The 139,649-nt window shown below is 40.3% G+C and overlaps 4 protein-coding genes across 4 annotated transcripts; 3 read left to right on the top strand and 1 right to left on the bottom strand.

Moving 5' to 3' along the window:
- Nucleotides 1-35,900: 35,900 nt before the first annotated feature.
- cyp27a3 (cytochrome P450 family 27 subfamily A member 3) lies at nt 35,901-54,844 on the top strand (the record flags this gene model as incomplete). The annotated part of the gene is made up of 14 exons (XM_080038506.1): nt 35,901-36,053; nt 36,836-36,930; nt 37,089-37,225; nt 37,522-37,727; nt 38,224-38,325; nt 42,220-42,320; nt 43,136-43,326; nt 45,837-46,036; nt 47,694-47,891; nt 49,667-49,830; nt 50,295-50,461; nt 53,022-53,103; nt 53,464-53,670; nt 54,713-54,844. Exons 1-14 carry the CDS (start codon nt 35,951-35,953, stop codon nt 54,842-54,844), a joined length of 2,085 nt encoding a protein of 694 aa, XP_079894632.1. The 5' UTR covers nt 35,901-35,950.
- A 6,753-nt stretch (nt 54,845-61,597) lies between these two features.
- slc15a2 (solute carrier family 15 member 2) lies at nt 61,598-78,530 on the top strand (the record flags this gene model as incomplete). The annotated part of the gene is made up of 22 exons (XM_080038505.1): nt 61,598-61,606; nt 63,190-63,277; nt 66,617-66,758; nt 67,269-67,361; nt 67,617-67,716; nt 68,042-68,132; nt 68,229-68,306; nt 69,661-69,743; nt 70,250-70,333; nt 70,455-70,544; nt 71,355-71,399; nt 71,709-71,744; nt 72,682-72,770; nt 73,320-73,401; nt 74,157-74,282; nt 75,099-75,263; nt 75,440-75,486; nt 75,628-75,732; nt 75,996-76,095; nt 76,189-76,332; nt 77,110-77,214; nt 77,620-78,530. 22 exons carry the CDS (start codon nt 61,598-61,600, stop codon nt 77,833-77,835), a joined length of 2,118 nt encoding a protein of 705 aa, XP_079894631.1. The 3' UTR covers nt 77,836-78,530.
- Nucleotides 78,531-78,801: 271 nt separating this feature from the next.
- On the bottom strand, nt 78,802-92,326 carry hspbap1 (hspb associated protein 1; the record flags this gene model as incomplete). The annotated part of the gene is made up of 7 exons (XM_080037826.1): nt 78,802-80,395; nt 80,812-80,922; nt 81,527-81,610; nt 86,927-87,098; nt 89,275-89,411; nt 91,410-91,594; nt 92,131-92,326. The coding sequence occupies 7 exons, from the start codon at nt 92,324-92,326 to the stop codon at nt 79,811-79,813; spliced, it is 1,470 nt and encodes a 489-aa protein (XP_079893952.1). The 3' UTR covers nt 78,802-79,810.
- A 965-nt stretch (nt 92,327-93,291) lies between these two features.
- Nucleotides 93,292-139,378, top strand: slc49a4 (solute carrier family 49 member 4). Its single transcript, XM_080037678.1, has 9 exons — nt 93,292-93,656; nt 97,447-97,540; nt 105,309-105,583; nt 106,408-106,537; nt 111,185-111,293; nt 117,489-117,556; nt 123,133-123,260; nt 127,531-127,713; nt 137,294-139,378. Exons 1-9 carry the CDS (start codon nt 93,359-93,361, stop codon nt 137,407-137,409), a joined length of 1,401 nt encoding a protein of 466 aa, XP_079893804.1. The 5' UTR covers nt 93,292-93,358; the 3' UTR covers nt 137,410-139,378.
- The last annotated feature ends 271 nt before the right edge of the window (nt 139,379-139,649 follow it).

Genomic DNA, 139,649 nt, shown 5'->3' with positions numbered 1-139,649 from the left:
TGTGTGTGTGTGTGTGTGTGTGTGTGTGTGTCTGTGAGTCAGTGAGTGAAAGACAGGTTAACATTAGAACAGCTGGAAGGCCCAGCGTGAGTGTGACAGACATGGCAAAGCTCACTGTGAAGCCAAGACTAGAGGGGACACACAGTCAGACTAAAGGCTGCAGCCAAATGCATTTAAATATGGCTCGCCTACTTTTGTTTTTACCCTCCATACACTGAAAAATGTCACTTTTCATAAGAAAAAATGTGTCGTGAGTCATGGCTGTGCTCTGTGTGGCAATTATGTCTATTATGTACCGTACATGTTTTCTGTACACTGCATTCTGCATTTTAAATCAGGTGTGCCACTGATAATGCCATGAGAGTGAAATCGATATGGGAAAATACATTATTACAAACTAAGAAAACACCTTTTGATCGGGTGTAGCTCAAATTCTATTTTATTGCATTGTGGGTCAAGTCAAAAGGAAAAGCCTTTTAGTAGTACTACTTCTAATGTGTGGGTGTTTGCACATGCTTGAATGCACAGGCACGCTGTGTAGTGTGCCACCCAGCGTGAAAAAGAAAATGTCAGGCTACTCAAACATGTCTGGAACACCGATGGCTGCTGTGATAATTCACTTTGTGCGACAGCGACATCATCGGCCACCAGCGACAAACGCTGAAATACGACTGAATGGTTTTTTCTCTCTTTATTGAGCCCCTAAAGCCTCAATAACAACAGTGACTTACAATGTGACCCACGGAGCAGAGGGTGTAAATCTACAGTCAGGTGAGGTGAGACATCTCTACAGGTGACGCAGACAGCTCAGACGACATGAGGTCATAGCCAACATGAGGTGCACACTATCGCTGCCTGTATTTAAATCTCTCACCGTTCCCATTTTTGCATGACATTTAGATAATATTAAAGCGGCTACGAGTAACATTTAAATATCTTTTAAACAGCCTCATGTTTCCTCTGATGATCATAAATTACCTTTAACAGCAAACGAGACCATCAGTGCAAAGAAAGACGTTTTTAAATAGTTTTTATTACTGCTTTTGGTCTGGTCGCACACCCAGTCCGATTTTCGGTTCGCTCGTGCAAGCTCTATGGTCACATATCCGTATTGGTCGCAGATTTCAGTGTGGCGCAGCAACGTGAATTGAGAAGCCTATCCCTCCAGGTGAGGGAAGGGGAGCGGGAGCCTTGTTTGAGACAGTTGTTTGTCGTCATAATGACTGATAACGGGGCTGAACCATCAAAGAAAAAAAAGAAAATGCAATGAAGAAAAGCTAAAAGGGAGAGTGATATAGGCTACGGGGGGGACGAGGGCGTTGCCAAGCAACGTGTATACAATTTCACGAGAGCGAAACTAGACTGCAGTGTTTACTCCTAAATGAATGAGCGGTTGGTACTAACACAAAGTTTGCTTTGCTTCACCATCATCAGATAACCATTATCTGAAATAGTCATTATTTACAACAACATAAACACATTACCTCATCGTGATCCATACTAACTGCCGTCTATCGTTCATTCGCTTTCTGTGAGGAGTCGGACACGTAATCTTTCAGCTCCGTGAGAGAGAGTAGTTAGGTGACACTGCTGCATCAACTCATTGCAATCAGGTGTGTGTGGCAGTGACTGGCATTAGTTCATGCAGTGTCAAAACCACTCTCACGGAGCCGAAAAGAGTCCTCACACTTTCAACACACGGACATGCACTATATTGCTCCCTTCTCAGTTCACACTCACGCGCCTGGCACAAGCTAGAAAACAGCTTTGCGACAGCGGGCGTCGTAAAAATACTACCACTTTTGTCCAAAGGGGACGCCAACGTGCCATGTTACTTGTAGTGGCTTTAAGCGACAGGTTCCAACCTTATCAATGTACTCATCCATACTTTCATATATCACTCCTGGCTGAAGAAGGGATACTCCATCCAACATTTTTCACCGAAAAGCAGATTAGATGTTTTTTTTTTAGAATTCAGTAGGCAAAATTGCATCACTAAAACTTTGCCAACCACTTGACTTCTGCAGCATAATCCACATTTCCGGTGCCAATTTATAGGTTCAGTATTTTGCTACTCAAGAGTTGTTTTGGCAAAATATGGCTTAACGACTTGATGCCAGCAAAGTGTCAGAGCTTGGAGACAGCGAAAGCAGGAGCAGTGTATTAAGACTTATTTGAACAAATTAATGATTGTTAAGAACATCCTGAGGGAGCTTATACGGACACTGAGGAAGTGGATCGTGTTGCACAAAAAGTTGACTAAAGTAAGTGAGTGAGTGGGTGTGTTTCTAAGGTACTTTTCAAATCAGTTACAAAGACCTTAAGAAGAGGGAGAAAGAAAAGAGAGGAGACATAGTGTATAAAACGAAAAGTGTACAACCACGTAATAAAAACTGATACCATCAAAACCAAACTGAAGCAACAAAGGTTGCTTTACGACGCTGGGATTCCGTGACTGGGATTTTTTCAGAAACCTTACAGTCTTCAAAGTGAAGGAACAATGTTTGAATTGTATCAAATGATTTTTTTATGTTTTCTCTCATGCTCCTGAATCACTGACATTTAAAATGTAACAGACCTACATTCAAGAACAAAGATTCAAACATTTTACTTTCATGTGTACTGGCAGTACAATCCACATTTCATTTCACTGACGCTTTCACCCAAAGCCACTTCCAATAAGTGCATTCAACCATGAAGGTACAAAGCAACAATCACGTTAGAACATTAGCTTCAACTAAGCCAAACCACAAAGTAACACATGGTAAGTGCTACATGTGCATTTCCTTTGGATTATCACTTTAATGACGGGTGTCATGCTGAGTGAAATATCCTTAAATGGACTCTTCTCTCTCATGGCACAATTGCATATTCAAAAGCATTAAAATATTTTAGGGCAAAACAAAAAGGGATAGCACAACCTATCACAAATAAAGTCACTTACTATGCAAATTAAGACAAACCCAGCACACCTCGTACATATCTCAACTATGTGTCATTATGTCTCCTGCTGTTTTACATAAGTAACCTGTCTGTTTGATGGCTAACCTGTTGGCCTGCCTCTCAGGGTTAATCCAGCAGTTTCCGTCTTTATCCGGGTGAAAGTCGATCCGCATAAAGCCCCAATGCTGCCAGCGTGAACAGGGCTCAGCCAGCGTTGGTCTATTGATTGTGATGCTTATCCGCAGTGTCTTACATAAGAGGACCTCAACGCCATTATCATTATAGATTACTGCATACGAGCGGGATTTGTGATGGGGAGGAATTTTTCACACATTATAGTGCATTGCAGCGGACATTTCCTGCAGAGATTGGATCGAAATACTGTATTTTAGACCTACTATAGATACATGCATTCAAGAGCTTATACGTAATGCAATTAAATGTTGTTTTCTACTAAAACTGTGGTAGTTAGTGTTGTTAAAATAAATAATTAATACAATACTTTGGTTCAGGGAAACTTAATTGACTAACAATTTTTTTAGAACTTTATGGTAAATGGTAAATGGACTTGTATAGCGCTATATCTCCGTTTATCACAGACTCAAAGCGCTTTACATTGTTTTTGTACACATTCACCCAGTCAGTTTATCTGGTCTATTTATTTACTAACCCGAACCCTTTCCTTAAGGTATGTTCCTTTGTCATCCTGTTGTCCAGATAGGCAACTAGTAAGCTCATGAAGTAAAGTGGCTCTCCATCTCCTGTCAGGAGTAGGATGGAGAGGTTAGAGCTCTCTGCAGGCTGTGCTTCACCTGCTACTAGAAGGATTAGTTTCCTAGATAGGGGCTGAGATAAGATGCACATTAATCAGATGAGGAGGGATGCACAGGCAGGGAAAAAGGGATGAGGACTTGACTGAAAGAAAACAGAAATAAAGGCATACTAATGAACCTGGATAAGCTGTGCAAATTAACGTTTGAACATCATGTGGTAAAGTTCAACAGCTGTCTATCTTCCAAGTCATTATCACAGAGAGCAGCATACAAAAACAATGAAAACTTTCAGAAGTAAAATTGTCACAATAAAAACTGACATGTAAAGGGAAACACTTACTGGACCTCTGTAGCTCTTCATTTGTGCTGTGTGAAATTTGATTTTTTTTTTTTCTTTTTTTTTACATTAAGCTGACTCGTTTATCTAAAGCAACTTCCAATAAGTAACAATATATTAATCTATTCTGTGGACTGGTTTAGTCAATCGATACGCCAATACAATATGTTTAGTTGCATACATCTTTATAATTGCGTGGTTGTAGTACTATGATGCCAAACACATTCCTGCATCATATGTTTTTTTTTCCCACTTGAAGAGCTGGAATGCACAAGCTCGGGAAATTCTGCATTTCCCCAATTTTTGAACTCCAACTTCCAACCATAAATGAATACGGCATTAGCAGAGATTCTGACTGTAATACATGGGTAAGTGGGTGTTTCAAAGGAAATGTTGTAAAACGAAAAAAAAAAAAAAATACTAATACAACTTCAAGCTTCTTCCATACAGATGCTGAAGAGCTTCTTCAAAGGCGACTTTCAACGGATTTTTTCCCCTGCTTACACACATTCCCACACGCACGCACACACACACACACACACTCACACACAAACGAAAAGTGGGTTAACGAGGCATCACCCGGGGCCACTGTCAGCAACACCTACACTACCAGCCTCATCAGAGGGAGGGGGAGGCGGGCGAGTGGGCGGGGGACTGGATGCGAGACACGGAGCGCGGGCAACTTCAAAGGTGGCAGCGTGGAAGAGTGCGCTTAATTAGGCAGAATGACTGTGGTTTGTGTACCAACTACAAGTCTCTCTGGGGAGATGAATAGAGTTGTACAGTATTAGAGGCGGAACACTCTAGCAGCTCAGTTTTCGGCTCTGCAGGAATTTGAAAGCTTTTTTTCTTTTAGATGCAGATTTGAAATGAACATGAAGTAGGTCTTACTATGGATAAAAGCTTGTTGTGTTTGTAGTAGGAGAAGGAAGCAGTGTTATAAAAAAAATTAAAATAACAATGTAGTCTAGACAAAAACATTTGTGGTCATTCGGGCCACAACATTGGCACAGTTTAAGGTAACTTTCTAGAGTTGTAAAATCCTGTTCTCTAAGTATGATAAACCACAGTGCAGTGTTTTGGCATCTCCTGAACCTTTCTACCTTGTCTTATTGCTATTGTGTATCAGCAAGCCCACAAGCTAAAAGATGGGTGTATAGGGGAGAACGGGGTAATTTGTCACATGGGTTGGATGTCACATTCGTTATATCTCGCCACCAGAGCGCGCTAGCTCTGAAATGTTGATATAAAAAAGGTCCAGAATTGGGATCAGAGGTCACATACATAGACTTCCTTGGAGTTAGACTGCTGCATTTCAGGTGAGAGGATGTTTTGTGTTTTTCATGTCAAATTCAAAATATTTTGCTTCTCAGTATTTTTCCTCTAGGCTTTTACACAATGGGTTTATAACAAAACACTTGTTACCCTCAGAAAGTGTGAAGGGTAAACTATAGTTTAGATTGTGGTTAGCAAGCTAATTAGTTGTCAGATGGTTGTTGGCCTTGATGCTAGCAAGAAATTCAAGTTGGGGTTGGTCGTCAAATTTTTTGGGGGGTTGGTTGTCACATGTTATCTCAAGGCTGCAGCCAGAAAAGGAACCCAATAACGAAAGAAATTGTCAAGCTGTATCCTCACTGACACCCCAGAGAAGGAAAGAATAGAGCAGGAAAAGGCAGCTAGCAAGCAAAAGAAAAAAGGGCAACAAAATCAAAACAACCCAGTGCATCCCAAACTAGACCAGCTGCCAAGGCTACAGAACGTTATGTAGGCCTATTTGTCAACTTGACAATGCAATTAAACATTCAAATTTGGTTCTGCCTCCTTGCCTTCTTTTTAAGATTTTTCCCATTAAGATAACATTGTGACAAACAACCCCATAGTGTGTGACAACCGACCCCTTGATGGGGTTGGTTGTCACAATGTGTCAGAGTGTCTTTGATGGTAAATTACTTCTTCATTACAATAAGTTGGAAAAAAAGAGAGACACACATTTCTAGCCAACACCTTAAGCTTCAATTTAATGTAGGAATGGCTATTGACAGATGTTTTGGTGATGAGCAATTCTCACTAGAGTAAAAAGTGTGCCTACTTACCCCGTTCTCCCCTACATGGTTAGCAAGGGGTTAACGTTTATGATTTACACTTAACATAGAGAAGTTACACCAAGGTATCTTCTGTTTCTGCTTATCACATTACTGAATAGATGGCACTTGCATTTAATCTTCCGGTTAACGTTCTATGATATACTTTGGCAGAGAGCAACGAGCGCGGTCAAGCATGAGGTTTGCGGTCGAGATGGCTTAGTCACAGTTTCCCGACCTCGAGTATTTAACACAATTTGTGATCCTGATCTATTGCTTTGAGAAGCTATATAGTTCAGTTATTACTATCATTGGCTCAGCAGGAAAATACATAGGCTCAGAGGCTACATTTGTTCAAAAGAAAAACTCCATGACTGTAGAATGGCCCACTGCACTCCATTATGAAGTTAAATGCACCAACAAAGGTTAAAGTAATCCCTTTATAGAGCATCAGTACAAAACAACCTGACACCATTTCTAATGCAGGTTCCAGGTCATCTCGGTCTCATTCATATTACATGTGTTGGGAGGTGGAAATATTACAGTTGATTTACACAGGCAAATGACCTGCGGTAAGCGCCTTGCATCTTTAAAAAAAATAAATAAAAAATCCACAAACAACAGCACAGACAAACTGCACATATTCAAAGAGGATAAAACGAGGGAGTCCTTTTCCACTAGGGAGCGATGGTTCAAAAAGAAGCCAATTCATGCAAATGATGACCGGAGCTATCATGTGCTATGAGGCCTTGTAATGAAGATAAAGCGCTCCGGAAAAGACTGGCGCTTTGAAGTTATACAGGGAGGGTCCGATATTCCTCTGAGAAATATCTGCGGGTTATCTGGCCTAAACTGGTTGTTATTGGAGTGTTCTTCATGCATGTTGATTGTGTTAGTCTTTTATCTCATTGCCTGTCCTGTTAGTTATTCAAGTAGTATAAGTTCCAAAAAACCCTGTTTGTTTATTTCATCCTTGACTATTAAACGGTGATCTTGCGATATTGCATCAATGCAATCTTTCTGTTTCTCTGTTTGCACTCAGCTAAAGAAGATACCAAACAAATGCCTTTTTAGTTGAGCTATAACATTTTGGGCATTGTTCCATAAAAAAAAGACAAACATAAATTTGTTCCAGATTCTCAAATGTGAGGATTTGCCTTTCTTTGAATATACGTATATATCTGGGTTTAGACAAAATAGACAAGAGGCTTTAGACAGTCAATGAACCAATTGATTAATCGATTGATCATCAGCAGTTTAATCAGTAGTTCAAATAATCATTAGTTGCGTCCCTACTTTAGTATCAGATTCAAAATTAGGGTTTTGTGTTGACGCAGGTAACAAAATACTTCAAATGATACCTGGGTCTATTAATATGAGAGACAGAGAGAGAGAAACACACTCACACACACACACACACACACACACACACACACACACACACACACACACACGCACACACACACGCTATCTATGGTCAATATTAGACTCAATCGAAGTCTGCATGGTTCATGTTTAATTGATGAGGCAGCAAGCCATGTAATTACGCTGTGATCACAGAGGAAAACAAGGCTCGATAAAAATAGGCATAATCTCAATAACAATGTGGGTGTTTGTGTGTGTGTGTATGGGCGTGCGTGTTAGTGTGTGTGTGTGTGTGTGTGTGTGTGTGTGTGTGTGTGTGTGTGTGTGTGTCTCGGTGTGTGTGCGTGTGTGTGTGTGTGTGTGTGTGTGTGTGTGTGTGTGTGTGTGTGTGTGTGTGTGTATGGGCATGCATGAGTGCTTGTGTGCATTTGTGACCGTCCCCCAATCAGCAGAGTGGCTTTCTGTCACGCAACAATTCTATCTACTGATGGTGGATTATGGATCTCACTTCACTTGGTCGCTGCATCCATAACAACAAGAACTACACAGGAATAACCTTTAAAACGACATATAAAGGTTCCACGCACATTAACACACAAACACACACACACACTACAAACACACACACACACACACTACAAACACCATGATCAAACTATAATACATCTCTTTTAACTGGCAACATCCACGCTGCACTGTGGTGATAACAATCCCATGTGACAGTGTAAAGCTATGGTCTCTTAAACAAGATGTGTGTTTGATGTACAGGTTCATCAAGCTATAGTTGTGTGATGTACATTTTCCTTTGAGGAGTAGAAATGGAGCGCTCCCAATCATCACTGCCTATTGGTGCTGCAAGATGAATGAACCAATGAGGGGCTCTCATCTCAGTAGAAGTAAATAGGGGCTAGCAGCAGAATGTGATGTAATGAGTAATGTCTGCGTTTAGCTCTGTGTAATGCTGGGAGGAATGCTTAAACCCACTGCTGGCATTTAAGTGACGCAGATATATAACGGGTTAAGGGTTTTTTTCCAAGGATGAGGCCGCTCGCCCAGAGGCTGAGAGCTCCTATGTAACGAATCATATCAAAAGAAAATCCACCATATATAGGCTATAGTTGTATCTTCACGCTTTTGAAATACTCTCGGTTCAACAACAGGCTTCATTAAAACAGATGAACACTTTTGACATCTCTCTTGCAGTTTTAATTCATGCACCTTTCCCTTTGAATCCTATATCAGGTTTTTTTTCCTGAACATAGGTCTCCTGGATTATCTAACAGCACTATAATTTCATGTCCATCCAACCTGTAAAAATGCTCAAATTGAATGAATAATAATGTCAACAAGACAAAACTACTACTTGTACTTATTTTAAATGACATAGGTGGATATCAAATTGTATGAATGATATGAATGATACAGTAGCACAGAATGAACAAACGTAATGGCCATATGCATTTTTAAAGTGGGTGTCCACCGGAAAAGCACCTGTTGAAAAACGTAGAAGTGCTTTAGAATAAATAACTAAATACATCTTTAGGCTACTCCATCACTAGATATTGTGGAAAAACTTGAGGCAGTGGTGGATGATGCCATCTTTAACTAGCTTCTTGTCCTTGAAGGCCATTTTAGCTTCTGTTATTCTTCGAAAGCGGTGGGGTTACCAAGGGTGCGATACACTTTTAACCTCTGCTGGGCCCCTAGAGCCATATTGTTGCCAAAATTCAACCCAGAATAAAAATAAATGTTCTACTTAAAATAACAATGAGACTACGAACTGTGAAATATTTTGGCTGGAGGTAAACAAAACAACCCAAAACAGTTGAAACTATGTCTGCTATATCTGGCTCTAATTACTTCACAAGGGCCAATGTTTGTGCTCCTGTCCCCGGGGTGTTTTTTCCTGCGTCTGCTGTCATTTCTACGGGGGATCGAATAGTAATGACAACCCTAACACCTACATCAACAAAACATCAACAGTCTGCTCACATTCATAACCATATGCTCACACACACACACACACAAGTGTATACACACCTCAGACACTCACACAGAGACAGACACAGGCGCACACACACACACACACAAACACACACACACACACACACGCACACACACGCACACACACAGAGAGAGAGAGAGAGACACGCACACTCAGACACACAAGCATGCACACAGACACACACACACACAACAACAAGCACACACGTACACACTCAGACACTCACAGAGACACACACACATACACACAAGCACACAGACACACACATGTTAAGACACACACAAATGCGCGCGCGCACACACACACACACACACACACACACACACACACACACACAATGTCTGACCTCATTTCCTACAATCTGTCTCCTGGGAGAAAAAGAAAAGGTTGATGCGTGGAGGAAAAAAGTGATATTAGGCAGAATGAAAGGTAGCAACGCGTGAATATATGAATCCGGGCTAGGAGGTGAAACGGAGTGGAGGATGAATAGGTGGTGAAAGCCTGACCGGACAGAGGAGGAGGAGGAGGGGCAGACAGAGTTCCAGGTGATTGGAGAGAGGGATGAGCAGAGAACAAGATAGATAGATAGATAGAGGGAATAGAGGTATCAATGTCCTCCCAGGAGTCGCGTTAATAAACAAAGGGAGGGTAATAAGGCAGCCGAGGATTTGCCGGGGAAGCAGATGGCTCTACGTGAGTCACTGACATCACTGGAAATGAAGGGAGACACAGAGATAAGAGAGGGAGAGAGTGGACGGAGGAGAGAGAGAGAGAGAGAGAGATGGAGGCTAAGAGGAAAAGAGAATAATCCTTTGTGCAGATACCATCAAAACACTCCTGCTTCTCCTAAACCTAAAGCCTATATCTCAAGATATACAAAAAAAAAACAGATTTCATTTACCGGTTGGGTCACTGGCCACATGGGATGATGAAGCCATGAATAAAATCAAATGCAAGAGGAAAAATGTTTCATTGATGCAATGAGAAATAGAGAGAGCCTCTTTTCAAAACAAGATACCCCAGCTGACTTGAATGTTGGCACTTTCAAATGAGACTGTCCTCACCAGAAACATATACACAGTTGGTGTTTTTTTTATTTAAGTAAGAAGAAAAATATTTTTCTCTTGACTTTTATCCAATGGTGAAAATCAGCTGAAACAATTAAAGGTTAATATCACTCTGTATGAATGAATGAAGGATTGTATGTGAACGTGTCATTACATCCACAGCTTGAACTGCTCACAACTCTTGTCCACACTAGGTCCTAAATGAGGTTACAAGTAGACCCTGCATCACACGAGGGAAGGGTTGAAACCATTGGTGTATATGAGAATAAAGGAAATAAATGCTGCTAGCAATTAAAGAGCCTCTTTTCAAAATAAAAGACCCTACTACTGGCTTTAAATATGGCATATGACACATAAAAGCATTACTTATAAAATAATCTATGACTAATATAACATAAAAATCCCCATAATACAAAAGCAGTTGTTTCGGCCCCTGTGTTCTCATCTCTCTTTCCTCTGGATCAATGGCTGCCCCTTGACCTTGCTGAAGGGGTGTTAATGTTTTCAAAAAGCCTTTCTTGTCAGCTCATTGTCGGCTTTAACAGGGATCCATCACAGATGCATCATGGCCAGGTTATCGACGGACTGACTGACTGGCCGGCCGGCTGGCTCCCCACAGACGCCCATAAGATCTGTATCTGCTCAAGGCAATCTGGATGTCATCGCATCATGACTCACACCTTCTTTGATGAGAGAGAGAGATAAAGAGAGAGAGAGAGAGAGAGAGAGAGAGAGAGAGAGAAAGAGAGAGAGAGAGAGATAGAGAGTGAGGAAAAGAGAGAGTGAGAGAGTAGGAGGGAGTGATAGAGGGGAAAGGAATAGAAGGAATAGCCCCTCTCTTCTTTCTCCTCCAGAAGCCAAGGACACGCTTGTAAATTGGCTTAAACTGTATGAGGGAAAGGAGGGATGAAGAGAAGAAGGGATGAGAGTGATGAAAGGGTGGAGCTGCATAGATGTGCTGATTGGAGGTGAAGATAGAGAGGGTGGGTGGGTGGGTGTTGGGATTGGGAATGAGGAGGGATGGACAGACATTGATCTACTGCTGCAACCACAGTATACAGAGACTCGACTAACAAGCATCAACACCCCCAGGCTGAATGAGCTCTTTAATGTATGTGTGTATGTGTCTGTAGTGTGTACTTACACTATATGGTATATACAATGGCACTATCTGTAATGACTCTTAAAAGGTGGAGTCAGCGATTCTGGTTGTCAAAATCACTTTTTGGTCAATCATCTGTGTGATTTTCTGCTAGCTGCGATGGGCCCCCTTTGTTTACATACCGGTTTACAGAGGCTAGGATGTGTATAATACTAGCAATTTTTTTCTGTTCTCTAGAATCGCTATCTCCACCTTTAAAACTGTTACCATGATCTTTTATAGGAAGAAATAATTATAGAAATGTTAAGGTTGTGCATAAACTTTGTGATACTCAGTGGTAGATCACCTTTTTTTTAAGGTACATTGTGTAATACGGGAGTATTTTGGCATCATGGTAAAAGTTATAGATTGCAACACTCCTTGTCTACCACTCCTGAATTTACAGAAGCTAAGATGATCTTCAGGTCAAGAAGCTATTACACCATCACATTTATGCACACTGCAGCATTTATGCAATATACACATCTCCAAGTGAGAAGGTTAAACCCTCAAACCTAAAATCTTAAAGAGTGGAAAGAGGAGGAAACAATATGATGGCAAAGAAAAAACAAAGATGTTTAATAAAATATGCTTTCCCTCATACCAGGGAGCTGTCACATCACTCAAACACTGTCTGTCTGTCTGCCTGCCTGCCTGCCTGCCTGCCTGCCTGCCTGCCTGCCTGCCTGCCTGTCTGTCTGCCTATCTGCCTGCTCTGAGCCATCACAACACTCCAAGATCTGAACATCAAACCTGACAACCCGCACTGGGTGCCACTTTATATTCCGCCCAACACCATACATACAGAGGCTATATACTCCCTCAAGATGCTCCAAAAACAGCTGACATGTTTCTGCAGTCATGACTCAAAAACTATCAAGAATAATCTGGTTTTCTTGTGACTCATTCTGATGGAACTATTCCAAACATGACAAACTGAAGTGGCATTTAATTAGACACAGAGTTCTACTGAAGAGCTGGCCACACTGCTGGACTTGCATCTTTGTATCAATGGCAGATGGAAATGCCTAATTACTAACCCCGGGAAGCCTTTTGGTGGTCCTAACGGGTGGGTACAGAGATGATTAGCCTCGCGTGATCCCTTCTAAGCCACCGAGTCGAAACCTCTCTCCTCCCACACTCCCCCCCCCCCCCCTCTAGCGTCAATATCGCTATGCAAACCCCGCCTGTATCAACTCAATTTATTTTCCAATTTCCCGCAGGGTGAAAGAGTATCTCTCACTCCCTCTCCCTGTTTGTCACTCTTACACAGTCTACTCTGTCCCGCCATGTGTCAACTCCTCTCCTCTCTAATTTGTCTGATTTGCCCTCAGTTTTAAATTTCACCTAGCGGGGATGTGTTGTTGTTGTCTGTCTGTGTCTCCATGTGCCAGACAGGTAATCCAGATGGAGCAGACAGGAGCAAGTGTTGTTGTTGTTGTTATTCAGACTTACTCATGGGGGCTACAGAAGTTACGTACTATAGCTTTAAAAAAAAGATCAAGCATTTATCCTAAATGTTCAGTATTTTAGCAAATGACTAATGGGAAAGGGTCGCATGAGTGGTGACCCACACAGAGATTATAAACAACTCTAGAGCTCTACTGAGCTTTTTAGCCGCTCATAGCTACTGGTTTATGGTTTTATGGCATCATGGTTTTATTTACTGTTAAGTACAGTGTCAGCTCTCATCAGCCTCATTTCCAGCAGCAGCAGCAGCAGTAGGCAGCTGTTTGGAGCAAACACACTGGGATGAAGCCACTGTAGGCTAGGCTAGACTGGCTGCCCAGTGCCCACGCCAAACAGCAGAGACCAATTTAGCAACTAGTTGGTGAAGAAAGTGGAGCATTCGACAGCTAAGAGTCAAGATATCTCCACATTTGTTGGTGAAGGCCAAACCAGACTTAAAAGGAAAGTGAATATTGCACCTACATTTATCATGTGAACAGACACAAACGTGACTCCAAGTGTATTATGATTCTGCTCCATGTGTACTAGACAATAGACAACGGTTTGCCAACACGTTAGCCATACTATATAAGGAAATAATATGTTGTGTGTGTTGGAGTTTTTCCCTTAAGGGGCTTCATGTTTATTAATATCATTGTAAAATTAATTATTTTGAGGCGGACGAAAATATGTACCCTGAAGACATGACCTTGGATTTTTCATTATTTTCCTTCATTTACTTTCTAAACAATTGATCAATTAGTAAAAAAAATTAATTAATTCATACGATGTTGTAGTAATACACAATATTTAAGATACAAAAACTCTTCTTAGGAGAAATTATAATTGTTTTAAATAATACTTTTTAAAATGTTCTTATTTCTACTAACAATTATAATAGTGTGTTTATAAACCATGTATTAAATATCAACACACTGCTTCTAAGTGTAAAGTGTTGCCTAAAATTCAGGCTAATATCATTGATTCAAAGCATAGCCTCTAGTTTACATATAAGGCCACAGACCTCCATGCTGCTTCTATGAACACCCAGCAACAAACACACCCAGGCACAGACACACACAAGGGGGCCGGCCGGCTGCACAGCAATACACCATCCACCAAGCAGGAATTTATCAGCCACAACAATTAATCTTGTGGGAGGCGGGGAGCAGCGACGCTCTGTGAGTGTGTGCATCCCAAGCGTGCCTCTCCAAAAGGGAAATGGGGCGAGACCAGACAGGATCAGATTGAAGATATATTTTATGCTTTCTATCCGCCCATCATGCACACTCGCACAAGGGGCAGATGGACCACACACACACACACACACACACACACACACACACACACACACACACACACACACACACACACACACACACACACACACACACACACACACACACACACACACACACACACACACACACACACACACACACACACACACACACACACACACACACACACACACACACACACACACACACACACACACACACACACACACACACACACACACACACACACACACACACACACACACACACACACACACACACACACACAAGGTCTTTTAGAGGGTCAGCCAGGCATGATGAGGAGAAGCCCTTCACATTCCCTGATATCTGCAGATCATGTAACATATAACATTTTCAGACATGGCTGAGCATTTACACCACACCAGACTAGATCTCTTTATCCTCCCCTTTTTTCACCTATTCAGTGATAGCTGTAGGTGGAGTGAGCTGGGCATACAAAGAACAGGCTTTTTAAACGCTCGATATGCAACCATGAGGATCTGAATAGGCAAACAGAAGGTTGTAAAACTGAGCTGAGCCGCTCAAGGAAAAAGAGCCTAAAAGAGATATCTGTGTCCATGCAAAGCATCACATTACACCTGCTGTCAACCCCGGACTTTCTTCCATACAAGGCTACATGAATTATTGAGCGATCCCTGCTTTGTCAACTATACTACACCACCTCCGATTGAGTGGAATAAATAGTCCACCCCGCTTCCACCATTCAATCAATGACAAGATCCACCTATGAAAAAAGGGTTTTCATAAGCTGGAACAGAGCTGAATTTCAGTGAAATGATTCTGTTATACCAAAATAAAATGAAATTCATGCAGTTCTGTCACTCCCAAAGCAAGAGCACATGCTTGCTCTTTCTCTGTACCGGCAACAACTGTCTCCACATAGCAGCTCCTTCACATCACAGAGGCTAAATCTACTGATGCTACAAACTCCTCACCACCATGAAAATATAAAACCAGCACTCTCATACTAATATATTTCTAGGTTTGTGTACTCACCCCTGTCTTTGAAGGAGTGTGTGTTTTTGTCTGTCTGCGTGTGAGTGTGTGTATGTGTTATGAGCTCCGCAGCTCAGCAGGCAGCCTCTCCTCTCCGTGTCGCTCCCACTGTGAGCTAGAGCTAGAGTGTGTGTGTGTGAGAGAGAGAGAGAGAGAGAGAGAGAGACAGAGTGCGTGTGTGTGTCAGACCTTCTCACTCGCTATTGTTACAGGCAGGGGAGCCAAACTGAGCATGCTCCAACGTGAACAGCCCTTGTGGTTGGTATGGGAACCCGGGAAGCGGCTGTGTGTTAGTGTTGGAGTTGTGAGGTGCTTTCTGCTCCAGACAAACACAGACATAAACAGACATAAACACACTCACACACACACACACACACACACACACACACACACACACACACACACACACACACACACACACACACACACACACACACACACACACACACACACACACACACACACACACACACACACACACACACACACACACACACACACACACACACACACACACACACACACACACACACACACACAGAACAAAGTGCAGGCAGGTGCTGCTGTGTCATCATCCTGGCGACGTTTCGACACTTGATTAATCCCCTATACTTGTCTTAATCGTTTCATTCTCTTCTGAGCAGAATGAAGGGACAGCTGCTCCTTCAGCCTATGACCTGGATCACACACACAGACTTCTGGGTAAAAGTAATCCACCATTGTCCTCAGACAACACCTGACTTTGAACTTCCAAATGAATAAATAATAATGTGACAAATAACAACAGAGACAATTGAGCTGTCTGGTCATAATCATGGAACGCATAGACTCTCCATAAACATATTAGGACAAACTTTGCATAAGGAGATATCACATCTAGTGATCACTAGTTAAATGATAATAGCTTTTCCTGATCAATATTTCCTGATAATAGCTTTTCCTGATCAATATTCTTTTCCATTTTCAAAGTATCTTTAGGGGCATTTTATGCCTTCATTACTGAGTTGACATTAGCCAGATGACAGGAAATGAGGAGGAGGGACAGACATGCAGCACAGGTCCCTGTTTGGACTGTTTGGTTCATGGCAGCCGCCCTAATCTCCAAGGCCACCGGGAGGAGAATTCTTTCATCTTTGAATATTTACTCATAAGCTGGGCCACTGACTCTTACAAAGCTTTTATCCTAACTTCGAAACCTTCAAAAAGGTCAATACTGAAATACTGAGAAGGACACTTGTTGGAAGTGGATAACTGTACGTTGACATAATTGACAGTGAATAACACAATATTTACATATATAAACAGTATTATAATAACCTCTATGGGAGCTTTAATTCAGTGTGTTTTTCTATAATTGTAATTTCCAAGGATTGGTTTTGCATTCTGTCCAACCCAGCTGAGAAAACCAGTAGAAGCTTGTGTATTGTGTCACTATTTGTGCCAAGCAGACCGTTAAACAAATGAGAACATTTATATTAGGGAAAATGATAGGATTGCACTCAAATCAAGCAATTCTGAACTACTGTAGATGAATATGAATTTCAACAAATGCCCAAAAACAACATTTGCTTACAACCAAGTCAAAAGTCATGTTATCATTAGCTTAACAAAGTGTTTATTTTACCCCAAACCCTGATCTAACCCTAGCCCTCTAACCCTAACCCCCCTCACCAAGTCAGGTTTGTGCCTAAACCAAATGAAACCTTAACCTTAGCGATTTTATTGTTGAAATGGTTTTGAACGGCCCAGACAGACAGATGTCTTTCTGTCGATAGAGACATCAGAAAACACTGATATATATGTGTGCTGTTCAGGAGGGCATTGGACAAATGATGCATTATGTTGTTTGATGTGTAGGACTTGTTGTAAATATCATGACATATCAATGCTGAGAAAAGGCTACTGCCGCAAAAATAAATAAACCTATTACAGCACTGACCTTCCCCAACATCACATATATGAATTGTATTGACTGTGAAGGGCGGCCACATGCATCATGACCTGTCACGTAGTGTAGAGTTTCATTACAAGGAGAGGAAAATGATTGACACTAATCAATAGGATTTTTTAGCATGAATTATGAAAATGGATGGATCGGTAGATATTTCCGCAGCTACCATACAGCCGGCATCCTCACATAACACCAGGGAGGCTTTAATATGAATATAAAATCCCATATTTCCTCATTATTAATATGCACATCTTATCTACACAGTGGGAGGGACACTCAAAATCCTAATCAGATCTTCTGCTCTGTCGGAGGAAGATACGTAGTAAGTATGAACTATTTTAAAAATGCAATGCGTCAAACACCATGCATGAGTATTATGTAACTGTCTCACTGAACCAAGCCACTGAGGCTCTGCTAGTGGAGTGTTTGTCCCCTGCTGCAGTGTGTTGTCGTAACAGTGTGTGTGTGTGTGTGTGTTTGTGTTTGTTTGTTTGGTTTTTACTGAATAGAGACTCCAGGGGCGTCCTACACCTCCGACTCCCTGTGGGAATAGCAGTCACTGAAGGCACCAGGCAGGTACTAGCCGTACGGCCTTAGCTGTGTTTGCAACTATAAAATCGTGCACAAACAAAAACTACAAATAGAGACAAACCATTGCACTATTTCCATAACAGAAAATATGGGTCACTCACTTCCATCTAAGTCGTATTAGCAAAATGACACCACAGCCCACCCCTTCATCTGTTACCCACAACTATACACACGAGATAACTAAAAAAAAACAGAATACTTCATTTACTATGCTAATGTAGATTCATACAAAAGCAAAAGAAAGTGACGTAGCGAGAGAAGAAAGACATATCAGCCGTTGTCAGGTGAAGCCATTATCAGGGGTAAATGCAGTCTGCTGAGCACCTGCTGTTTGGCATTTCAAGGATACCTGCTATCGCATGAAATCCGTGAAGAAGAAAAAAATTCTACAAGGCCGTTAAAGCATTTCTCCAATATTTAGCAGCTCCATCAAACACCTAGAAATCAATGTGGAAACCGCAGGAGGGCATTAATCAGAGGACGGAGCTGTGTGTGTGTGTTATGATGACTGTACAGCAAGAAATCACTGCCACACTGAGCATGTTGAATTCCATTTTTACACTAATTGCAATTTGATATTCTGCGATGGAACATGGGAGGAAAGCGACAGCATGCGTTGCCGTGGTTATGAACAGAGAGAGAGTTGACATCATCTACAACTGGACATACCAATGAGAAAGTCATTGTTTTGTTTGATACAAGATCTGTATGTTTTTTATGCTTGTATATTGAATATGTTTTGGTATTTGCACTGTTGGTAACAAAAAAATAAGTCAGCGATTCTGAAGAATGCTTGTCGACAAAAACCGTCAAAATCCAGTGAATATCTCCTCCTGATCTGCTACCTGTCTGTACTGTGTGCGTGCTGGAAAAAAACAGTGTTAATACACCACCTAGGCTCTGTAAACGGGCATGTTGCTAGCTACAGTGGGCCCCCTTTGTTTACAACCGTTTCAGCTCACACACACAGTATGAGAAGGTAGCTGATCATGAGGAGATATTCATTCACTTGATAAATCAACAGCAACAATGTTCATACTTTCTCATTGAAAGCTTTGCCATCACCTTGATTCTCTTCTAGATTTTGGGCCCCAGGTTCAACTTTAAACTCTGATCATCAAAGCACTGACCACACACAGCATGTAACGGTAATCTGGCAGACAGGAGGAAAGATATTATGAATGGCGAGTGGTGAATTTAACTTAACTGTCAACTAGAGTTAACCAACGCATTGATCATACTGGCGTGAAGATGTGGATAACAGGATATAAAATGAGGTCTTCTAACGAATTAGTTAAAGCTTAGACAGCAACCGTTGAATTATTAATGTGTTATAATGATGTTGACGCTGCATTAAAGGCTCCTTTGCAGCAGCAGACATACTACACAAGAACCTACAAAAAAAACACAATCTAACATATAATCGCTCTATAAATTTGACATGGCAAATGTGCTAGTAAAGAGTGTCCTATCAACACATCCATCAGACACAACACACCACTATATCCTTCTGGAGTATATTATAGATGTTTGAAAAGTTTAAGTCCATTATTCTATTTGTAAGTGATCAGAAGCTTGTTAGACAGTGTGACTTGCTTTTAGCTTTATTTCGCTAAAGAGAGCCTGAACTGCAGAAGGTAAACTCATTTAAACAACATCAAATGTAACTGCAGCTTGACACTGGCAGCTTCATCGTCGTTAGGAGACAGTTAATAATTGAAAATGCTGTTACGTTGCATGAATAACAATAGCAGTATTGTTTGTCAAGGAGCTGATCGATATTTCTTGGTATTGACAAGTCAGGAACCGATAGCGATTTAGTATCGGTTCCCGCTATGCATTCCTTCCGGTCATATTATTCATGTCAACAGTAAGTGATGTCAGGACTCGGCTTGTGCTCTTCCTTGAGCAGGCAATGCGCTTTTATCATTTCTGGGTTGTAATCCCAGCTCTATGTTCCAGTAGAAGATATACTCTAATAAGGAGAAGCCTTTATTGCAGGGTATATAACTGTCAGTGTGTGTGTGTGTGTGTGTGTGTGTGTGTGTGTGTGTGTGTGTGTGTGTGTGTGTGTGTGTGTGTGTGTGTGTGTGTGTGTGTGTGTGTGTGTGTGTGTGTGTGTGTGTGTGTGTGTGTGTGTGTGTGTGTGTGTGTGTGTGTGTGTGTGTGCGTGCGTGCGTGCGTGTGTGTGTGTGTGTCTGTGTTTGTGTTAGTGCCTGGCCCTGTTATCAGACCCCTACAGCGGTCTTAGTGCCACCGAGGGTCGAGATGAAATGTACTATCCACTGCGCTGCCCTGAACCGTCCGGCGACACACACACACACACACGTTTAGATAATTTATGAGGGCTCCGCCATCGGTTCAATAATTCATAGGGCCCTCGCTCTGCCGTGGGTGAGTCACGGACAAGCCTTTTACGGAGAGAATAAGTTGAGAAGACACACAACAAGAGAGAGAGAGAGAGAGAGAGAGTATGAGAGAGATAGAGGGGGACATTTGTGGGCCTCAGCAAACTCAATAAGAACTTGCCACACCATTACTTTTTGAAACCCATGCTAAGTTTAGCACGGCTTGCATGACTCAGGGGAGGAGCCGCAGTAGGGTGAGCCAGCTTTTAGTGTAGAGTAAGTAAGTACTGTAACCCCGGGAGCGAGAAAGCACGAAGCATCCTGCACCAACAAATGTTGCAGGAAGTAATGACAAGAGGGGCTTTATTCATGTCATTTGTCCATATTATTACACATACACAGTGAAAGCCTAATAGGGTGTTCACGTAGTGCAGAAGACCTAACTGCTGCACAATGGCTGTTACTGTCAGCTCTCCTGGGGAGGAACAATGCATTGTTTTTGACCCCCATAGAGATTGAATTGGTTTTCATATCGAAGGGGGGAGCAGAGCATTAATACAGGAGGTAGTAAAGTATGTCCTTTGCCAGCGTGCGTGTCTTCCCTTGATTGCTTGGAAACCACAGGGGCATTGTGGGGCATATTATGGCGGGTCTTGATGCCTGACAATCAATAGAGTGATGGGTGGACTTGGTGGAGGTTGATGAGGGGACAATGCACAAAGGAACACAGTGACACACATAGAGGAAAGTAGCCAATGGCCTGACACAATTCACTTTATTTAAACCAATAGCCACTGACATATAGAGGTGAATCTGGGGTCTATCTGTACTGTTCACTTGTTTATTTTGTACATCACCTGTGGTGTTATAAGTAGGCAAACTCGTTGTGTTGTTGTTGAACTGGTGTTTGAAAATGTACAAATGCTTATTTATTCAATTACAGGTATTTAAATGTTGCCTTCTTGACAATTACAAATTTAAAAAGCTAATTTGGTTTGCCAAGTCATATGTTGTGTTTGTGTGAACACTGGAGTGCATTTCAGGGATTATTTTCAAATTAATTTGATCAATTTGTGTATCTACTCCATTGTAAGCCACACTATAGTGGTCTGGCAAAATGCCAACTGGGAGTAAGGGGGTGTCTATGTCGGCCAGTGGGTCAACCACTTTTGTCAAGACTGAAAACTATTGGATGCTTTGTCATTTAATCGTGTACAGACATTCATGAATTCTAATGACTTTGGTGTTTCCCATAGCTTTTCTCTAGCGCTACCATGAGGTTGAAAGTGTTTTCCCTTCCTCCAAATCGAGGGTCTTAGGATATAGGCCTATGTGTAAAGCTTCTGTACAGACTGTTAAGGCAGATTTGTGAAAAGTGATATTGGGCAATATAAATAAAATATACCTGACTTGTTTTGAGTGAAATGTCTCAATGACTGTTGGACGCATTGCCATGGAAATTGATAAAGACATTCATGTTCACTTTAAGGACTAACTGTAAAAACGTTGCTTGTCATTTGACTACGATCACGCACGTGCAACACTAAGGCCATTCCTATTTCCTACCAGTCTTCAATGTACTGTGTGTACTGTGGCTCAAAGGTAAATGCTCTACCTAATGGCACCTCTGTGACTACACACACAGCCTCACGGAGAAGCTATAGCGTGGCCTGTCAGCTCTTGTTTGATGATGGGCTCTTCTACTATTCTGCTATGCACTCAGTTCTTATAGTAGCACATTTGTGTGAACACTTTATATTCTTTGACCCAAAGTGCTGAGGAGATGGGAGGCAGCCGGGGAAGTGGCCTACATTCCTCAGCAAAAACTGCTGTTTCATTCACTCATGACGTGTTAGGATGTGAGTGGGTGTGTGTGTGTGCAGCTCGCATGCCTGGGTATACTGTGTGCTACATATACTAACATATAGTGTTGCAACTTATGGATATTTGTGTCATTAATTACTCTACCAATTTTTTGTAAGTTGACATTTTTATTCATATATTGTTAGATATAGTCAAATCAAATTGGCCTTTTACATTTTCCAAGATGGCAAGGTATCCTTTTTAAATTGCTCGTTTTGGCGTATTGGCGTGCCGTATTCAGACTTTTATGTTGAGATAATTTGCTGCTCTGCTCAGCAACAGCAAACTATGCTTGTTGTGTTTGTATGGTTTTATTTATTGGGTCAGGCACTGACTGCACTCGAAAAAAAGATATCCCGCTTGGAAATAAAAGGACACAAATGGAGAACAGGGGCCACACGAAACCCATCATAACCCATTAACCTCATTCATTATTTCATTTTTCCATCTGCTCCGTAAAGGAAAGAAGAGAGGGGAATGCAGAGGTCCATTAAAATGGCATTTACATATCGGGATGTTACATAAACAAAGCTCTCCGACCTACATTTTGAGATGCGCTGGCTTGTTGTGGATGAGAATGTGAGCCAGCGCACAGTATATATGTGTGTGTACACTAACATGCTCCCCTCCAGGGCCCTGTATTGGCTGATTTAAAGCCCCGTGCGGAGAGAGGGGAGCTGGCTATCATAATCAGCGTGCCTGCAGCCGCACAGTACACTGGATGAACCCGGCCCTCCTGATGGGAAGCCTTGAAATCCAATTTTCCTGTCAATCTATTCATCTCGTTCTCCACAGTCTACCATACAGTCAGTCCCCTCTCCAAGCTGGATCTCTAGTAATACACCACCTGCATGCCTCTCTCATCAGCCCGGCCTTGATTGCTCCATCCTCCAGATGATACCACAGATCTGGTTAGTGCGACTGATGTACAGCCGGATTAAGCTAATAAAACTTCCATCATCATTTCCACCCACTAATATACACTTAAGTGGCTCCCCACGGCTGATATGTCCCCACAGGAGGAAATAAAAATTGCACTTTCTTTAACGTGTTAAAGCTACAGTGCGTAACTTTTCCATGTATATGAATGTCGGTTACATTCAAGCCATCGCCCAAACGAGATGACACAGAGTTGATTAGGCCTATCAGCTCCACAAAACTCTCTTTGTGATTCTCAATGTGGCAGCGTTTACAAATTGGTGACACTGGCGCACTAGCTCAGAACAACCCCAAGAAGCGCCCAAGAAATGTTTCAGTTGTTGATTCTACTGCTAAGAAAATACGTTGACATACAGCAGAAGGTTTAAAATCAATGCACATTCACCTAAGGCTTTACTTAGTGAAGATGCGCCGACAGTGTTGCTGTTGTAATTACTCATGGGGGCGAGAGAAGTTACGCACTACAGCTTTAAACTGCTCTACGTCATCTGATGCCATAGTGCCCATGTAAGGTGGGTAGCCTACCAGCGTGGTGCTGAATAATTATTAGCCAGACAGGATATTGGCCAAGTAAATCTACTGCTCTGGAGAGACATGAGTGGGCTTCATTCAACTGCGAAATGGACCCCCCCACCCCTCCTGTTAATATCTCCTCCCAAATGATTCGCCTCGGTAAGTACAGTAAACACGGGGTTATTGACACATGGATGCCTCTGAGCGACATAAAGTATCTGCAGATGGTACACAGGACTGAATGTACAGTCTACAGAACTGAAAGGAACAAGACACAACATTGGCCGGATCACATTCATTTCAAGGAGAGATTAGCCCTCCGAAAGATGGAGAGAACGTTTTTTCCCAAAAAATAATTCAAAGAGGGCCACACAGCTCATGAAGACCATCCGATGCGTGGGAGTCGGAAATAAAAAAAAAAACACATCAAAATTCAACCGCGGCGGCAATCTTCATAGTAATAGGAGGAACCCTGGGCCTATACTTCAGAGAAATCAGCATTAACACATCAATAGAGAGGAGGCTGGCTGAGGCGCATTATCATGGAGAATATTCAGACTAGTGGGGCAAGGCTCTTTGAATCTCAATGGCAGGCAGTGCACTTGGGCAGAATGAAGGCAACAGGCGAGGAGTGTTGTAGTGTAAAACCGTTGGAGGCAATTTACCATGCACGGATGGATGATGTCCGTGTCATTATGCAATGACGGTGACGTAACAAGAGGGTTCGAGGAAGGAGTTGGAAAAAGCCAACAAGGTCGCAGCAGCGCTTTGAATAACGGGGCATTGAAAGGCCATTAGAGGAGACCTTGGGCTATCTCTGTACGAAAGAGGAACAGCAATGAGTTATGCTGCTGCTATACAAAAAAGAGATTATAATGCTAAACAAGGACAGAAAGAAATAAGTGAAAGTGGAAAACGTTTGTGTAGTTAAAAGAAAAGAAAGTGCCTCAACTGAAAAGAACCAGGGGCAGTTTGAACCTACTGTTGAACCTACTGTGCCGGCCATTTTCCAGGAAGCAAGTGTGTACTGTTTTTATATTGGGAGAACACAGGACCATGTGCACACTGGCAATGCATGAAAACAACCAAATCCCACTTATCAATTTAAATTAAATCACTGCATAATTACACATTTGTCTCAGATAGCTTTAGAGTATGCGTATGAGACTTTCGTTCCCATCTTTCAACCCTTCATTTGAACACATAAAAAATATATTTTGCAACTAAAACGGAGAAAAGAGGAAAAATGTGGAACAAAGACATTCACCCGACCATCTCCTGGCAATGCAGCAGCAATGGGCTATTTCTATATTCTATTTCAAGGGGAGAGAATGAAAGGGAGGAGGGAGGGATGTGCTGACCTGTAGTTTAATCATAGATAGTTTAATCCATATTTGACCGTCTAAACCGCTAAAGGCTGATACTCATAGAGTCTGCGCAGGGTTCTCTCAAACCAGACAGTTTCCTCTGGGACACTGACTGCTGAACAACTAACCCAACCCTTTTACTGAGCAAAAAGCATGCCGATTCAGCTGCTTTCAGGATAATCCTTCCTACTGGTATATATGTGCCTTGCCCTAATAGTCCATATAGGAAGGGTTGTGGAAATAAACATATGTACTAGACACACACAGATGCACAAGCAGAAGCTGTTGTAATGCTGGCAGGTAGAGCAGCACACTTTCAGTCTCATTAACATTCTGCGTCTGGCTTCACATCACCTAAACAGAAACACACACACACACACACACACACACACACACACACACACACACAGGGAGCAATCTCCTCCGAGAGAAAATGCATTCTGCCGCTAAAATGCCACTGCATTCACTGTGTGTGGACTGAAAATGACAGAGAAGAATGCCTAACCGTGTGGTGTGTTCATATGTTCATATTTTGTTCTTGAGGAAAAAAATGCTCTTGGGCAAAAATCCACTCAGTCAGAAAGCTATTTATTTTTTATTTATTTTTCTGTAGAACACTGATGGTTAATTACTTCAGGCTGAACCATTGAGAGGGGTTTGGTGAGTGAGTACTGTTGTTAAAAGAGATTAAGAGATTTCTACAGTCGTCCTCCTAAATATGGCAACATGGTTTTGCTTGAAAAAAGACATATAAAAAATTGTTGGTCATTTTATCTCACATTTTATCCCATACACCATTAAGAAGTCCTGCTTATGCATGGCAACATTATTTAAAGCAAATAGTAACTATGTATTCTGTATACATTCTACAGCAGCATCTCTACAAATTGACATTTTTCTATTGTATTTCTGTATCCTTTGTCATATCACCAAACCCTTAGTTTGAAGTGGTTCACTCAAAGCTATTCCCTCCAGTCCCCCCCGCCCCTCTATGTGCAGTAAGTAGTAACTACTATAGCAGCATGGGCATGAACCCTCTCTGGCTTTGTTGTAGAAATGTACAACCAAGGCAGAGAAATTACCCTTTGAATCCTTTTGTCTACACTAGTTGCTGGTAAAATGCACTAGAAGAGAATATGCAACGTTTTAGACAAATGTTAATGGGGAGTCTTCTCATTTTGCCTATACAATTATTGTATTCTTTAATAAGTGAAACATTAAAGAAGCAATGAATGGAAGTGTGAACAATGGAAGCATGTCTGAAGGTATCAGACTGGAAGATTAGAGCATGAAGTGTAAAGAAAGGATAGGGACTAAGGAGCAGGTTTAAAGATGGCTGTTAGTGAAGCAGGTGAAAAATGGTTTGGATGTGGAGGGAGAGTGAGCACAGCTGGAAGCCCCTGTCTGCAGCTTTACTCATGGTTACACCAGATGATGAGTGAAGGGGTCACACACTGAGGGAGCTTTTATCCCCACTCCCCGCGAGGTAAGGGTGTGCTTTTGCGAAAATGACTGTTACTGCACTGACAAGACACTGCTGCTGCTGCTAGCTTGCCGAGGTACGCTTCAAAGTAACCGCCTACACCCTTTTGTCTGACTTACTAGAACCCTGCCTTACAGACACTTAACAGGCAGAACTACAATGCCAGGTTTCCTTGTGCAGCAAGCGATAAAAACAGGTCAAATTAGGATCATTTTCACTGACATTTTTGGACTGATAAAGGCAACATACAGTATAGGAAATAGTAAAGATCTGAGTTATACAATGACAGATTCTATAAAGGCCATAGACCTACAAATCTATACAGCCATATTTGTTTGTTCTGTTGTTCTGGCATGCTAAAATGATTAAACACTGGAGGTTATACACTGTATGCTAATAGTACCATGCTAATAAACCTGAGTGGATTATGCAGGCTAATCCAGGTAATATTATTATGAGATGAAAGGCGCCATTAGAGAAGGTTACACCTCTTAGGAAATAAGCAAGCATTAGGAATGAATGCTGTAAGCAGGTACAATACAAAAATGGTTTGGACAAGTTTTTTCATGTAAAGTGTTAACATGATTGGGGTTTGGACAATAAAATGTCTCTCAGCATTTTATGGGTGGTTTTAGGCATTTATGTTTGTTAACTCTGTAGATATATATTGTTTTGTTTTGTTGGTATACCGTACCAAAGAGGCATGTAGAATCACTTGCCTAAAAATTGCACCCAAGTAAATGTACTTCCATAGCTCATCATAGCCCAACTTAAGAAAAAACTGAATCAAAAGGTAACCAAATAGTCCTGACCGCAATTTCATAATATAATTGATGAAATGTACAAACTGTGGAGTTGCTAAGAGTATTTTGTTTATTGACATGATCCTGACGCGATACAGTGCATTATATCAACCAAATACCAAACTGCTGCTGAAGCTTATAAATGTCTGCCTGCAAAGCGAGCGACCCTGCTACGCTTATCAACCCAAGGTTGAGTAACTCATGGTTGGAATCTGTATGTTTGTGTAAAGGGATTTTGATTCACTACTCCTGTCCTTCACAGCAGGATGTGTGTGTGTGTGTGTGTGTGTGTGTGTGTGTGTGTGTGTGTGTGTGTGTGTGTGTGTGTGTGTGTGTGTGTGTGTGTGTGTGTGTGTGTGTGTGTGTGTGTGTGTGTGTGTGTGTGTGTGTGTGTGTGTGTGTGTGTGTGTGTGTGCGTGTGTGTGCGTGTGTGTGCGTGCGTGTGTGTCTGTGTCTGTGTGTAAGTGTAAGTGTGTGTTCATTTGAAGAGATCTCTCATCCAGGCAGCCTTGTCAGACTGGCAGAGCTATGGATGCTAAACGCTGGCATTAGCATTTTATCAGGTGACCTTCCATGCTCTCCAGTCCGCCTCAGAGAAAACTGTTTTCTCTTTTCACGCCAGCCTTCACTTTCCCTCCCAGTAAGGACATAATAAGTGGCTCCCAAACTGTTACCCCATCACTCAAATCTGCTCTGACATTGGGACATTAGATCACCCTCACTCGTAACAATATTAACAGCGTCCAAGAATACTCTGCCATATGTTTAGGGTGTATATAAACAACTAGCATAAAAGGGCACAATTAACTCTTTCAGCTCCACCAATGGCATTTCTCCATGGTCCACCAGAGGCAGTTTATTTGTTGCCTCAGCTGCCTGATTCTTAATTACTCCACTGGTAATTAGGGGTTGTCCATAATTGGGATAGGGACTCCTGACTGTCATTCACCCATAATGCCCTTTGTTGATGGTGTTACACACACACACACATGCACACACACACACACACACACAGGCCGTCGGTCATGCTGCCTTCATGGGGCTGTGTGCATGCAGCTGTGACTGATGTTCAAACAGTACACAAAGGGGGGGGTGTTATAGTTTATTCTGCACACAGGATTCAAGAACAAAGGAGGAAATCATTTGGGACAACTGGGTTCAATGCACGAGGTTCAAACGCTGATTTGGTTCCTCGAACACACTCCCATCATCGTCATTATTTAGCTCGCTTTACTGCATTTGACTTTGAATTGAATTTAATGAATTGCCATCAATTGCCCTAAACATCAGAGAGGAATTTTCAAGTGCATATTTTGTATGCAGGTTTAATCACTGTGTTCTTGAATCAAGGCAGCATTGCTTCTCATCAAGGCTGAGAAGGCTGAGAGCTTTCTGACTGACGGCAACAGCAAAGTAGAGGATTTATTACATGCACTTGTCTCTAGACTGTAGACTCTATTCTGTCAACTCTAAGAATGTTTGAAGTCGCTGTATATGTTGAAAAAAGCTGCAGCTTGAGATTAAAAAAAAAATTATTTAAGCGATAAATAATTTAAGAATATTAATAAATAATAGGGGATGGGGTTGTATCCATCAATCGATATATCTATACCTGTTTAAGTCGGGGGAAGGCCATGGGAGCTGAAGCCTTTTCCTACCTAACCTTGGCTGACAGGCAGGACACACCCTGGACAGGTTCCCAGACTATCACAGACTAACCACTGCACCATCCTCATGCCTGGGAATCTTTAATTCTACACTAGTCGAGTCATAAAAAGTGATTTGTAAACTGTGTGAAAACAGTTCATAATACGTATAACCTACTAACCCTTTAATGATCACAGTAATGACTTTTACTTACAATCTCCGTAATTGAAAGTCAGTGGAATGAGAAAAAAACTAAAAAACACCTTAACTCAGCCAATAAGTTAATGGAAGGTAATTACTCCAGCCAAGCTGATCCTGCTCCAAAACAAAAGCACTACATTACAGTTCCTGACGAAAAGAGTTCACATTAGCATTAGAGGGCTGCAGGGCCTTTGGTGTACCTGCCATGCATTTCTGCAGGCTAAGCTTGACGGGTCGGCCTGTCTCATTAAATCAAGTGCTATTGACTCCCATTTAGCTGTGTGTGTGTGTGTGTGTGTGTGTGTGTGTGTGTGTGTGTGTGTGTGTGTGTGTGTGTGTGTGTGTGTGTGTGTGTGTGTGTGTGTGTGTGTGTGTATACAGCTCTGCAGGAAGCTGTTGGAGCCTGCAGGTCCACTGCTTGACCTTTTATCACATCACTTCACTGATGGCGTCGGTGTGTAGCGCTCAGATAAGGAGCAGCAGAGAAACACAGTGTGGAGGAAAATCTTTGAGATTCTACACCGTGTGGTCTCCTGCAGAGTGAAATATCAGTCTGTCTGTCACGTTCAGTTATAAAAATGAAAGTTAACATGATGAGAGCAAGTGGAATTATTTCGGAGGTTTGTAGAAATATGTCTATTTTACATATTTTTGTCCTATAGGCATGTTCAGGGCTGAAGCCAGGTTTTTAGATGGCCAACAGTGCAAATTTACGAAAAACACAATGTCACTCCTCTCATAATCGACAATAAACCACCACAATAAAACTACACATTTTCTTTGCAACCATTTTCTTGTAATTTGCCTTCTTTTCCAACACAGCTTCCGAAACTGAATAGCTTGAAACTAGCTGGTAGTCACTAACTTCACACACGAACGCATAAATGGATTCATGACCGGCTGATGCAACCCAATCCAGATTGTTAGAGCCCCCCAAATTCCCAGAAACCCTACCAAAGAGGACATTAACTCAGTGGTATAGCTACAAGCCAAACATTTTGAATTAAAATAACAGATACGCAAAGGAAACCCATTCGCAAAATTCCTCCACACAAGATCGATAAGAAAATGGAAAACGCAATTAGTGTTGACTAGTGATACCAATGCATAAATCAAGGGTTTGAATCTCAATGAGCCAATCAATTCTGCTTTAAACCACACACACACAACAACAATTTATGAAAGCTATAAGCAGCAACACGTTTCAAGGTAAAATGCACTAATACATGTCATGTGACTGTGAGTGCACCCATGACAAAATGAAACGGTTTTCCAGTCATGTGATGTGACCCTGATCTTGGAAAAAGGACTCCCAACTAAGTCAGTTTTCATCAATTATTCATATCTACTAGCCTGGCAGTATTTTCCATTCCTGGGGGGAAAAAATGAATATAGAATCATGCTGCTAGGAGAAAATAACACAATTTTACTGGAATCATTAACATTATCTGATTGCCATTTGGAAACCGGCCAGAACTCCCATCAGCCCTAGAGGCAAATTCCAGTCATCATGGCATGGATGCACCTGCCTGCTGTATCCCAGTCAAACCCCAAAACAATGTACTAAAGGAATCCGTGGGGAGATGTGAGAGACTCCAGGGACACCGACATCACAAGTGAAACGAGGAATAACTACATTGCCTCATGCTCTTTTATTAGCTAAATAGCATCACATAGAGAGGACATAAAATAAAGAGGAAAATAATCTTCTTTAACATTATTCTGTCCTAATAAAGCCCCAGTTATAGCCCTATGACGCTCAGGCTTTCCAGACAATTATTAAAGGTGGAGAGACTTCAACCTGGCAGCTGTTTCCCTCCTTTGATTCAAGGTTTACTCACACTAAATAACATTGAGTTATTTAGTGTGAGTAAATTTCCATTTTTCTGAGCACTTCTCATTCACGAAAGCTTTAATATTGAGATTTAAAGGTTTATTCTTCAGCTTAAAAAACATGAAGAACATTTGTTCATTAGACAAAATGGGGAATCTGAAGATTTCCCTTTGGGTTAGCCTACCATAAGATCAGATTACATTTTTTGTCATGAAACAGAATAAATGACAATAAGGAAATTATATACACATTTCTCTATTATTTTTTTTTATTTTTTTTTCCAGCTTTAAATATGACCTCCCAAACTCCCAGCTTAAGAAACAGTATACTTTGATATGGCAGGTGCAGCGTGTTAATAACATAGCCTAAGAATGCATGGCCAAACTGTCTGAAAAATAACAAAGAAACGTGCTAAAGATGAGGTAAACTGGGCTGCTATACATCATGAGTATTCAGTGTTTTGGTGAATTGGGGTATAGAGGCTACACAGGGCAGGCGATGGTCAGTGTAAAATCACAGCGAGAGAACCACAAACACCTTCAGGTAAAGCAAAAACACACTGCCAGCACCAATCAGACATCAGACTACCTGTCTTTTAGATTTAAAAACATAATTTGTTTCATGCATTCTTGTCTATTTTACTCACTCAGAGTTGCTGTCCGGTTGCATTAGCCTCCATCCCGTCAGAGAAGTCCCGTCTCGGTCTTACGCAGGTTGATCCTCCAGATTCTAGGATCTGATGCGAGTAACCGATCTGGGATCCGTAGCCTACAGACTGGACAGTCACGGCACTGACATAAAATCACACTCTTGTTCTCATTTGTCGCATTTATTTATTCCCTGTCTTTTCCTCGTGCCGGGTTTAGAAGGATTTCACCGGAGGATCCCGGATACACGACCTCTTTCCTTTTGCGGGGTTCTCCTTGGGAACTGTGCTGCCTTCACGTGCTGCTCGTAAAAACCATCATTCAAAAGTGTTCATGTTAGAATAGAGGAGAGATTGGGTAGTTGATTTTATAAAAGCAGAAATGCATTCATAGTATAAAATATTATTTTCAGAGAATGTGAACCAAATCATACAACTGATAAACCTTTTTTACCTGCAAGTATCCCACCTTTTACTTGAACTTAAGACTTCTGCTGTGTTTATCACCATTATGTACTATCCAAGGACAACAAGCCAAGGTGTTCATGTAAATAGCCTACATATGTGACATAGTTTGATTAGTTTATGAATATGAATTCAGAATAAGTGCTCATAATATATGAGAAATATGGAAAGGGTGTCTATTTTCTTAAACGTTTGTAATGAGTCTAATTGACGAACAGTTATAGCCCTGCACTGTTGTAAAGGCCTATACTTGAAGAAGACATTTATATACTGTATAGAAAGTGGACACTGCTGATGTCTTGAGGTGACACGTAAAGCATTTTTGCTAGGGATCCATAACATGTTTGGCCAAACCACGCCTTTGTGTAGGCCCTATGTATTGTCCATGGGTTGTCCATATTGTGTGTTTATTCGATTTCCGACTGCCAGTGAAGGCAGCACTACCCACAGGACAAACGCTCTCACACTGCTCCTGATTGGCTGAGATGAAGAAAGCTGGCTGTGGTCACACTCAGCCCATATGGTCCCCTCATCGGCCCCTCCTCAGGTCCCCCTCAACACTCAAAAGACAGAGACCAGATCATGGTGTTGTTCTCTCTCCATCGTTTGGTGGGTCTCAAAGCTGTGAGCCTGATGATGTGTCTACTGGCTCCTCTGCTTCTCTGTATAATAAGGAGTCAAAACAGAAACATTTATAGTGATGATAAAATTGTGTGTATGTGTCATATGATAAAGCTCTATATCTTTATCTTCATTAATTACAAGGAGAATTTATAGTTTTATAAAGCAAAGTCAAACAAGACACGAATAAATAACTCCATAAAGTGGAGAAGGTAGAACTGTTATTGTTACAAAACAAACATTACAATGACATTTAGGCACATGTCATTTTGCCCAAATGTCAAAATGGCATTTGACCTTTTGACATGAAGGGCCCCTTAGCTTAATAAGATAACTTGTGATTGTTTGTTTTTATAATTAGTGTCAAAACTTTGAACTAATTAAAACACATTTTTTCAATCTTAATACAGTTTACATAAGTTCCAGCAGGCAGGAGAAAGTTTGCATGACACAATTACCAATACTGAACAAAATCATTCTGCAACATGATTTGCATGTTTATAAAATTGCACACCTAACCAGTAAACATGTAATTGCATTTAGTGTGGCAAGCTGCTGTTTTGTCTACTTCCTCTCTGCAGATTGGGGACCGCCATCTCTCTCTGCTACCAGTTGGCAGCCTGGGAACCCTCTATTTTGTCTCGAACACAGTATTGTGAATTTGTGGATAGTTGCTTGGAAACGGTGAACCTTACACACACAGTACAAGGGGCCACCATCACCACCACCACAGTAAGTGATATCACCAGAGGACGGCCAGTGTTTACCTCCGTCCATGGAAACAGACCCCAGCTGGTTTCTTTTCACTGGGGAAACGGATACAGACAGTGAAACAGGATTCCTGTCCTATTTCTTTAACGAGGCATCCTTTTAAAAAAAAAAGCAATTAAAATCATGACGAGTACATAAAGATGATATAACTAACTTATGTTTTATTAATGTTTTCTGTCCCCTTCTTTGACAATTCCTATATTTATACATTGTATGCTGATTTGCATCTGATGGACTGTCCTCGTATTCCTATTATATAGCCTAAATTAAAATGTGTTAAGTTAAGTTGCCTTACTTGACAATTAACACAAGGCTTGAAATTTGTCTTTTCGCATATCCCCTCTCAAGACACCACACTCCGGAGGGGGGTCCTCCTCGCGCAGGGTCAGCCACAGCAAGGCCACATAAGCTTCAGGTCAAAGGTTACATAGCTGAGAATGTCTGGTAATGACCACTTTTTCCTCTCTGTTATTCATTCCTTTATTCAGATGAATACTATATCCTATCTCCCAAACTTCTCTGCCAGACCTAACTCCCCTGCCCAACTGCCCACGTGGTGCACACACACACACACACACACACACACACACACACACACACACACACACACACACACACACAAACCATCTCCTCGTGGTAGTGTAAGTGGACAGGAAGACCATGTTGTGACAAATCTGTGATAAGGGTCTTTCCGTAATCTGGACATTCCACTTGTCTTAGATGTTGATCCCTTAACATTTAAAGGCAGCAGAGCATATGGCCCCTGCGAGGTGGAGACATGTAGGGCAGGAATTTAAGGCTTAGGAATCATTAACAGTTTAAAGAAAAGGAAAAAGAGATTATTTTTCACTGGCCACAAGGGTTTGTGTGGAGCTCTCAGCCCCTGTGCAGAATGCAGAGCTAGAAGCTGCAGTCAGTTAGTGTTTCTGCTACTGCTCATTAGTCTCACACTGCCAGGATATCCGGACTTACTGTGGTTGAGCTACTCTGGCTAATTCAGCAATTAGGTTAACGGCTCAGCCTAGTGATGCTGCTAACTTCACCTATATAGGGTAGTTTGTTAATGCTATGGCCTGTGGGTTTGGATGGATACTACGAACACTGAGATTTATTTGGAATGCATATAGTTTATATGTAAATGATTTGAGAAAAAAATATATAAAATTGATGAATGTGCAGTGCACCGTTCTTAAAATAGTGCTGTACAATGTGTAAACAACAAACATCAAAAACAACAATCTAAATCTCTGTTTTTCAGGGTTAAATGGTAAAGAATTGCCGGGATGATTAAGTTGAATCCCTATTTAAAAAAAACTTTAAGTATGTGGTTGAAACCAAGCCTTTTGATGAACTTGAGGGGATTGATTCAATAGGTTTGTATTAGGATACGCTAGGATAATTTGATAATAATTATCTTTATCTCAGTTCTGGAGATATATCACAACAACGCTATTCTGTAAATATGATTTTGGGTGATGTCCATTTGGGGAAATCGTGCAGGAATGAGGCATCAAAATAATATGAAATGTTATGTTATAGAACTGTCAGGGGGGTTGGGTGTATCATTTGAAATCAAATATGTGGAAATTCTCGTACAATGTAGAAGGACACAATATCCAAAATGTCTGTATGAAGAATCACAGCTCTGTTGTTGTAGGTTAACATTTTGCATTGGAGAAAGTGGACAGTGTCTTTGCTCAGATGTGTAGACCAGACAGCAGTAATGATAGGGCTGTAAAAGGAACTGGAAAGCACCTACACCTACTTTTCAGGATTGGGCAACAGGAATGGGATGGGTTGCTACGTGTAAAGGGATATTGATTGCAAAAGTAAGGTAACAACTGGTTAAAGTGAATTTTTTTTTTATTATTATTTAAAAGGAATATGTGCCATGGCTATATTACAATGTATAGAATATGAAATAAAAAAATATTCAACGATAGTAATATAAGAATCAAAAGTATATAAGTATAAACAATATAGTAGCAATATGTACACAATATACACTAGAAATAACAGTAACAATATATGCAATATCTAAAAATAATAATATTTAATATGTAAAAATATGTGTGTAAATAAATATATAATATAGCATCAATATGGTAACAGCAATGTATGCTAATACTGCAATAATAATTAAGTGATTGTTATCAGTATATATAAATTCTAGGGCTCTGTTGATATCAATTTAAACTGGCTGTGTGGCAGACAGGTCACGTGACATTTGCCCCGAAGCCGTACTGTCGGTACTGTCATTACAAACAGACGTTGACCCAATCAGACAAAGGGAATAGTCCATTTGACCAATCATGATAGAGAGGAGGCGGGACTTAGCGGTACCAATGAGGTGGTTGACGCTCTGCCGTACATGGTTATCAGATAAAACAGGACAGCATAAAGTTTACAGCTCATTTAAACTCTCAGGATGAATGGGACAGCGTATTCCAACTTTGACAACCAAGAACATGTCCTAAAATTAGGAGAGACGTTCGAGAAACGACCTAAAAGTGCCTACCACACAGTGCGATGTAAGTGGGATTTTTGAATCACCAGGATATGTCTGGCTTTCTTTTACAGTAGCTAACAGTAGCATGCTAGTTAGCTTGTTAGCTAAAAAAAAAAATCTGATAGCAGCTGTTTGACATGTCGCCAGGTTTTGCAGCCTCGCCTTTACATTTTTACCCTCCTGGTGTTGGTGTGTTCTAGCCCATGGTTCTAGCACGTAGGTAGTTCTCCATGTGCTTCGTCGTCGTTATCATTTTTGTTCACTCAACTATTACAAAGCATTGATGCCCCAGCTGTCAAAATGTTAGCTTCCTTTAGCATTGCGTCAATCTGTACACTAGCACCACCTGGTGGTACCGGTAGAGAATTTCAGCACTGAGGTGTCAACAATATTTATAAAAACAATTGTGCTATTGAGCATAGGATATATATTTAACCCTTTTATCATTGTGGTCACTACAGTGGAGATTCTTCCTTGTAGGTGCCTGGCTTTTTATTTTCTATATTATACTTTTATAATAGTACATTTTAGGTTATTATGTTTTGTGTATGTTGCATTATTGGTTGGAGACAAAGATTTAGGAATTCCAATGGCAACGTTTGCACCTGTATTCGTGTGGCCGAAAAAGAGACTTAAAAACTTACACTTGATAAAACAAAGAAAGTAAAAATGTGTCATGCAAAATGAGGAAACATTTCTCACTGAGTGTGTTGTTATTCATACTCGAAGGAGTTAAATGTGTCAAATAATACTAATATTTCCTCCTTTTTCCCCTTTTTTAAATTATTATTTTTTCAACCACAGATGACTTCAAACCAGCCTCCATCGATACGACATGTGAAGGGGACCTTGAAGTGGGCAAAGGAGAGCAAGTCACTATTACTTTACCCAATTTAGAGGTCAGTGGTTGATGCTCCAAAGCTTACAGACAGTGTCCCAGCAGATCCTTAAAAAAAGTCTAAAAGGCATTGAATTCACTTATCTTGATACAATTCAAGGCTGAAATATTTCTTAAATGAACTCGGCTGCCGGTGTTTGCCTCTGTTTCTTTTTTTAGGGTTCAAGTGCTCCAGTAACGGTCTTCAAGGGATCGAAGAGGCCGTACATGAAAGAATGCATCCTCATTGTGAACCATGACACAGGAGAGTACAGACTGGAGAAACTCAACAGCAACATAGCTGTGAAGAAGACCAGGTGGGTTGAACAAATAAAAAATGAGTTAAAATACAAGAAGTAAAAGGAAAAAAAGGAGATTTTTTTTTTGCTGAGGTGGAAAGATCAACATATTGGAAAAGATGCAGCAATACAATGCCCTGATAAATGGGCTACTGGAGCTGGATTAGTTAATGTAACCTTTTGCGTACCCTCAAATACTGATGGGAGATGAGAGAAACTGGGTTCACATTTTTAATTCACCAAAATAATAACTTGTGCAACATGTAAATAGAAATGTTCCTCATATCTTTTGTGTTGTACATGGGCATTCCCAGGGCCGAGGGCAGCAGTAAGGTCCAATCTCGTATGGAGCAACAGAGCAGAGGCCTGAGCCAACAGATGAAGACTCCCACCAGCACCACAAGCAGCAGCAGCATCGGCGGCGGCAGTAGTAACAAGACGCCGAGCAGCTCTAAGAGCCCTCCTCCCAAAGAGAAGGCTTCCCCGACCCCGGCATCCCCCATGGACGACATAGAGAGAGGTATGATTGCACGCGCAATGTTTAAATTTTTACAACCGGATCTTTTTAATATGCAATTTTAACTGTTTATAATAGTGCTCACTTTTTATTGACTTATTTCGGGGGGCGGGACCTGATAAGCCTTTGGCTTCTTCCGTCTCCCTTCGGACAATACAAAGTATAATGTATGAATATTTGCAAGAGAAAATTGTGTATTGTGTGGAATTGTCCGAAAGAATAATAATAAATAAATAAAAATTTCACTAACTTGGGTTTGTATATTCTATCTATCTATCTATCTATCTATCTATCTATCTATCTATCTATCTATCTATCTATCTATCTATCTATCTATCTATCTATCTATCTATCTATCTATCTATCTATCTATCTATCTATCTATCTATCTATCTATCTAAGTTTTATTTGTGTGCACTCTTTTCCATAAATGTGGATACATCTCACACATGTATTTAGTGTCCTCATCTCTGCCTGTGTGTTTGCCTGCTGTGCACAGAGCTGATGGCGGAGGCGCGTGTCATGGACCAGCTGAGCAGCGGCGACAGCTCCTCAGACTCCAACAGCTCCTCGTCCTCCAGCAGTGACAGCTCCAGCAGCAGTGACTCAGAGGACGAGCGGGCGTCTGCCCAGGCCCCGCCCCCGGCACCGGCTCCAACCAATCACAGCATGCCAATCCTCACCACCAACATCAACACCAACATCAACACCACCAACAACAGCCGCCACCAGGAGAGCGGAGGAGGACTCATTAACACACTGAGTCAGTAGCCCTCTAAGTTACATATCTTGTCTTCTGTTTCACAAGCCAGTATTTTCATAGCTTAATATTGAAGTGAATACCAACTACAGTATATGCTCTTAGGTCACGATTATGTTGCTTGAGTGAGGCATTAGTTCAGAAGGACATAATGTTGGTAGAAGAGGACCAGCAACCAAGCATTAAATGCATAAATCACATGACTTCAGGCATGACATTGTATGGTACAGTCAAACGCCCTAAAGATGTTTTAAGTAGTTACGAGGAATTTTACTACTAATTGTGTAGTTTTACTCACTATTTTCAGGCCTGAAATTTTCCTTTGTACAGCACTAGTTTGGTCAGCTCTGGTCTGAATCAAAAATATTGAAAGAGTTCAGAGGACTCAAATATTTAGCTCTTTGAGATTGCTCCAAAAGTGCTTTACAAATAAAATAAATTATTATTAATAAATATATTTTTTAATAATACATCAATACAACCAGTCTTTGAAGCTCACTACATATGTTTCCATGTTCTTGTGTTGCAGAGAGTGACCTCCAGCTGAGTGAATCGGGCAGTGAAAGTGACTGAACACCGAGAGCACAGACAGTGTGTCAGCGTCTTGCATCCTTTAATGTTGGACTGTCTTCTCTACATATCCACAATTCAGCTAGCAAATACAATTTGTTGCTTCTCTGCCGCGCATTTTTTTTTTCTTCTTCATTATGCTTCTTTTTGATGCGTGAAGACTGTATGTTAAAGAGATGCCTTTAGTTCAGAGTGACGTGATGTGGTCAGTGTGTGAGTGGCCTGTACATTGTGACAAACTATCTGTAGTGTTTATATGGATGGATGGATGGATGGATGCGAGTGTGTAAACTGACCAAGCATATCGGAGCCACAGTGGCATTCATGTAAAGTGTAGGTGGATGTTTCTGCCCTCACACTAATTGTCTTAAACCACCACTGGAGTTTATGCATTCAGTCTTAGAAATATGAGTGAAAACGTTTTGTTGTATCTTTGGTCAGATGTCCCTTAATAGCTTCAGTTTAGCTTCTGCATTAGTTTCTAATTGGAGACATTTTAGTTTATCATAGCAGAAAAATATTCTTTTTTAGGATGAGCCTCATTGATATGACCATTAACTCCACTGCTTTTTCCTCTTTTAGCTGTAGAGCCTTTTGCTTTGGATATCTGAATCTAGTTTTTCTTTAATTATTTGGCAGCTGTAGAACAAGCAGAAAACATAACATTGATGTAAACTCTCCTTTTAGAAATGTGTCAAAGCAAAAGCCAGACGTCACAGATGAACATCATCATTCATTTGTCGTCTTTTGCAACCTGAAGAAAATCTTTTATTTCTGAATTAGTTTTTACCAGCCCATGAGAAAATGTCTTGCTCTTGAGCTGCTACATATGTCCAAGAGCTAGTTATAAACTGTGTGTCTGCTGATCACAATGGGCCGATAATGTACCTGAAACAGGGCTGATGAGAGCGACGTTTGTTGGCCAAAAAAACAAAACAAAAAAAACAGTGAGCTAAAAGAGGCTATTCTAAAATCACAAGATGTCATATTTCAGTATATAAGTGCGTCTGATATCTGGCAAAGTGGTGCACTTGTACTGAGTTGGCTCAGTCATGGTCACACTTTGTAGCTTTAAAACCTGCAATACTTGAATCAAATGAATTATTTATATTTCAAAAAATAATATACTCGACCAACGGTGAATCGCTTAATATATTTTATTTTCTATATATATTTCTAATAGCCAAGCCATTAGAAATGCAAGTTAGTAGGAACTGTATTGCATAACAAGCCAGATACGCTTTGATACTTTACCTCAGTGTGAGTCTTACATAACTTTCATGTGCCTTTTGGTTATTTGCCTCGGGCCGGTCAAACCATCGGCCCCCATATCACTGCTGAGCTGTCTGAGCGTACAAGAAGCTGCTGTTTCTTTTCCAGCCTTTCTTTAGTATCCCGGCTGACTGATACATACACAGAGAGAGACTGAGATGAAGCTGTCTGAAAAGTCAATGATATGTTCTTTAGCCTTAAGAAGACAGTGTTCTCAGAGCATCATTTGTAAACTATTGAAGAGTCATTTCTTTGTAGAAAAAATAAAGATTTTAATAGTATTTGTGTGTGCTTTTTTAAAATCATTTATATGTATTATTTTTTAAATGCCATTATAGTAGAATTAACAATCCTCTTGAACCAAGTGAAGATTGCCCTGTGCTTCTGCCATATAGCGCTACAGTCAGACATTTTTTAAATTCCACACATATTGCCTTTAACAGAAAATCCAGTCCTGTCTGGTGTCTGGTCAAATTACAGCAGGACATTCTGGACATCAACTTCATTCCTTTGAATCAGATTAGTTTCCTTTGAGTTGACTTGACAGTATTATATCCACACGGAAAAAACAAGAGTGGAATGTTGGAATTGGTACAAATCTGAAAGCATTATGAAGATTGTGTGACAATGTTCCCGTTGAAGAGAAGCAACAACCTGTATTTTCTTGTTCTTACTGCACAGAGCTGTGTACAACGTTTACTGTTGTAATCCAGTCTATACATCAGTTGCATTACTTCTGTAATATAGCTGATTTTAATATACTTTACCATTTCCCATGTACTAAATGCAGAGTTAGAGCAAACATATTAAATGTAGTCCTACTAATCAAACCATACTGCATTGTGGAGATCAGTGCAGACTAACCTAAAGCCTTATCTTGGAGCACCAGGAAAGAGGAAGCGCTGCTTGCTTCCTGAACATGAACAGCTGAGTGGTTTTGGTCTGTTTTGGAGTTTGTCTTTGTGCAAGACAACTTTTGTAAAACTACAAATGTTTAAGTGATTGGACTGAATTGTGAAGGCAAATTGTTCACATTATATGTCCCCTATATTTAGAAAAGGTGGTGATCGGTGCATGAGTTTTTCCAGCTTGGAAACAAGGATGGAAATGAAGTAGGCTATCAAAGCAGGTAGGCCTACACAATATTTTTGAACTGCATAATAAATATAATCTAGTATGTTGATGATACATAATTCAAAGTGTAATATTAGTGATAGGCTTTGTAGTGGAAAAAACAGAGGAAATCATCCTTAAACTGTGTGTGACCTATGTGTTCCAACAACATTCATTGACCCATATTTCAAATATCACATAACAAAACATGATAACGTAAAATCACAAGACAGGACATACACAGACAACCATGACCTATCACGGGAAATGTTTTTATTGACAAAAAGTATTGATTAGGCTAGTTTAGTTATATTTTGACGATTCACTGTGTTGCTATTCTTAGAAACTGCAAAAATAACAGTTCCCTGATTTTCAAACCAAAGTCCACAGTGTGTGTGTGTGTGTGTGTGTCAGAGGCTGGGAGGGAGGGAGGGAGGGAGGGAGGCGGTATATCTGCCGCATCATAACCATTCATTACAGTCACTGACAGGCACCGGGGCTGGCGCACTTGTTTGGAGTCCAGACGCTGAACTGAGCGGACTGATCACACACACACACACACACACACACACGCGCGCACACACACACACACACACACACTCACTCCACCGGTTAACATGTTCAGTAAATCTCTGAGGAACATCGGACTGCGAGTGAACCATCAGCGATATGGAGGGATTCAGAAGGTGACAGCGGGACTCAATGCGGTGGATTATGGAGGGGTCTATACCAACCACCGCGATGCATCCACCACCACCGCTAACTATATGGGTGACAACGTCAAACTCAAAACCATGGACGAGATGGGCGGACCAAGTTTCCTGACCAGTTTACGCTGGCTCTTTATAAAGGGATATTTCAAAGAGACGCAACAATTGCAAGTGAGTGAGTGAGCATATGGAAGGCATAGGAGGCTTAAGCGAGTGTGTGTTTTTCTCAGGACTGAAATCAGTGAGCGGTCAGGATCAGTGTTATTTACTCTGTTTGTTTTTCACTTGACCTACAGTGCACCGGTGAACCCTTAGCCTATCTATGATTGGGACCAAACAGGGCGGTTATTTTTACCTAGGCTATGTATGTCTGCATTGTTGTTATGACATGGCATGCATATACAGTAGCTACAATACACATGCAAGAGAAATATTCCTGCAGTTTGTGCAATTATTATATTATTATAGGCTAATTCATTATATAAATGATTTATGCAAGCAGGCACGTGCAAACTCCCAGGCAAGGCATGGGCAAAGCAAGGCAAGTTTATTTATAACACAACACAATTCAGACACAAGGCCATTCAAAGTGCTTAACAGGGGGTACAGAAATAATTCAAAAAAATAAAGACTTAAGAGAATACTCAAATTGCATTTAAGAGATAATTAAAACAAAAAGGCAAAAAAAGGCAGACAATTTGTAAAAGTTAAAATAAGTACGATAGATGACCTCTATTACAGTTATAAAAGAAGTGAGACAGTTTTCCCTAGGATTCTGCTGAACTTACCCTTAAGGCTTATCATGTGGATTTGATATTCGATAGGCTACATATCAGTTTCACAGCTTAGAAACTGGATTGTTGATCATTTCCTCATTGCACATGGCACATCCTTGTGTCTATTCACCTCTTTGGCACATTCAATGTCTTATTATAACCTCATAATAAACAACTCTGTTAACGTTGCTCTATTTTTGCTCTATTAAGATCGAGCACAAGAAGATCTATGGTCCCATGTGGAAGTCAAAGTACGGCCCGTTGGTGCTGGTGAACGTGGCCAGCGCAGAGCTGATAGAGCAGGTGCTGAGACAGGAGGGCAGGCTACCGGTCCGGACAGACATGCCCCACTGGAGGAGCTACCGAGAGCTCAGGAACCAAGCCCACGGACCCCTGACAGAGTGAGTTATACCCCCCCCCCCCACCCCCTCACCACACACACAAGATACCATAGCTTTACCCTATCTACTCTATGTGCAATGTGTTCACAGTGGAAGGGTGACAAAGTATTATAGTCTAGCAAAAACATTTTTGTTGCTTTTTTTTATTAGACAGTTAGGAGTAACAGGGCAGAGAGGGGGATGACATGCAGATAACGACCACGGGCCGGATTCGAACCAGTGGTCTGCTGCTTCTGAGGACTGAGCCTTTAGGGGGGGGGGGGGGGGGGGGCTCTAACCACTAGACCTCAAGCACCCCCAAGGTAGAATAGTCTAACAAGTATGCATGCATCGTAACACTTGATTTTGGTGTGCCTTGTATATGGATCTTGTTCTTGCACAAAAGCCTGTGTACTTAAAAAAAAAAAGAATGATGGTGATGTAACAGCCCTGGAACACCTCAGAGAAACTAAAAATAGCTTCCACATTTGGCTGTCTCTCTAAGTCGTATTCATAGAGGCATATTAGGTGCACTGTGTAACTTTTCTAAGATATATTCTCATAACTGTATAGACAAACTTTCCTCACAGGAAAATGTGATCCCTGGAACACTGTTTGAAGAAAGCTTCCTGAAAAAGTTACTGTTTCACTGTTGTTGTTGTTGTTCACAGCAGCAGGGCCCACAGTTTGGTTTATAAACATATACTAGTCTTACATTTGGTTCCAGGTTCCTCCAAATCATATTGTTTTTATTTATTTTTTTATTTATGATACAATTATTCAATACTAAGAATTACATGTAGAGAACATATGTTTTGTAAACTAACTGCAGGCTCTGCAAATGTAAACAAATCCCCCTCCTCTGAAACTGCACAGTACACCTTTAGGGTTGCAGCAGTAGTAAACATATAGTGCAGACAGCATGTAGTATAGAAGTGGGACAGAGTACACCCCTCAGGCTAAAGGAGGAATCCACTCACATACCATATCTGCTCTTAAAGATGTGCTACTGACTTAAACATGTCAGGTCATAGCTTGGACGGATTCTCCATGCAGTGTCCACATTCCCATGCATCAGTAAAAGCTGTCTTGAGGACAGGCCTTAAATGTATGTTTCACCCCCCACGGTATGGTGCATAGTCCTGAATGCATTTGTGTTTAATTCAATTACCACAGCCTTGCCATATAAAGTGTCTATAGAGGTTGTTGTAGGCTGTGAAGGTTGTAATTGCACAGCACAAAACATCCCTTGAGGCAAATTTGGGACATGTGATACCGGGCTACATGTTCTAAACACATGTATAGTATAAGTTTAAAATACATTTGAAATGAATATGATGCAGCCTATGTGCATTTACGACCACAGTGTCCTAAATGATGAGGATGCATCTTAAAGCTGTTTTTTAATTGAAAGAGGTATTTGTCGCCGTAATGGTCCTGTCCATACTGCCTGTGAACAGATCTCATTCTTAACAGGATGCTTATGTAAGAAACACATTCTTCGTTCCGTGCAAAACAATATGTATCACAATGCAACAGCTGTAACGTTGGAAGGTAGCCATGCTATTTGTCAAACATGGACTACTGCAGGTTTGTAAAAGCTTTCAGGCCTTCAAAGCAATCGTCATCACCATAACACACTGGTTCTAGAGAATGTACTGTATTAAGTGGCTGTGTGCCGTGCATGTGTACTTGAAGGCGACATGGTTAGTAAACAATGCGTGGAGTGGGAGGGACAGTGATTTAGTCATCCACACTCACTCACTCACTCACGTCACACTCCATTAATTAATTTGCTTGGTCTGACTAATGACGGCTCCAGTTCCTCTCTGGTATTTGGTTTTTCTTGTCGTTCTTGTTGTGGCTACACTGTCTGTCGTCAATGAACTCAGTGACATCACAGAGAGAGAGAGAGAGAGAGAGAGAGAGAGAGAGAGAGAGACAGAGAGAGAGAGAGACAGAGTACTAGTGTCTGCTGAGATCCTCACTCATCCTGACAGCTTGCACAATGCAGGTGTTCCAATCCGTTTAACTCACAAATGAAAACATAGTTTAGAGTAAACAGAGACAGAGAGGGACTGAATGTTCTCTTCTCTATTTCTTACGTCTATTTTTCTCTTATGTACCAATTACCAAAACCAACAATGACTTCCCTAAGCTGTCTATGGCCCTTATTCCCCCAAACGTTTCATGTTAATACTTCAATCTATGTAGATAAATAATATGTAGTTTGATAGCTGGGCACTGTAGTTTTTACACAAACATCACTCAAAACAAGAGACATTCAATTGTTTTTGGACACAATGGAACTCTGGCCCAAAGACATGGTATGGATACACAACCAGTACCTTTTTGGTACCATCAGAAAAATAAGTAAAGCAGTCCCACACAAGATACACTTTCAAGCTCTCTAACTTTAAGCAGAAAAATTAGAGAATGTCCTTGTTTGACTTGTGGTATTGGTTTTAAACACCTTTATCTCAGTCTGATCATTTGAATTTTTTTCCTCTTATGAATCCTCCTTTTTGTAGAATGGGGGCCAAGTGGCAGCGCATCCGCAGCATCCTGAATCCTCGCATGTTGAAGCCCAAACACGTGTCTTCCTACGCCAACACCATCAACCAGGTGGTGACAGACTTCATACACAGAGTGGACTGGCTCAGGGAGAGCAGCGGAGACGGAGTGATGGTCAACGACCTCACCGGAGAACTCTACAAGTTCGCTTTTGAAGGTCAGCATTTAAGATACAAATAGTCGCCTGTTTAAAAAAAAAATGTTTTATAGATACTTAGTATTAAGTGAAGGCAAGGCAAGTCTATTTCTATAGCACAATTCAGACACAAGGACATTCAAAGTGCTTTACATGGGAATCAAATGCATCAAGATAAAAATACATCAAGTTAAGACTAGACATTAGAAAAGTGAGAGAAAAAATAAAAATTAATAGAAATCAAAAATTTTAAAAATCAAGTCCAAAAACACAGGAAATACAAGATAAAACAAACAAAACAGCAACCCTTTATTTTGTAAAATCATTTTCAAAAACAAAATATTGCACACCACTTTGCTTCCTCATGTAAAGAAGCATACTAACTATAATCTGTGTAATACAACCATGGTGGGTGATAGAGGGAAATGCTATCAGCCTCGTCCTTGACTCTTTGACTATACTGCAGAGTCACCGCGGCAGTTGTCTGTGTTACACTTTATCTAGCTGCTGAAGCCGGCCGAAAGTCTGTCACAAATTTGCCACAACCAGACTTCTGGGGAGGTTTTGTAATGATTGCAACAAAAACAGCAACAACATTTTTCTCTGAATGTGGGTGCAGCAGTAGAACTAGGCTGCTGTTTGTAAAGCAACCTGTCGTGTGTAGTGCGTGTGTCGTGATCCAGGGTGTTGACTTTGACACAGTTGTCAACTTTTGGCCTTGAACGCTGATAAGATACTGTGAGGTAAACTGTGCGCTACTATATATCCTATGATCGGTTTTAGATATATCACATGACCTTTTAACAGGGATCCTTTAGCATTTACATTTCAGGTGGAAGTTTACTTAACATTTGAATATTTCTTATCTATTTTTACAGCACCATCCTGATTGGACTAATATAAAAGGTGTGGTCACAGAAGATTTTTGCCCTACTTCTCTTTAGTTGACGAAATAGTTAGAATTTTTTTTGGAAACATGCTTTTTGTATTGTTTTGCAGTGGGGTATATTAGCCAAAATGTTGAGCCATTCCTTTGGACACACAATTGTCCACACACAATTGATCCCGGCTTGGCCTTTAAGAAATCCTAATGCATACAGCTTACAATACAATGAAGTGAGAACTCAATAACCTTATCAACCCTAACCCTCGAGTATGAATGGTAGCAAATCCCCCAATGGCTCCAAAGTCTGAGGGAAAGCCTGAAGCCAGAAGACTGATAAAACAGCCTGTGGTTCAACAATCACTTATGGGTGTATTTTTCAGGTTTCTACACACTCAATTATGTGTGCGTGTGTGTGTGTGTGTGTGTGTGTGTGTGTGTGTGTGTGTGTGTGTGTGTGTGTGTTCAGATCATAAGACCACTGCATGTTATATTACTGTATTTTCATTTTATTTGCTTCTTTTATTAAATCCAGTTTTCATGTTTTTTTTTTTTTTTTTTTTTTTTTTTTTTGCTTCTTTTAATCGCTTTTAAATGTTTTATAATGTGTTTTATGTATTCTAATCTTGCCCCTGTAAAGCACTTTGAATGGCCTTGTGTCTGAATTGTGCTATATAAATAAACTTGCCTTGCCTTGCCTTGCCTAAAAGCAACTTCTCCTTGGATGGATTACAAAAGCGAGGCATTCTCTGATCTATGAATATAATTTTATTATTTTTATTTTTTACATTTCAGGGATCTGTTCAGTGTTGTTTGAGAGTCGTATGGGCTGCATGAACCAGGTGATACCAGAGGAGACCCAGAAGTTCATCTTCTCGGTGGGGGAAATGTTCCGTCTCTCCCCGATCATCGTCCTCTTCCCCAAATCCGTCTGGCCCTACCTGCCCTACTGGAAGCAGTTTGTGGCAGCCTGGGATTGTCTCTTCAAAATTTGTGAGCAACTTTTATTTTCAACCTGTCAAACTGTGTGTGTGTGTGTGTGTGTGTGTGTGTGTGTGTGCGCGTGTGTGTGCGTGTGCGCGTGCACGTGTGTGTGTGTGTGTGATGTTTTGCAAGTCATACTACAGACATTTTGTATGTTTAAGTGTCAAATGTTTGTTTTGTTACTCTGTTAACCAGGTCTCACTTTACCACATTGTTGAATGATTCATACTAACAAGACATGGTGCATCTTAACCACAAGTACAACCTAACACAAATACAATTCATTCCAAATGCAATGAAAACAGGAAAGGTTGTTCTGTACCAGCAACACACCTTACACAAATAATGATTTAAAATAACCCACCCTTGTGCATGCAGCCTTTTTAACCAGTAAAAGGATCACATGTGACGTAAAAATTTAGGAATCACAAATTAGTCTCAGTAGAATTTAATAATTATGGTAGGTGATTGGCTTTTACTGTCGACTGACTCCACTCACTAGTGTCACTATTGGGGTCTGTTAATTCACATATTGTAGCTTTCACACTAGAAAGAAGTGCAGGCATATAGCTCAGACTGGGTAGCTCGGCTTGGAGAATGTTGGAGAAGATATCCTGCAGTGTCTCTGCTGTCTTATTTCAGTTACCGGCTTTATATAGACGAAGGCTCCTCTTGACCCTCAGTCAGTAGTAGCCTTATTTTTGGCAAAGGGATGGTAGATGGTAGGGATAACAGGCTCTGGGGCTGCCTACATACATACATACGTATTTGAACAAAACAAAGTGCCCTCCATTGTGTGCAGGAAAAGGTGATGAAGTGCCTTCTAACAAGCCTTTCCAGTGGAAAATAACAGGTGCCATATAGGCTGCTGTTCTGTTTCTGAATATAAATCCAACTCACAGTCTTATTATTTCCTTGTCATATAATAAGTTTTTTCTCCAGTAAATGTCACCAGATGAGCTCTGTGGAAACTTAGCCCTTGTCCCCCAAAAACATGCTGTTATCTTGGCCCTTGAGGCACATGAACAGCTGCTCAATTCACTTTGCCTCCAGCCATTGTAGCGTTATGCTGTTCTAGAATAGACAGACCGATCACAGACACTCCATCATTACTGATTGCTGTCACAAAACGTTTCTCAAGCCCAGGCTTATTGGCCATTTGTCAAGTTCAGATGATCAACATCGTTTCAAGGACCCCAGACTAGGCTGTGTTCCAAATTGCATACTCCTTCTTTTTTCTGTTCTACATACTACATCTGACCATAAAAAGAATCCAGTTAGCATGCAGTAGGCATACAATTAGGACATACAGTACCTTTACTTATATTGTTTCATCATAACATTGCGCCTTGATCTTGCCTCTTTCTTTTATATCCGTCGCATCCCCGGCTGTTTTCATACAGAGGCTCCGTCGATATGACGTCACTTTCAGTGCGCACAGGATTATGGGTCAGAATCGCCAAAATTGCACCCTGATTTCAACACTAAAAATCTCGGCCAGATGTAGCACTACATCCGGGTATTTTTAAGCATATTAAATCTGACCACAAGAATTGGGACATCCTAAATCTTTTTTCTACCATACTAAATTGCAAGTATAGGGACTGGAACGCAGGAGTCAATGTTCAAAGTCCACCTCACAATTCCTGCTAGTTATTCCACATCAGGGTCTCACAATTGGTTTCTTTTGCCCTCTTGTGGGCAAAAAGTATGGAGCCTGTCTCCTCCTTGTGTTGGTTATGAGTAAATGCATATGGGTGAATGTTTTCTCTTGTGTCTGGTAGCTGACGAGTTGGTGCAGAAGAAGATGGAGGAGATCCAGGCCAGGGTGCACCAGGAGCAGGAGGTGGAGGGAGCTTACCTCACACACCTGCTGCTCAGTGACCAGATCACAGTCACTGAGATCCTGGGCAGCATCACAGAACTACTGCTGGCAGGAGTGGACACTGTGAGTAGAGCTGGTGTGTGTGTGCTCCGTGGATGGGAGGGATTTTTTTTCTGTAAAGAAGTTAACTTTTCCTACATTTAGTCATTTTATTTACCTGAGAGGAGAAACTGCTGCTGAAAAGGGACATGTGTTTAACATAGATATCATCATGAAACGTTGTCAGTTGATTACTGACATTAAACAATTATTTTTATCAAAAATGTTTGAATAAATAAGCAAATGAATTAATACCTTACTATGATTTTAGTGGAGATGGTTGTATAGGAGAAATATACAGACGCAAACGGACAAGGTTTTTTCACATGATCGCCTAAACGTACATTTTGGACCTTTTATTTATACTTCCGCAATATTCTTTTGGTCAAAAAATGTATGCACAAATCCTCATTGTAACTGTTTTGATATGTAACTTGCTATATTTCACCTTCTAGTGTGATAGCAGTGTGTGATCCTCTCTTTGTCAGACCTCCAACACTATCTCGTGGTGTATGTATCACTTGGCGAAGGAGCCAGAGATGCAGGAACAGTTATACCAGGAAGTGATCAGTGTCTGCCCCGGAGACAAGGTGCCCATCAGTGATGACATCGCTCAAATGCCTTTACTCAAGGCCATCATCAGAGAGACACTACGGTTAGTTTGATCATATCTATCCTCCCCAAAGCTCACTCATTAACATGTTATATGGTGTTTGTTGAATTCAGAACGTTGTGTTTGTTTTTACCGTACAACTATTCATAAATTTGTATGCTTGATTCGGTATTATTATTATTATTAAAATCTTTATTTAAAAGGGACAATGTACAGTTAGAACATAAATGTTGCCATTTGATGCACTATACCAGATTATAGCTTTAAGCTAATTTGCATCTGTAGTCCCTTGGCAGGTCACATAAATACAACACAGTAACAAGACAGATTATTAGTATACAGGGATAAAACCAGGGGCGTCAGCTCACCCAATACCATACAGGGGCACAATAGGGCACCAAAAAAAAATGCGAGCGCGCGAAGCGCGCGAGCTAAAAAAATTTTGGGCAATTATTTATTTAAAAAAAGCATGGGCACAGATAATTAATGCAAGCACGCGAGCAAATATTTTATAGCACTTATTTATTATCATAAAGCGTATCTTCATTAAATATCTGTCAGCAAACATGAACTTGAAAACTGAAAACTTGAAATGTGCAACTGTAAAAGGAAAAACAAAAAAACACCTCTACATACATAGGCCTACATGTCTGTGTTTATCATTTCTATTTCAGACCATCCTATGATGGTGTGATGGTGATGATCCTATGAGGTGTGTATATCATGGCCAGAAAGATAGGGGAGCTGTTCATTTTTTTAACAGTAAACGGTAGCGCCTCTGCTTCATTTTTGCGAAGCTGTCGATCAGTTGTGACTGGCTTAATTTGGAGAGTTCTCCTCGCTCAACCGACATGATGGCAAGATGATGAAGCCTATCTTGCCCCATTGTGCTCCTCAACCAAGTGTGAAGGCGTCTCAGTACGCTGAATGTCCTTTCACAACTGCAGCTGTTAGACATTCTATGCTTCCAGAGGATAAAAATGTAACGCTTACGGCCCCCACACACATCCTACCTCTACTGCGCGTCTACCTCGCGTCTGCGTCTGACTTTTTGTCACAGAAATCAACGTAGAGCGAGCACACATCCAACCTCAGACGCACTGCTGAGGCGCGTCGGAGGCACGTCTGCAGCGACGCTCCCCTTCACCTCAGGAGGCTCGCCTATTTTTTTTCTGAGAGCAGCGCGTCTCTCTCGCGTCTCTGTGCTTTAACTGATAGAGAAATACTCTGCTGACAGTCATACCAGTAGCATTCACTCTAGTTACACGTTTACCCGGTGTGTTTATTTCAAAATAAAACATCCCTCAGTCGTATACGCGAATAATCCCTTTATTTCACGATTTAATTGTGCAATCAAAATCCGAGGGATTTAAAACCTAATTTTCAATTAGTTCTGGCATTTCATTTTTGGATAAATGACACATATAGATATCCAATATAGTGAAGAAATAAAAAAGATCATGATGAGCGCAACAGTTTTCCGTTGCTCTATCTGTGTCTACGGCCTTCTTCTTCCCCGACCACACCCCCCTCTCTCTCTCTCCCGTATAAATCAGTAAAGTGATTTTTGAAATAGCCTACTCTGCTGAGAGTCATATTGACTTCATACTGGCAGCTTTCGCTGTAGTTTCACCATTTCCTGGTGTGTCCCCTTCAAAATAAAACTTCCAACAAGCGAAAATATGGCAAAAAAAATTAAAAAAATGGCAATGGGGCGAACGGATTACTGTCCAGACTCAATATAAATCATATGCATCATAGATGACATGAAATAACTTCATTTTTAATGGGAATTATCTATGAAAACTCTATGTAGAAAGATAGGGCTTTTAGAAGCAGCGCTGCTGCAGCAGCAGCAGCTGCTGAGACGATGTGTGTCCGAGAAAAGTCCGAGAGAGGCAGCAGTAAGGTAACGCGACACGCTCCAGAGGTAGACGCAGGATGTGTGTGGAGGCCGTTACTGTTTACTTCACTTCACGCCGGCCGGAGTGAATGGTCGCTGACGCTGTGCTGGACAGGTTCAAAAAGTCGATATCAAGGAGAATGATTCTCTCCTCAGTGTGTGCATTCGTCACGTAGGCCTACATTTCATTGCAGCGGCCGGCCAATGAGGGGGGCACCATGCATATAGGCCTATTTTAAGAAAAAAAAATGCAAGCATGCATTCTGTAGATTGCCAGATGAGTCAGACTTAAATAAAAAAAAATTAAAGGTATAAATAAATTAATTAATTAAAAAATCAGTGCCCCAGGCATACCCAGGCACCGCAGATCCACAACGGGGCACGTGCCCCGGTGAAAAGGGTCTGCCGACGCCGATGGATAAAACACCACAACAACATGGCTACACACGTCTGCGTGCAACTCCCCCCACCTTCCTCATCCCACCCACGCCCACACACACAAAAACAAGTCTAAGGACCAAATTAGTGGTTGCAGAGCTGAGCAGCTTTTAACAGATTTTTTAGGTTAGATTTGAAGACTCTGAGAGAGCTACTGCCCCTTACGGCGTCAGGTAAGGTATGTACTCATTGTCCTTGACTTTCACTTAAAACAGAGTAATGCACTAGTGTTGACTCCTTTCTGCCCTCTGTGTTCACCAGGCTGTATCCAGTGGTACCAGGAAACGCCCGGCTCACAGTAGAGAATGAGATTGTGGTGGGAGATTATATCTTCCCCAAAAGGGTGAGACACTTCTGAAATGTTAATTGAATTAATGTGGAAAATGTGCTGTTTTCTCTGATGATCATGAATAACTTGAACAGCAAACGAGATCATCAGTGCAAAGAATGCTCTTTTTATAAAGATTTTCCTAATGCCTTTGTCATGGGTACGCTCACGCACAAACTACAGCTGTAGTAGAAACACTACCGCTTTTGTCCAAAGGGGGTGCAAGAATGAACACAAACTGAAAGTTCCTCGTAGCACCTTTACATTGTTAAATTAACTCAGGCTGCTAATCTCAAATCTTAACAGCTATGCCTCAGATGTATTGACTGGTATGTATCATTAAAGGAGACCTCTCATCTCTTATCTCTCTCACAGACGCTGTTCCACCTGTGTCACTACGCTGTGTCGTACGATGAGAGCGTCTTCCCTGACCCGCACACCTTCCTGCCCCAGCGCTGGCTCAGAGGAGGGGAGGACTGGGCCAAGCATCACCCCTTTGGCTCCGTCCCGTTTGGCTTTGGGATCCGGGCCTGTCTGGGCAGACGGGTGGCTGAGCTGGAGATGTATCTGCTCCTGTCCAGGGTAAGAATATACCTCATCCCATGGATCTGCTTTCTCTCATAGCCTTTAAATTATATCAAAGATATTCAATGTACAGGTCTTAAAAATGCATTCTCTGCATGTTTAAATAACAAAATGTATCATAAATTAGACAATTAGCTACTTATGAACAAATCCGTATTTATTAACCTTCTGAAGTGTTAGTGCTTAGAATGAATATGGAAAGTTTAGTGGACTTATGTGCTTTAGAAATTTATATTTTTGCTTCAGAGATTTGATAATAACTCATTTTGAAATACTGGCTGTCAAAGATGGGTGTGTGGGAAAATATACAGACGCAAACAGAACAGATTTAGTCAAATAATCACCTAAATTTGTATTTTGAAATCTTTATTTATACTTACCTATATGGAAGCAAACTGGCCAAAAATCGCAAAATTGACCAGTGCTTGAAAAAACTATGTATTTGCGTGCTGTGACTCGCCTTAAACAAGTCCCTCTCCCACTCCCTGGAAATCAGTTATATTTTAGCTCCATTCAGTTGACCTGCACAAACTGTCCAACCAGAGCACAGAAGCTGGTCGCTCAAGACCTCAGAGCAGGTGTAGCCTATGACCTGAGACTCAGTCATCAGCCAAAAACAACAGTTATAATTCAGGTAGCTGGCAAACAGTGGGAAATCATTAGCTAGAATGTGGACTGAGTCTGCACTCTAGGGACTTATAAAAATACATTGTATGCCCCCCTCCCCCACCTGCCTGCCTTTCAAGCAACACTACAGCACTTTTCGGATGTTTTTTTAATAGACCTTTAACATGGACTTATTTTTAGCACTTAATAATGAAAAGCATTATTTTCTTTTACATTGTTTGTGTTCATTTACTTGAGTCATGTCTATGTGTTTAGTTTTATGCCACTCTACTTGCCTTTTAATTGCCCTCCGGGGACAGATACATTGACTTGAATTGAGTTGAATATATTCTGCCCAAAAACAAAATCTCCAATTAGTGGTATTACTACTTGAACAAATGTTTCTCTTTTTGTGTGTGTTTTGTTTTTAAAGTTAATCCAGCGCTACGAGGTGAGGCCGGACCCTGCTGGGACCACAGTCAAGCCCATCACCCGGACACTGCTCTGCCCTGCCAAACCCATCAACCTGCAGTTCCATGACAGGAGAGTGGAGCAGCGTGTTTAGTATTCAGACTGTGTTGCCTGCCTTGTTGTTTCCACTTGTATTCACATCACCAAGGACTGGCTGGAATGCCCCTAAACTGTGCCATAAAATACCATGCTGACTGAATGGTGTTTGTGTGTAGGATTCACAGGCTTTACTCTAATGTTATTCTATAGTTCTCTTATTGTCAACAAATCTCACAAAAGGACCAAAACTAACAGTGTCAATACATTTAGACTCCCTGACTCTGTTTGTGGAAGATCAGCCACAAACTCATTGCTCACAGTGTGAGCTAGTGGTAATGAAGAAACATTGTTAAAATGTAAATATCAAAATGTTTTCCTTTAATTTAAGTGCTTTTGCTTTCATTTCAAGTCATTTTAAACTAATGTCTTAATACTGTATACATTAAACTGTTCAGAACCCTAGTGTTGGGGGAAACTGAACTTGTAAAATGAGTTAAATTGTTATCAGGTTTTTTATTCTTTAGGCAGAGGTTTACTGCCAGTGTTGTAGCAGTGTTGTACATACAGAAATGTATTTGAGTTTTTATGATTGTGATTTTTGTTGTTGTTGTATAATTTTAACTCTCAGTTCGTTATTTGCAACACACAATTTTTGATTTAATGTCTCAAACACAAGTTTTTCCTGATTCTGTCTAATAAAGGCAGAAATACCAAAAATGTGTAATGTTCTAAAAGTTACTGTCTTGTTTACATTATGTGAGATTGGAGATATTTCCTATTTCTGTCCAACTTACTGATTACAAAATAAAGCCAAATCAAAACATTTGTTACCCCTAAAAAGAAAATGCTTGCAGTGAAAACCTCAAACAAAATGAAGTCACCACACAAAACTGATTTTGTTTAATAAAAATGTAACTATAAAATAAGCAGAATAGTTTCTTGTCATACACTGTTATTTGTCTCCATCTAGTGGTTAGAAAATGCCATGGTAGAAGGTGGAAGGTCGACCCTTTATTTCCATGTAATCTCCCTTTCAGAAATAATAACATAAGAAAACAGAAAAGTTTTGATTTCATTTCACATATTTACCATTAGATGACAGTAGTGACAATAGCTGTGTAATCTTGTCATGAACTAATAATTTAACATAACAGTTACATGGCCCATATGAAATTACAAGATACCAAAAATACAACTGTTGCTCTGATATAGCCTAGAACAAAGAAACAACACCGTGATGCATTGAACATTAAATTGCAAACAATGTGAAAAGGATCCATTTCTAAAAAACACACCACATAGGCTATAAAGTATATATAATTCTCCTTGTGTGCTTTATTTTGCTACCTTACAAGCCTTTAAACATACATTGTATTTGGTTTTATTGTCACTTGTCTATAACCCATTGCTACTGTCTAGTGTACTGTTATGACTCTACCTTGTTTTCCAGTGTGCTAAGATAATTAATTTCTTAGGAATATTGCACATAGTAATAAAACAACACTATCTAGTATGGACAGATGTTATAGTGGCCCTGTATGTACCATGTGCCCTGTGCTGGACAGATGGAGGTCTTTTGCTTAAGGGCTCTCAGGCAGATCATAAAGCTACTGATGACTCATTACATTAACTCTGACACAATTATCACCACTTCCAGTATCTTCTCTCAAAGTGGTTAAACGCTAATGTAATCTATTACAGAGGACTTTTCTTTTCATCATAGGCTGCACGCTCTGATAAAAAAAAGCCCCGCTCCCCTTGTATTTATGAGCCATAACAAATGTGCTTCATCACCATAATTCTGTCTCCGAGCATAGAAACGCTCATCAAGTGCTCGTTTTCTGCCTCTCCTCCACTGTAATTGGAATGGACGTAATAAAGACAGCCGTTAAGTGTTTATGGCTTTCACCTGACTACCTCATCACTAGTGAGAAAAAAAAATAGTTTGTTTTTTCAACAAACAACAGTATCCTCCAATCAGAAACGCTGTATGAACTTGTACATTTCTGTTCATTTAAGTCAGCAATGGTGAAGAACGTTTTTATTGTCAAAATCAGTGAATATCTCCTCACGATCCGCCACTTGTCCATACTGTGTGTATGTGTTGAAAAGATAATACAGAATACACAGCCTAGGCTCTGCGAACGGACATGTTGCTAGGTGGACCCTCTTTGTTTACATTTCCCTTGTTTACATAGGCTGCCTGTTTACAGAGCCTATGCTGTGTATTAATTAGATTATTTTTCAGCAACACACTTTTCGGACAGGTGGCAGTTTGTGAGGAGATATTCACTGATTTTGAAAATGTTGACAACAACTGTCTTCAGAAACGTTGACTCCACCTTTAAGGTAGGTGTCTTTAATGTTATTTTTTTGTATTGAGATAAAACTGAAAGAAGATTAGGAATCTGTCATGAACTCATTACTAATGTGCTTTTACTGTCAGCACAACACATTACACTCTGGACCTTATACATCAGCCCTTGAGGTCAACCTAAGGTCGCTTGCCCGTGGGGCTTCCGACCACATCTGCAAAGTCGTCCTCGACAAATGCAATTTGTGATGCTATCACATGATGTATAGATACTTCAGTCACAAGATAGCAGCTGGCCAGACGGTATGGAGGGGAAATCATGACCCCTTAAGTTCAAAGATGGTCTTTGGGAACCATTAGGGACACATGACACTCAAATTATGTCTGGGAATTTGGTTGGTTATTTACTTACTTTACTTTTGGACTACTGTATGCATCTCTCAAAATGCTTTTGTTCCTCTCACTCAACTACAATTAATCGATTAAGATTTGACAAAAACATTTCAAATATGAGGAAGTGTTAATTACCAAAAATCTAAATAAGTTTAAATAAATTCCACAATAAACAGCCAAATCATTTAGAATGCTTCTCATTTTTGAATGCATCAGCAAGATGATTCATATTCATGCCAAATAATAAGGAACACTACGGTGCTACTTTATGCATTTTCACTCTTTTTTTTTTTTTAACTTTTATTTTAGTGGTTTTATGTTTTTTTTACATTATGGACAAAAAAAAAGAATAAGTTAACACATACAATACATACACAACACCCAAACACAAACAAATGTTCGACTTAAAAATCTTCTACCTCCTACTTTCAAAGTCCTTCAAATGTTTGGAAAAAGCTCACGTGCAGCAGGCTGTCTTTGAGGCCACTGTGTTTCAAGTTTTAGACATGGTTTGATACCCATGACTCTGATTTATGTCTCACCATAGTTTTATCACAGAGGTATACAGAGAGTTCCTTAGAGTTCAGAACAGTACAAAACAGCTGCATGTGGTGAGGCACCAGTGCTCAGAAATGATGCATGATGATGATCATTTCAGAGTCAAACTCTTTTCTGACATGTAGCTTTACATGTTTGACTGGAAAGGCAGAGGAGGGAAATATTCTAAGAGTGCAAAAAGGTGTGTCATATTGTCAAAGTGAATCTGGCACTCTGCTTTTTAAGTGTTTTTATTGTTAAGACTTTCAATGCAGGACCATCCTTCCTACAGCACTGACTGAAACTGACTAATTCCATGATCAATTACTCAATTGATTTGAAGATTATCAATGAATGATTATGCCCATCAAATCATGAGATACTAGACCTTAAAACAAAGTATGTAATTTGTTGAATTTTCTGTCAAGCCAAAATCCCAAGCAGGACAACATCACATTATTTCTGTTGTTTCTTCCACTGGTTTTTACTATGCAAAAAGTAAACAAATTAAATAAAATGTAAATCCTTATAATTATTTTCTAGCCAGGACTTTCTAGCCAGGACGTATGTGTTACCCCACCAACGACGTAACACATACATTGAATGGAGTCAAGAGTGTATTGTTTGCCCCCTAAGCCTCAGTTATAACTTGCATTTATTTGTCTCTGTTTTAAAGTAGCCTCTATCATGCAGCGCCACACAGCTGAGCATACATTAGCCGACTGTCCTGCTTAACAAGCTAGCCCCAAAAAAAAAAAGATATGACGTGATGAACACAACTAATGTCGGCGGAGTTTGTCACTGGTACAGCATGTGAATCTATCAGTATGCTGAATATTTAGTGTTGTTTAGGTTTACTTTAGGCTATATAATTAACACATGCAGTAATTTATTTGCTAAATGACAAACAGGCAATTCCCAATTGCCTGCAGATAAAGTAGCCTTGTGCCTGGTTGTAATGTAACCAAGCAGTCTTATTTTATATGGTTGGTCTCTTTTTATTTACAAATTGCAGTATAATGCCTTGAAAGGAGAGGTTAAAAAGGCAAAAGAAAGGGAGCTACAGCAGGCAGCCCAGGGGAGCAGCTCTCTGCTCTCCTGGATGAAAGCATCCACCAGCAGCAAGGAGGAAGATGAAGATGAAGGGTCAGAGTCAAGACCAGAGTCATGTTAACTGTCCATTCTTAAAGGCCTACTTCACCGGTTTGAATATGAAGGTGTATTGAATTCTATGTAGTATAAATGTGCGAAAAAAATTGAAATCGGTTCATCCTAGCCTGAGAAAAGGCAGAAAGAGTGTTTTTTTTAACCCTATATTTCTCTTTCTCGTGACATCACAGAAAGAGAAATATAGGGTTAAAAAAAACCTTACTTTGTAAATATTACTGTGATGTCTTTTACTGTGACATCAGCCTAGCCTTTTCTCAGGCTAGGATGAACCGTTTTTTTTTTTTTTTTTTGCACATTTATACTACATAGGATCTCAGAATTCAATACACCTTCATATTCAAACCGGTGAAGTAGGCCTTTAAGCCTGGTCTTAACTACGCCCATTCTTAAACCTGGTCTTAACTACGCCCATTCTTAAGCCTGGTCTTAACTACGCCCTACTTAGCAGTTACAACCAGGCTTAGTTAAGACCAGTTGGTGCAACCGGCCCCTGGGGAGATCGGAGATCAGCCGTATTCACAAAACATTTTAAGGCTAAGAGTAGGTCCTAACGTGCTGATTTAGGAGTAACTCTCAAAAATAAGGGGCGTTTCACTCCTAATTTTAGGACTCCTAACTTTTTAAGATAAGTGTAATTCACAAAGCATTTTAGCGCTAAAACTAGCTCCTAAATCTATGAAAAGCTAGGAGTCCTCGAGAGGACTCCTAAGTCACTAAGAGTAATTCACAGACAACCATTTGATGGTGTTTTGGAGAGATTTAATGCTAGTGAGCTTTATAAAAGGAACCTTAATAGCTGTAAGGGGTTAATGATCTTAGTAAAGCTATATTTAGAAAGTATAGACACATTTATATTTATTGAATTTATATTAAAAAAAATGTATTAAGTTCCTTTTCCTGCAGTTACTTTGGGTTTACAATGCACTGAAAGTTACTGTTGGTGTCACGTTTGGGTTTAATTTCCTACTAGAGGCCTATGATATGTGGCACTTCTCAGCATCTCCTCCGTTGCTCTCCCACAGTGTTTCTATCATAAATTCACTCTTAGCTCTCATTCCCTCTCAGCCAATCACTGTGGGCATAGAAGGTATGAACATGACATCATCCATAGCAACAGGGTCAACACCGCCCTCTAGTCTTAGTTTAGGAGTCCCTCCCATTCCTTAGTAAAAGTTGCTCTTATCAGCATTGTGAATAGGTTTTAAGAAATAACTCCTTACTAAGAACTTTTAGTGCTCCTTAGGAGTACTCTTAGTGCTAAGATAAAATGTTTTGTGAATACGGCCCCTGGGGCCTAACGAAGACTTCAAAGAGATAATTCGGGATAAGGGATTATTTAAAAAAATCCGAAACTGACTGTTTTTTTTTTCAAACATGTAAATTTTTTCTTTCTGCTTTTTGGTAATACTGTGTCTCCAAATTATTCCAGAAAATAGTACTAAATAGCCCACATTGACAAAGGTGATTTAGCCTTAGCTTTCTTCTCAAAGTGCACCCGATTGATGAATTTTACTTTAAAAGGTTCAAATTTTTCTTCCGGGGGAGCATTCCCCCTGACCCGCCCCCTAGAAGGTCCAGGGTCCCAAACACAGTCTTCCAAATTCCTTTGAGAAACACTGTGTGGCCGGGTATTAAAAGTCATTAGGCCAGGGGGGGATTTTGTACAAGTACCCTTAAAATGATTTGGTCATTCATCGATAGAATATATTGTGCGTTTTTTTTTGCAATGAGCACCTGCCCCCCAAAATGTCTGTGCACGCCACACACACACACACACACACACACACACACACACACACACACACACACACACACACACACACACACACACACACACACACACACACACACACCGACTGTTGTTCGTGGACATTAATGATGCGCCTGAGGCGTCATCCATCCGAATATAAACGAGGCAGCTTGGCCAACAACACGTCCAGAACATGTTGACCCTCCATCCCACAGTCAGGTCTGCGTCTGTGAGCTGTGCAACAACGAAACCATTGTACAAACAGAGAGCAGGCTCCCCACTTCACTACAACCAACTAACGGACCGCCTGCTCCAATGAAGTTCCCAGTTAAATTGCCTACAAACCCACGCCTTTTAGTTCAAAAGAAAGACGATGTGTGATAGCCTATATTTTTGGTAAGGTAGTCTTTCTCACTATAACAGTAGTCCTTTGGTGGCCCGCCGCAGTCCCTGAAGTAAAAAGTCCAAGTTCGTGGAGGAATAATTAACTTTTAAGCCATGCTTTAAGAGCATAAATGTTGGAGGTTTTACATTCGTGGCCGCAGAGAGCAGAGCAGCAGAGTGGGACGGACTTGGACGCGAGTCAGGAGCTCCCGATGCAGCAGTAGTAAAGAGCCAAAATCTCCCCCAGCAAATTACGCAATATGACTAAGGTAAGAATACGCAAAACTGAGTTGTTTTTGTTGAGTGTTTTTGGTGATGTTTTTTGAAAGGTTTTAAGAAATTATTCGGTGAAAAAAGTTGCATCGAGTTTGTCTGTCTGTCTGTCTGTCTGTCTGCAAGCGACGCGTGGACGGTGGACCGGTGGGAGCGGAGGGCTCTTCTCCAAATAAAGTTAAAATGTGTTCTTGTCCTCCCAAGTCAAACTGCAGACGTCTGGTGTAGCCTCCAACTACAGCAGCAGCAGAAGTTGTAGAATGGCTTTTTTCCTGTTGCTCTGCTGACCAGATCTCACTGTAGCGTAACGTTCAATGATTACCGAGAGGATAATGCAACAGGCGCATCCATTAGGAGAAGTTTGGTGCGCCAAGAGAGCTCTCCCTACTAGACTTATTTGGTGAAATAAAACCCATCAGAATTTCAATTGACTTTCCTTTTTATTTGAACAATGTTTTTGAGCTATTTGTCTATTACTTTTAAACCACATTCCCCTGAGGAAATAGTTCTCTTGACAACATGTGACAAGTGAGGCAGAGGGAGTTAGAGAGAGAGAGAGGGACACCACATCAAAACAAAACAGCTACACCTCAACACTGCTCTGGAGCTTCTCATCTGGTAATGGATTTTTAGATGCTCAGAAGTTATGAAATTCTAAAAAAGTTCAAATTTAGAAATGTTCTGATACACTTTTTGAAGGTGACTTTACACCCCCCCCCCACCCCATGCTTTGAGGACTACACCATTTTTTTGTTAACCTAAACCATACTGATTTATTAGTCAATTATTTATTTGATTAATTGATGATCTTCAAATAATTATGCTCATGCTTTGTCAAGAAATGTGCTAGAGAACCTATGAAAGAAGTGATCCCCACATTTGATTTTGAGTGTTTGTTGTTAACCAACAATTCATCATTTACCAGAACAGTTTTAATTTTACGCATATCAACAATATCGACTCAACATTCCAGCTCCTGTGTAGTATTCTATAACACTGCTTTTCACGCTTATTGTGTGTTTTAATCAGGGACTTTCGAGGTTGTTGGGTTTCTGACTTTTCAAATGAATTAACAAATCAAAACAGAGCACACTTAAGTTATGTTTTAATGGCTCACTTAGGGGTTCATTCATTCTCATATAGTCAGATATGCAACTGTTAGTGTAGTAGGTTTAAGCTACTATACAGGAAATCACCACAACAAGTAGTATATTCCCTTATTGTAGGATTGTATCGGTCATTTTTTTAATCAGTTAATCCAAGCCTGGTTTTATCAGACATCTGCGTAACTGCGTTGTTTCTCTTTCTGCATTATGATTTACCCCAGTGACCTGGGAGTAACAGGAAGTGTCACATTCCTCCCATTCTGTGGCAATTGATTCTCTGTAAGAGATGTTGAAACTATTGATTATAATCAGCATGTTTTTGTTCATATCTGACTAAAAGAAAAAAAAAGATTAGACAAGCGATAATGGAATTACTGTATATAACAGCAGAATGTTAAGATAAATGTATCACACTACTGTATGTTCTATGTTGTTGAACTTCACACAGTAAATTAACTTTGTTTTTCTTTTAGAAAATATGTGGGACCAATTACCCGACCAGCATCTGCTTTATAGTGGTGAACGAGTTCTGCGAACGCTTCTCCTACTATGGCATGAAAGGTAGGCAAAGTGAAAGTCTTTTGGAAACCTGCTCTAAAACAGTAAAAATCAATACATGATGTCAAAGTTGGGTGTCTTACTGTAATAAGTGTTTACAATAATGTGATTGAAAATAAATGTTCATAAATATTATAAAACTTAGTAAAACAGATTTTTTTTCTGTCAGAAGCATTTTGCACTTGACACTAATATGCCCATGGTCTTTGGAAGCCAAGAACCTACCTAGATAACATTTATTTTTAGATTTTTAGATATTTATGTCAATATCTATTCAAAGTTGGGTGTTTACACAGAGCCGCGGCTCCGCTTAAGGCCATTTAAAAAGCAGTAGAAAAGCTACTTGTGTCTGGGTGTGGATGTGAAAAGTATTTGGACCCCATGAAAAAACAGGTTGGGTACCTTTTGTAGTTCTTCTACATTCTTATAAACAGGACAGGCTAGTTACTCTGTCATTGTCCTGAGTCTACAAACAGGTTTAAATTCTCTCTCCCCATAACGTACATTTTTGTGAAAAATAATTTCCCTTTGGGGACTATAACTTCTAAAGGCTTTGACATAAGTCTTCAGGTTGACACGGCCAGCCAGGTCTGACCAGTTTTTCAGAAACCTGGCCAATTGACCAACCAGCCGAGTGATACCACAATGAAGCTGACGAGCAGCATCATCCTGTTTTAATCATTGTAACCATCAAGGTCCTGCTTTCTGTATTGTTTCTAAAAATTAAAATAGACCTTAAAAAGTTCTTAATAAAAAGAAAGATACAAGGCACAAAGAAGTTGGAAATAACTGAAGGAACACATTTGTGTTCAAAGATTAAGAACTTTTTTGTAATGATTTCAGTAATGTTTTCAGTAATTTTGCAGTGATGAGAGCAGAATGAACTAAGCCTAAATGTTGCAACCAAATATAGGCCAACTTTATCGTTTTGAAGGGTAGGTTGGTTTGGTTATTCATGTAGAGAACCGCCTTTTTTTTCTTTTTTGTGTGAAGAATTTGTTGTTGATGTTAATTTTCAAGCGTTATTTATTTCAACAATACCGCCAAAATATTTCAAATGATTTATTGTCATGTGCAGAAATACAAAAGAGTGCAATATTTGGTGCAGTCAATTAGTGTAAATGTATCTTATACCAGAAACTAGTAGCATAGAAAACGTGCAAATTGTGAAAAAACTTTTAGATTGCCTTAGTGGATACTAAAGAAGAACAATGTCTCTGTGTGAACTGATTATTTTGTAGAGATCTGCTGATCTGTTAAACAATTGTGTGAGTGGGTATTCAAAATAAATTGGTAGGTATGCTGGGCTAAGTCATAAATGTACGTGCTACTATTGTAAAATAATAAGCCCTTGCTCCCCCAACTGTCCCTGCAAGTCCCTGGTTGATGAGATAGTTATTCTCTCTACAAATAAATGTATGTGTTTTTTTTTTTTGGGCATTGTTATGCTTATTGATAGTGCAGAGAGACAGAGGTGAAATGGGGCAGAGAGGGGAGTGACATGCAGAGATCGAACCCGGATCTGCTGCTGGGCCCGGCCCGGGGGGGGGGGACGCCCTACCAACTGAGCTAAGGGCGCCCAACCTTAACTGTTTCTGATGTTGTGTGGTATCATAGTAATCCCTGACCATGAAAACATAGGGTTAGACATCACTAGTTATGTGGTATTATGTTTGGTTCAGGAGTTATGATGAAAAATGCATAATTAGGCTATGGCGGAAAGTAAAATGGTCGCCATGGCAACCATGATTCGATTTTGCAATGGCTTAATATCTGAAAATGTTCAGAGCCCCAAACTATATAAGTGTACCAAGTTTCAAGCTTTTCTGAAAAGGTTAACAATTTTGCACATATCCCCTCTACCATAAAACAGTACTTTAGGAAGCTGAAAATTGACATAAAGGTATGGTTAAGAAACCCCTTAGAAAATAACTTTCCACCACTTGGATTCCTTAAGACTTTTAGTATGTTATTTATTACATATTCATGAGTCAAAAACAGTTGGAATGGTTTCTGTTGCAATTTTTGAGAGGTCAGGTTATAAACTGAGAGCTTCAAAGAGCTTTACAATGTGAGTCAATGAAGAGGACAATACAACAGAGTTGATAGATAAGAGCTGGGATGTCTTCCTGCCATCTGCTTCACATGACCTCACTTTAACTCACATGTGTCCGTCTCACCACTTCAGTTAGTTCATCTCCATAGTAACATGCCAATGCTAAAGCCCAGTTTCCTCTTAAAGGTGTTTGAATTGACTCATAACTTCTTCTGTTGATACATTCATCTGAAGACTACAGGATTGACATTGATTTACAGCAAAGGGAAGTTCATTTGAATATTGTGAGAACTAAATATCATTCATTTCATTTGGCAGACCAGTTACAAATTACTAGTATAATCGATTTTTTATCTTTATTAAATCATTTATCCTATGTTACATGTCTATAAAAGGACAAAAAACGGAGCAAAATAACTGGTTGTTACCAGAGTCAAAATGGGATGGCGTCAAATGTATTGTTTTATTTGAACTGAAGTAAAAAAAACTTTAAAGGCGCAGTGTGTAATATCTGAAAATTTAGCAGCATCTAGTGGTGAAAGTTCTAGAATGCAACACTCCATTTATTTAAAACACACTTAAGAATGTTATATTCCATCTCTACCAATTCTGTTCTGAAAAATGCCAATACATTCTTCACACTGCACCTTTAATATATTCAATTTAAAATTAAAAGTAACAAAGAAAAAAACAGCATCCTTACATCTGAAGATCTGGAACCAGAAGATGTGTGTCGTTGTTGCTTGATAATTGAATCAAATAAATTGATTGATTTAAAATGAATCACTGGAGTCATATGTTACGTTTGCTGCCTGCAGTTTTGGACTATTGAGTTAACAAAAGCCCTTATGAAGTCATAAAGTCAATCATTTGAGCAGAGTGTCATAGTTCAAGTTTGGAATGCAACAATATTAAGTGAACATCCACTAAATAGCTTTTTTTCTAAAGCTCAACAGTGTACAGGGTTAATGGTAAACATAGCCATGTGACACATATCTGTCTGCTTATGAAGTGATGAAAAACAGGTCCAAGTGAATACCCCCTCAACATCCCCTTAATGTCCTCTAAACTAAGTTGGAAAAAAAATCACAAATAGGCCTACAGTATATATCTTTCATAATTGTATTCTTATACCATATAAGCCTCAAGTTGTACACTTGTCTTGTCTTATAAGTCAAAGAAAATCATGCAGCAATTCTGAGACTTTGTTGTAGGACCGGCCTTGTATATTTTGTATATTTGGTCTTTACGTTTTGCACTGCTCACACCTGTCTGTCTGCTCCCAGCGGTGCTGACGCTGTACTTCGTCTCCTACCTGCACTGGGACAGCGACCTCTCCACCGCCGTCTACCATGCCTTCAGCGGCCTCTGCTACTTCACACCCATACTGGGAGCCATCATCGCTGACTCCTGGCTCGGGAAATTCAAGTGAGTGCCTGTTATCCTTCACATGCACCCAACCCCCCCCCCCCCCCCCCCTAAAAACAGCTATATTAAAACATGCAAAAAAAAAATTTGTGTGTCGGAAGTAATCTCCAAGGTATTCCACAGACCTTTATGAAACAGTTTTTATTGGATCTGTCTTTATTTCTGAAGAATTACAGTAGTCACTGGTGTGTAGGTTTCTTATATGGGCTGAGAACATTTAGTAAATAACAGATTTCAGTTTGAATAGCATCATGCATTATTTCAGCCCTTTAACCCAGAATCATAGTCTTAATTTGTCGAAAAATCTATCAGTCGACATGAATGAACCCTGGCCACACACACACGCACGCACGCACGCACACACACACACACACACACACACACACACACACACACACACACACACACACACACACACACACACACACACACACACACACACACACATATCTCATTTAATAATAAGGGTGCAGCTCTGAATGTTTGGTAATCACAGTTTGTTCTCACCAGGACCATCGTTTACCTGTCTGTTGTCTATGTGATCGGCCATGTAGTCAAGTCGGTCGGAGCCATTCCCACGGTGGGAAGCAGCGAAGTGCACATGTAAGGTTTCACAGTCCACACTGTCTGAGATGACATTCTCAAATTGCTTATTTTGTGCAACAAAAGTCCAACAATCAAAATATATTAAAGGTGCACCACATTTGTTATTCCCCAGCAATTATACAGCTATATCGGGGTTAAAAGTATTCATCAAAATTCATTCATTTTCTATTGGTTGTCTAATCAATTGAAAAGAGTAACAACTCCAGTACTACAGGTAACTCTGTGTATCGTCTGTGTGTGTGTGTGTTGCAGCGCTCTGTCCATGGTAGGTCTGATCCTCATAGCCTTCGGCACCGGAGGGATCAAGCCCTGCGTGGCAGCATTTGGAGGGGACCAGTTTGACGAGGAACATGTAAGTTCACCCCAATTCTTCTTTAGTTTGAAGATTTGAAAAAGGACGTAGCTAATCTCTGAAGGGACAAAGTGAGAAACATATCATATGTTGAAATAATACATGTATAAAAGGAAAGGTGTTAGACAAGTATTTCTTTCTATTGGCAATGGAATATTTTAATAGGGTCATCAAGTAAAATTATAGTTAGTTTCTGACAGTTTTCATAGGGTTTAGACAACTAATCCGAAACCTTAGCAAGGACTTCTTGATCACGAAAAACAAATATGTGCCAAACATTGACTGTAAAAATTGTCTTCTGATTATTTCGTCCGATTCCTTCCAGGGCAAAGAGAGGCAGAAATTCTTCTCCATCTTCTACATGTCCATCAACGCTGGCAGCCTCCTGTCCACTGTGATAACGCCCATACTGAGAAGTAAGCACTCACGGTCTTAATGCTCAACACATAGTATACTATATCCAATAATGTCTTGTGTGTTAATGTTGCTAACGCTGGATTTTGCTCCTGTAGGTGACGTACAGTGCTTTGGTTCCGACTGCTATGCTTTGGCCTTCGGGGTTCCTGCAGCTCTGATGGTTGTGGCTTTAGGTGAGTCAGTCTCCATCCACCTGTGACATCATGATCCTGTCCTGATGTGTAATCTACTGAGCGGTAAAAGAACTGCCAGTAACTCCATAGAATATGTATGTGTTAAAATTCAGGTTGTGTTATGCTAGGTGCAGTGTTGTACTAAGACCACTTCTTTTTTTTAAGATATTTTTTGACAATTTTTATGCTTTTATTAGTCAGTTTGGAGAGACACTGGTGAAATGGGGCAGAGAGGTGAATGACATGCAGAGAGCTACACTACACCATGAGCGCCCCTTAAGACCACTTATATACTGTATATACACAGTAATAAATATGGAAATGCAATAGCTGAATGAAGGAATCTTAATCTTAATTTGCTATTATTTTTTATGGGAATTTGCATCTTTCCGATCAATTTGAGAAGTGCGTGTGTGGTTTGCATGTTCCTCACGTTTTGCTCTAGGTCATTTGTAAGTCTCAGGGAAATAAATAAAAAACCCAGGCTGTGACACAACGCTCAATTTTAAATTTATATAATTATCAAAGTCCAAAATATCTGCTGCCTGAGAGAGCATGTTTGTATGAAGTCCAGCAGCTTTTTGACAGGCCAGGGCTTTCTCTTGATCAAGGTCCCTGCACATACAAGCTGACAGTCAGTTGTCTCTGCCGCTGAAGCCCTGTAGCCACTAGGATTCAGGCATGGCCCACCGCTCACAGGGAAAACAAACTGGAGGGACCACAGACAGATCACAGTGAGACAAAGTTGGGGCTTTAATGTCTGAGCTGTTGAACAAAAGCTTGGCATAATTACAACATGTTAGGTAACACTTTACAATAAGGGTACATTAATTAAAGGTTAGTTAAGGCTTAGTTAATACTAAATAAGCATAAACCAAGCATTAACTTACCATTCATAACTAAGCATTAATGTTAAGATGCTTAGAGAATGCCTAGAGAATGCTTAATAAGCATTCGCTAACCATCATGCCTAGCTAATGCTCATCTAAACATTAGTCAACTTAGCATAGTTACTGCTTACTTAAGCATTAACTAACTGCTTATTAATGAATAGTAAGCAGTCACTAGGCATCAACTAACTCTTTTACCTGAGCATTAACTTACCGTTAATGAATGTATCCTCATTGTAAAGGGTTACCACATTTTATTTACAAGCATTTCATAGGCCACTGTAAGAAGACAAAACATTTTTGTAAACCTGTGTGTCAGTGTCTTCTCATGTTGATTGGGGAATACATACAACCGATATGAGCCTGTTAGTGCTTCTGATAGTAGACAAGCAGGGAAATTGTTTGCACAACAGCTGAACCGTGTCCAATATAAACTGTTTAACTCATCATCCATCTTGTTTCAGTTGTGTTCATTGCGGGCAGCGGCATGTACAAGAGGAATCCTCCCCAGGGAAACATCCTACTGGAAGTCTGCAACTGCATCGGGGTGAGTGAGTCATCCCATCTCCCTGTCCTCCCGTTGATTGTGTCAGATGAGTTATTAAAGGTGCACTCTGCAGTTTGGGGGAAGGGATGTTTGTGTACATTTGCAGAGCCTGCAGTTAGTTTACCAAACATATATTATTTACATGTAATTCATAGTATTGATAATTATTAAATGAATAAAGACCAAATTATTTTGTGGCATCTTGAACCAAATGTAAGACTGGACAATGTTTGTAACCAAATTGTGGGCCATGCTGCTGTAAACAACACGTCAAAACAGTCACTTTTCAGGAAGCTTATAACTTTAAACAGTGTTCTTCCAGGGATCCAATTTTCCCGTGACGAAAGTTTGTTGATTCAGTTATGAAAATATACTTTAGGAAATGTTCACGTCTCTGACACACACAAAGTTACATAGTGCACACAGTTACATTTATGCTTTGGCCCGAGCTGTCCTTATTGCAAACATTTTAATTCCTTAAATTAAACTTCCCTCTGTGTTCCCAGTTTGCCATCAAAAACCGCTGGAGGAGATCCAAGTATGACAGCAAGAGGGAGCACTGGCTTGACTGGGCTGAAGACAAGTACTCGGTAACAAAAGGAACTCCTTGTACTAATTCTTCAATGCCTTTAGGAAAAGTTGTCAGAGAAGTTGGTAACTTCCGTGCGTGAATAATCCATCCACTGTGTGTGTGCTTTTGTGTGTTAACAGAAGCGTTTGATCCAGGAGACTAAGATGGTGCTGCGGGTTCTGGTGCTGTACATCCCCCTGCCAATGTTCTGGGCTCTGTTTGATCAGCAGGTATGTCTAAAGATGAAAGGCGGCGTAATAATGATGTTTTGAAGGAATGCCACGTTGGTCTGATGAAATAATTGCAAATGAATCTTGGTTTAGAGTGGAATGAACTCCTCAGGTGAAATGCAATCACTTTGATGATCCTTTAGCTTTTCATCTAAAGCATAATTAAGTAAAAGTTATTCTTTGGCTAATACTTTGATTTATGGCTATATACCTTTAAACTAAAGACCTTCCCATCACTCTTGAGCATGGAAGAATACAGGAATTAACTAACCTGTGTGTTTTATATATTTAGTATGCAGCTAAAGTAGTCGGATTTGACTTCAAATAAATAGAAAACTCTATAAAATCCCCCTTGCAACATTGCAGCGGCAGCTTCATTTTACCGAGTAATGTTAAGCATCATGTTCATATGCTAGCTAGGTGATTGATTGTATACATGACCAGTCTTCTCAGTGAGGTCAAGGTCTTGTGGCTTTCTTACAAATCCCATAACTATCTGTTATCTTCTCCTCCGGTCAAACACGCAACACAACCATCTGATTATGAAAATACCTCAAAGCCACACGGTCAACAATCGCCATTCCTGAATTTCACTCCTCCTGAAACTCATTCTTCATTTCAAATGACTGATTTTAAAAATACTGTCAAGAGAAGAACAAATAAACCTACGTCTCCCTAAATGTTTCCTGGGTTTTCTCTATTGTTATCTTTTCCAGGCTGTGGTAAAAGTGTAATTTTGCTAAGCCTACAGTCGAGATGCCTCCTTAAATTACATTGGTAATTACAATCAAGTGTGTTTCCTTATTACAGGGTTCCCGCTGGACTCTTCAAGCCCGGAGGATGAACATGGCCTTCGTAAGAAAAAAAAAAAGCATTTTTATTGCACTTTGATATCAGTGTCTGGGAGGGTTTTGGTAATTCACATGATTGCACCCATTGTAAAAACAGACTTTTCCCTTGTTATGGTGATGTTGCATTTGTTTGTTATTTTAAATTCCAGTACATGAAGGTGTGTTTATAACCCTTGATCAATGATTCGCTCATCAAGTTTAAGAGAATTTTATTGAGCAATGCAAAACCAGGCCGCACATCTTGTACGATTTATGAAGTTAAACATTTAAATGGCATTCCTGTTAAAGTTGACGTCCTCTTGTTTTATTACAGGGAGATGCCTTCATCATCAAGCCGGACCAAATGCAGGTACGTGGTTTCAGCTCAAAATAAGTGATTATGCCCCCACAAATATTCAAAGAGAAAATGGAACCCTGTGAACTGCTATATCCCTTTATAAGCTCAATATCTTTTATTGGCCTATACTGTATGTACACAACATCTACTATATCATAACCACCTACCAGAAGAAAACCTGCACAAATGATCAACCATTTGTTACTGTCCCGACCTATGCCTGTCAGATCAGTCAAGCTCTGGCTGTAATAAGATTGACATTTAAATACAGATTTTGAAGGCTACATCGGTTCACCCTTTCCAAAATAAACCAAAATAGAGGAGCGGAAGTTTGAGGAATGGATCGAGAGCGTTTGTCTGTTCTAATGCAATCATGTTATAACATACTTTTTCCTAATTTCAAGTTGGTAGGACTTTTGATGGGGTGATTTGATAATGATCAAATTTGATATTGATTTGAATTGATCTCTGGAGTATAAACAAAGGTTAAATGAAAATGAAAAATCAAATTATGTGAATAATCCACATACAGACTTAGAGCTAAACGTCGCCACCCTAACCTAATAATCATTGTTTCACTTGGACCTGAATATGGTATAAATAGAGAAAACAAATAGAAATGTTGTCATTGGCATGCACTTAAATGATATGTTTATTTGATGTATACCTTCAGCCATATTGAAACATAAATTTTGATAAACACACACAATAAAAATAAACAACAGTGTACATGGGTTCATGTCTATAGGAACACACTAAAGCTGAGAAACGTTTGACTCAAGAAAACCCGTTTACAGCTCTTAATGGCTGCCATCATACCAGCGTTTTACTGGTTATATTAAATCAGAACCTCTCATGTATAACCCATAACCTTTTATGATTTTATGGATTTGGCTGAGAGCTTTTATTGAGTCATTTAAAGGTGAGTTTTTCTCTCCCTGTTGTTCAGATGTTGAACGCTCTGCTGATTCTTCTGTTCGTGCCCATCTTTGACCTGGTCATATATCCTCTCATTGGCCTTTGTAGAATCAACATCACGTGAGTAGACGCCTGTGTGTTTTTTTTGTTGTTGGATACTCACAGTTTTATTGCAGACATGAGCATTTGAAAAGTCTCTTAAACTGGGAAAAAATGAGACACGTGACCTCATAATTGTATCCCATTGTATACGCCTCAGAAGAATTAACAGAAAGCTCTGTGCACACGTCACATACACAAAAACATGTGGGACATTTATAGTTGTAAATCTGATGCAAACACAAAGGTTTTTTAGGTGTTTTCGGGGCACACTTGCAAAGAAAGCGCAATAACACAATAGTACAAAAGTCTATCAGAATGACTAATTTTATTAATGGGTTTTAGAGAATAACTCAGGTTGTAAAGGGAACATTTGCAACATATAACATTACGTCATAACAAGTGATGAGGCATTGTCTTATCAGGGCCGGAGATCAGTTCAGGGACTTATGTGGAAATCAGCTGTCAGATTTATAAAGTGATAAAGTTTGACTTGAAGAACTGTAAACACACAATGAGCGTCCTGCTGTAATTAAAGGTTTATAAGAAGTGTTGACTCTCTTCCTTCAGGCCTCTAAGGAAAATGGCCGTAGGGATGATTTTTGCAGCGCTGGCCTTCGGAGCAGCAACACTAGTGGAGGTGCAAGTTGTGGTAAGTATGGGCAGCAATCGCACACATGCACAGACACACACACACACACGCAAGCACACACACACGCAAGCACACACACACACACACACACACACACACACACACACACACACACACACACACACACACACACACACACACACACACACACACAATTGACCAATGTCCTTGTAAGTGCTGTCCTTACTTTTATGTTGTTATTGCCAGGAGCCCCCAAGTGTATTTTTGAGAAGCTGATATCGGATCTGTCATCGGCAGGTAATTAAGTATCATAGGGGAGATTTGAGCTCATGTTGGCAGCTTGCTGTAGTGGTTTAAAGCTTGTGTGCCAGAATGCAAATCATTCACCAGTTAAATTCACCTCCCTCAACAATATTATTGTAATAACTGAACAAAAAATAAATAAATACAGTATATTCTTCTGAGCAATACGTGTCCAGACTTGTCCATGGTTTTCTTTTTTTGCCAACACAATGTTGTGTTTTACCATAATGTCACAATCAACATTAAGATAAGTATTTTTCCAGAACACCCTGATGTGGTCCATAGAGCTTTGTATTTCTGTAATGTAATTTCATGTCCAAAAAAAGTAAGAGGCTCTATGAACAATAAAGAATAGCATGTACTATATCAATATAGTTATATATAATTATGGTAATCATTTCCTGAGAAGACTGTCTTCTCTGATATATATCAATATGGCTTTCCTTTTAAATAATACAAAACATTCTGCTTTCCTTCTCTGTCTCTGCTAGGAAACAGTGGTGAATCCTGCGCCTGCGGGGGAGAGTCTCCTGCAGGTCTTTAACCTGGCTGGAGGAAATGTCAGTCTGAAGACCAACGGCAGCAACCCATTCCCAGAGCCCATCCAATACCTTCAGGTAACAGGACAGGATGGGGGGGGGGGGACTACTTTCATAGCATAAAGCGTGGATGCAGGAGTTTTCAGTGACCAGGTTTCCCTATAATTCCCATTTACTCTTTTTTTCTTCTTTTAGATTGTAAATACAAGTGCATTTGGTCTGTCAGAGAGTGCAAACCGGTGCACAGATCATCCCTCCCTTTTTTATATATATATATTTTTTACCTTATTTAACCAGTAAATCACATGCTGAGTTTAAGTATTTGTTTTTCAGGAGCTGCAGTATATACAGTATGACAGGGAAGTTACATTTATAAAGCATATTTTTAATTTAAATTCAAAAATAGGGATCAATTCAATGCAAAAACAATCTAAGAAATATATTGTAAAATCAGCAATCTGTTAACCATAACACAGAACAATGCAAAGCCATTAGCAGACACACATAGCCTGAAGGTATTGACACATACATTTAGGCTTACACCAAGTGTTGTGTTTGTCTTTGTCTTAGCCAAAGCCCTTCTGACATTTCAAACTCGTTTTTGATGTGTAATTGCATTCCAATGAACTGTTGAGATAAAGTTGAACCTGTGTTTACCAACCTCACAGTTTTTCCAACTATGGCTTATTTTGCAACTTCATTCTAGTTTTACTAAAATACACCAATAAATGCATCTCTTAAAAAAAGCTTTTTCTTAAGTTAAGAGCTCCACAAAGACATGAACTGGTATCTTCTAATTCTGGTAAATGACCTGTATTTCAGTATGTTTCAGTGAAGATTTTGAAAAATAACCTGAACAATAACTCCCTGGTCTCTCTCCCTCCCCTGTCTTAGGACCCTCCTAAATATGAGACGCTGCAGCTGAAGGGATCCAGCCAGACACTGAAAATCGACGTCACCTTAAATGGAGAAACCACAGTGTGTTCCCACACTTTTGACCAACATGAGGCCTACAGTCTCCTTCTATACAAAGACACTACTGGAGTCCAGTGCAAACTTGTGAGTGCTCCTAAAAAATTGGTTCCACAATTTTCAGCCTTATTTACAATGGATTCTGAATGTATCAAGAACCCTTCACTTTTTCACATTGGTTATTTTAATAAGCCTCGCTAATTTTTTTTTGCTTGGCATCACCTTTTAAAGTGGACCCTTGACCCATGTAATGTTTCTTCCAGGTGCTTGACCACATAGAGAAAATGGACAATGGGAATCCTCTTCTCAGGTAAAGTGTCTTTAACCTTACATATTTACGACTCATCTTTCATACTTATTTCACATCTAAACATGTTAACCTCATTCATTCCTTTCTACCTACATACTGTAACTTGAATGCTCATGAGTTCTTAATATTCTCATACGACAGGTTCTTCAACACACAGTCAGAGGCAATAAACATAACTGTTGGAGAAATGTCTTTCCACGTTCCACCTGATTCCATGTCTACAAACAAGAGTGTGGATCGGGCAGAGTGAGTAAGACTGAGGGGTCGAAAACTGTATAAATGTCCTAAATACTAAAGTCATTTACCTTTTGAAACTCTACATACGTTTATAGCGTCCTCGCAATTCACAACTCCTGAAGTAAAAGCCCCTTAGCCTAAACTCAATTATCAATTCATTTTATGTACATGATAACTTCATCTAGACCTGTAAATAGCTTGTCAGTCATACTATGTGTTTTAGTTCTTGTCTAATCCATCTCAATCTCCATGTGCCTCCTTCCCCTGTGTAGATATCGACACGTCACATGCAGCGACCTGTCAAAGACCTGCTCTGATCTGGACCTGGGCCTGCTGGACTTTGGTGCTTCCTACACTTTCATACTTATGGAGGTCAGGATGTTTGCTAGTTTATACGTTTATACGCCAGATCCGACCAGATATACAACATAACATATTTGCAAAAACGTTTTTATTTTTTACTAGGACACCGGTAAAGTTGTGGCTCAAAAGATGGAGGATGTGAAAGCCAACGACGTTCACATCGGGTGGCAGATCCCCCAGTACATCCTCATCACTGTTGGAGAGGTCATGTTCTCCATCACAGGCCTGGAGTTCTCCTACTCACAGGTTCGTAATAATACACACACACTCTCTAACAATAAATGTCAAGACAGTTGGAGGAGAAGGCCTTTAAGGATACCTCAAAATCGATATTTACAATTTCTGGAAAATGGAATTTTTTGGGTAAATGGTGCATTTTCAGTTGGGCCTTTCAGGTTTCATGAATAGCCCAACCAATAACATTTTCAAAAAGTGTATCAACCAGTCTGCCTGTTTGGTTAAATTAAACACCTCCATATACCACTGCCTGATCTCCCGAATATTTTAGGTGTAGGAAGTAGACTTATGGTATGGAAGAGTATTAGGGCCACGTGGAAGAAAAAAAAAATTAGAGGAAATCTTTTTTTATTATGCAAATTTTTAGAATAACGACAACATTTCGAGAATAAAGACGAAATTCAATATTAAGGAAAAACAAGTCTACATTTTAAGACTACATCAAATAGCTCATTTGACGGCCTCAACAAAAGTAGATATAGATGAATTGGTAAAACTGCACTCCATACATGGTCGGGCAGCTCAGCTCCTCGCATAGGTGTCAGTCGGTCCCAGACCAGAAGTTTTTTTTTCTCGATATTTAATTTTGTCTCTATTTTCCAAATTGTGCATAATAAAAAAAAAATCCTCTTCCTCTCTCATTTTCTTTTCTTTCCCACGGCCTGTACTCTTCTGTACTAATGGTCTCATTTCATGGAGCATTTAATTATTTGTATAAGCCCAGTACTGTTTGTCTTGTCCTTTCTTTACCTACCTGGATCTCTCTCTACCTTCCCCCCTCCCTAGGCTCCAGCTAACATGAAGTCAGTCCTGCAGGCCGGCTGGCTGCTCACTGTGGCCTTTGGGAACGTCATCGTGCTGATTGTGGCCGAGGGGGCGGGACTAGAACAGGTATGACGTCATGGAACATTCAAATCACTAAAAAGACACATTTCTTGATTTCCTGTATTCCTTATAATCGCATTAAATTCTATAAAACACAATATTTATGAGTGTGTGTTACGTAAAACACACTTCTACAACTAAATATTAAAATAATTTTATATTGGTGATTTTATAGGCGCTACGAGACACTTTGAAATATTTCTCATTTTTCCTCTGATGATCATTACATGTAACAGCAAACGAGACCATCAGTGAACATCCTGCTATTTTCATTTAGTTTTTCTTCATGCCTTTGTCCTGGGTACACTCACCCAGGAACAACAGCTGTTGTAGTAAAAACACTACCGCTTTTGTCCAATAAGTATACATAATCATAACTCTTTTTTTTCCACCACTGTTTATTTTCCCCAGTGGAAAGAGTTCTTGCTGTTTGCGGGGCTGCTGCTGGGGGTGTGCATCATCTTCTCCTTCATGGCTTGTTTCTACACATACGTGGACCCAGATCAGCTGGACAAGACCTTCCTGCAGGGCTCACAGAAGGAGGAAGAAGATGACGTGGACGAATTGAAGAAAAGATCAAAAGACATGCAACTGGAGGAGAAGACTGGGAAGAGCACCAGATTGTAACGGGTACACATCGCATATGCACACCATCTGCTTTACTGTAGCATTTGTGATTTGATTTGAAAAATTGAAGTATTGGATGAGTTGTGAGGCGATAATGTGTTTTTATTTCCTATGTTTTTCATTTTCGTATGAAGCCTATTTTTTTGGTGATAATGAAGTGATCATATTGTGTGGTTAGAAGTCCTCTATTTGTTCATCAAATCATTTACCGTATTGTGTGAAACCCTTTAACACTCCGCTCATTTCAAATTTTTATTTAAAGAATTTTCTAAATGAGTATACATGAAATACTGTTTTTTCAAGTGTTATAACATATGAATGTCCAATATTATATGCTGTATATATTTTTTGCATATTAACTCCATGTCACAATGTTTTTATTTTCTATTTCGCTAAATAATAATCATATAACCTATATTGCCTTTAACAGAACATGTTGGACAAACTGTTTGCCCCGTTTACATTGTGTGTGCCTATAACAATGACATTTAAGGACCATTTCTGCTTGTGTGGTTTTGCATGCTACAGGCCATTCATTTAACATTCAGTATATAATGTAACCACTTAAACATTTACAAAGCTTACAATGTTTTTTGACCTGTAGTTTATGTTTCAAACATGCTAAACCAATAGTAATGGTCCTTTAGTCATAAAATACTTGATAGAATATATTTTATTCAATTGTAAATTATGCCGCTCCCTTTAAAGTCCTGTAAATAGATACTGTCATGATGAAACTTTGTTTTGTGCCGTTTGAACATTTTAAACAAATATGAAAAAAATGTGTTTGTGCGTCGTCAGTTTTCTCTATTTTAATAGGAATTTTTCGCCACAATATAATACATTATGTTGTCATTGAAACATCTGCTTCATGTAATGTTATAACATCAAGCAGAACAATTTTAGAAAATTAATTGTTAGTGAAAAGATTACATTTATTAAACTTGTACATGTGTTCCTTTCTCTCCCAGATGTTTGTGACCTGTGGCGGCAGACTGTATTCAAACCCAATTTTCCTCCATCAGTCAGTAAAGCATTACCATCAGCCCCTCTGTGGTCGTTTCAATGACAATTTGCATTAGGACATGACAGAGAAACATTACGCAGAAAACAAATGTTCACATCTCAGGAATATTACCTTGAATAAAGCGGCTTATTAACATACCAAATTGATTTTAAGTGGTGATTTTTCTTACTCTGGACAGAACCAAACAGGATTAGTATGTGCAGGACAACAACACAGGGACATTTTTAGAGCCCGCTCCATGGCGTCACTTATCACATTACGCTTGGTTTTGGTTGTGTCTCCGGTGCTTATCTCAGGAGGACTTTGACGGATGAGAGGAGAGAGAGAAACGGGTGAATGTCTGCGTTTATCTTTCCCTCTCTCACTCCTTGCCGACACCAGAGCATTACCTGTAACGTGGAGGATGTTTTTATCTGCCAGAAGATCCTTCAAAGAAAACTCCAGTGAGACATCCACAGTAAAAAAAAAAAGCTTAGAAAACGCATTTTAAAGCCCCTGTAAAAACAAAATCCACAACATTCTTCTAACTATGTAATTTGGGGAATGAGTTGCCGGATAATTAGCATCTGAAAAGAGCTAGGCATTTTTGTCAATCCAAATGAAAGATATTTGTCATTCAAGTTTGATAAACTTTACAGAAATTCTGTCTATTCTCCGGTTCTTATGACACAGTAAGTGTTTTTGAGCCAATCACAGCAGCTCTCTGCTGAAACCTTCCATAAAAAAAGAATGACTGTTGCCATGGAGACCGTTTGATATGGCCACGCCCACAAAACCTTGACAGTAAAAAAAAATATATATTTTTGAACTTAGTTTTATATTATTTCTGAACTTTTATTTTCAATCAGATTTTTGTAAAAGCTTATGAAGATACCCAACTTTGACATCATTTATTGATTTTGACTATTGTAGACCAGATTTACAGAGGCTTTAAATGTTGTTTCATAGCTAGGATGATGCCGAGTTTATGTGGCTTGTTCCTGTGTGCCTTTCCAGTAAAAGTTTAGTAACCTGGCTTATGACATCAGGATGCAGCAGGCATTCTAACAGGTCATTAGTGGTTATTGTTGTGGCTATTGGCTCCTGGTAATCCCCCGAGGAGCTCTCCGACGTTGTGTCTGCACAGTCACATGGTGCTAATGCATTCAAACCAGGGCTACATTCACATTTCCCCCGGTGGAGTCCCCTGACGGTAGATGGAGGCCTGGTGCTTGGTGCTGCGTCTGAGCTGGCTGGTTTGACATCACAATTCCTGGATGATTTCACCTCCGGATCTGTTGTGATGAACCCCTTTGTTTCCGGGGAGTTTTCTTGCTGAGGGCGTACGGTGATGAGATGTGGTCCAAAGGGAACGCTGAGAGGCAAGGTATCCGTGACCAAATCATTGTTTTTTTTCCTGATTTGCCCCGTGCAGTCCCGCTTTCTCAAACAGGTGTCTCTGGAGTCCTGGCTGGGTTTGCTGTGTCTCTGAGCAAAAGCGCTCACCGCCAAGTTCACATACTGCATGTTGTCGTTATGGGATGCTACTCCTTCCTGTTGAAAACACAACACAAACAAACAGGGTTACAGAGTTTTCTCCTAAACACAACCTGCCAGCAAGAAAATAGCCGTATAGTTGTTAGGAGAGAGTCACTGGACAGCTGCACACTGAACAACATGACAGTGATGTTTATAGTGCAGAGCGTTGCTTGATTTTCTAGTTTGTATACAACATTTAGCCTTCTGTAAAAAAGGTTACACTTCTCATTTTAGTTGTCTTTCTTTCTTTCTTTCTTTCTTTCTTTCTTTCTTTCTTTCTTTCTTTCTTTCTTTCTTTCTTTCTTTCTTTGAGTTGAAAGCAAGAAACAGCTGCACTTCTTCTCCACTGTATTGTGTGTCATTTCTTCAAAATTGAAATTCAAGGAACACTAAATCCAACCCCAGATCATGAGGTTAAATGAATTTTCTACCTCAGTGGGATTGAGCCAGTCGTCACTGTTGTCTTCACTTGGCACGCTCTTCAGGGCACAGACCACGGCCTTGGTCACAGCCTCGCTCACTCTCGCTACGTCATCCGCTTCCTGTGCAGGAAACATAAAACCAAGCAATACAGGAACGATTACTGTATTGCATTTCAAGATAATTGCATTGACTGAACCCATGAAGACAAAGAATGGAGGTGAGCTTTGCTACGAGCACACTTTAGTTGTATCGGTGACCTTGCATGAAAATCTAAGAGAAGGACCCCGCTTTGTGAATAAATATTTGTCGTGTGGTGGTGGAGATTTTCATGCAGGCACACACTCCTTGTCGTGCACACACACTCATCATAATGACAGGGACTCTTTTACTGCAGGGCCTGCTCATTACTCAAAGCTGAAAGGGGGCCTTCATCTGGGAGCTCTTAACACTGTTAGGATCAGCGGGAGCAAGAGCAAATCGTCAAGACAAAAAAAAATGTCTGAAACTCGTGTAACATCTTTTTTCATCTTTTCAGGCCGTGAGCTGAATAGTTCAGGATTAGGGAGAACTTTTTAAAATGTTTTATTAACCTTTATTTAACCAGGAATATTACCATTGGGATTTAAAAAGGGAATCCTGGCTAAGTCACATTAAAAACAAAACTTCAAATTTCCAAATAAAATACACAACAAAAGACAATAAGACAAATCACAATTCACTCACCAACTCCATCCAGGAGTTGACGCTGACTGTGACGGGATCCACTGACTCCACATAGTGCCACCAGTGTCTGGGGACGTACAGCACCTGAACAGAGAAGATAGTTAAGATAGACAGTTTGGTGACATCACCCACTCCCTCAGTGTTCTTTCTTAGAGAACACGATCCGAATGAGTCCAATGATGAGTGTTGACGAGGACTAATGACAATTGATAGGTTTACTCCGTGAAGTATGACCCCCTTCTTCTTCTTTCTTTTTCTATTTTTGTCTCCTTTCTGATAATTTAACCGGGCTGCGGCAGTTACTGAGAACATTGTTTTGGTCGTCAGTTTCTGGTCATGTGACCTCGATCATTGACGCTGTTGGCATGGTGATTTCAGTCACGTGACAATATGAACTTGCTGCATTCAAGAGCAGATATGCAGAATATTGGAATATGGTTTGAGAGGGGACTCGTTTTTTTCTTTATTTATTTTATTTACATTTTGGAACTATGGTAGAGGGAGAGATATGTTCACAATGATCACAAACAATGGGTACCCAGAGAGAATGGGGCCTTTGGTGTGGGTTAATGTTTTTGTGGGATGTATTTGTTGGTTTATGTCATTTTTGTTTGGACCTAGGATTAGTTTAATGAATGGTTGTAGGGGTATAAACTCTGAGATGGATCAGTTAATAAATGAAAACATTATGGATAACATAAATGATTATGTAGAATGACTTCTGTTAAATTACCAAGGAAAGGGCTGAAGATAGCTCATATTAATATATGTAGCCTTAGAAATAAATTAATTGATATCTCCAATATGCTAATAGAAGGTAACATACATGTCTTAGCAATATCAGAGACTCATCTGGATTCCACGTTTGAAGATAGTGTAATGAATATTCAAGGATATAATATATATAGGAGAGACAGAAATGCAAATGGAGGTGGTGTAGCTGTTTACATCCAAAATCATATACCAGTAAAATTAAGGGTGGATCTTATGTTAGCAGACCTAGAAGCATTATGGCTTCAAGTGTATATTCCTCATTTGAAGCCCTTATTAGTGGGTTGTTGTTATAGGCCACCTAATGCAAACTCTGATTACTTAGATACACTGTGTGATATGATAGATAATGTATGTGATCATGCAAATGAAATATATTTCCTGGGAGACCTCAACATTGATTGGAAATCATTGGACTGTCCACTTAAGAATAAGCTTCTTGCTGTCACAGATGCATGTGGACTAACTCAAGTGATAACCCAACCAACAAGAGTGTGCTTAAAAAGGGATGGATCAAGAACAGCAACTTGTATAGATCATATATATACTAACAAAGCAGAATTATGTAACAAGGCCATATCATTACCAGTTGGATGTAGTGATCACAACCTAGTGGCAGTAGTGAGGAAAACAAAGGTCCCGAAAGCTGGACCCAAAATCATTATAAAGAGATCATACAAACACTTCAATGAAGACTGTTTTATAGAAGACGTTAGAAATATTTGCTGGGATAGTGTGTTGTGGAAGGATGATCCAGATGATGCGGTTGAGGCTTTTGATAAGCTGTTTGGAGAAATAACTGATAAACATGCACCTGTGAGGAAGAGAACTGTTAGAAATGTCAGATCCTGTTGGATTGATGAGGAATTGAAGGATTGTATGGAGCAGAGAGATCAAGCAAAGATAATGGCAAATAATTCTAAATTTGAATCGGATTGGCAAGTTTATCGTAAACTACGAAATTATGTAACAAAATTAAATAAAAGGAAGAAGAAGATGTATTTTGTAAATGTGATTCGTAACGCAAGCCATGACAGCAAAAAAATGTGGAATATTCTTAATGACATGATGGGCAGTAAATCTAAGTCACCTCCATCATTTCTTGAATCAGAAGGACATTTCATTATTACGCCTGTAGGAATTGCCAATCACCTTAGCAACTTTTTCAATAACAAAGTGGAGAAACTTAGGAATGAAATGTGCCAAACAAACAACATGCAATCACAAACCTTGATTAGAGATCAAATTATGAGAGGTAAAAAATGCACATTTGAATTTACTAAAGTCAATGTTAGCTACGTGGAAAAGTTGCTTTTAAATTGTAAAGACAAACCATCTGGTGTGGATAACATGGATGTGAGACTTTTGAAACTGGTAGCAAACTTGATTGCCACTCCAGTTTGTCATATGTTGAATCTAAGTTTTGAAAAATGTGTTTTCCCACAAGCATGGAAAATTGCAAAGATTGTTCCACTACCAAAGAATGCCACTGTACCATTCAGTGGCCCTAATAGTCGACCAATTAGTTTGCTGCCTGCTATGAGTAAGATCATGGAAAAAATTGCCTTTGAACAAATACAATGCTATTTTTCAGCTAATGATTTAAATACAGACTTTCAACATGCTTATAGAGGCGGGCATTCCACTAGCACAGCCCTTATTCAAATGACTGATGATTGGCATAGAGAAATCAATAACAAGAATTTAGTAGGTGCTGTACTGTTAGATTTCAGTGCAGCTTTTGATATAATTGATCACAATCTGCTATTGCAAAAACTTAAAGGATATGGTTTCAATTCAACTGCAATACTCTGGCTAGGAAATTACTTAGCTAATAGGAAACAGACAGTGTACTTCAACGGACATTTCTCTGAGCTCAAATCATTAAACTGTGGAATTCCACAAGGAAGTTGCCTGGGACCACTGCTATTTTCTGTATTTACAAATGAACTACCTTTAACTGTAACAAATGCAAAAATAGCGATGTATGCTGATGATTCAACAATATATGTGTCAGAGTCCACAATTGAAATGCTTAATAATGTCTTGAACAATGAATTGCAGTTAGTATTGGACTGGGTAACACATAACAAACTAGTTCTTAATGTTTCTAAAACAAAAAGCCTTGTATTTGGGACAAAACATCTGTTATCAAATGATCCCAAGTTGAATTTGTACATTAAGGGTATGGCAGTTGAACAAGTTCAAAAGACCAAACTTCTTGGCATAATTGTAGACAGTAATTTATCCTGGGCTCAACACATTGGTAAGGTGGTAGTTAAAATGGGCAGAGGTCTCTCAGTTATACGGAGATGTTCACATTTTTTACCAAAGAATATAATGGGAAATGTCATTAAAACAATTGTCTTAGCTCATCTGGACTATTGCTCAGAGGTTTGGTCAGGAGCTGCCATGTCACATATAAAAAAATTGCAAATTGCTCAGAATAAGGCTGCACGCTGTTTATTAAGGTGTTCCTATAGGAGTAATGTGAAAATAATGCACAACTTTCTATCCTGGTTAAGTGTTAAGAATAGATTTACTGCCTCTTTGCTTAATTTTACGAGGAAAATTTCAGTGACTAAATTGCCGAGGGTATTGTATAAATGTTTAAGTTTCAGTTCTGATAAACACAATTATAACACCAGGCATGCGATGGAAGGAAGATTCACACTACCTAAGGTGAAAACAAACAGAGCGAAGAGTACAGCATTATATAGAGCCATGAGTAAATGGAACACCATGCCTGGACATATTATTCAAGAAAATTGCAAAAATCGATTCAAACTATTACTTAAAAAACATCTACTAGTCGAGCAGCTCTCTGCAGTGGCTAATATCTAACCAATGATGCCACTCCCATCAGTATAATCATCATTAATTGTTTCTGTTTATATATGTTTTTGTCTGGTCTGACCATCAATTACACCTGTCATGTTTATATAAGTTTATCTCTATGTTTCTGTGAATAATTTAGGTCCTGTGTTTTGTTAATTTTGTATTATTTTTATTTAATTTAATTTTGACTGTTGTAGAGTTATTTTTATTACTTTTGTTACCATTTCCGTTGTCACTGTTTTGTCATGGTGATCATTATTTAATGTAATTATGCACTGCAGTGTATAGATGCAAAGGTGTTGTGTGGACTCCAGGAAGAATAGCTTTGGCTATGGCCTCAGCTAATGGAGATCCCAATAAAATACAAATACAAATGGTCCTCAAGCCATTGTGATACATGTTAAGGGGATAGGTCACTATACTGATCATCCACTAGAGGGCAGCATTCACCTTCTTTTTTTTTTACCCATAGAGTGAAAGTGGTTCATGATCCATTCATAAAATCACTGTATTAAAATGGGCCAGAGCCTCATTGAATGATTCCCCTGCTTCCTCAGCAGTCCTGACTCATTCATGGCCTTTGGTCAGACAAAGCAAGGAGGTCTGACTGATCTGTACTTTATTTTATTTGAGGAGTTGGAGCATTCCCTTGCAGGAATCTATCCATTCTGAGTCAATAGCTGAAGTATTTCCAAGTTTAGAGTGTAAATAATCTAAAGCACAAAAGTCCACTTGTAGCTTTCCACTGTTTGCTAGCTTCAGGCCAAAGCAGCAAGCAACAACAACATTGACTGAAAGAGTCCAATGTAGGTAATTGATTTGGAAGGCTTTGGGCGACCCCCAGAAGACTCAAGGAAACCACTTACAGTATATCCAACACAAAAGAGGGTCAGGCTTGAACCAGGGTAGGGGTCACAGTCTGCCTCCAATATATTCAACTGTTTGTTATTGTGTGAGTAAAAGGACCAAATTAAGGCAATGTCATAACACCTGAGCCAATTCCATTTACTGAATGAAGAAGACTGTAAAATGGTATGGTAAGCGCTGAAAATAAAATGAATAAAATGGACCAATCTCCATATGTTGATAATTCTCGCCCTATGTTGCTCGGACACTTCAATTATAAGTTTACTCACTCTGAACTCAACTGCTTCTAAAAGAAAGTGGATGACAGCAATCTGACATATACGCTGAAGCAGTCAGTTGATCTACTGGCCCAGATTTGACCCCATTACTTTTCTCCTGACAAGACATGGAGAGTGATGATGACGCAGCTGACTTTAATGCAACTTAACCTTCTACTACCTATAATATAAAAGCGCCAGTCTGTTGGAGGGGAGACGCTATAACCGAGAAGGACAGATGTTTCATTGGAACACAAGTCACGACCGTTGCCTAGCATCACACTTTTTATGGAGGACACCGCGACATATAAATCTATAAGTGTTGAGTCTACTTGTACATTTTCAGAGCTAAAAGGACCAATAAAGCTATTTTTATGGTTACTGCTTCTCCGTCACATGCAGTTCATTCTGTAAATGTAGAGTTACGGTGTTATGTAATATCAAACTTCAGTTAAACGCTTATGGCAGTTTTCACCATGGCCTTAAAACACAACTGATAATAAAAAATAAAGGGATGTTTTTATGTCCAAGTTTTAAGTTCAATATTAATAAGGAAAATGTTTTTCATAGGGAGTTCAACAATGCTAAACAGTATTAGTATATGTATATTATTATTTGGCTATATAGTAGTATATAGCCAAATAATATGGTCACTGTGACTCCTGACCTGTCCTGGTTGCAGAGTGACGACATGGGCCCGGGCTCCTTTAAAAGCAGGGAACCTCTTCATGTCTGGACGGAGAACATCCACCTGGCTGAAGACACTGGACTCTTCATAGGGGATCCTGGTCGGGTAGAGGTTACCACTGTCCTCTGGAGGGAACAGGTGCCACCGCTTCCTACACACAGCAAACAGCAAAAACATAATTTGGATTTTGACAAAGCAAAGTAAAAACTAGAATGATTTTCTCATGATGGGCCCAGAATGAACTTTTCACCAAAATACAACAGAAAATGTAGGAATCATTCAATAGAAATGTTCCTATTATGAATGACTCAAATAAATTAAAGACTCATAACATAATATTCTTTGATAACCGGGTAGCTATAGTGGACATTCCTTTTTTTTCTTGGAATCATACTTTAAAAACGTGTATACAAACTAATCACTTTGCCATTATTGTCAGTTCATCTGACCCACATATGTTATCAAATCATTCAGCACTGCTGTATTTTCATGGAGCTGCAGTGTCAAAGACTTGCTCCAGTTGAATTCCATTGCCTTTGAGATCAATATCAAATCAGAAGAGCCTGAGACCCAATTCACAAGGAGTGAGATTAAACAGTTGCTCAGTGGGAGAACAGAGGAGTGAGATGAGATACAAAGAGACCTTTTCCCTTTTTGTTTCTTCGCTCACGTCCCATATTACACGTCAACCTCCGTCTCAGTCCATCTCTGTGACAAATTAACTCTCTTTCTTAGGGACAGAGGACAGATCGCGCTCTGTGGCAGCAGTTACAATCACCTGTAACTCCTTTTGTGTTGCAGAAGAGCTTAGGAGGTTAATAGGCAGACAATTCTTCCACGGCCATAACTGTGGTGAAATACAGCCGGCGTGGTTTTATGGAATTATATGAACCTTCTTTGTGCTCAGTTACAACTTGTCTCTGTTAGATGCACAAACCCATTATCGAAAGTATGAAGAAAGCACATTCTTATCTTTCACTCAGTGGGTATATATATTTTATTATCTTCTTTTCTCTTGGCAAAATTATACATCAAGGCACACTTTTTTTCAAATAAAAAAAGGGTTGCTAGAAGGTACAAATCAAAAGCAAATTCTGACACACACGATAAAACAGTTTACTGTGAGAAATGAGGTCATTGCCAGAAGTCAGATAGCTACTATTAAACTCTAGTTTACATGCAGATGGTGAGTCTCCCTTGTTCTCTCCCATATTTCTGAACCACTTATTTTGTCTGGCTCTGCAGTGCCGAGCACAAAACTATTTATTTCTTACTGCATCCACCATTTTACCATATTACAATACCCAGGGCCATGTAGATAACAACTTATACCTTACTTTTTATTAGTGCTCCATTTGATCATGTCCTCTATTTGTGACTCAATGCAATACCCACAAAGCTATGAGACAGGGACGGTAAATGGTAAATGGACTTGTATAGCGCTATATCTCCGTTTATCACAGACCCAAAGCGCTTTACATTGTTTTTGTACACATTCACCCAGTCACACACACATTCATACACCGATAGCAGCAGCTACCTTGCCACGCAGGGTAGGCTTAGCACTAGGGTGCTAAGCTAACTAAGCTAACTATCGGGAGCAATTCGGGGTTCAGTGTCTTGCCCAGGGACACTTTGACATGTGGCGGGGAGACGGGGGATCAAACCTCCGACCCTGCACACCAGAGGCGAACTCCCTACCCACTTCGCCACTGCCGGGACAATAAGTTATGCTTTATTTAGAGTTCTACATATGACAATATCATGATGGGTGCATTTTCAAAGTTACACTTCACTATAGTCCATTACTGACTGTACTCAAACGTGTTTGTTTGTTCTTTTTTTCTGCTGACACAAAAACGTAACAACATGTATTATCAGTTAAAAGAACTATTGAGCAGAGGTTGAGAGGTTCAGCATGCTTCAAGGTATCGTTGTTATCATAATGGGTCATTGAAATGGGGAAAGTATGTGTTGCTTAATTTAATTTAATAAAATAGAAGAGGAAATATCAAAATGTAAACCATCCATGTAGGCTTAAGTTACTTCCATTATTACAATCATCTAATTCAAACTATCTATATAAATTAGGGAGTGTTTTTTTTAAATACATTTTACAGCAAACCACACAGATACAAGCAGTGCTATTTTGTTCTTGTCCTGTTTACTTAGAATCAGTTATGCCCACCATAAACTATACCAGTGATTCCTGTACCCTCATGTTTTTATTATATACAGTGATATATCGATATTGCTGACCAATGATCTGTTTTTTGTTTTTAGCATAGGCCTATAAAGCAGGAAACACATGCTCTGATGGCTCTTACCGTCCTTGTACCTGCAGTACCAGGTTACAGCCATAGGAGTCCAGGTGGCACGGTGTGTTAGCCCCCTCTGTGCCCATCCACAAGGTGCTCTCTCTCCCATTACGTCCCTCGAAACCAAACTCTGACCACTTTACATCCTGCAACACACACACACACACACACACACACACACACACACACACACACACACACACACACACACACACACACACACACACACACACACACACACACACACACACACACACACACACACACACACACACACACACACTTGTAAATGACAATTCTCTGTTTTCTTTGTCCTGATGGCATAATGTAGAGAACTCATATTTTAACTGTCACAACTCGGCTACACGCTCACTGTCCCTAAACTCATCAGCTACTTTGACAGGGTCATTTAAGAAGGTGACCGATTGAGGTCTCTGTGTAGAGAAACAAAATCTGCACTATTTGTCATCTTTCAAGCAAAACCTGTCTGTCAATCATGTCCCCGTCAGAGCACAAAAGGTTGTAGCAATCACGCCCGGCATCAGCATCCCGAATAATGAAGTCATTACCATATATGCAGGCGGCTGTAAATGACAGACTGGTCAATCTAGCCCGCAGGCAGACACCTTTTCTCTCTCAGCACCATTTATCCTGTAAAAAAGAGCCCACGCCGGGCTTGTCACAAAGGCATGAATGTCAGTGGGTAATAATTGCAGGATTGCCCAATAAAAATGTATCACCGAGATAAAAAAAATGAAATAAATGGGAGGCAGTGGCTTGAGAAAGGATGGCACTTTAATGTCTTTATGTCTTTAGCAACCGGGGGACAAGATAAGCAGTTAATATAAAGTCGCTATGGACAAAAGCTTTTAAATTATAATAGAAAATATTTCAAAACAAGGAAAACAAAAGAATAGAAATCGGCATTTTGGATAAAGCTTGACTAGAATGGAATATTTTGGCTCTTTCAATATAAATATATATTTTTGTTAATGTTTAATTTATTAATAAGCTGAAGCTCTAGCAACCAGATAAGAAGTTTTTCATAATAGCATGTGAATACAAATTGTAACTTTAAGAAAGCAGCTTCTGAATTAGTTTTTTTTATACAATCTTTTCAAATTCTATTCAAAACATTTCTTGCCTCTGTCTGTTTGGACTGTAAGTGACGTCATACTTTTGGGTTAAACTGTATAAATCAGGACCCAATGAACCGGTGCAGAAGTACAGAGGCAATAAACACAATGACACACCTGGACATATTTACATTATGACAAACAACATTTGCTCTTCTACTGGTCTTGTTAAATCAAGCTCTTTGCTGACAATCTGGCGGCAGTGTTAAATGGAATGTATCAGTCATAATTCAATATTTTGAGCCCTAAACAATGATTTAGGTATAACTGCATTGCTTGAAAATAATTGATTTATGTCTTGGGTTAAGGAAGACTTATTTTTCGTGAGATACACTACATTGCTACAAAGTGTGAAGCCCCTTGTGTCCACACACGTTATCGCTCTGGTACTGTTTTTCATCATGATTAATTGTTGCTTCATTCCAAGTAATGCGATAAAAATATTTTAGATAAGAGAGAGTGTGTTTTGGGAAAACCATTTCCTGTTTCATCATAACAATGTTTACACCCGTGCAAAAAAACAGATCTATGAAGAAATGGTCTTCCTAATTTGGCTTTGAAGAACTTGTTTGCCTGCACAGAGTCTTGACCTCAACCCAGCCGACACCTTCTGGATGAACTGGAATGTGGATTATGAGCCAGATCTCATTGCAACACCAGTGACTGACCATACTAATGCTCTTGTGGCAACAGAGGGGGGGCTCAAACAACTACACCACGAGCACCCCAAAATTTGTATGCTTTTGAGTTTTATATTCAGGTGTCCAAATACTTTTGGCCACGCCTTGTAGTAAAAATGGTTGCTTTTCGAGAGGGCCTTCTGGTTGCAATACCATTTAAACAATACAGGTAGAAATGAACTAACACTAATTCTGTAATAGATAGACAAATAGATACATGAATACATCTCCCTCAAACAAGTCTGTTGAATTTCATTTAAATGTTTTGACCAGGAAGCATTATAAAACTGATAAGATATCTAAACATGTGAAATCAGGAGCTGGTTACCTCAAACATGGAAGGTTGATCTTGAAACAACATGGCGATGTATTTGTAGTCAGCATAGGCCCAATACTCTGAGTGGGGGTATTCAAAGAAAGGTCCTACGTCTGTCCCGGCCTGGCCACGGGTCCAGCTGAGAAAGTGCTCCAGTGTGGCCTCCACATAAGAACACTGGGTTTCAAACAGAGGTGCTACGAGAGCGAGAAAAAGAACAAAACAAGAGAGTAATCACCATTTCATAAATGGCAATTAATATATTCTTATTATTTTATTTTTTTTACTTTTATTTATACAGGTAAATCCCATTGAGACCGAAGACTCTTTTGCAAGGGAGACCTGTTTTCCCTTTCCCATGTTACCATTCACACACACACATTCATACACCGATAGCAGGCTAACTATCGACATTCACACAAGGCAAGGTGGGGGCAAGGTGGGTTAAGTGTCTTGCCCAAGGACACACCAACTATGACACAGGTGGCAGGGCGGGGATCGAACCTCCAACCCTTTGATCATTGGCCAACCCGCTCTACCAACTGAGCCACAGTCGCCCCAATGTGTTGTTATGTTGCATCTATATCTCTCCATCCTGTCTATCATACTTTGAATGTCATTTAGAACGTGATAGATCAAAGTCAGTTTCCATAGTGCATGTTCAATCCAGGTGATTAATTACAAGGGGATCATTCTATCATCATCTATCTCTAGATTAATCTTCTGTTCTTACTGTTTGTCTCCTCTTTTCTCCCTAGCCTGAAGCGGATGGGTTTGTCACCGAGGCAACCCGTCAGGTGCTCTGCTGTCCAGTGGAGAACGGGCCAATCACAGGTCATGTTCATGAAGACTGCTGGCTGCTGCAGATGTCCCAGAATCCTCCTGGTCTCCTCTGGACTGAAGGGTTTCATGGAGGCGGGGGAAGCCATGGCCTGGTGAAGATGCTGATAGTGGTTTTGAACAAAGATCAGATTACATGCAAATGGAATATTTTGGCATTATTTCATGTTAGTGAAGCACTTGTAACTAGGAGATAATATAATAATATCAATAATATTAATAACAGCATGTGCATGATATTTTAAAGATATAACAATTACTGAAAGTTCCTCAGAGGACCTTTAAATATACATTAAACTTAAATCACTTCTCAATTAGTTGTTCTTATCATTTAAAAAACTGTGTTATTCCAAATTAATATTGGATTTTCCTTACACTGCACCCCACACAGTTTGCAACTGTAACAAGTCTTCAGTACACACTTTACTTTCCCCTTCCTGTGCGCTAATGCAGCTAACATGCAGCTTTACGTGACATAATGAACGACTTGTTTATGTCGTTTATAGTGAGAAAATGAAATAATCAGACAACTCAGATAGGACATTATGAACTTCTGCTCCCGAGAGAGAAAATCTCAAATGTGTCGGACCATTAGCACTGGCCCTAGTTGTTTTACCTAAAATGTGCGATTAGTTTAGCTCCATTTATGAACGATAACTTGTCCTGTATAGTAACAGCATGACAGGAAAGCTAACGTTAGCTAGCTTTGCAGGAAATAGAGTGGGGGTCTTCTGAAAACAGGGGACTCACCTTTCACTACACGTGCAGTTGAGTTTCTGGCGGAAGTAAACAAACCTCACGTGACAGTGTACGGTTGAATTATACGTCTGGAAACGCCTCTCTGTGAATCTACCCCATTTCGGCTCTGCGGGTGTGGCTAAAGTCCCACCGAAGCTAACGCACTTGACGAACCAAAATGGCATCCTGAGAGGAGCAGTTTCAGCTACCCAACTATTTCCGTCCGGGCATGCGCAGTAAAGTTAACGGACAGACAGTGTAGCTATCGGGTGTTTTTGTTTGTGTGGTTGACAGTAGCTTGGCGAGACATCCCATTTCCCGTTGTTTTATCGCCGTTAAACCCGGTATTTTAACTGAACTGACATAACAGGCACTAAGCTAGTATGGGTGCCGGTGGTTCGAGCACCGAAGCCGAGAGGGAATCGCTTCTCGTCCCCTCGTACGCCGAGGCAAACAGTCGGCCAGTCAACAGCAGAGTGTACGGGAGAAGATGGCTGGTGTTGACCCTATTCTCTTTGCTGGGACTCATGCAGGGGATGGTTTGGAACTTCTGGGGTCCCATCCAGAACTCAGCCGTTCACGCTTTCGGATTCTCCAAGTCCGATATTGCGGTTCTGGTGCTGTGGGGCCCGGTGGGTTTCATACCATGGCTGCTGTTCATGTGGTTAATGGACAAAAAAGGTGAGCTGTTGTGCTTTGTACACTGTGTTCTTAGCTTTACGTCATGGTGTTTGTCTCGTCTTTTTCACCTAATCAAGTCCTAAAAAAGCACACACGATGTAGGCTTATGCTATCTGTGATATTTGGTGGCTCAATGACTCAAAAGTTTGTTGTTTTTTTAACTTGACCTACTGCTATTATCTTATCTACAAAGAGTAAGGTAGTGGTGATGTCTGGTGTTACACTATTCTGTTATCTGTCAGTTTCCTTCAATTGAGTAGACTATCAAGATAGTCTACTTATAAGCCTATCCCAGCAAAATATTTGGTCTCTGCTCACGTAATGTAGCCTATTAAGACATTATCAAAAAATGGTGACACACAAGTTCTTTGATAAGATCACACATGTGCCTAAAATAGCTTACATTGGAGATTTTACTTTCCCTTTCATGCTGTCTGCTTCTACATTTCATAGAGACATCTCCTAATTATTTGCAAATTTTGCATCATTAGTTGTTTTGTTTTGATATGTTTTAATACTTTTTTAATACAAAACCTGCAAATAGCATATTGAATATGATATTTTGTTACAAGGAAAACTACACCAAAGTACTACACAGAAGGAAATTAATGAGTTGATTGACACACAAATACATTTGCAAATATTTTTGCAGTCATTTATTTTACTTTAATTCGAATTATACAGTAGACTACATACGTTAATACGTCCCAGTACTTTGCTCTATGGTATTTAAAAAAAGTACATTCTAATAACTTTATTTGATTACTGTGTGTCTTTGTGGATTAATCTATACATTTTAATTTCTTTAAGCCCACACACATTGAAAAAAGGCCCAATAAGAAATCCTCAATCCCAAAGATAATAAATTATGAAGGTATGAAACAGAGAAAAACTAATACATCCTCATTTAAGAAGGGTTAGGGACACCAAACTTTTTAATATATATGATTATTGATCATTATCAAGGATTTATCATTTAGTTTAATTCTATTTTTTCATTTATTTGCAGTCTTTGCAATTGTGTTCATTGAAATGTTGACAGGAAAAAAAAACAATATATCATTCTCCTTTTTAAACGAGCATCAGCATGTGCAAAAGACTGTTGACAACCATAGCGTGAGAGTTGGACCCATGGGAGAGGTAAAAAAAAGCACTCGTACATAAGCCACTCATTTATGGCTTTTTGAGGCTGCTCTCTTTTGGAGGAATTAAAAACCACGATGGTCTTAAAACCACAGAATATTTTGTTAAAGTGCCGTTGCTTGCAGAAGAGCTCTTGACTTGAGCTACTGATTTAGAGAGTGCACACTTCACCTAACCAGTTCCTCTGCATCACCTGACTGACACGTAGTAGTGACGGCCCGGGCTAGACTATCAGATGACACAAACAGTTACAACACTGTAACCACAACATCACAGCAACTGGGTTTGCCCATGAATGAAAGACCACACCAGCCAAATCATGCCAAAAAAATTACACAACTCCCATCTTGTGATCCTGATTCATCAGCATTCAATAAGTGGTTTTGATTTGAACTAAGGTTGTCATATGTCGTATACGGCTCTAAGTGAGATGTGTATAAGACTGTTCAAGGTAAAAAATAATTCAGCTGAAGTTTGAGATTCCCCTTATACCTGTAAAGTTAATCCACAACTTTTTCTGGCAAATTCTGCTGCTCTGTTTCACATATTAAATTAGGGCAGCCCACTCAACAGCACTCACAAATTACATTAAGACATGGTGTGACCCAGTTTAAAATAAACTCCATGGCATCGGGAGGTTGCAACAGGCTAAAAATGGTGTGTATGTGTTTAAGATACACACACTCACGGGCTCTGCTCCAACATACCATTCATAGAAAATGCTTGGCTTCCCTCTCCTGATGTTTAACAGCACAGTAGTTTCCACCCAATGCAATCATAAGGTCAAGTGCTCTGTGATGCTTAGGGTCAAGCACTATGTGATGCTGTCATGAAGTAGTAAGCCTTAGTTAGCCCGTACATAATATGCTGCACAGGTTAGTATGTCATTCATCTGCTGAATGTGCAGAAAGTGTTCAAAGGCGGGGAGTTTATCCAACCATTTTGAATGTAATGTTGTAAAGCCTGTAAGTCTTTAGCTGAAAGCAGCTAGCCAGCGGGGCCGCACTGGAATATATAGGTTAATGACGTTCTGTGTCACGGTCACGGAATACAAATTAATGCAATTGTGAAATATTAGCCAACCTGCATCACGGAAAGTGTAATATGATATCACAGAAAGTATAATATGACAGACAGACAGACAGACAGACAGACAGACAGACAGACAGACAGACAGACAGACAGACAGACAGACAGACAGACAGACAGACAGACAGACAGACAGGATAGATATATTTGTTTTATTGTTTGGTTTGTTGAGCAAAACTTTTCTCTTTTGAAAACTCCCTTTTTCATCTGCTCGCATTGTCACTACATAGTGACAGCTTCCTCTTCCAACTCTTATGTATGGGAGCGATTTGGAGGTTTTTTTTTTTCCTATTGTCTGTCATAGTGTGTTGATATAATGGCAGTGATTATGGCATCATCATCGTGCGACTATTATCTTCCCCAGATCTACTGCTATAACAATGACACAAAGCCTTCTCCAATTCAGCTTTGTGACTGACTGAAGTTTTGCTTTTTGATTTTATAAAGAAGGAAACAGCTACTGACAGAAAACCAATATTCTATTGTCAGATTGAATGACAAGTCCCTGTCAGTGCTTGTATATCTACTACTTGTCAATATATGATTCGGCAGAACATAGCTGAGAGACAAATTGACATCCACACTATGATATGTTAAGAAAACAGCCTGGCTGACAGACTCCTATAATATCCACCATAAGGCCATATTTGGCATGTGATCTGTATTTCCCTACCAGCGATTCAACAAAGTGCAATCCCACCCCCCTAGCCCTGTTTGACTGCTGCTAATATTGATCCATCTCTACTGCTCTAGTCAAAAAGCTTCAGCAAATGAAAAACTCAAACGGGAAGAGAAGAATAGGGAAGTGGGGAGAGTTCCCTTTAAAATGGCATCATGCGTCTGAAACTGAGAATAGTTTTCTAGGTTGATAGAAAGACACTTTGTCTGTTCTGTTGCTGCCGCTGTCACAAGTTACGTGTTTTTATTGGCCACATATGAATCGGTTCCCTGTTTATTGCAGTCATTTTGGAGACTGCAGTCTGTGGTGCTACTCTATTGCATTCCAGGCATGTTTCATCCATGCCTTATATAAATGAGAATGGGCAAACACAAACACATCTCTGTAAGACATGATAAGATTTAACAAGTCCATCCTCTTAAATGATCACACAGTTGAATCTAAAATGTGTGATTTATTTAAAAACATTTTCTTCATATCATTTGTTTTCTATGAATAATGTATAAAATAAGAGGGGGGGTAGGACCAGAAAAGTTTTCAACATCTTCCTAGCCCTTTGGAACATGAACTATATTAATTGAGTTACTTGTTGCTTATATATTGCTGAAGATCCCTTTTTTAATTTAGTGCTTATTCATTTTAGTTTGTGTTTGTGTGTTATTTTGTCATGTTCAATAAATTGAACATGGTCGGACAAAACAAGCTATTTGAAGACAACAGCTTAGTCTGGGAAATATTTTAGCCCCATTCAATGTTTTCAAGCGCTCCTGAAAACTATATTTAAACACAAACAAAATACTGCAAGCACACTTGAGGGACCTTATCTGCCTTTTATCAGCCATTATCTCACTCTTTTCTCCTCTGTCTTGTGTCTTCCAGGTTTGCGGGCGTCCCTCCTCCTGTCTGCGTTCCTCATGTTGCTAGGAGCGACCCTGAGGAGCATCCCAGTGACCGAGGAGCCCCTCAGACGATGGTGAGTAGCTCTGAAAACACTGTGGCAGCACATGGTTCTTATGGGGCTAGAGTGATGAAGATGATCCTTTTGAATGGCTTTGGGAAGGAGGCAGAGAGGGACTGTCGTGATCTTCAGTGCAGTTATACGCCTTTAGTCATTTCCCATAATATGATTTATTGGGATAACTTCTCTAACCGACTGCTACAGCCAATTTCAGGACCCACACACAGAAATAAAAGATTCCTTAGTTAAAGGCGGAGTCCGCAATTCTGGAACGCTTGTTGTCAAAATCACTGTTTTGTTAAAAATCGGTGAATATCTCCTCATGATCCGCTACATGTCCCTGTTCTGTGTGTGTGCGCGGGAGAAGAATCTGGGGTTAATACTCAGCCTAGGATCTGTAAACGGGCATGTAAATAAAGTGGCTCGGACCTACCCACCATGCCTGTTTTTACAGAGCATAGGCAGTGTATTGACCCTGGATTTTTTTTTTCAGCACACAACAGGATTCTGAAAGACGTCTCAATGCGTCTGCGTGGATTCCTTTGTGTCCTTGCTGCCAGCTTGCTCCCTTATCAGGCAGCACAGGTCTGAAAGTCTGTCAGACCATCACTGCAAAAAAAAAAAAAAAAAAAAAAAAAAAATCCATTATCATTCTCAGTTATACTAATGGGCTCAGTGTTCCTATTTTAGAAAAGCGCAAAGAGCTCAAATAAGGCCATTTTAATTATGATTTGCCTTTCAAAAAAATAATTTCTTTCAATATTTCTGAGTCGTAATCCGTCTACTGATTCCTATTGGGCTCCGAAATGAGGCAGCAGTATATCGTGACATATCAATGCGTAGAGGAAATTAATACTTTCACCAAAATGACATATCAGTTTCGCTCCATGGATTTAGGGATTTTTAAGAAAATAATTTTGGCTTTCAGAGAAGGAAAAAAAAATCAATTGAGTTTCTTAATCTCTTATTCTCTGTGTGCCATGAGGCTGCAGTCAAAAGACATTGTTCAGAGTGAATGGCTAATGGAACAGTCAGCTATTATAAGCCAAATGTAAGGGAAATAGAAAGTATATCATCAAAATGAAGCGATAGAATCATATATCGCTAGTGATTATACTTTGGTTGAAAAGGAGTAATTATGTCAGGGTTTGGCATCCTGGATGTGTTGCCTCTCTGTGGGGTTGTAGCATTTGTCCTCTCTATTAGCTAGCGTGTAGGGCTCATTCCACAGCTTTGAATCAAGGGACCACTCCTACATACCAACATGCAATCGAGACATATTTGTGCACATGTCTTATCTTGTATAGTTCACAGCGTAATGACATATTGGTTATGTTTTACAGGGACCTTCCCTTTCCCTACAAAAAGAAAATAAAAAATGCTTACTAGATTCCAGTGATAAATCTTGAGTTTAATAACTCTCCGTCCATAGCTGTAGTCAAACTCAATCTCTGGTTTTAGTGGAGTGGCCTAAATCTTCATGTTGGAATTTTCTCTACCTGGCATACATAATAAACCACCACTAAATTTGTGTTCCTCCACAAATTTTTCGAATGATAGCGACAGTTTAAATTTTGATCAGTAAATCCAAACCAATACTGCAAGGCTGGGCAGGCACACTATCTGATATACTGTTTGAACTCTTAGGGCCTAGTAACAGAGCACTCCAGTGTTTTGTGTATTGCAAGTCCAAAAACAGATTAAAAAGGATTGTTTCAGCTGAGACTAAGATATTCTCACTCTCATTAGTTAATAGGTCTGAACTAATTGCCAAAGAGAACTGGATCAAATGCTTTACAAAATCCAACACAAGAATGTTTTTCTATTCTTAAGAGCTTTTCCTTTCTGTTCATTACCACTACTTTTGAACAGTGGAGCTGTGTATTGAAGTGAATCAGTGAATATCTCCTCATAATCCGCTGTCGGTCCGTACTGTGTGTGCACTGGTGTTGAAATACAGTCTAGGCTCTGTAAACTGGTATGTAAACAAAGGGCCCACTGCAGCAAGCAACATGCCCATTTAGGCTGTGTGTTATCACTTGATTTTTAGCGTATAGTACAGATTTTTAAACAAAAAGCAGGCTCCAGAATCGCCGACTGCACCTTTAACTGTCTCCCATCCTGAATCCGATCATGCATGCGAGGGCTATATATCGGCTCTCCTCGTGTCTGCTGAGCTGAAGCTACAAAGTGCACACATTTCAAGGTGTGTAGCCCGGGTCAGAGCCCCCTGCTGTTGCCCCATTGGATGATGGGAACAACCTTTCAAAGCCGCGACCTTCAGCTCTTTAGATTTGGCATTTAAAAGTGTGAAGAACAAGATAGCGGAGTGAAAGCCATGAGATAACATGAATCAAACAGCAAATGTTAGTTTTGACACAGTTCATCCTAATTTGCATATTTAAATGTAAAAAGGTTACAGCCCCAAGAAGCCATGTTTTAATGGATGACCTAATGGATTATTATCAGAGTAAAGGGCAGGCTGATAGAATCATGCATATCCCTGCATTACCAGTAGGTGTCACCCTTTGCTTAACAGTAGATGGAGATGAGAAGTGTGTGTGTGTGTGTGTGTGTGTGTGTGTGTGTGTGTGTGTGTGTGTGTGTGTGTGTGTGTGTGTGTGTGTGTGTGTGTGTGTGTGTGTGTGTGTGTGTGTGTGTGTGTGTGTGTGTGTGTGTGTGTGTGTGTGTGTGTGTGTGTGTGTGTGTGTGTGTGTGTGTGTGTGTGTGTGTGTGTGTGTGTGTGTGTGTGTGTGTTGGCTGGCTGGCTGCTGGCTCCCTCTCTTCACATCACAAGTATGGGGTTTAGATGATGATTTAGATGACCTCAGATTGGCATAACAAAACATTTCAGTCTAGCAGAGTTTTGATTGTGTTGAGTTCAAGGGCATAATTTGCAAGAGCGATCAAAATACAGCATTTGAGTTTCCTGTTCCCCTGATCAGGAAACAAGTGGCGTCATTCATCCAGGTCCAACAAATTCCCCAAAGAGCAGCACGCAGAATCTGTGTTTGTTCCACTTGTCGTTTCATGTTTGAGAGGCCATTTTACCTCTTTTTCTATTTCTTTTTGCGATATCCTCTTGAGGAAGCAAACCATCTCTCTGTGTCGAACTTTAAAGATACATTTTTTTTCAGAACTATCAAAGGCACTTTTGAACTTGTGAGCAGTGGAAGTTCCTCTCCTTTGTGAGCAGGATCTTCTCTGTAGCCGGTAGCCTCTACAGGCGCATTTGAGAAAAAAACAAAAAAAAACAAGCGTTTGTTGTTTTATTTGTTATGTTCAGATAGGGAGAGGAATTGGGACTGCTGCATCAGTGATAACTGATTAGACATTTCAGTGATTAGGGCGGCTCTCAAATAAAGAACAACACCATTTTAACCCTCCTCATTCCTTTGTGTTTAAAAGAAAAATATCAACTCATAAAAACAACAAAAATATGATTAAGACGACAGTATGAATCCATGTTTGGGTGTTGCATCGATACGGCTCGATATCGATATATCGTTACACCCCTTGTGTTTTCACAAATATACTTGGTCTCTCCGCCTTTCAGTCTCCCCCTCCCTCTCTCTCTCTCTCTCTCTCTCTCACCAGCTGTGTGATGAGAAAGTGTCTGTAAGTTAGATCTCAGACTCACTCGGACACTATCTGATTGGCCATCAGAACACATTGTGTGTCTGACAGCTGGCTGGGTCCTATTATCGTGACGAGGGCTGAGGTGTCATTTTAAAGACAGAATTGTTATGGCCTTTTTATGAGATGGCAGAATTGGGTCTGTCTGCCCAGCTGGAGCAGGCACAGCGGGATGACTTCACTTCACAACAGACAGTGCTGGCTTATTTGTCTCATTCTCTGTCAGACAGGGTTCATCAATACTGAGCTCCCTTCATTTGCCTCTCCTGCCACAGTGTTAGCTGCCCCCAGTGAGACCAACCTCATCCTTATGTTACTCACCATCCGTCCTCATCACCTGTCACAGTAGAGCCAATGTTCTTAGTCCCACATCCATCCTGAGAGTATACAGACAGTATATAGCCTGCTACCCAATTCAATAGTTTTGGAGTACTCACTGAACTTTTGTAACGCAAAGTTCCAAAAGCTGAAAAGTGCTGAAAACTATCACTGCATTGTCAAATTTCATTTTTATTTATTCAGACATATGCCATTATTCGACTTGCTTTGTTGCCATGTTTTATTTTGTCAAATAGAAAAAGGATATTTTTTTTTCTAACTAGTTAAAAGGATTTCGGATGTTGAACAAAAACGTTGGCATCATATTGACAATCATAGAAAAATATATCAAATAATAGTGTAGTATCAATAAGTATTGGATTGGTATCAATTAGCAATATCAGTATTGATGTCGGTATCGATAAAATCCTAACGATAACCATCCCTAATGCTGAGAATGTTCGGTGCCTTATTAATCAGCACAGTATCTAATGAGGAGATACAGAGCAGCAGGTGGACCAGACCATTCTCAGGCCTAAATGAGACTCTGATCACAGGCTGTTCTCCAAAACCCAACTGGCACGGTGCCACTTTGTGCCAGTTGGTCTTAGTTTCAGATCCATTTTAATCTGGCACACAATAAAACGGCACTTGTTGTTGCTAATGCTGACTTGAATCAGTGGCTCTCTATGGCAGCAGGTCAACAAAATACTGTATGTTATCAATATCAACAGCATTAAAACTAATATAGACTAATAACACATATTTCACATGGCATGTTGTGGCTGAAGCCAAATCAAAAATGTACCGTCTCTGCCAAAACCTGAAAGCTGTGAAAAGGTTTTATTAAAGGTAACCACAGCATCTTTACCACTGCTTTTCAGCTAATAAAAAGTAGTTCATACCTGCCGCCCGCACTCCATTCAAGTGGCTTTCTGTGCCCTTGCTGTCACAAAAGTAAATGACACGCCATCCCAGCCAAATGGAGCTCAGCCACAGTATGCCAAGTGTGCAGTTATGGGGGTAAACTAAGTATGACAGTTCATAAAAAAGCTTCTATTACAGCAACCCAAAGGGCCATTTTAAATATGCAGTAAAAAATACCAAATCTTAACATGAAGAATATTCCTATGCACAATTATCCCCTTGTTAACCTGTTTTGTTTTTGGAGGTTCTTTGCACATTTAAAGAACTTTTAATATTCATATTGTGGTTTTCAGGAACCCCGGAAATATGACAAATGTTTTAATAATGATCTACACGCTGAAGTGAAAATGACAGTTTGACAGCGGTAATGTGGAGGATACATTTTTTATGGCTTGTCACTGTCGTCTTCCATCACTCATAGTAAGGTGGCAGCAGTAAATGCAGCGCTGTGCTGACACTTGGTTCATATACTTCAATTGCTGAGGAAGCTCAGACTTGGTACATGGAATGACAGGGAGGCTGGATGGGGAGGAGTCTTAAGACATACATGCACCATTGCAGATTGTAAACTATACTAGGAGAAGCAGCTTTTAGTTATTATGCACCAAAAATCTGGAACAAACTCCCAGAAAACTTGAGGTCTGCTGCAACTCTCAGTTCTTTTAAATCGAGTCTGAAGACTTTTTTGTTTCCATTTTAATCTGCAATTTTTATTTTATTTGCTTCTTTTATTCGCTTTTAAATGTTTTATAATGTGTTTTATGTATTCTAATCTTGCCCCTGTAAAGCACTTTGAGTGGCCTTGTGTCTGAATTGTGCTATATAGATAAACTTGCCTTGCCTTGTTTTAATTTTAATGATCAGTTTCTTATCCCAATTGTGATGATAAAGTGGATATGTGTATTCATAGATGCAGTGGAAGTTTTTTAACCTTACCTTACTGATTGAAAACTTTTACTATTAAAGGTGCATTATGTAACTTTGGGTGTGTCAGAGAAGTGAACATTTTCTAAGGTATATAACTTAATAACAAACTTTCCTCACAGGAATATTAGTTCCCTGGAACACTGTTTGAAGTTAAAAAACTCCCTGAAAAATGATGGTTTCACTGTTACAGCAGCAGGGCCCACAGTGTTATTTACTGAAATATTCTTGTCTAACGTTTGAATCCAGGTTCCCCAAAATAATTTTGTTTTGATTCATGATGATAGAATTATTCCATACTAAGAATAACACGTAGAGAAAATATGTTTTGTGAACTAACTGCAGGCTCTGAAAATGTAAACAAATCCCCCTATCCTGAAACTGCACAGTGAACCTTTAATTGAGCAATAAAGACTGTGACTCACGTAATGCAATCTATACAAAGACAAGAAGGAGTGGGCTCAGAAAACAAGTGAGAGAGCCACAGGGTTGGTGGGAGGTGCAGCTGTGTAGGCTGGGATGTTATAGCAGGTCTGAGGAGTGAAAGAGGAGTTATAATAGGAGCAAGTTATTCTCCGATCAATCTTTCACTGACCACTGCACTTTGTATTCTGCCCGGGATGACACATTAAATGTGAAGCCAAGAGGCGATGGACGGCTAAGTTAAAAAGAGTTAGAGGTCAGAGAGTTGTTAGCTCACTGAAGAATGAAACAAGATAGGTATGGCTGTTTAAAATGTGGGGCTGTGTATTGAGCCTCAATACTTCTTTGGTACCAAAGGAAGGTGTCCGTAGCACTGAGTATCATCAGGTTAGTTTAGTAACTTGTCAGCCACGCACACGGGCATTTACTGGTTTGACAATATCAATGACGGATGCTAAAAGTATTGCAGCTATGCATATTTTTCAGGGTCCCAACAACTCCTAAAACAGTTTTATATGTCATGTTATTTAAACTAAGGTCTGGAATCATATTCCATATCATGGTATTTGAGAAAATTATTGTTATACATCCTTGTCATAAGAATCTTAGATCTATACTTTTTAGTCTCCAAATAACTTCACTTCCTAAGTGATAATGCATGTCCTCCAAATTAGTATTAACAAAATCTCAAAAACTGTCCTAGTTAATTTGATGAAACTTACAAAACTTCCAGCCCCGCCCCCTCACAAAGGCTGAATGAGAATCAGTGCGACTCTTTGCTGTCTGTCACATTCGGAAATCTGAATGCACATTTCCTGAATATTTTTGAATATCATAAAACTCAGGAGATCCCTCTTTGTGAGTGAGTGAGTGATGTCTGGTGGCATCATGGGACATCTCAGAGTACATGTGTCTGGCACAGCTCAGTCTGAAGGTGCACAAGTGAAATACTGTGTACTGCAACTTGAACTCACTCAGGGTCGGGCTGTTATAATTAAAAATAACCACATTATCATGCCTTTGCTGTCATCAGACATTCATCCATCACATTGTCATAACAAATGTCTGGCTGGTTTATTTCCAACCTCATAAATATGTCTGATGTGATGCGCAGCGCTGCAGACGTGTTTGATTGTTTTTGTAGTTTAACACTGGTGGATGCTATATAGTGTGTGATAAAAAAAAGTGCCCACCAAAATAAAGCTTTACAGGGTTTCCAGACTTCTTTAATGTAGTTTTGCGCAATAAAATACGATCCATAGACCTTTACAAATGTCTCTGTAAAACAAGTTATTCTATAAAATATGCCAGTAATGCCACAAAGTTCTGATCAGGTTGTTTCATGAACTTTTAAACTATATTTTTAGGTATGAGAATATACCATAGAAAATGTTTCACTTCTTTGACACTCAAAGTTACATAGTGCACCTTTAATGACGACGGACCAAACTCCATTACAGTGACTTTCTCACTATTGTGTTGGGTCCCTCCAGTGTTTGTTGTTGTTTTTAATGCATATTTAAATCAGTTTCTTTCCCCGCTGCCTCTGTTCCAGGTTGATCCACGGAGGTCAGCTGTTGAACGGTTTAGCCGGCCCCACCATGATGAGCGCCGGCCCCTTCCTCTCCACCACATGGTTCGCCCCCGACCAGAGAGCCACGGCGACGGCCCTAGCAACGCTGGTGTCCTACCTGGGAGGGGCCGCTGCGTTTCTAGTGGGACCTCTGGTGGTGCCGGCCCCCAACGACAGCCTCAGAGCAACAGGGGGGCTGGCAGCGGACGTGTCAGACAACTCCATCCGAGACAGGATCCAGATGGTTATGTATGCAGGTACGTACAGGAACCTCCGCTTACACCATGTTAGCCCTGTCAAAGGACGAAAAATCAGACGAAAATGTATCCCCAAAAAAATCATAATCTTTATGGCCACCTTCCTGAAACATAAATTGCTGTGCTGGGACTGTTTTGCTTAACTGATTCAGAAAATTAAAACCATGCTCAGAAGAAAGAGAAAAAAAACATGCTGTAAGGAATTGAAGCTGTGGCTTTTGGTTTAACCAAAAGGTAGTCTTGTTATAAAGTTTTAAACGACAAAGCAGAAATAAAACAATTTTAAGATAATTTTTTGGCATTTTTATGCTTTATTAGTCAGTTTATAGAGACAGAGATTAAATGGGGCAAAGAGGGGAGGATATGCCGAGAACGATCATGGGCCGGATTTGAACCCGGGGTCTGTTGCTTCTGAGGACTGAGCCTCTATGGACGATCGCTCTAACCACTACACCACAAGTTTTGGAGGTCATCAAAACAGACTTTGGAAGCTAATTTAGATTTCCATGGTGCCTTTCCTAATGTTAGATCAATGCGGAAATTTTACTCTTATCAAGGTGACATGTTGCTGGCTGCTCAATCAATCCATATTTGCTTTTGAGAAAGGGATAAGTTAAGACTTTGGAAATAAATTGACTTTAAAATGTGTTGCAATAATTCCCAGAAAAGTTTCATTCCAGCTTAAGAAGATTGAGAAGATTTGAGAAGATTTGTAGATGTCAGAGTGACCCTTTTCTAAGAATTCAAATTGACCTGACATTTCCTATCTCTATCTACATTAATAACATATACGTCTCTTTGTCTGTGTCACTGTGCTCCTGCAGAGTTGGCTGTAATCGCGGTGCTGTTTACGGCGGTTCTCCTCTACTTCCCGGCACGCCCACCGGTGCCTCCCAGTGTGGCCGCAGCCAGCCAGAGACTCAGCTACAGGAGCAGCATCTGCAGGCTCCTGAGGTATAAACCACACAAATATTCGTACAACGCGCACACTCACTCACTCACTCACTCACTCACTCACTCACTCACTCACTCACTCACTCACCAATACCATCATCTTACACCTTTCTTTAGACCATTCTTCAGTATCCCAAACCTGTGTGTAGATATGTTAAGCAAGTAAAGCTTCAGAACATAATTTGAGCTGAGTTTCAGGTTATAGAGCAGTCAACAGCTTGTTTTTGCAGCACAACATTCATTAGGTTTGATTGGGTTTCTTATTTGCTCATGCATCGCACGCTGCTAGTCGGAGAAAGTAAAAGTCACACGATCTTGCGCTTGGTGAAGGATATGGAATCTTAATGAAGGGACCTGCCAGCCACCATTTGCTTGGGTTGTGTTATCAAAGAAACCTCATCCTTCCCTCTGGATTAATTAATCAGCTGTAATATACTAGTGTGCATTGGTCTATCTGAACCATCAGGGTCACATGTCAATACACTCTCTGAAGACACCATTGAAGCATGTGGTTAGAGAGGGAGTCTATTATGACAAGGTCCCCGATCTCAGTCTTGAATGCATTCATTGATGTTTCATCCCCTTTTGTTTTTTTTCCCATGGGGAAAGGCATAAGAAAAGTATGGAAGGGTAATAGGGCCCCCGCATAGAGTAAAAAATAGAGGAGAAAGTTTTTCTTTTTCATTGAACACAAAAGTCGAAATGTCAAGAGTAGACTTTAATTGGGAAGATATTGACACATTCAAATTTCCGGGGATCAATAACTCATAAGAAAAAACGTCCTCCTCTCCTCTCCTCTCTTTTTTTTTCTTCCTGTGGCCCCAGTTCCCTTCCATAGAAAACAGCTGAGACAAAATCCAGACAGTTGAATATATCACACTAAAACACTGCAACATCCCCATCACTACACCCTCTTCCATCAAGGGAATATTTATCCTCCAGGCCATGAGGGGATAAAGCAGCATTGCACTAGGAGCGAGTGTGCTGGCCCCCTTTTTTTGCCTTGCGTGTGGAGGCACCAGGCCCGTGGCGGTGGCCAGGGATTAAAGTGCTTTAGAAGGGAGAAGAAGGGCTGGGTGACAGCAGCCGGGGAGGTTGGCCTGTAGCTTTGTTGGCAACACTTGGTCCCCTGCAGTAGGAAATAGCTTCACTCCAGTGCTGTGCCTCTGACCAGCACAGAGAGCTATCAATGATACAAGCTATCAACCCTAATGCATATTATGGGCAGATGTGTACACACACACACACACACACACAACAACAGTGGCCAACTTAACTAGGCCATCCAGCGGAGGAGAGGGTTTTACTGTTCCACTTGTGATAGGCAGCCTTCCAGTGCCTGTATCTCTGTCCAGAAGCCTTTTAGAATGTCTCCTCTAGCAACCGGACAGGGAGCAGGAAAAATAAATTGTGAAGTCTTTGAGTCCATGTATTCTAATAATAGATAGACAAAGTTATGTAAACAGAAGAGCTATTCATTGAAAGTTGTCCGTTCATCGAGAAATGGATAGCTTTGTATTGACAGACCCACCGTTATTTGCCTCCCAAATGGACAAATTATCTGAAAATGGCCGTTGCTTGTGATTTGAATGATATTAAAGGGGAAGTCAGCGATTATGGTGAATGGTTGTTGTCAAAATCACTTATTTTTTTGTCAGAGCACACACACTATGGACAGGAAGTGGATTGTGAGGAGATTTTCACTGATCTTGACAAAAATGGATCGATGACAACAAACTTTCCCCAGAATCGCTGACTGCACCTTTTTAGAGTGGATCGGTCACGTACAGACAATGCCTTATACAGAACTAGCGGATTGGAACAGTGAGTCCCCAGCAAACCTTGTGTCTGTACACGCTGATAAAATGCTAACATGCTAACATTTTGTGGCTTGGGCAATTACATCAGGTGGTGGCAGGCCAACTCTTTCGTTATTTTGTCCGATACCTATCTATTGACGCATAGCCGTTAGCCTGACGGGGTCTGAGCACTGGTAAACTATCTTCTGCTTGATGAGTGCTTCCAGCTGTTCACATCTGCTTCCACTGCGGCGGTCTAATTAGAAGCCTGGATGTCTCTATTCTCTATTCTACACATGGTGGCAAAGTTATCATTGTATTCTGATCACAGTGTGACGGGGGGGGGCACACGACATCGCCCAAAGCCTAAGTACTGACGATCCCTCACTCCCCCCACTCGCACACTCACTTTAGCTTGTGAAAGTTGTCATCTTGATGCATGGATCTCCAGCCGGGTCTGCCAAGGACAAACGGCACTTTAGCTGATGACGACGATGCCACCAGCTTTGAGACTTATTTCAGAAATATTTCATAACCAGCAGAAAATGAAAGAGAGAGAAAATATATATATATATATATATCTCCCTCTCTTAACCAGTAGCTTACATTCACCTGCTTAACATTTGGTAAATCTAACTAAGCTCCCGAATGGTGGGGAAAAAGGTGCATGGATATTGATTTTCTGCTGTTGTGGCAAGGTTAATGAAAAGGGTGCTGGGTGCAAAGCAGAGAGGGTGCTCCATCACAGGAGGGCTTTTATAACTCTCCCTCCATCCTCTCCCCCAAGGCCAAGTAGCTTCATACTGCCCAGGACTAGACAGGCCTGCAGCAGGGAGACCGGCTGTTTTTTTTTTTTGCTTTTCTGTGGAGTCAAAGCATTCTGTGTTATAAAAGTGATCCATTGTCTCAAGTGCACCATTGTCAGGAAAAGGGGAAGGGTGTGCGTTTGTTTACTGCAACAGAGCTTTTGCTCTACAGGTTATCTTGGGAAATGTGTTCCCCCCCCATGGCTTGCAACTCAAAGACTGAATTATAGTGCACTATAAGCTATAGTGTGTAACTTTTTGCTATTAATAAATGTTGGTTTAATTCAAATCATCGCCAAAAGTCTATAAAATCTGTGTGTGATCACCGAAGGCTTACCTTGGCTTATGCAGATGCACCGACAAGTGTTTTTGCATTCACTCAGATTTCCTCATGGGGGCAACAGAAGTTACGCGCTATAGCTTTAAAGTGTGTGAACTTCATCCGTCCATTTTTTGGAGCATTTGAAGCCATAGCGGGGATGCGGAAGGCCCATAGTGTTCTCCAGATGTGCCTGTGGAATAGGGCTCAGGATGCTGCCTGCATTATAATGAATAACACAGAGGGAGAGTTTAACAATATCCGTAAACAAAAAAGAGGAGAGCAAGAAAATGAAGCAATTTCTTAATCTGCCAGCTTTGCATCATCTGTCCCACGCTCAGTGATTCTAATCATAGTGTTAGGGCTGAGGAGGGGGCCCTGATTTAGATCAGCATGCCACCTCATTGGACCAAGGTGATTAGCATGGGTGTTCCAAGTGATTGTAATTGGATTGCATATGATTGGAGCAGTGCCATACACTCTCAAGAGGGTGTGTCTGTGTCTGTGTCTGTGTCTTTGTGTCTGTTTGTCTGTGTGTGTCTGTGTCTATGTGTGTGTGCGCATATGGTGGTTTCTTGTTTCTTTCCTGTTGCTTATGAGATATTAACAGGAGCTTATATCAGAACCCTGTAGAGAGTTCAATATCTGTAAAGCCTAAAGCTTTTTATCACAGCTGGGAGATGGTGCTTGTTCTCATCACTTATTTGTACAGTTTGATGTCAGTTGATAACGTTATAAAATCAGCCATTTGATGACAAAAATACACTTAGCTAGAAACAACTGGAATAGGCATTATCAAATCTTAAATGGCATTTTATATACTGAAGGAAATAAAAAAAATAAAAAAAACACTTTAAATAAGCCTGATGCTGACAGAGGCAGCGGTTGATGTTAGTAGTGTAATGGTGGCAGACTGGCTGTTATGGCAGAACATTGAATATTCTTTTCATTCAAAGTGTTTCTTAAGTCAGAGTGAATTGATGCCAATTATTTCTTTTAGGAGAACAGCTTATATTGACTATCAATTAAATCGACCCATGGCATGAATACACACCACACTCTGTTGTGAACAATGACTATATTGTCTAGTTTGTAGGTGCAGAACCTCACCTGTGCAGAGGCTAAGAGTCTCAAACACATCTACAAACATCAGCATATTTGCCCCTTCTTCATAGTGAAATAATTCAACAGCAAATGTGTATAAACTGTATTTTAGAATGATTTGAACAAAAGGAACAGGATGTAGTAGATGCATCTTTAAAATTCATATAGAGATCTACATTGTTTGGTTTGAGCAAACTGCTGCATGTTAAACAAAGACACTGGGCTGTGACTTTATATTTTATTATCCCCATTAAAAATGGTTAAGGTTATTCGAGAAATAAATATCCATTCACCTAAATGACATTGATAGGGCCTGGCTGTTTAAGATTAGGATTGTAAGTGTCTGTTTTTTTAAGGAACATAAGTTTAAGTGGGTGTAGTTCTAAAGTAAACCAGAGGGTAGCAAAATAACAACCCACTGTCTTTTCACAGAAGCCAATGTCCAGCATATTATTTGGAAAACATCAGGACACATTATGCTTCAAGTCTTGCGTAGATACGACGGGTCAAAGAACTCATCCATATTCATATTTTGGGCACGGATCAGTAGACAAGCTTGGAAGAGTTTTTTTTGTGAGTGCAATCTTGAATTTGTAATTATGTTTTTGTCCCCTTTTAGTAACGTGCGGTTCCTGATGATAGCACTGGCCTATGCAGTCCCCACAGGAGTCCTTGCTGGCTGGACGGGAGTACTCGACATGGTTCTTACACCAGCCAAAGTCAGCCAGGTGGGCAGCCAACACACACACGCACACACGCACACACGCACTCACGCACGCACTCACGCACTCAAACACTCACTCACTCACTCACTCACTCACTCACTCACTCACCCACCCACTCACTCACTCACTCACTCACTCACTCACTCACTCACTCACTCACTCACTCACTCACTCACTCACTCGCTCGCTCGCTCACTCACTCACTCGCTCACTCGCTCGCTGGCTCACTCACTCACTCACTCACTCAATCACTCACTCACTCACTCACTCACTCACTCACTCAAACACTCAAACACTCAAACACTCTCTCTCTCTCTCTCTCTCTCTCTCTCTCTCTGTCTCTATCTCTGTCTCTGTCTGTCTCTCTCTCTCTCTCTCTCCACTAACATAACATTTCACCTCTAATCTTGTTAATGTATTAGATTTAAGATAAGGAGGCACGTCAGCAAACCAAGGTCACTTTCAGCACTGAAATATAGTGAATATGAGGATATATTGTTTTCTGACAAATTGTAGTGGACCAAACACAGTTTCATAAAAAAAAAGGGGCACAATCCTTTTGTCCCTTTTCTCCGCCAAACCATAGCAAGCAATCAAGCAGATTGCAAATGGCAGGGAAATATATGTCTCCAAAAACCAGCACAGCAAAAGTAAATAGACCACAACTCAATTCAGTTTCCAATTGATGCATTAAATCTAGCAAGCGAAGCAATATATTGGTGGGTGTGCTCGTGTGTGTTGGTGTAAAAAGACTCGTCCAACAGTTTCAGAGTTGAATCCATTTTTGTAGAGTCCGTTTGGTCTTTTCAACAGTCCTAAAATTGTTCAGCTCCAATTCCAGGTGGCAGGTTGCAACCACGTTTTGAACAAAAAGACAAAAAGTGTATTTCTGTATAGAAAGCAACATGAGTGTCTCGTCAGCCCATTTGCCGGGTTTGATTTTCCCCTTAAAAAAATATTCCACCTTGCCTACAATTTGCTAAGCTTTTCACAAGTGTGGCCTAATCTGATGAACAATGCAATAATACACTTTGTTTCTCTTCAATGACATTGTTGCATTGTGTTATCTCTTCCAAAACTGGTCATCTCTCCCGAAAGTTGGGCCTGTTATTACCAAGGTGATGGTCTTTGATGTCATTGCAACTGACCTACGCATTGCATTTTAAAGCAGATCCAAAATACAGTACCACACATGTTAAAGGCCTACTTCACCGGTTTGAATATGAAGGTGTATTGAATTCTGAGATCCAAAGTAGTATAAATGTGCGAAAAAAATTGAAATCGGTTCATCCTAGCCTGAGAAAAGGCAGAAAGAGTGTTTTTTTTATGGGCAGTGTTTCTTTCTCGTGACATCACAGAAAGAGAAATATAGGGTTAAAAAAAAACTTACTTTGTAAATATTACTGTGATGTCTTTTACTGTGACATCACAGTAATATTTACAAAGTACGTTTTTTTTAACCCTATATTTCTCTTTCTGTGATGTCACGAGAAAGAGAAATATAGGGTTAAAAAAACACTCTTTCTGCCTTTTCTCAGGCTAGGATGAACCGATTTTATTTTATTTTGCACATTTATACTACATAGGATCTCAGAATTCAATACACCTTCATATTCAAACCGGTGAAGTAGTCCTTTAAGCTGGTAAGTGCTTCCTTTTCTAACATTAAAGTAAAAAAAAATATAGACGACTCAACTTTACTGCAAAGATTTAATAAATTGCTCTTGTGAATAAACTACAACAGATTCAGTAATATTTCCTAAAAAAAAAAAAAATACAAGAGGAAATGATAATTCACTATAGTGCAATTATTTTACTTCTTGAACCTACTCATCCTAGCTTCTGCCCATTCTTTGTAAAGGATTCAATCATTTGGAATTCACCATATGCATGCACGCTCAGCCATCTTAAGTCTTAAGTCAGTCCAAAGACACATTAAGTAGGGCTGGGAGTGTTAGTGCACGTTACAGAGAAAAGCTTTGTATATTTTGCATCCTCCAGGTCTCGACAGGGCAAAGACAAAGAGGGAGTCACAGGGGAGGGCGAAGGATGAGACACTCACCGTCACACCTCTATCTTTATACCTCAGTCAAGACGTAGCACAGTGCATGGCAAATGTTTGTTCTTGGATTTCATTTGGTCTTAAAATACTTTTTGTCTTTCTCTTCCACATTTCTTTTATCCATGCTAGGTAAGAAGATATAAAAAGTGTTAAGAATACAAGAGTGTTTTTATGTGGTGACAAGCTATGTTGCATGATATCCCATGGGCGCCAAACTTTGAGTTCTAGAAATAGATGAAAGAGGATAGTCGTGCACCTTAACATGACTTGAGGTGGAGGAGTAGTCCTAATCCAGGAGAAGATTGCTGAAAAATGTATTTGCTCCTCAGATAGGGAGACGCTTGTTCTTTTTAAAATCAATTTGAACTAAGGACACGCTAGCTATGAACACACAGACCCCAATCATCGCTTTAACTCATCCTGTTTTGTCTTATCTGCCGTAAGCTTTGTGGATTGTCTCAGGTCCACAACTGGTTTAGAATGATGCTCCTGTGGGAGTGGAAACAGCACTTCATACAAACACAGGATATTGATTTTTCTCCCTTTCTATCCCTAAACTCCCATGCCTTTTCATTTTTTTAATTTGACTGCTAGTCTCTCGCAATATAAAGTTCCCAGTTAGAGTCTAAGGCTGAAAACAATTTCATACCGTATATTAATTGTCTCACTTTTTCCAATCATTTTTTCATTTTGGCACAGATGGGTGGTCACATGCAGGTGTACTCAAAACCAGATGTGTACTCTTGTCGTTTGCTGATACTTGTTTCATTGTACTGCTGCAAAGGCTCTTCTCAGTATGCACTCTGCCTCAGTCTTGCTACGAAACAAATGTACCCTCAATTAGCCGTATCTACGCAGACCAGCTCCTGCTCCAAATTGCTAGAATGCAAGCATGCTCTTTATTTATTTCTTTGCCACTTACAGCACTTCCATCCCGCCACGCTCCATGTATTTGTCCTCACAGAGCACATCTGGATCTGATGTAATGCATCCCACCTACGTGCCAACTTCCAGTCATCTTGCTTTATTTCCACAGTCCGCCGTAGTTGCGAGTTTCTGCCTGATTTTGGCCAACGGTTTCTTTCTGCATTACCATTCCCTTGTGCATTTCTTATCCCTCTAAACAGCAGCAGCTCTAGTACTGCATGCTCTCATTCTTCTTTCCAATATGAACCTTGTATTGCACATGTACAATGCTGTCTAAAGTGCATACATCTCATAACTTTGCTCTTTCTCGCCCACATCATCCATTGTTGCAGCATTTTTCTTTCAGCTGTTTCTTCAGGGTTCTTCCTCTCAATATACACATGAGTCCATCATCTGTTTTCCAAGCCAGCCATACAGTCTGAATTGAGTGGTGACCATGACTGCTGTGTGTGTGTGGCAGCAGGGGCAGTTGTCAAATGTTGCTGCCTACTTTCTAAGACCCAATAATAAAAACAGTCTTATTTCTATTCCATATAGTACGGACCAGAAACTATTCTAGCAGTAAAAAACATCTTGATTGGCATGCTGGTGGAGAAAAAAATATGCCCAGCAGATGACAAAAACTGTGCCAGCTCTGTGGTTAAAGCTGTCATGCTGAGATTTCAGGAGTTTACAAAATATAACAGGAAAGGCTCCTGGGCTGTTTAAAAAAACTTGTAACTTGTAAGGATTGATTCAATAAATGCAAGGTAGAGTGGCAGGGACATGCAGGGCCGGGAAACAGTGCAGCGGGAGGTGATATGGTGATCTGTCTGAAGTCAAGCTAGGAAAGATAGCAGGGGTTGGGTAATGCTAAGACTGAAATCCATATGCACGTCCTTGCATATGGAATTGAAACTAATTTAAATAGTTGCAGCTTCATAAATGCAAATCCCGTAATGTCATACAGTGTACATGGAATTTCAGCAATAGCAAAACACACTGTGAGTTTAACACCTGTACAATCATCCATAGGATTCTGGGGAACATTTAAGGCCCAAGTTGAATTCTTACCTCTCACAGGAAAAATTACTGGAAAATGCATATTTCTTTAGGGTGATGCAGTGGTCGAGAAAGTTAGCCCAGGACTTTGCCATAAACCAGCACATGGAAGAGAACGCTTTGTAGATGTGTAGAAGACTTTTGGCTTTGTCCCTTGTGGTGTGTTGCAGTCGTACTGTGGGAATATTGAGGGGCTATAGGGCCATTGGTACAAGTCATAAAACCCTAATACAATTGGAGGGAGAGCTGTGGGCACATTCTTGGCCGGTATTCAAGCCCATTTTTAGTGGCTATTAGAGGGTTGTATGTGTTTGTCGATTCCATTTCTCAATAAGCAGAGGAGTAGAGAGTGTGTGGGCAAACACTCCAGGTTTGCACTTCTGCTTTACGCCAATGATTTAGTTCTCTTGGGGTTTAGTGCACATCGAGCGGCTTGTAGTTGAAGTCGGAAGTCGTTTGGATGAGAAACTTACATGTCTAGGAAAGTTGTACTCAGCCAGGTTAATATTTTTCCCTTTTGGAGTAGTTTGGAGAGTGAGTTGTAGCCCCCATGGTGTTCACTTCCACCCAGTTAGCATCTTAGCAGCCATTGGAAGTACTGACTCTCAATGCCGATGTTAGGTAGTTTTAATTTGGAAAGGAACACAGCTCAGTGATTGCTTTTACCTCCTCGTTTAAATGTGTGCATTATTCTCAGTTCCCTTGCTGTTTCAATATTTCGACAGCATACTCTCCACTTTCTTTATATTAAGTAGGAAGAAGTAATTGGGGTGAGACCAGCGCAAGAGCAATTCAAACACAACAATTATGGTGAAAGGAAACCTGGTCTAAGGTGTATGGATTTTGGTGTGGATCATATTTTTTTTGCTCCTGGGGCTTGAATGCCGGCTTTGTGAGCTCTTAAGGGGGGGATATGTGCTGGACTTGCAGACAGCAGGATTAAGCAGCACCACAATAATGAGCATGAGGCAGATATTGGATGTCTTTACTGTACTCATCAGTCATATGTAATTGTTCCCTTAATGGGGAGTTGCAATTTAGAATTCACATGACAAGAAGGCTGATCCAAGCTAAGGATTGGGTCTACAATGATTTTTCACATGATTGAAAGCGAGAATGAGGGAAAATAAACACATTAAAGCATCAAGAGCCTCAAGCCCTGGCTTTTCCGTTTCCTAAACCCCAGACATCTGGATTATTGACGCCCCCTTGCACCTCACAAAGCTGCCTCGGTGCCCAGCCCACACAGTGCACTACTGGCGCAATTTAGATCACATATAATGACATTTTGACATTCATCACTCACTAAGCCAGAAAACGTTTTACATTTAATAAGTTTGATAGTCCACTTTTCTTCATTATATTGACTTTCCTGACAGGCTGCTGCAGCGTATGATTAAGCAAAAAGCATCAGATCCTACTTAAGATTCTGCTCCCTCGCCGTCTCCTCTTCCATCTGGTTGGATTTGGTTAAATTGCGAGTTACAAGCTCAGGGAGATTGATAGGAACCAAACACTTTCATTGGCACGTTGAAGTTATCTTGTGGGTGGGTGCGTGTGTGTGTGTGTGTGGGGATGTGCTTGTACAGGTATCCTTTTAAGGACCAATTTAAGCTTAACAATCAGAGTGAGGAAATGTTTTAAAAGGTGATGACATTTTGGCTGGTTCTCAATTATTCAAAGGCCTGTTCGAGGCTCAGTTTAGAATAGGAATAAGGTTAAGTTTTGGTTTGGTGTAAGGGGTGGGGTTTGGCATTTAGTTTTGATGGTTACTGGGGGTTAAGGTAATGGGCAAGGGAATGCATAATGTCAATGAATGTCCTCACAAGTATAGCCGTACAAGCATGTCTGTGTGCTATACTTTACCCAATATCGATTCTGCTGCAGTGCCTTGGCCATAACATCCTTTCTCCAGACTTTAAGGCCAAGCGTTATGCGTTGGCCTTCATCCGTGTGAATCAGAAAAGGACAACAGACTCACACATATACGCACACAGCTGCTCTTCTATCAAATGCTGTCTGGCAATCTACCAGAATCAGTGATTGACAAGCCTCTGCAGACTTCAAACACTTAGTGCCTGCTCTCTGTATAGCTCTGGCCGCAACATCAATAACCTTCTCTCTCCTCTTTTCTTCCCACCCTCCCCCTCTTCCTTTCTAACACACAGGTGGACGCGGGTTGGATCGGTTTCTGGTCGACTGTCGGTGGATGTGTGTTCGGAGTAGCGATGGCCAGGTAAGCTATTGAATAGCGAGCTGCTTTTATTGTGTTGCTGTGACATGGCATGACCATTGAGTTTTAGAGGAGAAAAGTAAAGCAGTAAGGTAAGTTATTTAAAGCAATTCTGGAGTCTGGACTACTATCCTCTCCGTAATGGACTTGCAAGTTGATGGAGTTTCCCCCCAGACAAACTCCATCAACCTTGGTAGCATACTGTATATGCAGCCTACTCATTCATTTGAACTTTTTTTTACTTTTTCATTGTGTGACTATTGAATATGAATTGAACTCAGCACAGGAGTGAATAAAAATGCAAGGCCACCCCTTTTCTGGTCCCACTGAATTTCCCCCCAACATATCTGACTTTCCCAATGTTTAGGTGAAAACAACAAGCAATTCAGCCTGGTAATTGGCTTAATAGTGAATATCACCTAGCTCAGTGAAAAGTGGATGGACCTGGTGAGGCATCAAATTAGAAAATAAGCATTAACTTTAACCTCTCAATTAGAATTTCAGACCTGAATCGGTCTCTTAAGAGTTGTACGTGCGTGCAGTGACTCCAATATGGAGGAGTTAAACGTTAAAACCTTCACTATTTGGGAAAACACTGTTCAAAACAAGAGTGCAGGGATCACCTTACTCTATTTTCCAAGTATCTTAATATTATAATACAAAAAAAGGGCTTAAGAGGTGTGGTAGGCTCTAGCAAATATGTCATTTTGGCATATAAGAGACAGTTGTTACAAAGTGCACTTTATGTTCTGTTTGGTCATTTTGTCTGTGTTGTTGCTACCTGTCAAAAACAAGATGGGAGCGTAGCACCTTTGAATTTTCCCCACAGTAACTCTGGTCATTTGTTATGCATACTTATATTAGTGTGCCTCTGATTTGTTCTTCATACTTATATTATTGTTCCTCTGATTATCCCACCGACACTAGAAAAGCTGCACTGTTTACAGCAATTATTAATTACTCATAAATCTCATATACAGTTATGGGGTTGAATTGAGGTAAAGGCCTCTTTCCCTTGCCCCCCTAATCTAATCCACCCCCTTTTTAATATAGTATCTGCATCCAGCGACACTGTGATATATTGAGGGAAATTCAAATAGATGCTAATGCAACAGGCACTTCACATCCATTGATGTATAGGGAACAACGGCCCAAGAGACAAATTGTGGAATCGGCGAAAGCACAGGGGGTTCATTCGTGTTCTGACATGTATATGTTTATCACAGGCCGAGGCCCAATCAGCACTTCCAGGCAGGAGGGCTCACTGTTTTCTTAAAGGTTGTAATCAGGGAAATGAGCCCATAACTCCCCACTGTTAATCAATGAAGCTGTTTGCAGCACGGGAGGAGAGTGTATGTAAACAGAGCTGTTGAATTATTTATCGGTGTTGATTGCATAAACCCTTGAGTCCGTGGAGGAATTGATTAGTCTCTCTTCTTTGGTGAGACAGTTGATAATTGAATGAAATTCAGCTTTAACAATTGGCTGCACGTAATTTGCCCTATGTGTGCAACTTGTTTGAATGTCCTAAACGTGGTTGATATGGGTGGGGTTTGAATTTGTCCCATCAGTCTCTGATGATTCCGGTAGGTTGTGTTTTGGATTGGGTTAAAAATCAAAGAATTGGCCGATATTGTATTTTTCTGGTTGATTTCAATTTAGACTCTAGTGTTCAAAAGTGTTTTGGTTTGACAAAGTGCAATACAACTTAACTTTTTGTAGTAGGTTGAAATGATATATATAAAAAAAACACTGATATTTTTTTTTTTCATTACACTAAATATAATGGTTATGAGAAACACCGACTACATGTAGATGGTACGGCTTGGATGAACCCAACAGTAATGAAACCAAGATAAACCAGCAAGTTTACCAAGCAAGTTCTGGGGGACTGATCAAGGTTAAGGGAAGGCTGAACAGAGCAAAGTACAGAGTTATTCTAATTGAAACGGGGCCCTGAGCTCTCTGGACCTGAGGCAGGACGATGACCCTATAAGCTCACAGCCAAAGGACTCAGGCACAACTCTTGAATGTCTTTGTTTGGCAAGCCCAGAGCTTGGACTTAAAACCACCGCTATTACATAAGTCAAACGTGTTAATTCATTTTCATTTAATTTCATCACCGTTTCTAAAATAGAGTTAGATAAGTGTATGTTTATGGGGAAGACGTTAACGATTTTAGCATAAGGCTGCAATGTAACAAAAAGTTTACTTTCTGAATGCACTGTATACATTGTACACCCACATCTCTAGTTATGCTAAGATAAGCTAGAACATGATTGAAATTGGAACCCGTGCTTTGTGCGGGCTGCTTCTTGGACCAGACATCTCAATTAATTAGGGTCAGTCACCGGTCCGGTGGCTTTTTTGCCTCAATTCCTCCTCTTGATTTGTTGACTTCCTTTAGGTGATCTTATGCCCCTATTGCAATTCGATTGGGGGGGTATTTTTTAGTAGAGAAAATGTTTTAAAACAGCATAAAGGAAGGAATATAACGTTATTTGGACTTGCTTCTTTCTCTCTCTACTCCCTCTTAAAGTAAATACTGTCTCTTTCTGCTTTTCCTTCACTAAGTCTCTGCAGTATGGCATCATTAGACACATTCCCAGGAAACCTTGCAGTAATGAACTGAGCCGAGAGCACTGTCCCTTCTCTCAACCACTGGCAACCCTTACGATGTTAATGTCTCTCTCTCCTCATAGCTAGCTCTGTACCGTGCCAATGCTGAGCACAGTTAGCCACGGGCGGCAAAGAATGGCCCTCTGTAAATGGGTTTTGTGCTGCAGGTGTTGCAGTTTCACAATTTAAGTGGTTTATGCTCCTGCAAAACACAATTTCTTCAGAGATTTAGCACAGGCACTTTGAAAAAAAAATACAAATTATTTTGGCTTTTTCTCTGCGGATGGATAGTTGAGTGGCAGGGATCTTGATGCAAGCAGGTTCAATTAGTGGTAGAAGCTCCAAGGTGCAAAAATGTCTCGTAAAAATCTGGCAGCTTTTTTTTATTATTCTGTGGCCCAGACAGAAGCTGATTAGATGACAGTGACACTCTTCTTTGTTTGCACAGATTGAGGATGGTGGAAAGAATAGATAACAAGAGTCTCTTGTTATCCTCCCATTACAAGCTTTAGAGAGAGAGAGAGGTTGACAGAAAACAGAACCAGGTTATTCTCCCTCACATCACAAAGGTCTGAGCCAGACAGTTACTCCAGGTTAATTAGAGAAGAAAGAGCAGCAGACACTGCCTAATTTGTTTTGACTGGGAATGCATGCTCTTCAATCTTATTCTACCATCTAAAACATCTATGTGATTATTTACTCCCATGTTTCACACTTAAACAGACACGGCCCAATTGATGATATAATACTAATGATGATATCGTCATTACCCTCTGGCACTGGGAGAGCAGGAAATGGAATCTGATTCTAAATGATTTAAACGATCGTATCCTTATGTCCAGTCAATTCTGTTCGAGCAGTGTTAGTGATGGGCTTTTAATTCTGACATTACCTCATGTGATGACAAGGCACTCTTTACTCACTGAGAATTGTAACCGAGCCCTGAATTACATAAATGAAGACAGACACTTTTATAGCAAGGTGCCTCTTTAAATAATGCATTAACAGGGGACTATTTTCAGCCCCTGATTAAGATGCATTTAATGCTCTAATAAGCTTTTGCGGAAGTCAAACAGTGTATGTAGGACCGACTCAAAATATACCACAGTGGCAAAGTCATGGTACTTATGGAACATTTCATCCAATGCAGCAGTGTGGCTTATTTTGATATGTTTTTTTAACTATTGTCACACAGATAGAATATTGTATATACACCGACATTGTTAATAAGTTACCTCCTCCTTACATAATTTGTTGACAGTCACAAATACACAGAAAATTGCCTTAGTCTTTCAAACACAAGACCTTATAATAATAATAGGAAATTCATATTGCTACTGTAAGCCAGGGATTTTTCAAAAGCCAAACTCTGCTTAGCGGTAATATTAGCTTCATTCACTTATCGTGCCAATCAGTGTGACCAACCTCTTTATCAAGTGGACTCGGAGACCATCAGAGTGATTATAGGAAATAAGCTACTTACGATGTCTTTTTGCCTAGAGGATCAGATTGGAATTGATACAGTGGAGTGCTAGCCTGTGATCCCCTCCGCAAAGAGATGAGGCCTTGATCGGGTGCAGGCGAAAGGATTTTAGTCCCTCTGTGGCTCTAAGGGGTTGGTTGAGAGTTTGTGGATGCAAGCCAGTCAGTGGCAGATGGGTTAAGCAGATTTTATGGATGTAGATGTGGGCAGAGAAACCAAACAACCCTGTCTAGTGACAGACACGTGGCCCTCCTGACTATTAGACGGCCCTTTTCAGATCAAACCAGATCACCCTTGTCAACAGACACATGTCGGCTTCATCTGATATTCTTTTTGATCAGAAAAGAACAACAAATTGAATTGTGCAATCAAGTTTCAGCCATTCTCTGTTGTTAATTCTCTCACCGTGATCTTGAGTCTAAAATGTAAGACTTCATATCCCTTGGAGGTAAAGTCTTGAAGCCGTGAATGACAGCTCATGAAATCTCATGAAATCTCATGAAATCTCATGAAATCTCAGGAGACATTGATGTCATCAAAAAAAAATGCCACCCGGAATGTTCTAAGTGGTGTTGTTCTCATTATCCATTCAAAGGAAGATTTTTTTTTCTTCCCCTCATCCCCTTAGCCCTCGGCTCGCTGACAGGACTTCACAACCTAGCTGAACTAATCAGCAATTTTCGAAACACTCATTTTTATTCTTGCGTTAAGTTCACTGTCAAAAGTTCAGCCCTCGTTTCTCCAGGGTCATGGTTTCAGGCAACAAAACAAAGGTAATTAGCGACGGCCTTTGCTACCGGCGTCTGTACCTTTGTCTCGTCTTTCACACGGATACGTATGCATAGTACCCAGAGGAGCGGAAAAGAGTTAACCAACTATGATGCTTTCGAAAAAGGCTACAGAGGAAAATCGCAGTGCTCAAGAGGGGTTTGGGGAACAGCCCGATGATTTGTCTTTCATAGCATAATACAATGCGCATCTCAATTCCTCCCGCTTACCCGACGAGACAAATCGAATCAACTGTTGAAAAGTGTCGGCTTGTGCAATGACAAGTACAACTGGGGCGCTCGGAAAACAAGTGGGCGACAGAAAATGATCCAGCCTCTCTCTCTCTGAAGCAGTGCATGCCTCCAGTTATAGATTATGACTCAAGTCACAGCGGAAGCGCCGTTTAGAATTTCAATCGCTGCTTATTGTTTTTTATGAAGGGTGCTCCTGTTACTGAAGTAGATGATTATACTCATACTTCAGTGATCTTGTCTTCTTTTTCTGCCGGTGTATATGCAATGTCTGCATAGGCTACTTACTGCCCGGGTCTATGTTAGCAGTGAACTCAGAGCTGAAAGACATTAGTACTGTTTATCTATAAGTATTTTTTTTATATATCGCAAGTGATATCGTCATCACAATATGTTATCGAATATCGAAAGTTTTCCTGATATTGTGCAACCCTAAATTTTCCTCTTTTTTCCCCCAGGTTTGCAGACTCTATTCGTGGGATGCTGAAGCTGATCCTGGTGCTGATGCTGGCTGGAGCCTCACTGGCCTCCACCTGGTTCACACTAACATGCCTGAGCCGAGTTACCCACCTCCCATCCACTGCAGGTGGGTGCACACAGCAGCGACCGCTGTCAAGGTGACATTGCCTATAGGCAGTGCAGCTGGTAGACTCTTATATAACACAGAGCCAAAAGCAATTCAGTGAGTTCAGGGGACATTTTCTCAGATTGGTTTACAAAATAATAGAACACTCCACTCTGAATTACACTTCTTAGACACCAGCAATGGGGTCAAATATATTTGCAATAACAGTTTCAAGTCTTTGACCCTCAGACATCCTTACTGGTCAGGGATGTGCTGCATCCACTTTGGCTTCTTGCTTATCATTATTTGAAGCTTTTTTGCTCTCAGCCTGATCTTAGCAAACAAAAGATATGACTAGTAGTAGTATTTTCGGTCCAAGAATACACATAGAAATACATAAATAGCAAAGGCATTTGATTTCCAAGGGAAAAAATAAGACATGAGAAAAAAAGCTGATTATATCCAATTTTTTTATATATATACAAATCTTATTATTTTAGGCACTACTACGGTAGTTCTGGTACAAAAACAAACATTTCTTAATGTTGAATCTAGGTCATGTGACTATTCTATGGCAACCAAGATCAATTCACTGTTTGGGCCTAAAAACCCAATGGCCACCTTGTAGTAGTTACTGCTTCACAATACAGAGCCAAAACAATAAATAGAAAAATGTCTCATTCACTATAAGCACAGACTGCACTGTATATTTGGTACGTCAGAACCAATCAATTAATATATGTCAGTAATGAACCGATTAGTGGACTAAGCTGCCTTTTCCTAAGCCAAGCCAATAAGCATATCAGCGTGTAGTTCAAAGCCACTGATTTTTAGTCATCATCATCCATCATCCTTCTCCAGGCCTTGGCACTGCTCTCTCTCTATATCTCACATTATGTTATACCAGACACTGGCAGCCTCCAACCTTGTTCACCCACCTGGCATATCATACAAGAGGGTGGTTTGATAGGGAGGCATAATCTGCCAGAACACCTCATTATCCAGATACGGGATGGTCAGTGGCACACACAGATCAGAGTCATCTGCAGATTATGTGGTCAAGTGACTAGTCTTGTAAAAAAAAATATATCTTCAAATCATTTACACAGAAGTTGTCATTGGGGTCTGTTAGAATTTGTTGTGTGTTTTTGTTTAACTTATGGATAGGTCCTTGACTTCCTAAAATTAAAGTAACATTATTCAAAGTGGCAAGTACTGCTGACTGTCCAGTGTTTCCCCCAGAAAATGTGTTAGTCAAGGTGGTCACTGCCCCGTGTGAGTGGAGGCGCGGCGCAACGTGCCGCGCCGAAAATTTTAGGGGTATTTTGCTCAAAGATGCCAATGCGCCGTAAAGAAATAAACAACTGTTTATTTGAATACAAAAATAAAACAGACGCTGACCTTACAGTTGTGCAATTTTGTTTGCTATGTGCAGGTAGAAATTATGTGTAAACGTACAGACAGTACAAAGCACAATTAAAGAAAACTTCTACTGTTTTGGTGCAATACTATACAGACACACTAAATACAAATAATGGACCATACATTTAACATGTGTATGCACATCAAAGTGCAAATACAACTTTTTAAAGTTCCTTTTTGGATGGGGGCTGTTGTGCGATTAATGGTTATTTTAAGCCTACTTGCTTGATTTATTTTTAAATACAGAGCAGAGGTCGTTTTGGAACATGTATTTCCCAATTTAAAACATAAAAATAAAGCAGCATTGAAAATTCAGAAAATAAATCTTCTTGGCCTACACTAGCATGCTGTTTGAAAAATAACTTTAAATAATAAATACAATGTGTTTTCCCCTTAAAATGACTAAATGCATTTCAAAGACAGTAGGCCTAGTTTGGCACTTCAGTAAACACTTACTGAAACTTGCCTGGGACATCACTCTCATGCCTTCTTCAAACTTTTCTCTGCGCTGATAGGTTGTGTTGCCACAGTGATGTGGAGTCTTAAACTATTCTAGCTTTGCAGAGCACTTCTTTCTGTTCAGCTAAATATCCCCATAGAATTGCACTGCGTTTATTATCGCCACCAGTTAAATCTCGGTTTGCTTCTGCTCGTTTAACTCTCCCGCGTGCATGCCGTAGTCGCGCGTGGTGCGGTACGGTCGCGCGCGCAAAGCCGCAGACACAGAGCAGCTGATCGAGAAACGCTTGGAGACACATGCTTTTTACCGCAAATCGCGGCCTTTCGCGCAGTTATGACCATGCACAACACACACATCGCGCTTGCTAGTACATTAATTGTGCAGCACAAAAAAAAAAAAAAAAAAAAAAAATTAAATTAATTTTTTTTTTTTTTTTTTTTTTTGGGTCGGTCGGTTGGTAGTCAAGGCGGGAGGCTGGCGTTGCTAAGGCGGCCGCCTTAGCTATAAAGCGCTGGGGGAAACACTGCTGTCACAAGTTAACACCAAATATCATGTTTGCCCGAATATCAGAAACTCACCTCCACCCACAAGATAAACATAAACAGAGTATCTATTGTATGGTTATTCACAACAAAGGTCTGATGGAACAATTTAATTAATTGCAGACATGCCTTGTCCTTAAAAGTATGCATGACCCCCAATATCATTTCTGGAAAAGAACATAGTCTTTTCCCCAGGCCTACAAAGTACATCCTATCTCCCTCTGCTCGTGTCTTTCCTTCAAGCGAAGTCTCCTACTGCTTTCTGGGAATTGGTGGCAGATAGACTAATTCAATAACATCATGGGGGAAAAGAGTGCAGTGGTTGAAGCGTTCTTTAAGCGTTTGATATCAGTGCTTCATTAGGGTTGAATGAAGATGTTCGGGGTAGTAGGGCTGCCTTTGATGGCGGTTTGAGTGGCTCCTGGGTTCCCCGTCAGCGGCCCTCAGAGGCCCAGTGATTAAAGGGCTGTGGAAGCTAATGCGGAGCTCATTTGGACCAATCTGCTGTGATAAGGGAGATGGAGGGTGCCGCGATGCTCCAGAGGTGATGGCTTAATCTCTCCACACTTCCACTCAAACACACATTCACACTTTTTACTTCAGGTCTCAGCCAAAGGACTGCTGCTGAGATTAAAGCAGGAGCATGCCAGACATACTGAACTTGCTCTGCAGAATATACTGTACACACACCCATCTGATGAATAATATGTGGTAACTATCAGTATCGTGTCCGATATGGCTGGAATCCACTCAGAGGATATCGGACTGACGACACAGATCCAAATACTTTTGTTTGTGACCTTACACATATTATCATCACCACCAAATAAAAAAAAGTTATAATAATTATGATATCGCCCGATATCCAAAACCCAAATATAGTCTGGAACTGAAAAATATTGGATTGGTGCATCTCTAATGTATGTTGTAGTTATAGGCCTATATTGCACAATCCAAACAGCACCTCTGCAAGGTTCATTTTAGGAAATAGATTGATTTCTTTTTTCTTTTTCAATTAAAAAGCTCACCCAAATTAAACCAGTAGCAGCAGCAGCCTGTGTGTTCGGTAACAATCTCGCCATGCCTGAGGAGCAAAATGACTGAGACAAGCTGTTTACTAAGGAGACATCTGCACATTTTGGCAAAAGTGTCCAAAATTAGATTTTTAATACACTGGAGAATCCATGGAGTTGCATCCCAGTTTTTGCATGTGCAAGTAAACATAAAAACAGCAAAAAGTATTACATATTAAATGGAAATTCAAATTGAATTGCCGTCACAGTGCGATACAAAACCTCCTGTGGCATTCCAAGCAAGACTGGGAAACATCCGTGCCAGAAGTATTGCTGGGTATCAAACCTCACTTAATTGGTACCAACCAAAATGTCTCCATAGCGAGTTTTAAAAACTATCCTGTATGTGACTGGAATGTGTTGAAATATGAATGTGATATTAAACAAAAGGAAGCAGGCCAGAAACTCCCAGTTAAAAAGGATAAACTCAACATTGTGACACTGCAGACCAGGTGAAGGCCACGGTGGAGTTTGGGGCAGATGTTGTTTTGGTTGCAGACTTGCCATCGGCTTTTGTTAAATTGCCAGCCTAAGGCGTGGCATTATAATTGAAATGTTGTTGTTTCTGGTTGGGGGTTCTCCATAAATCTTTTTGTGCTGCTGAGAACAAATGGCTGAGCAGGTGGCTTTGGAAGGTGGCATAAATCACCTCCGCTGTTTCATAAACTTTTACCAGTACACCATCACTTTATAAAACAGTTGTTCTGATGGGATTTGATACCCTGTTGCACCACAGTTCCCAATTAACCTATGACTTAATGTAATTCTTGGTTTTGTTTTTGCCCTCTCCGCAGCCATCCTGTACACTTCCTGCATCCTGGTGGGCATTTTTATAAACAGCAGTGTGCCCATATTCTTCGAGCTCTTCATTGAGACGGTGTACCCGGTCCCTGAAGGCATCACCTGTGGAGTGGTCACTTTCCTGGGGAACCTGGTCACCGGCCTGCTCCTCTTCTTCCTCACGTTTTACTCTACAGGTAAGACAAACATACTGTCTGCATTTGTTCAATCATATACACTAGTGGCTATGCAGTGTCATGCGGTTAGTGTAATTCCACTTAAAGATGGAGTTGTCAAAAATCGATTTGTCAAAATCAGTGAATATCTCCTCACAATCCGCTATTTGTTCATACTGTGTGTGTGCTAAAAAGAAATCCAGTGTTTATACACAGCCTTGGCTCTGCAAATGGGCATGTTGCTAGCTAAGGTGGATTCCCTTGGTTTACATACCCTTCTATTTGTTAACATTTGTTTACAGAGCCTAGGCTATGTATCAACACAAGATTTCTTCAGTAGCGAATCGTGATGAGATATTCACAGATTTTGACAAAAGATTTTTTTTACAAGAAGCCTTCTCCGGAAAAGCTGACTGCACCTTTTAAATATTACTTTTATATTGGTTTTTGTTATGGATGAAAAGGTCTAGACTCTTTGAAGTATTTTGGCTCTATAGATAAGCATTCAGTCCCGCTGCAGGTTTCTCCCACCTCCAAAGAATCCACACGCTCAATTGTTTCCAAAAATCCATTCCAAGCCGTGCAGATGCTGTCGATAAAAGGCGGGCAGCGGGGAAATTAGGTTACAATGCAATTGAGAAAATCAGCACAAAAAAGCAAAACTCCCTATTGTAATGAAGCCTCATACTTATATTTGAGCGAGCTGCCTGGCGGTGTTTGATGTAATCATTTAGGAGGACTGCATGTCTTCTGCTTCTCTCCTTCCACTGCAGCTTTTGAACAAATTCATAAGTACACAATGTTCATTCGTCGATCTAAAGCGCATACGTCGTCTGTGAATGCTTTTTCAGTGTTCACAGGTGCATCCTGATAACGGCTTACAGCTCATGGAAAAAATAAAACATATCAAAAAGGGATTTGTAATACAGAAATGTCTACCATCTGAAAAGTATGTTTATACTAGATTCATTTCCCTGCTAGATGTGAGGAATCTAGAATATATAAAATGTTCCCGTTTTGAATTCAATGACAGAATTCTCTTTTTTCAACTTTTTATTGATTTTCAGATGTTTTTAGATGCACCTGTAAATGTATTTTACTGTGTTCTCAGAACCATGTTATGTTCTATGAGTCCATCTCCATTGTGAAATGCTCTTACCTGTCCTCAGATGTATAAGCCTTAGCCCTGTAAATTTGGCTGCATCACTGAACCAGCTGGAAGGATGGATGCATCACACAGACACACACACTCCTTCTTCCCTGTTTGTTTGAGTAAATAAGAGATATATATTTCCAGCCCTTCATACATATTCATGCGTCCCGTCCTCTGCCAAGTCCTTGTGATTGCTTTGCGGATAGTGACAGCTGCTGCCTGACAACTCCACGTTGATCCGTCCGTCTGGGTTGTAGGTGGATCTGATTCTTGTTTTGACCTAAACATTGGCCGGGTCCAGAAGCCCTCAGGGCCGTTTAACAAAGTGTGACAGCCGGGACACAATACCAGCTTGTCCTGCTGGAAATAGCCTAGTCTCAGAAAACATTTAAATGACGCATACACTGTAGGATTTGGAGTCCTAAACAAACTTTTATTATGGATCTATCTGTTGATTATATTCCTGACTCGTCTGTAAGCCCTCATTTGTGCACATCCTGTCTCCTGATCTGAAAATAATTTAGCTTCCTGGAATGTTTTATTTCAAAATGGACCTACTGCTGTTTCAGCGTTTTAGAGTCGAGATACTCTGGGCTTTGATTGTTTTCCTGCCAAGGTGACTTCTAGAGAATAGGAAGTTACAAGTGGCTGCCAAAACAGACGTTTGGCACTAAGATGCTTTCAAATTATTGAAAAAAATAGCAATTCAACAAAGTTCTAATGTCTCTTAGGAGTCATATTTATCATTGATAATTAATAATTTAAGGCGTTGTTTGTGCTAGTCAGATAAAAGACGAATCTAATAGCTGGATGGCATTGTTGTCTAAAGTTCTCTATCGCTGTGTCAGATAATATATTCACATATATATATATATATATACACAATATGTGAATGGAATAGCATTGGCTAGATAGAGTAGCAGGTAAACATAACCAAACATTCGTACGCACGCCCACACACACACACACACACACACACACACACACACACACACACCAACCAGAGTCGGACTCATAAAGAATACATGGTGTATCTCAGTCATCTGCTCGACACTCCTCTCTGCTGTCCTGAATGATTAACTGCTCTGTGGGAAGGTGTGTGTGCTCGCTTGTGTGTTTGCTTGGCATCTGAATGTGTAGCATGTTTTGTGTACTTCTGCTCTTCTGTGGGTGCAAACGTACTGTATGTTGTTGTTGCTTTTCAGTGTGTGTGTGTGAATGTGCTGTATGTGAGAGAGCTGAAGGGCTTGTGATATGCTGGTATGGATGCTGACAACCTCCCTGTGACAGCCGCAGAGAAGATCAATCCAAAATGATGAGGAGGCTTTTTTTCTTTTGCTCTTTTCTTTACTTCCTCCCCTTGGAGTACGATGCATCAAAGTTTTATTTTCTGTCTTTTCAGGAAGTTCACAGTGCTTCAGGCATGCAGGCATTGTGATGTGGACTTTCAGATAACTATGTGAGGGGTAGATTGCCACCCACCATCTACTTGTACAACGTGTCCTTAGTTACCAAGTTCTAAAGTCTACTGTTACTGCCACATAGTGAGCAAGTCAGAGCTAGTGGCTCATCACATAGATTTCAGTATCAGGATATAGTAGGAATTTGGGTCTCATAATAGCAAGATTATTGGTAAATAAATTGTTTAGATTATATCTGATACTGAGGGTAAGGCTAGCATTTTGCTAAATTTTATTTTTAGCAAATCCCATGAAAAGACCAAAAACAGCAATGTGTCAATCCATCAGTCACTACTTTCCATCTTTTGTATTGTGCACAAGTCTGAAGTTAAGTTTTTTTTTTAATTGTCAATTTACACAAGGTCCATTGAAATTCATTCTTCGCATATCCCCTCTCATGTTAGCACACTTCGGTAGGGGTCAGAGCGCAGGGTCAGCCATAGTACAGCATATAAACTAAACTAAATGTTAATCTACACTGGCCTTTAAATGAATAACATCATAGCATGGATACCATTGCCAGCGAATCTTAAAAGTGTCCTGTTTAAAAAATAATCTGTGTTCTGCTCTCCTGGAGAAGGGAGATCCCTTCTATGAAGTTTAATTTGATTATTATGCAAATGCCCCCCTGAGAGTATTCTACCGGGCTGTCTCATTACTCTAATATGCTCTCAGTAGTCCCATAATGGATGTGGCAAATAATATGCAGACTTCAAAACTGATAAATTCTGCATGAGTCTCGTCTCTCGAAAACCATTTTTTAATTTAATTTTTTTTTACCTCCTGATATTGAAAATAGGCGTCCCTCAGCCTTTAAAGATGTCCATCCATTTCCAGTTTCCAGTTGGAGTTTTGCTTTCGGCTGCCCATTTCTATCGTTATACATTCTGAAATATTGCTGCTCCCTATCCCTGTTATGAACTTACATCCTTGTCCAGAGAAGCCGGTTTTGCTTCAGTGAGCCTTACCTGGCCTCTCGACTCTGTTGCCGTGTCTTAGAAAAATCCCCAAAGTCTCTGAACCATGTGACTCTGTAACATTGCCATATATCTGAACTTGTAGGTTTTCTTTTTAATGGTTGAGGGAGAAGAGGAGGTGGAGAAGGAAGGGGTGGCGTTGGGTTTCCGTTCAGCTGTGAGTTGTTAGCAGAGATTATTCAGTAGTTTATTAATTATAAGTAGTTCCCGCAGTTCTATAGTTCCTACGTTTTTTTTCTTCCTTTCTGTTAAACTTTGGATTATCGTCTGAAGTAAAAATGTCTTTGCTGAGAAACCTTTTTTTTTTTAGCCCCGCAAAGACTGTGTAGGTATTTTTTGAAAAAAATACAAACAAGCTTTCAGGGTAGAGCTCAATCATTCCCCAAGACAATAAATGCCTTTTTCAATGTACTGTTTTTTTTACTTTTTGGGAGAGTTTTGGTTCACGAATAAGAAGCAGCATTTAAGGAAGAATTGGAACAGTAGGACATTAAAGTTGGAGTCAGCGATTCTGGAGAACGCTTGTTGTCAAAATCCCTTTTTGTCAAAATCAGTGACTTCACTCTTAACTCAGTTAACACACTTTAAAAGTACACACACACACACACACACACACACACACACACACACACACACACACACACACACACACACACACACACACACACACACACACACACACACACACACACACACACACACACACACACACATTTAGATAGTCATTATCAGTATTCTAGGTGCTCTCAACAACCTGCTGATCTACAGTACATATTTCTGAATAGACCATTATGAGGGATGGTTCATTGTGTGAGGGATCATCTTGTTCTATACACCAAAGTCCATATATGTGTCTTGAGGCGTGACCCCAGTCTCATCACACAAATGCCACAGCCATAAAGAAGAACTTCGGCCACATTAATTATTCCGCTGCATTGACCTCAATTAAGACTGACTAAGGCCATAAGATTCCTGTCGTCCCACGTCTCTGTCTTCATCTGTGGCACCAATGTGCTGACGGTGACAGCAGCAGTAATAGGCTGTTAATATGATGGACTGTCCAATGTTCACCGTCACGTCCTCTGAATAGCATCATAACGTCACAGTGAACCATGGCAATAATGATCTATTGAATTGTCTTTGTGTCTGGCTAGTTATTTAGAAATAACTAAAAACTTAAAATACACATTTATGGTCTAAGTCAGTGGTTCTCAAAGTGCGGCCCGCGGGCCAATGGCGGCCCGCGGAAGCATATCTGGCGGCCCGCGGCCCGCATTGAATTATGAATTATTAAAAAAAACAAAAAAAAAAAACATTTTTTTTTTTTTTTTTTTTTTTATTGAAACGCACGGAGGGGATGCGTCCCCCGTAACAGTAAAAACAGTACAGGGGTCGAAACACTTAAATATCCCTCCTAATTGTTTGTATTCATTCCCCACTTATTAAACTTGCGAAGTTCGGCTGGCCTCTGCCTCTCGTTGCAGACGGCTGGTCAGCCTCCCGCAGTGCAGCAGGCAGTGTAGTGGTCCCAATGTAAGTTGTTAGATAGTGAGCTTGTCAAGCCCAATACGATGCACTTTCTCACATTCGAGGTGAATTAGATTAGGTCAAGTGTCTAAGGATGGATGCTAACATTATCTGGTTTCTAACTCTTTTGCCTAAAGTTTAGCTAACAAACTAACGTTAGCTAGCTGCTGATAGCCATGGAACTATCTGCCTAGTTGACTGCTGATAGCCCACCCTGTTTATTTCCAATGTATAGTGTCATAATAGTTAACACTGATGCTGCATCATGAGTAGTGAGTCCTACAAAAAAACACTCCAAAAGGTGATACGTTTTCAATGTGTAGAAAGTTTTGAACAATAAAGTAGAATAAATATTTGAATGCAATACAGAATGCCTCAGTGCCTTGATTTATATTCCATTAGATGTGTGTCAATGGGAGTTAGTTGTCTTTTCCTTAACATTTCCACCATAAATAAATACAGAAGACACAAATTACTGCATAAAAATTAACCAAAATGCACAAAATGAAGTGTTCGAACCTCAAATTTTTCTGGGGGACAACCCCCAGACCCCGCTTTTAATGTGTGGTCCCCAATGTTGAAATGAGACCTAGCCCTTCATTTATTACTTTAAATGTGTTAATTACACAGTATTGGATGCTGACCAATACATGTAAACTGTAAAGACGCAAAGACGCTGGCCATTGAAATTATTTCAGTTTTATAATTTTTTTTCCTTCGGCGGCCCTCGGTCCAATGTTGGGTTCATAAATTGGCCCTCAGCTATCAAAAGTTTGAGAACCCCTGGTCTAAGTGATGCATTGTATCCAGCTTGTGTCTCTACAACATATGAAAGGTGTCCTCTTATCTTGTGAAACCTATCAAGTTCTTATTATGTCTCAAAATGTAGCACTTAAGGCGGTTGCCATAGCACCAACACCAGAACCACTTTGCTAAAATGTTGGTAAAATTGAGGGAAAGGAGGGCCATAATAACATGAATAAGGAAAATTCAGTTATTCAGTCTTTGGCCCTATTGCCAAAAAAGATTTTAACCATCATCAGCCACTGAATGATCAGTCACTTAAATTACTCAAAGAGCTTCCACAATCAGTGTAGAAGCCCAATCATCAAATTAATTAAAACGTGTAAAAACAAGAGGCCATGACACGTGAACATATTTAATCGACGTTAAAAAAGAAAAAAGTCTAGGAAAATTAAGAGCAAGGATTGAAAGGAATCAGTGCTGCTGCAACGCAAGCTTTTAACAGGCATCATTAAAGTCTAATCGTGAACCTAAAAGCAAAGCGGTGACCTGGGGAGCCTCAAGAAATTAAGGAGGAAAATTACTTCTCTCTTCTCTACTTCCTTTTATCTCATTTCCTTTAATCTTCTTCTCCATTAGTTCATCCCCTCTCCTCTTTCTCATCAGTTCCTCTCCATTCAGACAAACATTATCTTACTATTTTTTTTCTTCCAAACTTTGCTCCAGGCCTATATGGCTAGAGACCAGAGTGGAGCAATTGTTCGCTTGTCCATTTTGAGCACATCACCTGATTGAATAACGTCAATTACCAAGCTCAACATTAGTATTTGTTGTAAGGCTGCGGGGACACACACACACACACGCACACGTACATACTGGTACCTCTGTCAATGTATGGACGCTAATTGACATAATGCATTTCCTAGCCCCTTACCCAAACCTTAACCATTAAAACTAAAGACCTCCCCTCAACCTAACCCAACCTAAACCTAATTCTTACATAAACCTTAAAACAAAGTCTTTACCCTCAAACATGCCTTTGAAGAATTGAGGACCTGGCAAAATGTCCTCACTTTCAAAATATGTCCTCATTCCGATGGTTAAAAGCTAAAACTGGTCCTCACAATGATTCTTGAACAAGTACACACACACACACACACACACACAGCGAGAGCTACTGGGTGTCTCCAACTTTAATTGGACAAGTCAATGCCAGGTGTACATGCGAGAAAGCGAGACAGAGTTAGACGGAGAGGACTTCGGGTCAGATAAACACAACTCCATTAACCCGCGTCCACAACAGGTCTCCCGCTGTCCCGCTCGCACACCGCTGATTAACGAGGCTGCTTCTGGAGCCTCGACACCTCGCTGCAAACACCCTCACCCAATCCCTCACCTCCCTCTCCTTCCCAAGCCCTATATCCACCACCTCCATTCCTTGATTTATCCTTTGCTTTCATCTTCACACCTCTTGCCCCACATTCCTTCTCCTCTGTGAAGCTGTGAGGGATCGAGCGCGCAAAGGGTTTGTGCCTTCTACCCAGAGCTCATAATTTACCACAAACAGGCAGCGTTGCACAGCTCTCTTCGTGCATTGATCAGATACTCTAGTCTCTTAAAGCTATAGTAAGTTACTTTTTCATATACATGAATGCTGGTTACATTCAAGCCTTTGCCAAATGAGTTGGCACAAAGCTGATGTGGTCTATCAGCTCCCCAAAACTCTCTGTATTTCTCAGTAGGGCATAGTTTATAAACTGGTGTCGACCTCCTACACTGGCGCATGAGCTCAAGAAGCGGCCACGAAATGTTTCAGTTGTTTATTCTACTGCTAAGAAAGTACCTGGACCTACAGCATAAGGTATAAAATCCATGCGCGATCACCGAAGGCTTATCTCGTATAGATGCGCCGACAATGTTGTTGTTATTACTCAGAATTCCCCATGGGGGCGGCAGAGGTTCCACAGTCTAGCTTTATGGCCAAGGTAGCTGATTGACGATATTGTGAAAAAGCTGGGCGATTGGAATTGAAGTGGAGGCCTGTGGGAGTTGAGACACTCCCGGGGGCTATGCTGCGTGTTACGACCTGATTTCTCTATATTTAGCCTGGGCTTGTTATCTGGACCCGAGCATCTGCCTGCTGCCAACATGAGTAGTTGGCCCCGGGAACCTCTAGACATGGATTCTGCTTACCGTCTCTGTCAGTACAAAACACCTCAAACACCTATATGTGGTGCTGAGGGGATCGTCTCCACAGCGAGGTGGGCTACATAATGCATTTAGAAGAAGAAGTTTATTGATTTGGGTTTTGTCCCGACTTAACACCTGAGTGGAGTTGTGACGGCGGGCTCGTGCGGGGCTGAGACTGTGCATCCCAGGGGCTAAACAAGAGAAAGAGGTTATTTGTCTGTGTGCTGCTGATGAGTTAAGATGCAGACGGTTCAGAGCTTCAACCCCCCCGCCCCCCCTGCCCTTCCACATTGGGCATTATTCGCTGACAGCCAGAGCTACTCTCCTGGGCTTAATGGAGCTTGAACAAAGCAGAGAAAATAGAACCACTCATTTATGCACCATGTTTAGGTTCAAGTGTAGGTCAATGATAATAGGGAACATTGCCAATATCCATTGAATTATTCAGAATCATTATGAAAGACAGCACAGGAGGCCGTTCTTCTTATTTCCTGTGTGGTATGCCGGGGACCACTATTTATTAGCCATTAGTTCGAAAATGATTCTCATATATTATTCAACGTCACTTTATACAAACTCTCATTAGGTTTAGGGGTGTATGTAGATGAGTCATATTTCATTATGAAGGAAGACGTGGTCGTATGTTGCTGTCTGTTGCTTAGTACCGAGGCGGGCTCAAATCAGCGGTTATGTCCCTTTTTCAGTGCAATCTTTTTATCTGAGTCAATTGGTATCTGCAACAGTTAATATGTGGATGCGTACCCAATTATTTCACCTGCTGAATAATTCATTTATATTGTGACATGTTTACACCAATAGTTATCGCCACCATCATATATCATCATCTTTTTTTTTAATTTAATATTAACTCCCTTAGCATTATAATTACATGTGTCTACTCTACACATTATACATCTTGTCATCCCAACCATTAATGAGCTGATCCAACAGCCTTCACGGCTAGCAGAGCTTTCCGGAAGGTTTTAAAGCATGTTGCAGGGATTTTCTCCCCCTTAGCCACAAAAAAGCATCAGGCCATTGGGTGATGAGCAATTCCAGTTCATCCCAAAGGTGTTGTATGAGGTTGAAGTCAGGGCTCTGTCAAGTTCTTCCGCACCAAAATGGAAAAATCCTTCCTGTATGGACCAGGCCTATTGCACTGGGGCATTGTCATGTTGAAACAGGAGAGGTTCATCCCAAACTTTTGACACAAAGCTGGAAGCACACTGTTGTCTAATATATGATTTGTGGTCTTGAGATTTTTACAACAATGGAACTAAAGGGGCCTTGCCAATTATCAAACAGACTAAAAGGATACAAAAGTACAGGGTTGCTTGCCCATAAACGTTCAACCGTCTGGTGCAAATGTATGGTGTTTGTAAGGCAAGAAGAAATATGAATTTTTTTTTTTGATCAATCCCAAACACATCTTCATCTCAAATCATTTAAATTCAAAAAGCTTTATTGACATGACTTGTGTAGTCAACAGTATTGCCAAAGTATAACACATAATAACAAAGTGTCTTCTTTTCTCTCTCTCCTTTCTCCAGAGCTGTCGTGGTTGAACTGGTGTCTAACGGGCTCCTGTCTCTTCAGCCTGGTTCTTATCCTGTTCTTCAGAGAATCCTACGACCGCCTCTACCTGGACGTCTTTGTCTCTGTGTGACAGCGCTGACGACACACACACACACACAAAAGAAAAACACTTCAACTTAATAATAATGGACTGAACTATTATCCTTGCACAAAGAAGAGGAGCAAAGGGAGATTGAAGAGAAAGTGGATATGACCCACATTCATTCAAGACGGAATACTTTTAGGATGTAAATGTATATATTGGTAACAACGGTGATGGAACTGCTGTCGTATGGCTAACCAGAAGAACCAAGAAGCGATTCTACGCCCAAGTTTACTCTTTATAAGTGATGGTCTCGATGCCATATGACTTGTTTATAAGACGTCGTTATCTGTTTTTTAATCTGTGCGTCTATTTGTATTGTGAACAAACTCTTGCGAACGGTTTAATTCTCCTAACCAGGCACGGACTGGCATGACGGACTGTTAGTAGAAGTTGTTTACAGATGATGTAATATTTAAAGACTGTCGCCTTCCCCCTTGTGTGACCGCTTGGTTCACTTTACCTTGACCGTGTCTTAAGTAGCTGGACACTGACTCAAATGCTCACAAACTGGACGCCACGCTGACTCAGGATCAGCAACAGCAACAACAGTCAGCCCCTAACGAGTTATGACATGATCAGCCAATCAGCAGGCCTGGCTGTGCTGACTTCTTTTTTTTTTTTTGACGAGGGACCTACTGGCGTTTTTAGTGCTGCTCTAAATGAATTTCTGTGACTGGCCGGGAAGGCTAAACTTTGCCGGACACTTTTAAGTGAACTGTGGTTCTTCTAATAATGTTGTGTTTTATTATCGCCCTCTCAACCAAGAATATTATGCAAAAATGATCTACATGCTTGACGATTGGATGCGGGCCAGAGATGCGTGGGCTGGTATTGGATAAACCTGCACTTTTTTTTTCCCGCCACACCAATGAACCATTCATGTGGAAGAAGATGAGTAAAATGAACTGTTACGCCTTCACATTTTTTAGAAGTTGTTCAGCCTATTTATATTTAATTATTATTATGTCCATTCCTGGGAGATTTGGCTTTTTTTAATCCAACTCAATAATGTTCATTTGTTTTTGTTTTATAACAGTTTTTTTTTGTTTTTTTCCTCAGTAGCCTGCCCAGTATTTATTGGTCTTAACACTAACACAGTTTCACACCTAGTTTCACTGAAACAGGATGTTGGGTGATAATTTCAAGCACAGCTGACGCACACAGAGAAAAAAACTATTTTATTATTATTATACATGCAGGCACGAGGATTATGTTGTGTTTTTATTTGTCAAGCTGCTCCTCCTCCTCTTCCAAAAAGTGTCTGTGTGCTGACTGAGAGTCAACTGACACAAAGGAAACAAAATCTTAAGGGAAATAGAAAAGAAGGTAGCCGTTCTCTTGGATTTCTTGACTGATAAAAAACTGGAGCTGTGACAGAAAAAGAAGAACTCTTAGATCTGAAATGACAGAACCACAAAGCAAACGAAAAACATCTGTCAATTGCAGACACATTGTTTTCGTCTCCAACTTTTCCACGTCTTCTCTATGTGACTTTTAACTTTTGCACAGCAGCTCAGCAAGACGTTTTTTTGTGTGTTTTTTCCTCCCGGGGGTTTTCAAGGAGACTCTGTAATAACTGTAATAATGTATTTTTTCCTGGTGCTTGTTTATTTCATTTTTATTTTATTTTATTTTTTTACTCTCCTTGTACAGAAAAAAAAGGTTGTCTTTTTTACCTTTTTTGATGTGTTGCCTTAATTGCCCAGTGCAAGTGAATTCACCCTCCCTCTCCCTCTCCCTCTCCCTCTCCCTCTCCCTCTCCCTCTCCCTCTCCCTCTCCCTCTCCCTTCACACTGTGACTATCTTGTCTATATATATTTGTTAAAGGTCATGTTCTTCTGTTCCGCGACACATACATTCACACTCTTGTCTGGTTTCCCGGGCTTTGGGGTTTTAAATGTCTGTGTTCTGTTGGAAAAAAAGGAAAAATGAACAAATGTGACTGTTGAATATTTCCAGCACCTTATTAAAAATCTAAATTTTAAGAATAACTCTGCTGTGTTCTGTTGTTAATAGGCTAACGAGGGTTATGAAAGCTGCTTGACATCAAGATGTGATGCCTAATAAGTTGGTTTTCGTGTTCACTGCCCTTCAACTTGCCTTATTTTCTCCTCGAGGTCTCCTACATTTTCAGCCTTTCAGGGGACCTATATTGAGAGGGAATATTGACTTACTGCCTTGGCTTAAAGATGGGTGTATATCCTACAGTGCAGGATGTGAACATC

Source organism: Ammodytes marinus, assembly GCF_949987685.1.
Source record: "Ammodytes marinus genome assembly, chromosome: 12".
Taxonomy (NCBI): domain Eukaryota; kingdom Metazoa; phylum Chordata; class Actinopteri; order Uranoscopiformes; family Ammodytidae; genus Ammodytes; species Ammodytes marinus.
Note: the sequence above shows the minus strand (reverse complement) of the source record. Positions and strands in the feature narration are given on the sequence as shown.

Excerpts from the sequence above, each read along its gene's own strand:
- slc49a4 (XM_080037678.1), top strand. The coding sequence starts at position 93,359 with ATGGGTGCCGGTGGTTCGAGCACCGAAGCCGAGAGGGAATCGCTTCTC. Across the intron at positions 97,541-105,308 it reads GAGGAGCCCCTCAGACGATG|GTTGATCCACGGAGGTCAGC; the intron begins GTGAGTAGCTCT and ends CCTCTGTTCCAG. Across the intron at positions 123,261-127,530 it reads CCACCTCCCATCCACTGCAG|CCATCCTGTACACTTCCTGC; the intron begins GTGGGTGCACAC and ends CCCTCTCCGCAG.